This window comes from Salminus brasiliensis, chromosome 25, assembly GCF_030463535.1.
Source record: "Salminus brasiliensis chromosome 25, fSalBra1.hap2, whole genome shotgun sequence".
Lineage (NCBI taxonomy): Eukaryota > Metazoa > Chordata > Actinopteri > Characiformes > Bryconidae > Salminus > Salminus brasiliensis.
In genome coordinates, this window is record NC_132902.1 from 21620964 (window position 1) to 21765142 (window position 144179).

At 41.0% G+C, this 144179-nt stretch overlaps 5 protein-coding genes across 6 annotated transcripts; 3 read left to right on the forward strand and 2 right to left on the reverse strand.

Moving 5' to 3' along the window:
* The first annotated feature begins 15393 nt into the window (after window positions 1-15393).
* kcnq1.1 (potassium voltage-gated channel, KQT-like subfamily, member 1.1) lies at window positions 15394-72768 on the forward strand. The gene is made up of 18 exons (XM_072671260.1): window positions 15394-15734; window positions 30393-30483; window positions 37006-37132; window positions 37374-37452; window positions 37574-37670; window positions 38765-38905; window positions 39705-39815; window positions 39910-40005; window positions 40107-40223; window positions 41426-41561; window positions 41745-41768; window positions 41997-42050; window positions 42892-43021; window positions 61011-61086; window positions 63552-63646; window positions 65112-65158; window positions 65288-65349; window positions 70655-72768. The coding sequence occupies exons 1-18, from the start codon at window positions 15394-15396 to the stop codon at window positions 70835-70837; spliced, it is 2007 nt and encodes a 668-aa protein (XP_072527361.1). The 3' UTR covers window positions 70838-72768.
* Window positions 72769-77804: 5036 nt separating this feature from the next.
* Window positions 77805-79518, reverse strand: cdkn1ca (cyclin dependent kinase inhibitor 1Ca). The gene is made up of 3 exons (XM_072671506.1): window positions 78995-79518; window positions 78459-78537; window positions 77805-78340 (listed from the first exon to the last, which is right to left on the reverse strand). Coding segments are annotated over exons 1-3 (573 nt in total). The 5' UTR covers window positions 79488-79518; the 3' UTR covers window positions 77805-78339.
* A 4567-nt stretch (window positions 79519-84085) lies between these two features.
* trpm5 (transient receptor potential cation channel, subfamily M, member 5) lies at window positions 84086-103926 on the forward strand. The gene is made up of 26 exons (XM_072671376.1): window positions 84086-84154; window positions 88400-88467; window positions 89008-89164; window positions 89306-89486; window positions 89563-89729; window positions 90282-90459; window positions 91294-91358; window positions 91971-92153; window positions 92275-92374; window positions 93518-93636; window positions 93788-94126; window positions 94854-94997; window positions 95210-95333; window positions 96318-96463; window positions 96564-96676; window positions 96791-96889; window positions 97575-97836; window positions 99183-99301; window positions 99386-99518; window positions 99738-99912; window positions 100898-101066; window positions 101179-101357; window positions 102203-102335; window positions 102435-102507; window positions 103617-103707; window positions 103811-103926. Exons 1-26 carry the CDS (start codon window positions 84086-84088, stop codon window positions 103924-103926), a joined length of 3702 nt encoding a protein of 1233 aa, XP_072527477.1.
* A 1237-nt stretch (window positions 103927-105163) lies between these two features.
* Window positions 105164-115072, forward strand: LOC140547950 (proline-rich protein 5-like). Of its 2 annotated transcripts, XM_072671252.1 has the most exons (10): window positions 105164-105409; window positions 107048-107123; window positions 108128-108293; window positions 110432-110512; window positions 111343-111391; window positions 111616-111673; window positions 111764-111855; window positions 113724-113864; window positions 113952-114051; window positions 114369-115072. In XM_072671252.1, exons 3-10 carry the CDS (start codon window positions 108175-108177, stop codon window positions 114677-114679), a joined length of 951 nt encoding a protein of 316 aa, XP_072527353.1. In that variant the 5' UTR covers window positions 105164-105409; window positions 107048-107123; window positions 108128-108174; the 3' UTR covers window positions 114680-115072. The 2 variants fall into 2 exon arrangements, with proteins under 2 accessions (XP_072527353.1, XP_072527352.1); XM_072671251.1 differs by lacking the exon at window positions 107048-107123.
* On the reverse strand, window positions 114854-122454 carry traf6 (TNF receptor-associated factor 6). The gene is made up of 7 exons (XM_072671250.1): window positions 122411-122454; window positions 120365-120666; window positions 119893-120043; window positions 118609-118767; window positions 118416-118487; window positions 118242-118319; window positions 114854-117778 (listed from the first exon to the last, which is right to left on the reverse strand). Exons 2-7 carry the CDS (start codon window positions 120664-120666, stop codon window positions 116906-116908), a joined length of 1635 nt encoding a protein of 544 aa, XP_072527351.1. The 5' UTR covers window positions 122411-122454; the 3' UTR covers window positions 114854-116905.
* Between the last annotated feature and the right edge of the window lie 21725 nt (window positions 122455-144179).

The following is a 144179-nucleotide window of genomic DNA, read 5'->3' on the forward strand; positions in this document are numbered from 1 at the left end:
CCCATGCCTCGGCTAGCTTCCTCCAAGTGCCGAAGACAAGTTCATCTGCTCCTCTTCCTCCCTTTTCACAATGGGTCATTCACGGGGGCCTTAACAGCTGGATGTATCCTTTTCTCTGAACAGTGCTCTCTTTGTCGCGCTTGTTCAGAGACTTCCTGCACTGATGGATCAGTGTTTTGCTCCTCATAGAGGGTTTTTAGTGGAATAAGTGGCATCCACTTCCATGAGTAGCACAATAAGAAAACCCCACTCCTTCAACACAACCTGTTCGCTGACGGGATTCCTCCGTGCTGACAGATACTGTTTATCAAAGGAATTTGAAGGTGCCAAAGCTCATTCTGCATTCAGGAGGAGGCGCTCACTCCGGCTTTCTGGTTTAAAATGTACAAGGGCTCTGCTGAACAAGCTTTGTCTGTTCACTCATTAGCATGAGTTGGCCTCTCCGCTTTTCATTAGGAGCTAAAAATGGCTCCACATTGTTTGAAACGATAATGAAATACTATCAGATCGGAGTTGGGAAAACTGCATTATATAAATATTAGCACTTGTGCAATGTGGTATGTATTCTAATGTATTATCCTCCATCCTAACAAGACTCTGAACACCTCTTTGCTGCGTACTCTAATTCAGTTATGTATGCAGCCAGGGGCTAATTGCTAAACTCAAGAGGATGTTTTGTTTTAACGATTCCTTCCTTCCCCTGATGCTGCAAACAAGGTTACATTAAAAGCTGAGGTTAGGCGAGACGAGGCGATATCAATGATCTGTGCTGGGCTTCCCAAGAGCATCGCAGGACAAAGATCATCCCAAAATGATAGAGGGGCAATGACATTGAACCATAGCTAAGTTTACCCCCTTCGTAGCCAAATGACTGCTCATTGCATGCTGTCCACTGATTCAATTACCCGTATGATGCTTTATGGTAGTGTTTAGGCCGATGTTGATGTAGTGCTAAGCTGGCAGTGTGGAGTACAGGGGAAGGTCAATGTGATAGGATCTGACAGTGCAAACAATGCAGTACATTTGTTAAATCTGCATGATAATGTATGAAAGAGCTTATGAAGGAGTTTCAAATGTGACGACATGACTTTTTTTTATCTTATAGTAATATTAATAACAAACATAATCATGCAGATAAGGGCCGGCAGCTTCAGGTATCACATTAACAGTCATCAGATTGGGGAATTACTGTGATCTCAGTGATTTGGAGTGTGGCATGAATGTTGGTGCCAAATGGGCTGGTTCAAGCATTTCTAGAACTGCTGATCTCCTGGGATTTTCAGCTCTACAGTCTCTAGAGTTTACTCAGCATGGCGTACTGAAGAAAGCACATCCAGTGAGCGACAGTTCTGCAGATAGAAATGTCTTTTTGAGGTCTGTTGAGGTCAACAAACAATGTCCAGACTAGTTGGAGCTGACAGTAACTTGAACAGATAATGACCCTGTAAAATTACGGTGAGCGGAAAAGCATCTCAGGATGCACAACAACAACATTTCCAACCTTGAGGCAGATCTGCTACAACAGCAGAAGATCATGTCAGGTTCTACTTCTGTCTTCCAAGAACAGAAAGCTGAGGCTGCAATGGACACAGGCTCACCAACACTGGACAGCTAAAGACTGGAAAAATAGCCAGGTCCATTTTGGGTAGCAACACACAGCTATGAGAGTCACGAGTTGGTGCCAACAGCTTGAATCCATGGACCCGACTTGCCTTGAGTCAACCGTCCAGGCTGGTGGGGGTGATGTAATGGTGTGGGGAATGTCTTGGCACACTTTGTGGCTGTTGTTGTTGACCATGTGTACCCTTCTGCTTCAGTGGCCTTCCCAATCTCTGGATATGATTCTAATGAGAACAGGAGATTCTACATATTCCCATGACTTGGCTAGCTTCCTCCAAGTGCCAAGGACAAGTTCATCTGCTCCTCTTCCTCCCTTTTCACAATGGGTCATTCATGAGGGCCTCAACAGCTGGATCTTTCCTTTACTCTGACCAGTGCTCTGTTTGTCGTGCTTGTCCAGAGCATCAGCATCTTGGGACTATGTCACAACGAATTGAGGCTGTTTTTCAAATTTGCCTCTACCTAATATTAGTGTGGTCTTCCTAATAAATTGCTCAGTGAGTGTACATAATGATGGCTGATAGATCATTCTCACAGGCGTATTGTGCATTCTCAATTTTAAACAACTCAACAATAAGTACAATTAAAAATCTTGTATAACAGACCTCTGAATATAGGCATCATTAGTTTGTTATTATCCAAATGCTTTCACCTGTGAGTCATCTTCTGTGTATCACTACACCCACTCCACTCAACTACACTCCACTTCATAATAAATAGCATAATCAGTCCTGTGGGCTAAGGACTGACAATGACCTGGCTGAGGCTGCATACATTTTCTGCAAATTGTCTTTGTTGTCTAATTTATTTATTTACTTCTTTTCTTAGTTCACGCCACAACACAGCAATTTCTTGGCAAGTAAAGGCATCATATATCTAGTCAATGTATCTAATATTTCTTATAATAACACTGTTGTACGAATATTTTATGACTATCCAAACCATTTCTAGACATTTTTGAAAGATAATTGTAAAGTTATCCATTCTTACATGATATCAGAGGTGGCAAACATACGCCATCTTACTGTGGTACTAATCCGCTCTATAAAATGTAGAGTTTATGTTCTCAACAATCACTGTTAACCAACAGACAGTCAAATGCATAACCAATCAGAATCTCTATTTAACTGGAGTGGGACAACAGAGAGTCAAACCAAGAGACAGAACCAATCAGAATCTATATTTCAGATGGGGGCGGGACAACAGACAGTCAAACTAAGAGGTAGGACAAATCGGAATCTACATTTCTGCTAGGGTGGGACAACAGGCAGTCAAATTAAGAGGCAGAACCAATCAGAATCTATATTTCAGATGGGCATGGGACAACAGACAGTCAAATTAAGAGGCAGAACCAATCAGAATCTATATTTCAGATGGGGGCGGGACAACAGACAATCAAACTAAGAAGCAGGACCAATCAGAATCTATATATCAGATGGGGGCGGGACAACAGACAGTCAAACTAAGAGGCAGAACCAATTAGAATCTATATTTCTGCTAGGACGGGACAACAGACAGTCAAACTAAGAGACAGAACCAATCAAAATCACAAATTCACAAACTCGGGGCAGGACAATAGAGAGTAAAAACCTATTGGCAGAACCAATCAGAATCTATATTTCTGCTAGGGCAGGACAACAGACAGTCAAACTAACAGGCAGCACCAATCAGAATCTCAATTCTGGGAAGGGGTGGGTATTTTTCCAAACAGTAAAACCAGGGCGTGGGGGAGAGAATGGCCTCGACTCACTAATCCAGCAATGTATCTACTAATTTAGATATTTAGTCATTTAGATACATAGTAACTAATATTTCTCCACTTTACTGAATGTCAGCCAGTGAATCAGTGGTTTTACTGCCACCTCCCTAAGATAGGACCTGGTGCTCTTGAGGTGTCGTTGTTTTGAGGTGTCGTTTTGACAGTCTGCAGTGTTGCTCAAACTACCAGAGTGGTTTGTTTTGGGTTTTGAGGTGTAAATTAGGTTATGCTGCTTCAGCGGCCACGGCCATGCATTAACCTCTCCTGCCAGAACGCAGGTCCCCTGAGACCGCTGCCTTCCGTGACAGAGGCCTAACTTGTGAGCAGCTCCTTGATCTGCCTGAGACTGGCATATTCAGCGGAGTCGCTGTGGAGTCAGTGCAGTTCATGTGCTGATCCCATTAGTTTAGCAGCGTGGAATAAAAGCGTCTCGGAGGGAGAGTGACTCACCAGCGCTTCCCTCCCGCTCTCCAGCCCGTGCTGAGTGATGTCACGGCATGACGGAAGTGTCTTCCACTTCATAGCACATGCGAAAGAAACTTGGCTTACTCTGTCTCTGTGTGTGCCGTGTGCTTGTGTGTGTGTGTGTGGAGCAAGCATTTGAAACCACTGTACAACAAGTGCAGCATCAGTTATAGATACACTGTCACAGATGTTTACAAGGCAGGGAGTAAATTTAGATTCCACAGAGAGAGTTTTACTAAAATCCAATTTACAGTGGGTTTATAGAACCGTCTACGGCCGTCTTTATCTGAGGTCAAGAATGGAAAAGTGAGTATATTACTCAAATAATAATTCATATTTATATCCTGATTTAGTATGACTGCTTAGAAAGCTCCCTAGTCTTCATAGCAGATTTATTAAAGAGACAAAAGTATTGGGACACCTGCTCAATCATTGCTTTTTCTACATATGATTAATAAATGAAGAATAAGCCTTGGGTTCAAGGGCCACAGTGGTTTACCACTACACTTGCACAAGCTTTATGTGTCTCTTCTTTTGAATTCAGTCTCATATATGATGAATAAGCATGCATGTGGATGTCTCTGAAGTACACGTTTAATTCAGCAGTTCTCTATTCAGCAGTGATCGGATCAGGCTTGATTAGATTTCACAAATGAATGGATGTCTGTATAATTTACGTAATGTACACAGAAGTGCTACCTGCTGAAACAGGATTTGTTTGGGAGCAGTTGATTAGAGAGGCAGAATGCTGGCACTGTTTAGTCTTTATTATATTTAAATAGGCATTAATAGGAATACTGTCACTATCATGTGACAGATTTTGGAGAGCATTGCTGTGAGGATTTGTTTGCAGTTCAGCTACAAGAGTGTTAGTGAGGTCATGATGTTGGATGATCACCACCCCATCTAATCCCCAATTCCACTACTCATAACAGAAGTATTGGATGGAGCACCATTGCTCCATCATTACAGAGAACACAGTTCCAATGCTCCACAGCTCAATGCTGGGGGGCTTTATACCCCCTCAAGCCCAACACCTGGCATTAGGTTTATGTCTATCTGCTCCAGAAAGTCTTTTACTTTTGGCAATGCTTCATTTCAGAGGCTAGACAAGCTGAAAGTAGCTTAAAGTAGCTTAATGCATTTATTATTACAAGGTGTGACACAAATATTTGGACACATGTAGTGTATGAAGTGATTAATTATCCAAATATATATATGGATTTTCTATAGTTTTGCCAAAAAAACGATGGTGTCATGTGCCACTGGGATCGGTGGGGTTTTTCTCCAGATCTCTGCACCAGCTGGAGCAATGATGTGTGAGATATTCACCCAATGCCTTCCTGCACTGTTCCCCAACCTTGTGTCCAGCGACTGGTACACGGTTCTGCAAGCCATTAGCCTGAGTGTATTTGGGCAATCTGAACAGATTGTAAGCCATTAGTCTGGATCTACACGGCTTCCACTATACGAGAGAGGTGAGGCGAGGTGAAAACACTTGCACTCCTCGAGAAGGCGGCAAATCAAGGGCTTAGTGAAGAGCTGTTCTCTTCCGAGTCATTGCAGGTGTGAAAAGGGTGAACCGCATTAGTATTCCAGATGTTAGCACTGAATTCTCTGCTTTCAATCTGAGCCTGTTCAAGGTTTTGTACAGCCTCGCGGACTGCCTCGAGGCCAGGCTTCATCCCAGAACCACCACTGACATAGCTCAACATGAAATATGCTGAACATCAATGGTTCCTGGCATGTAAAACCCATTGAATTCCCTTGGAAGTAAACCCGCTCCTCTTAGGACAAAGCAATCTCTCAGGTCGATCAAAGATGCTCCTATGGCTACTCAGCAAAGATGCTCTCTCTCTCTCTTTCTCTCTTTCGAAAGGAGCCTCAGCAGCGGGGATAAAAATATCCACTGGCTTGTTTTTCCTCAGAGCAGCACCTCTGCAGTACACGTTATCTCACACTCACTGAGCAGTTAATATGAACACACACACACAGGCATAGACAGAGGCATAGTCAGAGGCATACACTCGGGGATTAACACGCTTCAGGGTGTCAGAGAAAGCAGTGGGGTAACTCGGTGCTCCAGGGCTGGCTGTAGTTTCCACCTGTGTGACTGCACAGCTCTAAATCACAGTCACAGTCAAACTGAGAGCTTTCAGAGCAGAACTATGATGTATAAACGTCTAGGCGAAAAACCCACACACAGCCCAGCACTGAGCTTGCAGACAACCAGCGCAAGGTCTCTGCATCTTTTGGTTGTGACTCACGACGCTGTTTGAAATGAAACCATGATTACAATAACCAGTAATGATGTGCAGTACTGTGCAGTAGTCTTCTGAGGCATCTGAGGCATGATGATATGTGGGGCTATGAAAGAGCTCTCCTCAAGGAAGCCCAGTACACGTATACAATTCCAACACTTACACTATATGGACAAAAGTATTGAGACACCTGCTCATCCTCATTCACATAGGGTTTACCCTGCCTTTGATGGAGTAACTGTCTCTACCGACCAGGAAAGAAAGCTTTCTATTAGATTTTGGAGGTGCGTTGCTGTAAGGATTTGATTGCAATCAGTGACTAGAGTATAGGATGTTGGATGATCACCACCACACCTCACCCCCTCCCCCTCCCCAACTCATCCCAAAAGTACTGGATGGCTCCACCAACCATCATTCCAGAGAACACAGTTCTCCCACTGCTCCACAGCTCAATACTGGGGTGACTTTATGGCCCCTCTAGCCCACGACTGGCATGGTGTCAATAGGTCCATGCTTATCTGCTCCAACGAGTCCTATTCTATTGGCAGTACTTCTCTTCATGGACTAGACAAGGAGTCTAAGACCCCTTTTAGTACTATATAGAACCCTTGTGCTTGTGTATTCTTCAAACAGCATATCAGTATCAATAACGCTGCATTCTGACTGTATTTATACTGTAATTATTTTTATTTGCATTTCCATCGTGTTATACAGGCTAAATCCCACATACAGCTGAGATAAATGGTCCTAATCAACGTCCATGGCCCCCTAAGACTGTGCTACAGTCTCTGTATATTTATTATTGCTGATTAATTAATAATTAATATTCCGTAAATTGATGAAATCCAATGCACACACTGAATTAAATAGTGGTTCAGGTATTACTTTAAGTTGAATAAACGTACATGAATTACTATATGAAGTATTTTAGGTTCTTGAAAGGATGAATAGTATCTGAACAGTAATGGTAATAATAATATTAATATCAGGAGCTTTAATTCCGACGCTCATAATGTTCATTGTATGCACAGTCAATGGTGGACAGGGGTCAACGTGAGACTTCTGACCGGTCTGTGGCTTTGCAGCCCCAAACACAGCAGGGTGTGATGCACCGTGTGTTGTGACACATTCCTCCTGTAACCATCATTAAACATTTTTTTGACTTGTTCCACAGCAGCCCTACTGTCAGTGCTGACCAGATAGGACGGCCTTTGTCGCCCTCGCACTTCGATGAGCCTAGGGCGTCCCAACACCCTGTCACCGGTTCGTGGTTTGTCCCTCCGCAAACCACATTCGGTGGCCAGCTGCACTGCAGCCACACTGTGTTTCACGGATGAAGTGGTTTACTGCTATTCTTTTCTTTTTTTCTTCTCTCCACACTTTCACATTTTTGTCTCATATGTCCATAAGCCTTTCTTCCAGAACTCTGCAGCTATTTTTATCTACTTTATGTAGCAAACTGGGCTTTCTGGTATTGAGGATTACCAGTGGCATCTTGCAGTAAACCCTCTGAGGTCGGGCTCTTGTGTTCTGCTCTTCATGGGTCATCTTCAATACGTCTATGTCTTCATCCTGGATCATGTTTTTGATTTGTTCAGCAAATTAAAAGAATTCCTCATTCATTCACTTCTGTGTGTCTGTCTGGATGCTTGCTATTGCTAAGCTCACCAGCATGCTATGTCCCAACTCATTTTGACCCGCTAATGTTTTGCTTCTGACTTTTCTTAGCTTGTTTTTGCAGAGATATGATGTGTCTAAAGTACCTTTATTGCCATTACACTTACACATGTTTACAGAGCAGTTCTTCTCTTTGCATATCCCAGCTTAGAAGGTCAGGGTCATGGTGCAGAGGCAGCCATGCTACAGCATCCCTGGAGCAGAGAGGGTTGCTCCAAGGGGCACACAATGGAAACGCTAAGCATACATGGGTATCATAATCTGACTAGGAAAGTATTTCAAGATGTTCTTTGATGTATACACAGATGAGCCATAACATTAACACCACATACCTAACATTGAGTAGGTCCCCCTTGCTCCACCACAACAGATGTGGGCATTCGAGGCAAAGACTCCACATGACTTATGAAAGATTCCTGTGGAATCTGGCATCAAGACATTAGCAGCAGATCCTTTGTAGTTGCAAGACATATCTGTCACGGTACTGTGTACAGTGAAATGTGTCCTCTGCATTTGACCCATCTGTGGTAGTGAACACACACACACATTAGTGACCATGGGGCAGTGAGCACACACACACACACAGAGCGGTGGGCAGCCAACTTCAGCGCCCAGAGAGCAGAGAGGGTGAAGGGCCTTCCATAAAGGTCCAACAGTGGCGGCTTGCCAAGCCCGGGTATCAAACCCCGGGGCTCTAACCGCTGAGCCACTACTGCCCCACCACTATGAGGTTGTGAGATAGATCTCATCAGTGAGGCTTAGGTGTCCATGATTTCTTTCTTGAACCAGGTGTGGTTGGTACTGACCACTGCATACCAAAAACACTCCACAAGACCAGCCTGGTGTTTTTGAGATGTTCTGACCCAGTCGTCTAGCCATCACAGTTTTCCTGCTTTTAACACATCACCTTCAAGAGCTGGCTGTTGACTTGCTCCCTAATATTTAAATCTCACCCCTTGGTGACTGATGCCACTGTGGATGAAGATAATCAATGTGTTTCGCTTCACCTGTCAGTGGTGTTAATGTTATGGCTGATCAGTGTAAATAGTAAGCGTGTAACTAGGGTGGTTGAGGTGAGAATTGCTCAGATGCTCAGGCGCTCAGTTTGACAAGCCTATTTACCACCCTGTTATTTTGGCTCAGAATGAAACTGAGCCTGATTTTCATGATTTACCTTGTGATCAGTAACCCAGCACTTTAACAATAGGCTGAAAACGTCCCCCATTATTATTGTCATGGTAACAAAATATAGTATAATTTTATATATATTAGATTTCTTTTATATCAAATCGTCTGCCAAAGGAAAAAGATATTTTACTACACTAAAATGACTTATAATAAATATAAATATCAATAGGTTATTTATTTTTCCTAATTACATAATTATACACAACTGTCCAAGAACTTTACTCATAATTGATGCAAATGAAGGTCTACAGTCATTATTTTATTTCAGATCCAATATAATGTACTATCACATAAACCAACAATAAAGAAGGTGTCACTGTCCAGTTATTTATGGGCTGCATTGTATACATCAAGTGCTTCAGTAGGATCCATGAATCTAGCATTCTTCCCGTTCCTGTTCGTCCTTCCTGCCATCTCAACTTACATTCATACTGACAGCCACCTTTAGTGATATTGGTGTTGTCCCTTGTTGCATGGTGTGCGGTTGCATGTGTGATACATCCTTCTTACATGTGCAAAAGCCTCCTTCAATGCATGTCTTGTTATCTTGAGTGTACTGCTGTAGTATAAGCACTTTATGAGTAGCCTGCATTCTCAATAGGCCTACATATGACAAGAACCCTACATTGACTCTAACTTGCTTCTAGTGGGAGCATTGTCATTATTTATAACCACCTTTTTTTCCTTTCAGACATCTCGTTGGCCTTCAAACTGAGAATGAATGTGGCTAGTAGCTGTGGTCAAACCACTGAACGCAACTCAATTCACATGCTCTTAGACACTTTTACAAAGTATTGAGAAAAGTAGCTGAACTAGCAGTTCTGCTACGTGGATGTCAGCTCAATATTACACTCCCTCCAGAGAAATCATTTCAAATAGCAGAAGATTTACTAGCACCCCTCTGCCTCTTCAGGTTCATTGCAGATCTCAAGGTTACTCAAAGCGGTACCTTGTCTAAGAGCACACCGTGTATAAGGAGAGTAGAGTTCAACTTCTACTTTCCTCACCAAGTGGGTGTTAGGTCCAGCACGAAGTCAACTCTATTAGGCGAGGGCTTGGATGATTTCTCTGAGAACATGCAAGGTGATGCGGCCTTTTCTTCCCCTCTACAAAACATCCTCTATCCTAAACACCATGGCATAACCAAACAAGCCATAGACGTGAGCTTGCACGGTCCTTCACTGAGATTTCACTGAGATCACAGAGGTACTCATTGCATATAAGCATTCTTTCATTTGCTCCCATATCTCATTCTGCCTCAATTACAGGCCTAGTTGAGAAGTAACTCGTTTCCTCTCCTTTAAGGGAGTAGTGGCAGATGGGTCTAATTAAGAACTACAGGCTGTGTTGGAATTCCATTTGATGGCCATTGGGATCTGCATCCCTCTTTCACAGCTAGGGCTATTCCTCTTTTGGACTACAGGATCAGAGAAAGAGGAGGAAACCGCAGTGTTGCCAACTGCTCAGTAAGGAAAGTAGCTATTGGCTGTCCTAAACGTCTCTAGAAGACGCTAAATTCGCATAATTGTCCAAATTTGCATAATTATCTAAATATATTAGAACTACCAATAAACTCTGAATGAATGAACTTGTTGATTCCTTATTTTGCCTTTGAAACAGGCCATCACTTCTCAACATAACTTCATGACTTTAATGCTTTGTCTGGACATTACATAAATCGCTTTTATGTTTTTTTTTTTAATTTACATAAATCAATTTTGTCCTGTGTTGTTAAATGTTAGCATATCAAATTTAATCAAAAGACCTGCATTGGCCTAGCCTTTGCTAATAGCCTTTTAGCCGTTGCCCTGGTTTTCGTAGCCCCACAGCTTCTTCTTGTCATTTTCTGGTTGGCTTAGTGTTAGCTATTAGCCATATTAGCCTTGTGTCTATAAATTTGTCTCCTAAAGTAGCCATTTTGTTTAGACATGAAAGGTTTTGCTAGTGGGCTGGGTATACATCTTTTGGATCATTAACAAAAAAAAGGCAAGACTGTTATGTAACAGTTTGAAAGATTTTGGAATTGGCCTGTTTTACAGCTCTTTTTTCACGTTTCCCTTTTTCTCTCAATTGGGTACTGCCAATTATCCCACCTGGGATCTCTAGCGCTAGCAATGCTCCCGCATGTTTCATCACGCTTAGAGGAAGGCGCCAGGTCCCAGCTCCACCACACCAGCTAACAGACACCAACATCACTTGAGACTGATGAGCAGTGAGAGCGCCATCTACCTACCTGGAGAGAGCACGGCCAATTGTGCTCTCTTCGACTCCGGCCGCTGATGGCAAAGCGGCATGGCTCGGGATTCGATTCGGGCCATAGTTGTAGTGCATTAGACGGCTGAGCCACTGGATTTCTTTTCAGCGAAGAGACGATTCACGGTTTGTCACTTCCATGTATCATACTCTCATTACTCGGCTATGCCGGGGTAAATACACTTCTCCATTCTAGGGCACCTTTAAAGCAACGAAAGTTTAAAGAACACTGATGAGTCAAGGCATCTTGTGCGGGGGGATATTTGGGAAGTGCACTGGGGTCATTAAAACAATTTGCTTCAATGTAATGATCCTCCTTTGAGAGAGTTGCCAGCAGAGGGCTATGATGTTGAAACGAATTGGTTACAGTCAGTGATGTGTCACATTTCTGCTTTTAAATAACATTTTTAATAACACTCTAAAATATTTTTGCCTACCTGACGCCTTTCCAAGCGGTTATAAAACATCAGGTATGAAATTGTGAACTGATGTAAATATTCCATCAATTTTACACACCATACAGGCCAGACTTGTAGCTTCTGGCGCTATTTTTATGATTACAGGACTAAGGATTCTCTTTAAGACGATAAATATTTAACTCGACAATGCATTTTTTACTGCTTATGAAATATGAATAAATCATATGTCAGGAAGGCAATGCAGAGCTGTAACATAATAGTTATAAGATATCTTCTGAAAGATAAGATATGTGTGTGCTCGGGTGTCAAAATCCTACTCAGAATGCTCTCTGGCTGATTCTCAGGAGCTGACGCGAAATAACTCATTCAGCTGTGATAGCTGATAATCCAATGAAGCGACAGGCGATGTGGACTGACTGATCTCTGTGGCGCTTAGGTTTAGACGAGGTGAAGTGTCCCCTTTTTCCTTTTTCATCCTGAGAGAGAAGAGAGGTCAAGGCTAATTTGCTGTAATGCTGCACTCTGCTGTACACTGGAAGACACAGCAACAGCAATCTAGGCCACAAACGAGCGTTAAAACTAACAGGATTTAACCAGGAGACACTTTACATAAGCACTGAAATGACTCATCTAGCTTTCTCACCTGTCTCACCTATGCTATTTTCAGTTTATTCAGTCTCCGGAAATCAGTTCTGGTGCTGCCGAGCCACACGGCAGTTTAATACGTGTAATAAGGCGGCATGTAATGGAAGAGAGTCAAATGAAACATTCATGCATGTTTTGAGGAGGCCAGAGATTTGTGTCTGCTGGCTGTGTTCCCTCTTTTCATGCATATTGCATCCGATCGCAGCTGAGTGAAACACAAAGGAATCCTAACACCTCAGCCCATTTTCTCTAAAGGCAAGATACACGTGCCTTTTACCTCACAGCTCTTATACATATATGTGTGTGTGTGTGTGTGTGTGTGTGCGCCAGTGTTTAAACCTGTGTGTGTGTAACAGGACTTTACAAAAAGCAGTAGGCCTCATACCTGTGCAATGCATGCTCCACTTTTTGCTCTAAAAGCAACACTGTAGCTTTTAATAATGTATTCATGTAATCTCAGTGACGTAATCTGCTAGTAGACACACTGCATGTCCAAAAGTTTGCAGACACCTGCTCATCCACGGTTTCTTCTGGAATCAAGGGGTATTGATAGGATGTTCACTGCAGCAGGTCTGTAGGTTTTGGAATATTTCTGTGAGGATTTGATGAGGTTTGGATCACAATTGACAGAAAACTAAACAGTGACTGATCAGCCATAACATTAATACCACTGACAGGTAAAAAACCTTGATGTCAGTGGCATTTGCAGTGGCACTGTTAAGGGGTGGATATATTAGACAGTAAATGAACAGTCAGTTTTTGAAGGTGATGTGTTGAAAGCAGGAGAAATAGGCAAGCATAAGGATCTGAGCCACTTTGACAAGAACCAAACTGACGACTGGGTCAGAACACCTCTAAAACATCAGGCAGGTCTTGTGGGGTTTTTTCTGGGATGCAGTGGCCATGGAGGACCCAGCTACCTCACAATGTACAGGATCTGCTGCTAATGTCTTGGTGCCAGATATTACAGGATACCCTCAGAGGTCTTGTGAAGTCTTATGCCTTAAAGGGATAGATCCGTTGTAGCAGCATAGGGGGACCTATTCAATATTAGGCAGGTGGTATTAAGTAAGTATGTGTAAGTATGTTGCTTTGGCCTGAGTGAAAATGCCCTGATATTTACCACCCTGTTATTTCGTCTAAAAATTATATGCGCTGATCTTCTGCATGCAAAAAAGAGCTCTGCTTCTATTGGCTGTTTTTGGCACTGCATTGGCTCACAGGAACTATGTAGCATAGCCTAGCATAGTTTCTAGCACTGCTACACGAACATTGCATTTTTCCAGAGTCTTACTGGACAGTATTGCTGTCCTTTAGGTGCAATTATTTAGCTGCAGAGCCTATAGCCAGTCAGCTGGGTTAGCTTTTAGCCCTGCACCTGCCCACTTCCCAAGTACACCAATTTATTATTATATTCTTTATTAATTATTAGATTTTTTAAGAAGCTCATTTTAAAACACAGTAGAGACAATAAATATTTGTAACCAGTGAGAGATGATGATGATTATAATTATTATTACTGCTTTGTTGTTTTTTAGATTGTATGCAGTGTCTATGAGGACTTAAATAAAATGCCTCGTTATTATTATTGCTATTATTGCTGATACTGCTGCTGTTCTATTTGTGGGTAAAGAAAAAGTGCTATACCAGGTGTACTTTCCTCCATTAAAAACTCAGAATCTCAGAATGAACTCATGAGGCAAACGCACAACATTGGTTGACCTTCATGAACCTAATCAAGACGGCGGGACTAAGCATTACTGGGCAGCCTTAGTTCAGATGATCTCTGTCTGCATCTCTCTCTCTCTCTCTCTCTCTCTCTCTCTCTCTCTCCGGCCTATTGCAATTTCTGCCCGACAACAGGATCTGTCACCACTTGGGAGCCTTATGACTTCAGTGAAAAACTCATTGCTCAGCGAATCAATGCTTCTCCTAATGCCCAAGGATGAGCCAGAGATCTCAAGGTCATCTAGAAGGAGTCTAAACTTTCACACACTGGTGCAAGACGGCACAGTTGGAGAGTGGAAAATTAAACCACGTTTTACATTTTGATTTATAGCTTTTGCAGTTTTTATGTGTTAAAATTGTATGTGACAGCAGAAGACAAACGTCCAGGAAGACGAGCGTCCAGGCTTTTTTCTGTCCTGGCACCAAAGTGGTGGAACAAGCTTCCCCTGGGTGTCCGAACGACAGAGTCGCTCACTGTCTTTAAACCCAGACTGAAGACCCTCCTCTTCGGAGAGTACTTGGGCGAATAGTAGAGTACTATGGTCACCCAATTGACTTGTGCTTAGTAATGTCTAAAGCTTAGAGGTATCTTTGAATTATTAGTCTATTCTAACTAGCTGAGGTTTTTCTTGAGTAAATATTGAAGCACTTTTGTAAGTCGCTCTGGATAAGAGCGTCTGCTAAATGCCATAAATGTAAATGTAAAAAAAATGTTTTTTGGGCCTGAATACCTGCATTATTCTGTATAACATGTCAATTTACTCATTTTATACTATATAATTATATATATATTATGCAATTTAATACTATTTCATATTATTATTAACCATATTAGCTTATTATTATTAATGGAAATGTGATGATTGATTTTGCAGGACTGCACGTGTATGATAGATGACCTACTTGGGTGCACCTGACGGCGTTTCCTGTCACGTCACTCGTCAAAAACAGTTAGGATCACAGAGCGTTGTTTTATTTACCACCTGTATTCCGACAGGGCCAGCCTCCTGTGCTAGGATTGGCTAGTAGCGTCCGGACTCCTGCAAGAGCATTGGCTGGAGGACCAAATCAAAGGCAGCCCACCTTTTCGAACGCGTGAGGCGGGGTTGTATCAGCCAATCGTATGGCAGGGGGCGGGGCTACGGAATACAGGTGCGGAAAAAAACAACGGTGTCACAGGCAGGGAGTTTTGGACCGGGACTCTGTCCAGGGTGAGCTGGACTTGACTGACGTGCAGTCTACAGTATGTCACTAAGGTCCAGTCAAGGCTGGAGATGATAAATAGAGCATTACAAGCAACTTTTTAGACTAATCAGGCCTGGAGGTGCCGCTCTGAAGGTGACTGGTCAAGCCGTTGAGTGTTTTTCGGGTGAGAGGTATGACAGCTCCAGCTCCAAATGCGACCAACTCCTGGACTGTTAAAGTATCCACGCAGACAGGGCTGGAAATGGCAGATATCACGCCGAAGAAAAGCGCGTCGCCTTTGCCCCGCAGCCCCGCACCTGTGGACGGTAACCGCCTGTCTCCTGAGGGGTTCCCCGCGGTAGCGCTTAGCACCCAGCGCCGAGCATCTCACCTGTACGGCGGGGGCTATGGTCACCGCATGTCCGTTTACAGCACTACCCGGCCCGTCCTCACTCGAGCTTACTTCCAGGGACGTGTGTATAACTTTTTGGAAAGACCTTCGGGCTGGAAGTGCTTCGTCTATCACTTCACAGTGTGAGTATGGACAGGGGCATTAGAGGTGGGTGATGTGGAAGTGATATCGCGATACTAGGAGAGATACACGGTATTTTTATTAATATTATTAATATTGTACAATTATTTTTATTTATTTGAAGTTTTTTTTTCTTTTTTATAAAAATGATATTTATCGGATTTTTGATATCGGATATCGGAACAACAAAAAAAAAAAACTAGATATAAGCAACAGATGCAATCCGGGAAAAAAAAAATACATAAATAATTATATTTTATAATTAAATAAATAAAAAATGTAAAAATAAATGCGTAAATAATAAGAGTTATTAATTAAAATAATTAATTAATAATTGCAAATCATAATAATAAAACAACCAGGTCTACAAGAGGTCTACAAATCAATTATATGAGACAGTGTAGTCGACTAAGGGAGGATGCAGGGTCCCAAACTCTTCTATTTCTGCATGAAGCCGACCATAATGCATCCAGTTTACTCCGGTTTCTCTAACGCTACAGATTTGGATGCATGCTGTATGGAGATTTCCATTAAAGTGGTTTTAATCTTCTGGGTAGAAGAGTCAGCCTCCACAGCTGAGAGGGAAATTGATGAAGGAATCACACCAAACAAGGCAATAATAACATAGGGTTGAGTGAGTTTGCCGGTAATATGTGTGAGTGGTTTAAGTCGCCTACAACTATTATCTTAATTTAATGATTTTCTTCATTAAACAGTGAATTTAATGAAATACTGACCAGGTACTGACTATATCTATGACGTATGCACAGAAAAGCATATTATAACTTAATATATCATCAAAATGATCATTGAACAATGAACATTGTTGGGAAAATGGGCAAACGTAAGATCCAAAGGGTCAAATTGCGATGGCTAGACAACTGGGTCTAGACGAGGGTGTTTCTGGTATGCAGTGGTCAGTATCTACCAATAGGGCTCCATGGAAGTGCAACAGATGAACCGACGACAGGGCCATGGGCACCTACGTCTCTTTGATGCTGTCCATGGAGGCCTCACCTTACGACCTTTTCCCTTTTTGCCTGAAGTGAGGCTGCTAAACACCTGCCATCAGCTAGTGTCTTTCTGACTATCAGTTGTTGGTTCAATATTAGAAATGCAATTTGCAAGAGATGATTACTTCACAGTGTGTGAAATGTGTGGATAATGATAAAACGCAGTCCTAAAATTAACCCAGCCAGTGTCGGTTCAAGCACAGAGACAAGCGAGGCCCTCCAAGAACCTATCTGTCAGATTAGTGTCGACTCGCAGGTGGCAGTCTGGAACGTGTGGAGCGCACTGTCTCAGAGTGTCTCATAGAGTGTGAAGAGCCTTGTTTTCAGTTTTCAGGAGCGAGCTGGGGTTGAGGACGGGATGTGTAGAGGAATGCTCAGAATGAAGGCACCGGCTGCCTGTCATGTTTTCTATCTCCAGCAGGAGAGTAGGTGATAATGACCAGCTAAACTTGGCTGCAGGGGGCTGCCCTCTGGAGCCCAGCAGCCCAGAGGGGCCTGCTAACCCTGTGACTCACGGGTGTTTGGAGAAGACGGTAAAAGGTTGGTGCGTGTCAGTTGTACCTGTCCTCTGTGTGTGTGTGTGTGTGTAGGTGTGTGTAAGCTCTATAGATAACACAGCCAATGGGTGGCTGTGGCTGTTACAAGATTGCTGTTGTAGTGCAGTTTTCAAGCCTCCTGGGAATGGAGGCCTGGTCCGTAAAGATCGACGAATTACGAGCCCCCTCTACGACCGCTCCAATGCTTTGCACTTCAAACATTAAAAAAATTCAAGTCATGTCTCAAGAGTTACATTGTGTCGTAATCCTTTAAGGAGGTGGGAAAGGGAAGAGAGGAGAGAAGTGACAGTAAAAGAGAGAGAGAGGCATGCTCATGCCATTGGCCGTCAAATTAGAAGTTAAAAGGTTTAAAGGAAAGGCTCAACAAAAAGTCACATTAGCACAATTTGCCATGTACCCCAAGCCAACTCAATAAGCCAAGATACCCATTAATACTGCCATATTGCAATAGAATTAAAGGTGCTGTATGTGATTTTAGTCCAGTAATTTTTTTTTTTTTAATTTAGGTTTGAAGGAATGGCTCAACAAAAAGTCAGATTAGCACAATTTGCCATGTTGCCCAAGCCAACTCGATAAACCAAGATGCCCATTTATACTGTCAGGGCAATATTTTACCACAGTAATTAAAGGTGCTGTATGCGATTTTTATCCAGTACATTTTATTTTTTTGTAAAAGTCAGATTTGAAAGAATGGCTCGGAAATTGGCACAATGGCACAATTTGCCATGTACCCCAAGCCAACTCGATAAGCCATTTATACTGTCAGGGCAATATTTTACAAATGTAATTAAAGCTGCTGTATATGATTTTAATCCAGTACATTTTATTTTTTGTAAAATTTAGGTTTGAAGGAATGGCTCAACAAAAAGTCAGATTAGCACAATTTGCCATGTTGCCCAAGCCAACTCGATAAGCCAAGATGCCCATTAATACTGCCATATTGCAATATTATACCAAAATAATTAAAGGTGCTGTATATGATTTTAATCCAGTAAAAATGTTTTTAAAATTTAGTGAATGTTTCCTTGCGGTTCGCTAGCTCTCTGCTGGAAGTCTGGAGTTCATACTCAGCCCTGGCTCGGACTGAGAAACACAACACTATTCTAGCCAATCAGCAACAGAAGCAATTTATACTTGTAAACTTGACAGGGAAGGTGTGGGACAGAGGGCGAAGACACGTGCAAACATTGCTGAGACATTTGGAGGGCGGAGAGACCATCGAAGGTTGAAAGACATGGAAAGGGATGAGGATGTCGCTCTATTCCTGCTGGATAGGCGGTTAACATTGACTTATTTCAGCTGTTTGACAGAAATAGCTCAGTACTGTTCGTATAGCTCAGTAATGTTTGTCATAGATAATCAGAACTGGTTTACTTAGCAGTTCTTGTCAGTGTATGCTTAATACTTGGTAATACATCATTACCAACAACAAAAAAAATGGTCATGATGGTAAAGACACCTGGTGAGGCTAAAACAATAGAATTTCACCACACTGGCCTCGCAGCTCTGAGAACAAACCTAAGACACCAAACATGCCTTGGCCGATCAACCATGTTTGGGTACGGGGAGGGTCGTGTCAGTTAGCTGTTTCAGTGAGCCTTTCCTGTAGCTCTTTCCCTTGTGTGCGGGTGTATGAGTGGGAGGCTAGCATGGCAAGGCTAGCCAAGAATGTGCACTTGCTTATCACTGCTGCTGCAAAGGCAGCAAAGCCAGGGCTGTAGGGGGATGAAAGGCACTTATCATTAAAGCATGACCACTCTCTGTTTGTGTGTTTGTGTATTTGGTGTGTGTGCGTCCTAGTGTATGCGTACGTGCACGCCCCTGACCTCTAGGTGTGGATAAATCTAATTATTGTTCCTAGTACATTCTTTATTGTCATCCGTGTAACAGTGTGTGATACAAGACAGAGTGGAGTGTCTCCAGCTGTCATGTGAGGCTTGTACTGGGCACCCAGAGTGACCCAAGGCAAGAGAGAGAGAGCAGGAGATGGACGAGCGGGCCTGTGATAAGACAGGAGACTGGACAAGTGGACGAAGACAGTGCCGTCTGTATTGTAAACAGTGTTGTCAGTGAAGTAATGAGCATTTTGACAATGATTTCAGCCACTTATAGACTTCATGCTGGTGAGGCATTGACCCGTACCATTTCATGACAAAACAATGACATTTTTTATCAATAATTTGAACTTTTAGCAATAATTAAAGTTATTTTTTTACTTTTGTCAATAATTTATTATAATAATCAATTTATAAATAGCTCTGACCAGAGGAGGATAGATGGGTCCCCCTTGTGAGTCTTGGTTCCTTCCAAGGTTTCTTCCTCCAGCTCTGTGGGAGTTTTTCCTTGCCACTGTCGCCATTGGCTTGCTCACTAGGGGTCTTAGAATTTTCTTAGATAGTCTTTTTATGTTATTTATTTTTCTTTTTTTCCTGTCTTTTACTAATGACTAATTATGTAAAGCTGCTTTGTGACGACAACAGTTGTAAAAAGTGCCATACAAATAAATTCGACTCGACTTGACATAACATTTCAGTGACAAAAGCACAGTACTAATGTAAAACGATGGGGTCTATAGGCAGAACAGTAACTTGTCAGCCAATTCAGAACATAATAAAACATCATTACACTCAAATATCATGCAGAGGTTTATAATTCGCACGTCTGACAAATTGCTCTGTTTTTTTTCATGAGGTATATGTGAGAAATAATTAGCATCAAATAACACTGTGCTTCTGTTTTCACCAGCAATAACTGTGATGTAGACTTTAGACGTATAGAATTTAGCACACCATTAACAACATAAAAGAGGTGTCACTAGTTTGAGAACAGTAGCTTTGCTGTATGCTCCAGAGTTTATCCCCCGTCCTACAGATCCAACACCATTGGAAAAAACATCATTTAAAATGTCATTATTTTCCAAACCATTAACTGCAAAAAAAAAAAAAAAAAAAAAAAAACTAGTCTAGTTCACGGCCAAATAAGCTCATTCCCTCATGTACATTTAAGAGAGCCACAGGGTGGGGGCGCTTTGGGAGCTCACTGATCGATGAGGTCATGCATTACACCCTAAGGATTACTAATCTACTACATGCAAAGCTACGCACACTGGCTTTGTTGGTCCTGGAGTCGCTTCTAAGTTACAGTTGGAAAATAAGCCAGGAACCACTGGCGGCTTCTGAGGAGTCTGAGAGGAGTTTGTAACTAATTGTAATATCATCTCATTTGAAATAACAGATTATCAACCTAACTCTGTTCTCCTCACCATAGCAAATATATGTGTGTGTGTATATGTGTGTGTGTGTGTATGTTTTTTTGTGTAAAACCTTGTACATTGTTACTAAAGTTTCTGTTGAGCCGATCGGTAGTCATCAGTACTCTTGTTGCAGCAAGGCCCCACTGAAGGACACGCAGTTCTAGGTCCACGGCCACTGAACTCACTGATTGTTCTAAAGACTCACATGAACATGGAGGTTTTGACAGCCTGCCATATCCCTACAGGCAATGTTTCTTTACATCTCTGGCCCCTCCCTGTGTGCCTGCGCTGAAAGGTGACAGCTGGCCTTTCTTTGTCATATCAGCAGCTGTGCTGCATGCTGTCTGGTGTTTTGTTTGTTTGTTTTTTGTTGCCATTTCAATGTAAATACGCGAATACGTTTGTATGCAAGCCAAATGCTGTGTGGGATACATTTAGGATCTTTGCCGAATGGCCGCGCTGCTTCTGCTTAGAGCTGGGCGATATGGGGAAAATGTTATATCACAATATTTAAAGATGTTTTTTATGATATACAATATTTTAAAATGCACCAACAGTGTAGAATTTTAAAAAATATGCTATCCAGATACTCTCCCATACTGAATACTGTGATTTTTACTCAAAATATGTTGCACTCCATTTAGTTAAATAGCACTGATAACACCTTTTGTAATGAAATGTAAGGTTAATCAGTTTTCTTTAAGCAATGATGATATCCATGATATACTCAGAAAAGCATATTGTGTACCATGATAACAAGACTTATCACGAAACAATAACATATTGTCATATTGCTCAGTCCTACTTCTATTTCACTGTGCGTTTAACTGTCGAGACCAAACAAGAACCTTACAGTGATCTAATAGTTAATAACACTTGATTCTTAACAGCTGGTTAATCGTTTACACCCTAGGCTTATTATTCAGGTGTTAATCCTACCACATAAACTGCTGTGAATTATTTGTTTGCCATTTCATTTTAGCGTATTATGTGGAGTCCCACAGGGTTCTATTGCGGGGCCTATGAAACTGATGTTAATTATGGCATTAATGCCGTTATGAGAGTGACAACGTGTGGGGTCTATAGCGGGTTAATACAATTTATAATGTGTTTTATAAAATGTTGCTTGTACATTCTGTACACTAGGAATATTTTTTGCATGCACTGCTCATCTGATACATTATTAAATATCTGTCTGGCCTGTCTGTTAAAGCCACAGAGATTTTTTTTAGAGGACTAACACAAAGAACATTTCAGGGTTTGCACAGTTCGTGTCCCTGTCAGATGAATTGCGTAGTAGCTCAAGGAAAAACACCCTTATCGCACAAAAGAAATCAGCTTTATCTCAAGTATTAAGAATTTGCAGCAGAGGTTTTGTTGGTCCAGCCATACAGCAGTGCCGGTGACCTTGTAGGAGAGTAAGTAGCGCAGTGATGTGTTTAACCTTAAACCCTGTGTTTTGTTTTAAATATGGCCGGACTTTGTTCTTAGCCCAGTAGATAAGCTCTAAAATCGTTCACTTTGTATAGAACTGTGATAGTTTACACACACATACGTCATTCTTCCCAAAACCAAAACTAAACAGTATAGGTATCACCATTTCAGAAGAGCTTTTGCTGTCCAGCACATAGTTCTTTCATATAAATACACTGCATTTACTTTGTTCATTGTGGTATAGATTATAGACTGTAGACAAGTATACTAGTGGTAGTTCACATTCTTCACCTGCTGAAGTCAACATGCGGAAAACACGGTCAAATGACCAAACTAACAAAAGCTTTATCTCTCTCTACTGAACATGTAATAGGCTTGTAGTGCTTACATTTGGTAACAGACTGACCACACTTTAGTCTGAGGGTATCAGGCTTAACTCAGACCAAAAATACTTACAGAGTTCAGCATCCTGCTTCATTAACTACACCTCATTAACTAAGTAGCAAGGCGCCATGAGCTGAATTCAGGGTGTTAGAGGAGAGAAAACACTACATTCCCTGGCCTGAACCGTCTGTTTGAAAAAAGCAATGTCATCTCAGATGACCTTTAACTACACTTGGTAAACCTCTTAAATGCATTAATGTGAATTGCATATTACTGAGGATCCCTAAGAATTTCATGAGGATCAGTCATGCCTCTTAGACTGGAAATACTTCAGAACTACAAGTCCTAGTGAAAGGTCCAATTGGCTGAACTGCCAAAGAGACTGTAGAACAGATAAGTATTGTTTGCAGTCTCTTTCTCAGAAAGTGGTAGTGAGACTCTACACTCTGCACCATTGCTAACTGTGTTGGCTGAACTCCTAAAACCTTCATATGGAAGAGGATAATGACCCACTTTCTCTGTGAGCATAGGAATCAGTGTCAGAATGAAAGGATTACAATATGCAGTTGATACAGTCACCACTTCTCAATAGCATGAATAGTGATCTCAGGGAAGAAGCTTAGAGGACTCCATCTGGCGGTGCATTGAAGCCAAGACTCTGTCAGATCATTCTTTCTCAAACTTTCCCCTATGGATGGGCAATAGGGAGTATTGATTATAGCAGCACAGGGATGTACGGTGGCTGAGAAGTGCAAAAAAAGTGTTACAGGCTAGTAAAAGTGTTTTGACCATTTGTGAAAGTGTTTCTGGCTGGTAAAAGTGTTTTGGGCTAGTAAAAGTGTTTTAGGCTGGTAAAAGTGTTTTGGGCTGGTAAAGGTGTTTTGGGCTAGTAAAAGTGTCTTGGGCTGGTAAAAGTGTTTTGGGCTGGTGAAAGTGTTTGAGGCTGGTAAAAGTGTCTTGGGCTGGTAAAAGTGTTTCGAGCTGGTAAAAGTGTTTTGGGCTGGTGAAAGTGTTTGAGGCTGGTAAAAGTGTCTTGGGCTGGTAAAAGTGTTTCGAGCTGGTAAAAGTGTTTTGGGCTGGTAAAAGTGTTTTAGGCTGGTAAAAGTGTTTTGACCATTTGTAAAAGTGTTTCTGGCTGGTAAAAGTGTTTTGGGCTAGTAAAAGTGTTTTGGGCTGGTAAAAGTGTTTGGGGCTAGTAAAAGTGTTTTAGGCTGGTAAAGGTGTTTCGGGCTGGTAAAAGTCTTTTGGGCTGGTGAAAGTGTTTTGGGCTGGTGAAAGTGTTTGAGGCTGGTAAAAGTGTCTCGGGCTGGTAAAAGTGTTTCGAGCTGGTAAAAGTGTTTTGGGCTGGTAAAAGTGTTTTAGGCTGGTAAAAGTGTTTTGGGTTGGTAAAAGTGTTTTAGGCTGGTAAAAGTGTTTCGGGCTGGTAAAAGTGTCTTGGGCTGGTAAAAGTGCTTCGGACTGGTAAAGGTGTTTCGGGCTGGTAAAAGTGTTTTGGGCTGGTGAAAGTGTTTGAGGCTGGTGAAAGTGTTTTGGGCTGGTAAAAGTGTTTTGGGCTGGTGAAAGTGTTTGAGGCTGGTAAAAGTGTTTGAGGCTGGTAAAAGTGCTTTGGGCTGGTAAAAGTGTCTTGGGCTGGTAAAAGTGCTTTGGGCTGGTAAAAGTGTCTTGGGCTGGTAAAAGTGTCTTGGGCTGGTAAAAGTGTTTTGGGCTGGTAAAAGTGTTTCGAGCTGGTAAAAGTGCTTTGGGCTGGTAAAAGTGTTTTGGGCTGGTAAAAGTGTCTTGGGCTGGTAAAAGTGTTTTGGGCTGGTAAAAGTGTTTCGAGCTGGTAAAAGTGTTTCGAGCTGGTAAAAGTGCTTTGGGCTGGTAAAAGTGTTTTGGGCTGGTAAAAGTGTCTTGGGCTGGTAAAAGTGTTTTGGGCTGGTAAAAGTGTTTTGGGCTGGTAAAAGTGTTTGAGGCTGGTAAAAGTGTTTTGGGCTGGTAAAAGTGTTTCGAGCTGGTAAAAGTGTTTCGAGCTGGTAAAAGTGCTTCGGGCTGGTAAAAGTGTTTTGGGCTGGTAAAAGTGTTTGAGGCTGGTAAAAGTGCTTCGGGCTGGTAAAAGTGTTTTGGGCTGGTAAAAGTGTTTGAGGCTGGTAAAAGTGTTTTGGGCTGGTAAAAGTGTTTCGAGCTGGTAAAAGTGCTTTGGGCTGGTAATAGTGTTTTGGGCTGGTAAAAGTGTTTCGAGCTGGTAAAAGTGTTTCGTGCTGGTAAAAGTGCTTCGGGCTGGTAAAAGTGTTTTGGGCTGGTAAAAGTGTTTTGGGCTGGTAATAGTGTTTTGGGCTGGTAAAAGTGTTTGAGGCTGGTAAAAGTGTTTTGGGCTGGTAAAAGTGTTTCGAGCTGGTAAAAGTGTTTCGTGCTGGTAAAAGTGCTTCGGGCTGGTAAAAGTGTTTTGGGCTGGTAAAAGTGTTTTGGGCTGGTAATAGTGTTTTGGGCTGGTAAAAGTGTTTGAGGCTGGTAAAAGTGTTTTGGGCTGGTAAAAGTGTTTCGAGCTGGTAAAAGTGTTTCGAGCTGGTAAAAGTGTTTCGAGCTGGTAAAAGTGCTTCGGGCTGGTAAAAGTGTTTTGGGCTGGTAAAAGTGTTTGAGGCTGGTAAAAGTGCTTCGGGCTGGTAAAAGTGTTTTGGGCTGGTAAAAGTGTTTTAGGCTGGTAAAAGTGTTTTGGGCTGGTAAAAGTGCTTTAGGCTGGTAAAAGTGTTTTAGGCTGGTAAAAGTGTTTCGGGCTGGTAAAAGTGTTTTGGGCTGGTAAAAGTGTTTTAGGCTGGTAAAAGTGTTTTGGGCTGGTAAAAGTGTTTTAGGCTGGTAAAAGTGTTTTGGGCTAGTAAAAGTGTTTTAGGCTGGTAAAAGTGTTTTGGGCTGGTAAAAGTGTTTTAGGCTGGTAAAAGTGTTTTGGGCTGGTAAAAGTGTTTTAGGCTGGTAAAAGTGTTTTGGGCTAGTAAAAGTGTTTTAGGCTGGTAAAGGTGTTTCGGGCTGGTAAAAGTGTCTTGGGCTGGTAAAAGTGCTTTGGGCTGGTAAAAGTGTTTTAGGCTGGTAAAAGTGTTTCGGGCTGGTAAAAGTGTTTTGGGCTGGTAAAAGTGTTTCGAGCTGGTAAAAGTGTTTTGGGCTGGTAAAAGTGTTTTGGGCTGGTAAAAGTGTTTCGAGCTGGTAAAAGTGTTTCGAGCTGGTAAAAGTGCTTTGGGCTGGTAAAAGTGTTTTGGGCTGGTAAAAGTGTTTCGGGCTGGTAAAAGTGTTTTAGGCTGGTAAAAGTGTTTCGGGCTGGTAAAAGTGTTTTGGGCTGGTAAAAGTGTTTCGGGCTGGTAAAAGTGTTTTAGGCTGGTAAAAGTGTTTTAGGCTGGTAAAAGTGTTTTGGGCTGGTAAAAGTGTTTTAGGCTGGTAAAAGTGTTTCGGGCTGGTAAAAGTGTTTCGGGCTGGTAAAAGTGTTTCGAGCTGGTAAAAGTGCTTTGGCTATTTGTAAACTGGGCTGGTAAACGTTCTCACAGCTTGTAAATATGTTTTTATTTTTGTACATTTGTTTTGCACTTCTCAGCCACCGTAGGGATGTCCCTACTTATCTTATTTGCAAAGGGCCAGTGTGGTTGCAGGTTTTCTCTCTAAGCAAGGAGCTAGCAAAACAGACTTAGTTAAGTGGTGTTCCCGATGGTCCTGATAATAGAGGAGGCTCTACGTAATGGGTAACCTTTTCTAGGCCTTTTCTCATCACGAATGCAGATAAAGGGCATAAACTCACATCCAACTCCCAGCAAGCTGTTCTAGTTGATGAGAGGATCAGGGGCCATATTACAGAAGCATCGTTATCTTGTCTGTTTAATCACCATGGCAACTTCAGTTAGGACTAAATTTAGGGCAGATGCTATTATTATTACAGAGTCACATTTACAATATCCTAACTTCAGATAAGAAAAGAGTATTAAAAAATGACTGCCCTGGGTCTAATTACTAATTCTTCATTTTTAGGAAATTGTGGAAGGCATGATAGTATCATCTACCAAAACATGCCACCAGACGCTGAATAGCTCTAACATTATGTGTAGGTCCCCCTCGTGCTGCAAAAATAGCTCTGATCCATTGAGGCATAGACTCCGCATAACCTGGGAAGGTGTCCTGTTAGCAGGAGATCCTTTAAGCCCTGTAAATTGTGAGGTGGGACCACCTCAGGGGATCACATCAGTGAGTCTTGTGCATTTGTGACCCCATTGCCGGTTCAGCGGTTGTCCTTTCTTGATGACTGCATATCTAGAACACCCTGCAACACCTGCCGTTTTTGAAGATGCACTGACCCAGTCGTCCAAACATCACAATTTGACCCTTCTCAAAACGGCTTCTTTTCCGGCTTCCAAAACACAAACCACCTTCACTTACTGCCGTATATATCCAGCCTTTAACAGAAGCCACTGTAATGAGACCCTGGCTGATCTGAGCATTCACAGAAACTGCAATAGCAGGGTGTCATTTGTGAAAGTGATATGTTTTTTGGGTGTTTGAATATTAACACTACAAACACGTTCTTCCCATTTCCTCTCACCTGGAAGTGTTAATGTTGATGAAAACTTGACAGATAAAACACTGCTGAAATTGCAGCTAATAATACAGAGACAGTCTGGAACATGTGGCTGGGATGCAAGCTGATACTGGGGAGTCGCAACTTCCAGTTCACTTCCCTTTAGTTTATTTTCTTACATTTTCAGAATGGAAATTCTCCTGCAAATAATATTTTAGACATTTTTGATCAGGTCATGTACGGTTATGTATGTGTGTTGCTCAGTGTGTATTGTTGGTTGACCTCTATCAAGCAGTAGGATTTCCTAATTTGAGATAAGATATGGTCAAAAGTATTGGGACACCTGCCCATTCATTGTTTTTTTTAAACAAATAAAAAATATATATCCAGCTGTTGTTGGAGTAAATGTCTCTACTGTGCAGGGAAGAAGGCTTTCTACTAGATTTTGGAGGAGCCTTGCTGTAAGGATTTGATTGCATTCAGCGTTAGTGAGGTCAGGATGCTGGATCATCACCTGGCCGATTTGCCCTCAAATCAATATCCCAGTTAGGTGAAGTTATGACAGAGCTAAATTTTGCAAGATGGACCATTAGAGTGCCGACCCAACTTCCCCTCCTTAGCCCTATATGAACCCTCCATTTTTACCCCATCTTCATGATGAACAACTTCGCACCCACCTCCACACACTCTCCTCCCTTTTTCTCGGTTGTTCACATTGATTAGAGGTTCTGAACGTTGGTTTCAAGTCATTTTCTCACAGTCCCACTGCTTCACATCTCAATGCAATCAAGTTCACACCTGGCATTAGGCACGGTGCCAGCAGGTTCATGTGTATCTGCTCCAGAGAGTCCTATTTTATTGGCTTATCTACAGGGACTACACAAACTGTGTGTGCATTTGCACATGTTTAATGAACAGGTGCAGCTGAAAGTAGCTGAATGCATTCATTATAAGGGGTGTCCACAAACATTTTTTATACATATAGTGTATTATTATATATAATGCTGGACTGATTTGTTTTGGGAAATTCAACCTTTCTGACCGAAGGATGCCCCAAAAGAAAAACTAAGCCAAGGCCTTTGATGGCCTTCAGGTGCTTCAGGTGCTTCAGGAGTTCTGCAAGGGAGGACAATCTCCCACAGTCACCAATTTGAAAAAGTTGTCCGGCATGACACCCCAACCTTGCTCACCCATTTTTTTTTTTAGACTGATTCAACCTTTCTGACCATAGGATGCCCTTAGAGACGATCTAGGTCTGCGCCTGAGTTAGTCTATGGGTTTTTGATAGCACTGTCAGGCAGGACAAGGTCACAGGGTTAGAAATAGGGCCACGGCCAACATATGTGGGTACGGTGACCCTCAGGCCAAAGGATAAGGACTTATGGCCAGTTAAATGGCCAGTTAAATGGCCAGCAGATGCTTTGATAATGTTGGCCATCTTGGGTATGTTTTACCTTGGATAGCGTGAGCACATCCCAGGGATGTAACCACGGATCGTTTACAGTGCAGATCCCTTTTGGTGGCCTCTGGAAAACAGCAGATGATATGGATCAGAGAAGCAGCTTTAGAATTTGAGATCCCATATGCTGGGGACAGTGATGTTGGGCCAGAACTCTTGAGTCTAGTGCTGGATCCACAAAAGGGCCATCTTCTGGCCAAATGGGGACCACCAAGCCAGTAAACACACAACCTTTGCATACATATGCATGTGTTACGTACAGGGATATATTTAGAGCTTCTGTTTTTTAGTGTAAATACATCCAAGCTTCACCTTACTTGCAGCACAGGAAGTGACTGCACTGTATTTAATGTCACACGAAAAAGATTTGAGTCATGTTTACTGCCATCACTGCAACACAAAGCTCCGCAGGGGGCATGGGATGCTCAGAATGTGCAACTAACTTTGCTTTGCTGGAGACGAACGCACTGAGGCAGTTTCATCGCCATCTACAATTATAAGGCAAACAATACTCGCTACCGCCTTTTCAGAGCCGTCAGAAGACACAGTTCTTTGAACTTACCTGCTGCTGCCAATGAAAGTGAATTTGGGCTTGAGATCTGTAGGTGCTGAAATTCCTATTGAGTGGATGGCTTTCCTTCATCTGGAACTTGAAAGGTGGAGTAGTTTGAATCCCAACGGAGAGACTTCATGCTGAAGACTCAAGACTGAGGTTTCAAAAGCAGGATCCAGGATTTCCAGCATGGTCTTCAGATGGAAAAGCCTGCATGACCCCTTTGCTGTTCAAGTCTGAACTACGTATCACCCTCCTGACCTTTCTGAGCTGCCTGTTTAATGCAGTAATATCCATCACTGGGTGTGGGCTGTTCCACTTTCCCCTTCGATTGGTATATCTCTGACTGTATAGACTTTATGGAAGCATGATAGGGTCTTGTGGTCCAGGACCCAGTGTCCCATTCTCTAGTACTCATTTCTCATTACTCTGGTTCACATGAGGCTGTGCTCATTTACACATTGGCAGCATTCATTATATTTATGGCCCCTTTTATTGTATAAAATAAAGTAGAAAGATTGTCTAGTATGAAGCTTATTGTTTATTAAATCAATGAATATTCAATAATAAGTCATATTGCTTGAAATACTGCTTGAGTCTGGTCTGGTAGCTGCCTGGAAATAAGGACTGTCCCTAGCAACACTCAACAGGCTGTCAGCAGCCTTTAGTATGTATGCGTCTGTTACGGATACAGGTGACCAATGCAAAATGCATTTCTTTAGTCCACAAATGAAGTTATTCTGCATAAACTGGAGCTTTTACATGAGACTGCTTTTGCCTTTGCTGTTGGCTGTGGGCAAGGAGCTTTCGTGGGATATTTAGTCCAGCAGATGGCGGCAGTGAGTAACTGTAGTTCACCATTCATCCATCTATCCATTTCATTATCTCCTCTTTCCTGGTGAGGGTCATGGTGGGTCCGAAGCCTACCCAGAATTGGTGGGTGCGGGGCATACCCAGAATCATTGGACACTCACACCTAGGGGCTGTTGTAGCATTGCAGATTTGGGAGCTGGGAGCAAAACCGGAGGCCCCTGCAGCTGCGCGACACATGCACTACCTGTATAGTGGGTATAGACCCACTGTGTCGTTCCAGTTCACAGCTCTTACATTTGTGGTTTTTTTTTTATTTTACATATGGATATCATCAGTTTTAATAGCTCCTGGTGCTGTATTTAGTTTAGTAGTTTATTAGTTGAGATGTTTTTTTTTTTAAATTTATTTAATGTTTTTAATTCCTTTCATAATTCCTTTTTTTATTATTTGAATGCAGTTCTTTTATTTAATTGCATTAAGTTATTGTTGAAAGTGTGTTGAAAGTATGAAATATATATATTACCTACATTTTAAATGGTATCACTTGCCAAAAGCCTTTCTGCAGTGCCTTGACATAGTGCATGTATTCTGATTCTGATTTCTGTTTGCTCTGCAGAGCTTCAGACAATTTAGGAGGAAAGTAAAAGTCCTTTATGTTTTTTTTTGCAGGTTTTTAATTGTCCTGTCTTGCCTGATTCTCAGCGTTCTGTCTACTATTGATCAATATCAGGCCCTAGCCCAAGAAACACTTTTCTGGGTGGTGAGTTTCATTATTATTATTGTTATCATTATCATTTATGTTGTTGTTGTTGTTGTTGTTATTGTCTATGAGTGCTTTCTGAACCTAAAACATCAGCTGTGGTGAAGCGTTTCTAACCAGCAGGGGGCGCCAGTGCTTCACATTTCATTAACTTGGACCTGCCTTACAGCCTGAAAAATGACCCACTAGTTGAACAGTAGCTGGAGGAGAATGCTGCCTTGTAACTATATTATTATTATATATATTATTGTATATTATATTATTAATAATAATTAAATAATTGAGACTGGACTGAGGTTTCTGTACAGTTTTCTAATGTTTTTTCCATCCAGTGAAAAATAGGAATAAATATGAAAAAATATGAATCACACTTTAAAGATAATTGACAGGTTCAATTGCAGTTTATTGACTGTATCCAGATGTTTATGTGTTGTAGGGTGCTACTGCATCCTCTCTCAGCAGACCAGTCATTCATCAGAAAATTGATTGATCCGCTTAGTCAGCTTAATTAATTTAACCAGAGATTCAGATCTGCTCAATATTCCAATCCTAACCTGTTTAGTAATTAAAGCGTACGCATTCAAAGGCATTGACCCTGGCAAGTGACCGTTATCAGATATGTTGATAATCAATACCGTAGTTAAGGCTAGGGCTTGCTCGCTTGCATGGTCCAGTTCTTCAGCGCCATATGCGAACATTAGCCGCTGCCATCCCCGCAATCACATGCCTGTTGTTGTTCTATTAAGCTGCCCTTTTACAGATCGTGGGGCAGAGACAAAAGGAGGAAGGAGAGAATCAATCAGGCCAGGCTGGCAGGGAAAAGGGAAAAGCAAGGGCCAGAGATTATATGTGTGATGGCTGGGCGCTGTAGGTCAGGGGTCAGTCCGGCCACTGGCTAATGGGATTAAAGCTATGCGCTGCGTTCATCAGGAGACGCCTCGCATCACAAGTTAATGCTGTGGCCTCCAGAGCTTGATGCAGGAGAAGAGCCTCGTGGATTAGCTTGGGCAGTGCTTGTTGTTTAAGAGGCCTGGAGCTTAGGCAAGCCTGTAACAGGTGTTCTCGTCTCCGTGTGTGGGGCAAGTCCGCCGTCAAATGTCAAGTAGGACGTCTACCAGCGAGCATTACGAAAACAAATGGGGATACATCATAGACAAGGACATTTCTCACAGGAAGTAGATTTGTAAACCTGAAGCCCTCCACCCCCTCCACCCCCTCCCCCCCTGTCTCTGAGCACTCCCTGCTTTAATGAGGCCCTCTGTATTCGCCTCACAGCTGTTGGGGTGAACAAAGGCAGAAACCATGCACTTTGCTGCCATACTGGAATGGGTCGAGTCATTCAGACCACTCTCTGGACTGTACCATGAGCTGAATTGCTTTGCAAATCGCAGGTATTTTCTTTATACTATGTTGATCAGATGATCGTGGAATTTCATAATTAGGCTTTTACAGGTTATGCAATATGCAATGGATATTATGAATAAACAGCATATTCACATTCACCTTATGTATCAAGACTCTTGATGCCAGGCATTGTAAAAGACATGGCCAATAGCAGGCCATAGCAATCAATCATTTTAGCAAATTCAAAATAAATAATAATAATCATAATCATAAAATAATAATTAAGGATTAGGATTGAGACTCCAAGCATTAGTGTTAGTCACCCCAAGATCTCAGCAGATCAGGAGCTTCTAAACACTTCTTAAGGATCTTAGTACAAATGCAAATAGGCAGAACTGTTGTTCAGACCTGTGAATCCATGTTAGCAGGGCACAATAGGAGTGCTACCGCACATTAGTAATGCATAACCTGCCGCGTGTGTCACTGACACATCCACCGACACCATTTCTATTCCACACGGTGACAGAGAAGGTGCATGTGTGACTCCATCATGGGCTGGTCACAGTGAGGGAGCGATAGCTCATCTGTGAGAAAGGCATGAGGTGCAGGAACACACAGGAACACACTCACACAGGACGTCCCACCACACTGAAATCCAACACCTAGAGACTCACACACACCCTACGAGCCGAGCCGCAATCCCACACGTGTAAACACCCTCTATCCCAGAGAGAAGTGAGATAGGCGTCTTCAAGCCACCTCCTTATGCTAACGAGGTGTGACAAGGCATGGTCACACTCTTCTGGAGTTCTGGCGCTTGAACTGCAGCAGTTCTCTTATGAGGTGCTAACCTCCATACAGAGCACCACAGCTACTGCAGAGGTATCTCCTGCATACAACACCCTTACATTAGTCAGCAGGCAGATGGCCTTGTCTTTGTGTTCAAAGAACCCTATGTGGCTATGTGCTATGTGTTCAAAGACCCCCCCCCCTTTCTCAGGACAGTTACAAAACTGTAACCCTTCAAAGGCCTCAATAATGATGGAACACGTTGAGCGTAGAGCATCCATGAATATGTAATAAGCCTTGGCCAAGGGTTCAGTCATGTATGGTAATGTTTAACTCCAAGCCAAAGAGGGCGTCTAGCTTCAGAATTGACCTTGTTTGTGATTCAACTGGAGACAAAGTAAACATTATTCATCAGCCCTTACTTTTCCAAATGATGTTCTTCCATGAACAAAACACCAATTAGCTGTAAGGAGTGGAGTGTTTACATGACTAAGAGACATTAGCTATTAGGAGGTAAAAGGACTTCCTAACCCCTAGAGGTTTTAAACATTTCTAACCCTGGCTTACAGAGGGTGTTACCAATCACCTTAAACAGCCATATTTCACCTCACTGTTAAGACCCTCTAGCCAATACGTACCCCTCCCCCCCTTTACTGACAAATGCCTTTCCTTTGTTTTTCATGGTGAAATCTACTGTGAGCATTACACAAGTTAGCCCTTAGCATTTTGTCACCACAGCTCCTGTTTGTGTGAAGCTCAGTCCATTTATTTTTGCTTTTTTATTTTTTTAATATTTTAAAGCCATAAAATATCCACAGGGCTAACCATCAACACTCACTTCTCACTTGTGTTTTTTTTTGGAAGCATTTCCAAAATTCCCAACAGGACAACTTGTTAAAAATTGATGTGTGGTTGGTGTGTGGTTGGTGATCAATGCCATGGAAGAACCATTTTTGGTTCCATAAAAAAACAAAAACTCGCTAAGAGTGCATCAGACTTCTGCTCTTCTAATGATGGATGCTATTAAACTCATAAACTGAACAAATCCCAAAACTGGTGGATGCCAGAATATTTGTGAAAACTGATGATTGATGATTAAAGACCCATGATTGTAAAAGAGATGTGTGTGAGTGTGAAGAACCTTTAAATTGGTAAAGAAGCTTTACCTCCAACAGAAGGTTCTTCACACTCACACACATCTCAGTTACAAACACGATTCATTATGGATCCAGAAGTGGTTCTTCTATGACAAAATAATCTTATATAGCATCTTTATTTGTAAGGATGTAATAAAAACAATAAAAAATTATAGAATTATAAAAATTATAAAATATATTTCACCAATATCAGTCAAAGTTAGCAAAAATCTTGCTTAGTGCTTATAGGATTGCAGCGGTGTGCAAGTTTTAGGGAAACCATGGAGTGAAACTTGATAGTTATCATACCTCGTACATTTGCTTAATATCGGTATTGGAAAGAAGTACAAGTGAATTCACTATGCTAAAAGAATCCTGCCAGTTTCTTACTATTATCAATATTTATTTAAAAAAAGTTGATTAATGGAGAAAATAATCACCAGTTTAATCCATAATGACAATTATCATTAATTTCAAATAAAATTATTAGAAGCATCATTTCACATGCAACTTTATTATTTACTTATTTGCTTTTAAAATGGAGACATTTTACATCTACTTTCATTAATAAATAGTTCCTAGATTTAGATATAGTAAGGCATTTGTTCAAATAAATCTTTAAAGGTCAATGTCTATAATAATATATAATAAGTAGAAGAAGAAGAAGAAGAAAAAGAAGGACAGCAACAACAACAGGAAGAATTGTGAAATTCCATATTTTGATACAGGAAAAATGTGATTTTCTCTGACAGTTATAGTGTCATGAAAATCTCAGGCCTGGGCTTATTTAAACCTTACGTATGGAGAGGTATTACATTTATGTTGCTACTATTCAAATATAATCTCAAATGCATGATTCATTACTGACTTTATTCACTTTGTGTTCATTTCACGAAAACTCAGTTTGTAATTCTGTAGTTCTGCATTTACAACACAAAATGTGGGATCATTGGAAAGTTTACAAGTGTAGTCAGAACTAGGGTTGCAAGTCTACCACATTTTCACAGTTCAATGACCATCTCTGAAAATGACACGGTATACAGAATACAGTATTTCACAATTCTTCCTTTTGCTGTTGTTGGTCTTGTTGTTATTATTATAATACATTTGCCTTTAAAGGAATTAAAACAGTTTGAAAAAAAAGCTTGAAACTATTTATTAATGGAAGTAGATGTAAAATGTGTCCCTAAAAATTAAATAATAAAGCTGCACATGAGTTGAAGCTCTTTATCTTTAACTAATGATTCTTTTCATCTGCTTATGCTGATTATTATAAGTTTTATACTCTGAAAATAGTAAGAAATTGGTGGGATTTTCTGTTCAGTTGCATTTTTGCAATGTACATTGGATTACAACCATCGATTCTCATACCATGGTATACCTAACAACAGTATACTGCTGCAGACCTAACTAAGAACTAATGATCATAAAATCACACTGTGCTTCTTTAGGGCTTTAATAACCTCAACTTCTAAAGATCAAATTACATTATATTACAGAAATTAGTTTCCAACGTTTTCCTTTTTTTGACCATTTGAAATGTAGTCTAATACTTTTTAGCTGAATCATCACAGATTCGTTGGTGTTGTCATGTCAGTGTTGTCAAGCGAATCCAACCATTTTGCTAGGCTCCCAGTGGACGCAATTTTTTTCATGAATGCGTAATGTAACCTTACGAGATGATGCCGATAGGTCAGCTGGCCCACGGCAGCTTCCCGATGTTGCTAGGGTGACCCGTTCCTCTGCTCGTCTTGATGATCACATTCCAGCTGCATTTTGAATGGGAAATCCTATTGCCACGGTAACGGGGAGAGGCCTTGCATCTGGGGTCTCATTTCCTCTGTCTCCCCATGAGCTACTCTCATGGCCCCTGGCGCCCACTGGTCGTCCACCCAGACCTTTTACATGACAGCTGGTCAGTGTGGTCACTAGCCTAGATTTAATTAGATACTGAGCGCTATGGGATGGGCTATGATGTCCCAGCAGTGAATAGGTACACTTTAATAATTAGTTCTTTGACGGTTGCCTGGACAGGGATGCAAAATTGAAGGCAGAGTAGACTTTTTATTTTATTTTATGGATTGGGAGTGTTGACATTAATATTATTTCTTTGGTATTTGCCTGGAAAGCAGCAACTGAATTAAACTACTACCATAATTCATCCTATAAATATAAATATCACAGTTTTTATTATAAAGTCCTAAAATATCAAATTTATTTAGGCCATATTCAGCCATATTATTCAGGCCTAAAGGGAAGCTTAAACAGTTAGAGATGTTGCTGTCCTGGTATGAGGCATCTTCCCTCACTCCTATCTGGTTTGACTCTGTTGTTGTCTTCTTAACACCCCCTGCCAACCACCCCCCCTCCCACCCACAAACACACATACACACACACACACACACAGTCCTCTTTTAACCCCCTGCCTACGTGCAGCAGGCCTGTCCTAAGCCTGTTGTTTCACTCCATTCTAAAGGGAGATTTGGACAAGTTGCCCGTCTGCCCAGTGCCAGGAACTGCCTCTTTCCCAGGCTGCCCAGCCCTCCAGACTGCTCATAGGACAGTGGGCTCCACAGCCAGCCTCATAACTCATACTTGTCTGGTTCCTCACGGCTCTCAATGGGGCCGAATCAAGTAGACTCTGAGCCTCCCTTTGTGTACCCCTGTTAAAGAGCGAGACAAGGGCAACTGCTGTTGTTGGCCGTGACCATGAACCAGCTTCCCTGTGTTGCCACATGACGCCTGTCAACCCTGCCTGCGTGGCAGAATGACTCTATTAAACTCAGCCTGCTTTGGAAACATTTGGAAAAATACATTTGAGATTTTTTCCACAACTCCAGTACCCTCCTGCGTATTAACTGTGTGGTCAATTCTATGTAATCTTGTTGAGATTACCATCTTTACGGCTCTTGGTTGCAGAGTTAGGTGGTCCAGAACAAAGAACAATATAGGCCATTGCCTCGAAATACCGTTGTAATGGTTTCAAATGGGCTAATCCTCTGGAGAATTTGAGAGATAGCCCCAAACTAAGGTTTGCTGTGAAAAACACTCTATTTTGTCATACAATAAAACTTCATTGTTTACCTTTATTTGCAGCAGGCGGCCATGGTTACGGAAATGAGTGACCACACTTTACTATAATTCGATGCATTTTAAACGAATACCATAGATAATACCCGTTGTCAAAGGACTTGAAAACCGCCTTTGTTTTAATGGTGGTAGAGATAGAAACCTGTGTGTCTCTCCTTGCCAGGAAATTGTGCTGGTGGTGTTCTTTGGAGTGGAATATGTGGTGAGGCTGTGGTCAGCAGGATGCCGCAGCAAATACGTGGGTATACTGGGAAGACTTCGCTTTGCTCGAAAGCCCATCTCTATTATTGGTAAGAGCACGGTCAATGAGTTTAACCTGTCTTGTGAACCCCTGTTGCCCTCTTAACCTGCAGGATTATTGGTCATGTTTTACTCCTGTTATTTAAAAATGGCTAATAATTTAAACCTGATTAGCTTTGGGAGTGAGGGACTGAAGTGTGAATGCTCTGAGCACAAGCTCCTGCAATTTAAGGTGTAAAAACTGCAATCGTCCACTTTCCAGCAATCCACTTTCCAGTTTTCTGCCCACAGATTTAATTGTGGTGGTGGCTTCGGTCATTGTCCTGTCAGTAGGCTCTAACGGGCAGGTCTTTGCTACCTCTGCTGTCAGGTAACGAGGCTCCAGTTCTGTTTTACATAATTATGGAACAGCTTCTGCTCATATTTGTGGTTCTTGGTGTGTTCTCACAGCTGGTAGTGATGTAGTGCATTTGTTGTTTTTTGTTGCCCAGAGGAATCCGCTTCCTGCAGATTCTGCGAATGTTACATGTGGATCGTCAGGGAGGAACTTGGCGGCTGCTGGGCTCTGTGGTCTTCATCCATCGACAGGCAAGATACTTCTTTGCCATGAGAGTATCACAGTAGTGTCCTCTAAGTTACTCTAAGTTATTTGTAAGCTCCCTGGGCAAAAAATTACTCACCTCGTGCGATTAAGGTGGTAGTAACTTCAGGCTCCTGCAGATGGTGTTGCATGAGGATGATCGGGCTATAAATGGAAGGTGGGTGCGACAAGATTAATAGATTGAGAAGAGGTGGTTCAGTGCAGTGAGCATCTCATTGAATCTCTGGAAAGCAGATGTTAATGACTTGCAAAGAGGTGTGACTGCATTTGGGCGTGCCCAAAGTCCATAGAGTGAAGGGAAAGGAATGGAAGCATACGGTCATACAGGTCTACCAGCAGTGGCAGAAATCCCAGTCTACAAGAAGTTCTTGAGCAGAAGCGAGCAAAAGCCTCTTGCATGCCACTCTGATCCATATGCAGAGGCGGTCCCTGTCCATCGGTTTTGTTTTTCGGCCACAATTCTGATGAGAACTTCCTGTAGACTGAGATTTTTGCCACTGCAGGTAGACCTGTATGACCGTATGCTTCAATACAGCTGCAGATTCAGCTACTTCCTTCACACTATGGACTTCGGCACACCCAAATGCAATCACTCCTTTAGGCCAGTCATTAACATCTGCTTTATTTTCCTTTCATCCAATGAGACGCTCACTGCACTGTACCTAAACTCTTCTCAATCTATGAATCCCGTCGCATCTGCAGGAGCCAGAAGTGACTGCCACCTTAAACACTAACTTTTTGTCTGGGAACTGAGTTATAATACTGAGTTAGGTATTTTAAGCACATTGATCTTTGACTCATATAGCACTTATAGAAGGTATTTACTTTATGCCATTTTGCCCAACATTGTAGATGCATGTATCAGATATACAGTAAATTACTGTAGCCCATTTGTTACTACACATTTTGTCAGCCACCTTCTACCTTGTCTGACAGTAGAAAGGTACCACAATAGAGCCACCTCTGGAAAATATTATTTAGGTGGCAGACTATTCTCGGCACATGGTGGGTTTATAGTGGGTGCTGGGTGCCTAATAACCTAGAAAATGAGTGTATGTTTATAATGAATGTGTCCTTCCAGGAGCTGATCACCACTCTTTACATTGGATTCTTGGGCCTGATCTTCTTCTCCTACTTTGTGTACCTGGCAGAAAAAGATGCCGTCGACAGCAATGGAGTCACAGAGTTTGCCAGCTATGCTGATGCTCTGTGGTGGGGAGTGGTAAACACATTTCAAAGTTTAAAAAGTTTACTGAACCACTAAAAGGAAAATCACAGTCCTTGAAGCCTTCACCTTTTGCATATAGCTTCACTTGTAAACAAGATACACTATGTTTCCAAATGTTTGTGGACACCCCTTTCTAATGAATGCATTCTACTTTAAGCTGCACCCATTGCTGACACAGATGCACAGCACATACACGCATACACAGCTTGTCTAGTCCTGTAGAGAAGTATTGCCAATAGAATAGGACTCCCTGAAGCAGGTTAACATGAACCTATTGGCACCATGCTGCCTATTGCCAAGCGTGGGCTAGTAGGGGGCTATAAATCCCCCCAGCATTGAGCTTTGGAGCATAGAGCTGTGTTCTCTGGAATTATGGTGAATCATCTCATACGTTTGGGATAATTTAAGGAGTTTGGGATGAGGCAGGGTGATGATCATCCAACATCCTGACCTCTCTGACACTTTTGTCATTGATTGCAACAAAATCCTCACAGCAATGCCCCTTTACACTCTAGTAGAAAGCCGTCTTCCTTGGACAGCAGAAACAGTTACTCCAACAAAACAGCAGCGTAAAGTAATTTTTACCACCCTGGATGTCAGAAGAAACAATGAATAAGCCGGTGTCCCAATACTTTTGTCCATACAGTGTATATCCATGTTCATGCTCATATGGAAGTGTCAAAATGTTTAGGTGCTCTGATCGAACTCACTGCTTCTAGATCTAACATTTTTTGCTAGGATCTAGAGGCCTTGTCAAAACTACGCACATGCTGTGTTCCTTCTCATGTTTAAGGTGACGGTCACCACTATTGGGTATGGAGATAAAGTACCACAAACCTGGATAGGGAAGACCCTTGGCTCCTGTTTCTCTGTCTTTGCCATCTCCTTTTTCGCTCTACCTGCTGTAAGTGATAGACCGTAACCTGGGGGACCCATGACCAATTTCATATGTCCAATGTAAAATCCTTCGCAGTAATAAAGATGAGCATTTCCTTCAGGGCATCCTTGGTTCGGGCTTTGCCCTGAAAGTGCAGCAGAAGCAGCGACAGAAACACTTCAACAGACAAATCCCTGCTGCCGCTTGTCTTATACAGGTCAGACTGAACTCAAGCTCAATGGATTGTCAACAGATTTGATTTCCCTTCATTTGCAAGTGCTTTTCACTTTGAACTCCTTTCATATTGCCCTGTTTTAGACATCCTGGAGGTGCTTTGCCATTGAGAACCAAGACTCCTCCACCTATAAGATGTTTGTACGCAAAAAACCTATGGCAGCTAACCCCTCAGCATCCAGTCCTAAAGCAAAGAAAACTGTAAGTATAAGATTACACTATCACAGTCTATCACATTGTGTTATTGTGTCATGATTAGCATGTTAGCATATGGATATTGTGTTAGCCTGAGGCTAACATATTTGCTTGTGGCTGGATTTGGAGATCTTAGAGGTTGATTTACTTTTATAATGTTAAATTCTCCAATAATTTATTGGTGACTTTAATTGAAAACTTAAAGGTTGACACATTTTCAGCCACTACATTTGACTGTATCAGAACTTAGGTAAGACTTTGAATCCATTGTACTGAATGGAGTTATTCGTTTTAGGGATTTGTATAACTATATAACAGCCATATAACTTAATTTTATTTTACACTGCATTTCTTTCAGTCTCTACCCACTGACGTAGTGCAAACATAGCCTTAGTTATGGCAGAACACAGATGCCCTGTATAGCAAATCAATTCACAACAATTTTGGTTATCATTAATTATCATACATAAGTTGTAATAAATAAATAAAAGATAAGAGGGGGAAAATGATCATATAGCACTGAAATATTAGGGAAAAAAATGTAAACATATGATAAAAGATTTTTAATTTCACTAAAAAAATATTTTAATGTTTAGTATAGAATATAAAAATAGAGTACAAAAGAAAACAAGTAAGAAAACACAGAATGTTAATTAATAGAATTATATGTATTTTACTTATCTTTAAAAGACCTAATTTAACAAACACTATATGGGCAAATGTTTGTGGACGCCCATTTTAACAAATTCATTCAGCTACTATAAGTTGCACCCATTGCTGACACAGATGTACAAATGCACACACACACACACAGCTTGTCTAGTCCTTGTAGAGAAGTACTGCCAATAGAATAGGACTCTCTGGACTCATTAACTGTTGGCACCATGAACTGACTGTGTTCCCTGGAATGATGGTTGGGGCTCCATTCAATCCTTTTAAGATGAGTTAGGGGGTTGGGGATGAGGTGGGGTGGTGATCGTCCAGCATCCTGACCTCGTTAACACTGAATGCCTTCAAATCCTCACAGCAGTGCTCCAAAATCTAGCAGAAGACCTTCCCTGGACACTTGAGACAATTACTTCACCACAAGTTAATACTTTAGATTTTGTAGGAAACAATGAATGAATAAACAGGTGTCCCAATATTTTTGTCCATGCAGTGTATGATAATATGTATGTGTATTACTGGTGAACATATGCTTTTTTTAGGTGAAGATGAGGAGAAAGATGAAGACCAGTGAGAAAGATAATGGCCCAAGTTCTCCCACAATCCCTACCATAACATACGACTTTGACGACGGTAGAGACCCCAGTCAGGACACAGTGTACAGTACTGAAACGTCAGGTACTATCAGTACCTTACTGAACTGGCAGGTTCTTCGCTGATCATGACGTTGTCCTTCTAGTAGCTCAGAATTCTGCTCAATCATGTTTTTCTGCTTTCACTGTACTTGTCCTCTGAATCAGTGTAAGGGTGGTACTGATGATTTGCTCACTTCTCTCTCTCTCTGGTCTCTACTCATTACAGAAGCAAATGCTCTGAGAAGATTTGGTGAGCTGCTGTTAGTGTCTGTTGCTGCATGCCTCTGTATAGTCAACCTCTCCAGGTTTTGGTGTGGGCTTTTTTTCTGTGTATATGCTGAACATGCCTGTTTCTTTAGTTGAATACTTTTCTGTCCTGATTCATTCGGCAGCATGGTCTGCTGAAATGCTTGAAAACTCTTGCGAATAGCTTAGATACAGCAGAAGAGATAACCCGTATTACTCCCTCCCCTTGCAGAACGGCAACAGTCCTGGACCTCTATAACCTCCTTCCAGTTCTCCCCTCCTCCAGGTAACCTGATCTTAGCTATTAGGTCTGCTTAGCCCCAACCTAAAGAGCGCCAAAGAAACAGTTCAGGCAGGGAGAGGGAGGAAATACTTAATTGTGGCACCTTCCTGTTGGTATGAGGTTCTGTTTGGACCGGAAATGGTGAGGGAATGCCAGTTGTGTCCCTTCTCTCTTTTTTCTTGTGTTAACTGTGGAGTAGCTTGTTATTTACATAGTTATAACAGTTTTAAATTATGTCTATTTATGGAGAGTCTTTAATTTGTTATCACTATACAATAGTTGCTATTCATGGTAGGGATGTCCCGATCCAGACATATTTTAATTTGGCAGGGTATTGGCTATTTTATTCCCAGTCTAATGCCCAGCGGACGTTCTCAGAAGGTAAATAGAGGAGTTGAGAGTCTGCAGTGTGGAGATATTTTACAGTGGAACATAAAAAAAAACAGACCATAATATCTGAACCTTTATAAAACTCACTGAAACGCTTTGTTTTACCAGCGGGAGAACCGGCACTCGCCTTTCTCTGTTTCTAAACCAGCACAGAAGAGCCTATTCAGAACCGAGTGGAGGCTAATGCTAATGCTAACACACACACACATACGCTATAGAAACCCCAATCACACACAGCACATTCACCCACTATATTGCAATCAAATCCCCACAGCAATGCTCCTTCAAAATCTAGTAGGACGCTTTCTTCCCTGGACAGTACAGGCAGTTACTCCAACAACAGCAGAATAAACTTACTGTCACAAGAAATAATGAATGAGCCAGGTGTCCCAATACTTTTGTCCAAAGTTGCATATGTTTTACTGTAAGTATTCGTGTGTGTGTGTGTTTGTAGTGAAGAAAAGTCCAGGACTTTTGGATGTCCAGTCCCGTCCCCCACTGCAGAGGAACAGCAGTTTTGCAGATGATCTGGAGCTGGAGGCCGAGAAGGACAGCCTTCTCCTGCCTGTCACTCACGTGTCACAGTGAGTAGGAGCACAGAAAACACACTGATACACACATCCAGTGTGCTTCACAGCGCTTGTCATTTCTGCCTTCTCACAAATATGACAGACATCACTGCTGCACAAGGTGTTGTACTTGTTAGCATGGTTTTATCATCTGCAGTAGCACTGAATGAAATCTAAGGTAAAGGGGATGATCTCAGTAGTCTTTACTAGCTTTAGTCTGTCTTAGGATGGGTCCCTTTTGTGAAGACAAAAAAGTGTCAATCATTCAAGCCTATCACATTCCACAGTGTTACGGGGTTGAACATGATAGTGCTGAAGAATAGCATGGCTAAAATACTGGTGAGGTTTTGATTATGTAAACACGCTAGTAAACAGAGTGGGCAATATCGAGGTCAGCAGCAGTGGTTGAGGTCATGTCCATAAATCGTACGATAAGTCGGAAATGTACGAGTCGTGACAGACCTTGGATCAGGATATGGGTTTCAACGTTGAGCTTGTCGAGTTTGAGTTTGTCGAGTTTGAAAGGAAAGGTAATTGTACTTCTGTTTGCACCATGTGGTCAAAGAGACTTTTGAGAGATGATGTCACTTCCTCAAAATGATCCAACCGTTATTTTTATGGGGTTGAATGGGACTGACTGACAGCAGATAATGCTGTAATATAAAAAAATCGAATTGTGAAAGAACTCTATTATAATAATTATAAAAATATATAAAAAAAAATAAAAATATAACCTTTTTTCGATTGCAGTACTTAGTACAGTACCTTTACAGTATAGTGTTAATTGCAGCAGTACCATAGAACGGACTGTTTTTGTTCCCTAAAGATTCATAAAGGTTCTGTTATGGACCTTTTTTCTTAACCATGGACCGTGGCTGTCCCTTTTATACTGTTAAAAGTATAAGATCCTTAAGGAACCTTTGGAGGTTCTTCTCCTTGAAGATTTCCCAAAGCACCTCAAGAGGTTCCTCCACAATTTTCTTTCAAATTGAAGAACCCCGAAAAGTGCCTAAAGTACCTTACACTTTTAACAGTGTAGTACCTAAAGGTTGTACAGGTTAGCAGGCTTGCCTGCTTTTATCAGCAGTTAGTACCTGATTATCTGCAGTTCGTACCTAATTAAACCTGAGACCTTCTGAATGGTCTCAGTGACCTGCTAATCTCCTCACCTAATGTGTAAAGCAATTACAGCACATTTCTCCCCACTCAAAACAAACCCAACCAGCCCACCTCGCTTCTGGTTTTTGGTGGCAAAACTGGTGGAAATGGGGCAGATTTCCGGAGTCTAATGCCCTGCGGTTCCCAAGAAGAGAGAGCTCATAGGGCGTGGATTGCCTGCAAGCAGCCTATTAGCTGTATCTCTGTGCCCCATTAGCCATGTAGCATGCTGAACAGGCCACTGAAGAGTCCACGCTCTGCTTGCTGTTTGTTTTCCACAAGCAGAAGCTGTGTACTGTAAACCTCCCACAGCGACGAGGGCAGTGCAGAAAGGCGGAGTGGCCTGGTCAGTTAGTGTGAATTGGTCAGTTTGTGTGACTCTCGTGGGCTGTAAGGATGTGGCCTGTTTGCATGTGACCGATCATGATGTTGTCTCTGGCGTGGCACAGTTAAACCACTAGAGGGCTGTAGAGGTGTTTCCTTCGACTTCAAGTGGTGCTTTGCTGCCAGCGATGGTGTGAATCTAGGCACTTTCAGCTGCCAGCGCATTGTTCCCCCTGCTTTAGGTTAAATGGCAAAGCAATGCTTCTATGACTTCCTTGGAAAGAATTTGCAGTGTAATGCAAACTCATCCACCATGACCTTCAGAAGCCACATATACCATCAAATCAAATCACAGCTTGTCACATATGTAGTCATACATGGTGCAGCTATGAATACGTGCTTTAATAACTGTCAGGTTACATGAAACAATAAGATATGATAATAAAATATATAAGATATAAGGATCAAAGGCAAAAATAAAATAGAAATAACATTTCACTGCTTCACTTTTTGACATAATGTAAATCTCTCTGTTGATCTTTACATTGTGTCAGAATGTCATGATGAATAGACCAACAGAAATGCTCCAAAATTGCTTGCAATAAAACCTGACCGTGACGATATATACAGAGGGAATATGATAATATATATATATATATATATATATATATATATATATATGTGTGTGTAATTGTAATATATATAATATACAATTACATATTTATATATAGCCTCAGTGTCAGAACATCAGAAAGAACACAAAAACAATATATTATTATATTATATATTGTTTTTGTTTTCTTTCCGATGTTCTGACACTGAGGCTATATATAAATATGTAATTGTGTGTGTGTATGTATATATAGTTTAAAGTTCGTACATAGCTATACACACTACAAATGCTTTGCAAACTGCCCGCTTATTATGATATTAGATATATAAAATAAGAATATCTAAAATATAAGATACAGCAAAGAATATACAGCTTGTGTCAAATAATCTAAATAAACCTGTATATGTATGTATATATATATATATATATATATATATATATATGTAATCTGCCATACTTTCAATAGTAAAGGCCCAGTGTCTGCTGATATTCAGGATATTCTATTTTCTAGGGAACTATATTTTCTAATATAAACAACCATTAGTCTTGTTTTAGGTCAGACAGTGTAAAAACTGCAGTGCATCCTTCATATTATAAACAGAACTGTAAAGTTAGGCTGAAATGGCAGGTTATGCTGTTAGTATGTTTGTAGAAATGGATGACATGCCTTTTTTCTCCCAGCTGGAGCTTTGATTTGGTTCCACCTCTCTCTCTCTCTTCTTCTTCAGCACACATATTACATCTCGTCCACAAAGGCTCTCTTGTCACTGCCTGCCTCTGTTTGATCTTTGAAGTTTAATGAGCTTTCACTCATCTCACACTGAGATGCAATGGTAACAGCTGGCTCTCTCTCCTTTTCTTTCTGCCCCTGCTCTCTCTCTCTCTCTCTCTCTCTCTCTCTCTCTCTCTACCTCTCTCTATGTCTGCCTCTCTTTCTCTCTTCTGTCTCCCTCTCGCTCTCATTTTGGCTGTGATGCTTGTTGACTTATTTATCTGCTACAGAGAGGAGAGGGAGCTCCTCACAAAAGGAGGTCAGATAAGATGCCAAAACTAAAACTCTTCTTCTTATCTGTCTTTCTTTCCTGCACAATATTCCCCTGCTATCATCCTCTCTGCTCCTCTACTCTTAGGGCATGTTGCTCACAACCTTTCTCCTGCACTGACCTCTGACCTTGGCCTGTTAACTTAAGAGGAGGGAGAGGCCCAGAGCCCTCCCCGTGTCTGCAGCTGAAGCAGCTCGGCTGCGCTGGGGGTGGGGAGAGAACAATGCCGTGACTACGCCTCTCTGACTGTGTGCACACTCTCTTACGCCAAACTCACCCACACATACACACACACTTACAGGCCACAATAGGACACACTTTCATCAAATTCGTCAAAAATATCAGTGGACTCAGAAGGTTTGAGGCATGAAAAAGCTTATTTTAGATTTTATTTGGTTTACAACATAAAATAAGTTGAAATACTGAGGATAGTGCAGCATTTTCACTGTCAGTATTTTTATTCACTAAATGCAAAACAAACTCCTAGAGTTTCCTGCAAAGACTAGAAAAAACGAAATGTCAGAAATAGTTAATTTGAGATGCTGTGGTTTCTTCAGAAAAGAGTTCCAAATATTTTTATTCACTAAATACAAAACGATGTAACATAAACTATGTTATTATTAACATATAAATAAAATATCACTTTTATTTGCTAAATAAGTAAAGAATTTCAAATTTGAACAATTGCAGATGTGAACATGAAGTCTGCTAATGCTGTGAAAGCAACAGCAAAAGTTAACCCCAAAAGACTTAAAATGTCTGATAAACTTAAAGACTTAAAGTCTGATAATAAAGTGAATTTTCTCACAATAGGACTAATTTTATTTAGCAAAAACCTAAAGTCCGATATAAATACTGAACAAATATTATAGCATTTTATTCCCTACATAAAAAGATGACGTCCTCTTGGTGCAGATGGAAACATAGTCTAGAAAAGTTGAGAAAAACATCTAGAAGAAAAAAAAAATAATAATGTTGTGAAAGCTTTAACCAAAAAAAATATTATAAATATATATAATATAATATAATAAAGCCCAACATTTTTACAATAGGAATATTTTTGTTCACTAAACACAAAATGATGTAAACAAAGTTCACTAAAAAATATGTTTTTTATTCACTTATTACAAGATGTATTTTTCTTGGTGGTGATGTGAACATAGGAATCGAGGAAAATATTATTTAAATATGTTCATATTCTAAAAGTCGCAGCAAAAGCTAATTTTAGATGTTGTTTGGTTTGACCAAAGAAAAAAACATTTTTAAAAAAACGATAAAGCAAAATAAGTAGACAAAATATAATACGTTCTTTATTCACTTAAAACAAGACATGTTTCTCTTGGTGCCAACGTGTACATAGTCAAGAAAAAGTCCAGAAAACAATACTGTTAATATTCTGAAAGCAGCAGCAAAAACTCATTTGTAATGTTGTTTTTAACTTTCAACTTTTAAAAGAACTTAAAATTGTAAAACTTATTTTCAATTTAAAATAATAAAACTTTTTCTTTAACAAACAAAGAATATTTTCATTCACTTAATACACAATTTCCAATACAAATATAGAAAAAATGTATATCCTTTTAATCACTAAATACACAAATTGTCCTTGTTGCAGATGTCAACATCAGGTCCTGGAAAAGAAAATACTGGCAGTGTTGAGAAAGCCAAAAAACTTATTTTAGATTAAAATTAAGTTAAAAATAATAACTTTAAGGTTCTTGGTGACTATGTAGATAGAAAGTTTTAATAAGTTAAAGTTTGATTCATATTTAGTTAAGTTTTTTTTTTTTTACATTTATTTTCTTTATTGTAATTACTGTAATTATTATATTGTATTACTGTGCTATATTGAAAAAAAAGATAATTAATATAACAGAATTTAGGTTTAAACCTATTCAGTACAAAAAGGCTGTAAAATAAAGTAAGTAATTATGGTTACAAGACTTTAAAAACTATGATGCAAAAGTTAACTTCAACTTTAGAAAATATTTGGTTCACTGTGAAGCCACGTCGAATGCTAACCCCCCTGTATTTCCGCTACAGTGTGCAGTGTGCAGGCTGCTGTGCAGGTCAGAAAGAGTGTGCTCCCGGTCGCTGGCAGGGCCAAGGTGAAAAGCGCTGGAATCGGAGCAGAGGCAGGTGCATGAGCGAGTGAGAGAGTGAGCGAACGGGCGAGCGAGCTAGCGAGTGAGTGAGTGTCCGTCTGCTCCTGCTCAGATTTGCTCCTCTTGCCGTGTGACAGTGGGGTGTGTGGTTTACCAAAGGCTCAAAAGATTGATTTATTCTCAGCAAACAGAGAAGGGCTTCTTGTGGCCGAGGCAGGGCCCGGTCGTCCACTCTAGCCCAGAGACAAAGAGCCATTGTCTGCGGCTCTACACACGCCAACAATAGCCTGATTGACAAGCAGCTCCAGTCGTACTGGGCTCCTGGGCTAAGACTGCAATGGCAGCTTTGTTGGAAACACTCTTATCGTAAGAAACAATCACCTCAGGGCCTGGTGAGACTTGTGTTGTTCAAAAACAGGATTTCACCACGTTGTGAAGGAGTGTTAGTTGCAGGTCTTGGAATGATCAGGTCTTGGGCTTCATTCCTGATAAACGTGCTAGAATGGAAAAGATGTGTCCATGTAGTTCCATTAAAAATCTGTACAATTATCAGCTATGGGCCTGAAAAGCCTGGTAATGCTTTTAGTTATTACGGACAGTTTCAGGACATTTCTCAGCTCTCATTGAAAGAAGCAACATTTTAGGGGTTACCTGGTAGAATGACTCAGTACACTGTCTAGGCTGCTGCATGTGTGTGTGTGTGTATGTGTGTGTGTAATAGAGTGAGCAGGAGTGTGCGAGGCATGCTGAATAGGACAGGATCGTTGGCTCACTAATGCCTCTTCAGCGCGGCTTGCCAGCACAAGTCTCTTTATCTGGGCCGTCACGGCCGCCCTTTCTTCCCTCTTTAACAGTAATTGCGTTTCGTTACAGTGTGTCAGAGCTAACAAGGGACATGGAGCGAGAGTCAGCTGAGAAGACAGAGAGAGAGAGAGGAGGAAGGGCAGAGAGCAGAGAGAGAGAGAAAATAGTAAACGGGGAGGATGCACTGAAAATAACAACAAATTGTCGCTGTCATGCGAAAACCTAGTATCTCCAAAATGCCAAGGGGAAAAAACACATGCTTTCAATGGAAGATTTTTATTCCAGGTCATTTTGGAGCGTTTCTATTGGTCCGTTAATCATGAGATCTTGGCACAATAATGTATCCTGTCTGAGAAAGAAAGTATCCCAGACGAGCATCTCAAAAAGTAGAGCTACACTCTTAAAAATGAAGGTTCTTTGAGCTACACTATATGGACAAAAGTATTGGGACACCTGTTCATTCATTGTTTCGTCTGAAATCAAGGGTATTATAAGGGAAGTGTCTCAAATGTCCAGGGAAGCCCTTCTACTTGATTTCGGAGGAGCACTGATGTGAGGATTTGATTGCATTCAGTGACAATACGTTATGTGAGGTCAAGGTGTTAGATGATCACCACCCCACCTCATCCCCAACTCCATCACTCCAGAGAACACAGTAGTTCCACTGCTCCACAGCTCAGTGCTGGGGGTCTTTATACCCCTCTAGCCCACACCTGACACTAGGCAGCTTGGTGCCATTAGGTTTATGTTTATCTGCTCCAGAGAGTCCTATTTTATTGGCTGTAGTTCTCTAAAGGGCCTGGACAAGCCATGTTTGCACATCTGTGTCAGCAGTGGGTGCAGCTAAAGTAGCTGAGTGCATTCATTAGAAGGGGTGTCCACAAACATTTGGACATATAGTGTATTCAATAAAACAACCACTTATACATGTTTGTAATGGAAATGTTTGAAGAACAGTTCTAAGGTCCTTTAGCAATTTAAAGGTTCTTCACACTCACACATCTCTGTTACAAGCCTGGCTCTTTATAAAACCTCAAGTGGTTCTTCTATGGCATTTTGTAAATAACCATTTGTAGCACTTTTATTTTTAAGGATGCAGAACTTTATATATGATCATTACACACAGTGTACACTCAGCCTGACAGGTTCCTGGTAAGTTCTCTGCTGTTTCTTAACATTCAAGGCCACCATGCTGCTTTCTAGGAATTGCATCACTTCGTTCTTTCCGTTCTTAGAAAGCTGGCCTATTTACTATCGCTATTTTTGTCTCATACATGCTGTGCTCACATTACTTCCAATTTACTGACATTCTCATGAAATTTCAACATGATGTAAATGATAATGACTAGCCTAAAATGCTGTTTCTCTGTATTTACCAGGTTGGCCACTGGTAACATCAGTGAGAAACCACAGTTGTAATATGAATCAGCAGCACTTTCATTTAGCAGAAACTGCTCTTCAGAGAGAACCACACTGACCGAGACTCAAAGTACATTGACAGATGACATTACTGACAGAGCTACACTGGATAAATACACAGAGCACAGGAGGTGAACACAGTAACACCAGTCACTGTGTGTATGTGTGTTAGGGGTGAATATACAAGGCACCAGAGCCAGAACAGGAAGTAAGATCATGAGCAGAGACGCATTAACCGCGGCTGCCCTGCTCGGCGCCGTGCATAAAGATGTGCATGAACCAGCTGATTGGCAGTTGTTTGTCTCCTGGCCTGCCTGGGAGCATGTGAGGCAGCAGGTTTGAGACGTAAGCTGTTTAGTCATGGTGTAAACCACAGAGACCTGCATGTGGACGGCAGCGCAGTGGTGCTTTGAGTCAACCTTAATAAGGATATTTAATACTCTGTGTGCTAGCCTAGCCCTTTGATGATGAGGATGAAAGAGAGTTCGGCTGGCTGAAGCCACGGGGACTCCCGTTTCGATGTCTGTGTGTATTTGTTTTTGGACATTTTCGAGACAGAAATGTCCTAACCTTTGAAGAAAGCAGCGACAATTAGTAAACTGTATTGTCAGGAGCAACAAAATGACCTTGTCTTTGTGAAATATTGTGTTTTGGTTACTAAGTTGAAGGCTAGGATTTGAAAAGGGTCAGATGAAGAAAAATCGTATACTACTAACATCATCGCCATCACGCCAAAACCTTGCGTCTCTATTTTTGCGTTTTTTAGTTTTTGACATAATATGACTCAGGCAGTTGTTCTTTACATTGTGTCCAAATTGTATGATAAATTGACCAATAGAATTCATAGAATAGACAAAGTTAAGAAGGATTTTTTCCTCTTGTAAAGTGACATTTTGGAGATACAAGGTTTTTGTCTGACAGTGACGATATATACATTACATATGGGACATATTATTATTGCATATAGGTTTTTTTGTCTAAACAGCATTTTTGGATCATTTGTTGACCCTATTCGTTACCAAATGTAAGGACAGCTTATATTTTTACATCATATAAAATATGTACATATATATAGCAATTGTGCATATGTACTTAAGTATATTATACATATCAGACTTATATTTTTGATTATTATAGATACATCATAACATACTCTAAATGGACAAAAGTATTGGGACACAACTCTAAATCATTGAGTTAAGGTGTTCCATTCAGTCCTATTTCCACAGGTGTATACAATCAAGCCCACGGCCAAGCTGTCTGCCTTTCCACACATGAATGAAAGAATGGGTGGTTTTAAAGAGGAACCACAAAGAGCCACCAAGTGTCAGACCACGTAAAGTTACAGAGCGGGGTCAGAGCCGAGGGCTGAGCTCAGAGCATAGTGCAGAAAAGTCTCCAATGCCCTGCTGACTCAATAACTGCAGAGCTCCAGACCTGCTGCTGTTAAAGCTGCAAAGGGGGACCAGATCCATATGAATGCCTAAGTGTTTACAATGGTATGTCATAAAATGTCCTGTGTGTGTAATGTGTAGGTGTCCCAATGCTTATATCTTTTGATCTAGCGTGGCTGTGTTCAATTCCACCAGCAGCAGCTCACCTTATTTACCAAACCAGGTGTTGGAGGAGAACTCTAAATATTACTAGATAGTAATTTACAGTGCACAGATTAATAGTACTGTACAATAACCCATTGGCCTACCCATTGTACGTCAACAAACCCGAGACCTGTGTGTGTGTGCGCATATGTGACGTCCCCTTCCCTGTGCCACTGACCCAGCTTGAGGGTCTGACTGGCAGTCCTCTAGCTTCCAGCTTCTGGTCAATGATTATCAGTTACTGGAGCCTCGCATGCGCTTATCACTGCTCACCACTTATAAAAACGTCATTGAGGCATTTGAGCTGAAAGCGGAGGAGAGGGCCGGTGTTTGGATTAGCGAGCTTTTATTGCACAGAAGTCTCCATGCAGACTGCAGCTAATCAGTGTGTTGTTCCCCTCCTCCTGCAGGGGGCTATTCTTAGACCTGCAGCCGGGGCCCCTTCAGTCTTTTAGTGCCCCGGCGCTGTACTCCCGGAGCCTATGGCACAACACCGCCACACAAAAGGACTTCAACTTTTGACTCTGGAGAGACGAGGACAAGAGTGCACTCTGACTCGGCTGGGGGTGGGGGGAAGGGGAGGGACTGGCTGAGTGTGTGTGTGTGTGTGTGTGTGTGTGTAGGAGGGGGTTGCTGTAGTAACAGACCCGTGGCTGTTCTGCGTCACGTGATGTCTATTCTAAGGGATAAATTAGGACAAGTTGTGTTACTCATTTCTCACTGGCTTAGTCATGGGGATTTTTGTCTGAGTGCAGTCTGCATTTTGAGTTTCAGAAAGGGCGGAGAAAGGGTGTGTGTCCGTGTTAACGCTGCACAGTCACGACTGTGTGTTTGTGTGTGTTTGGCAGGGAGTGAACAGACGAGAGAGCATCCTTGTTTTCCATGTAGTTTCAGGTGCACAGCCATTCACACCCCTGTGTTGTGCTACGTCAGTTTATAGGCACCCAGCTGTGTGCTTGTAACGTTCTGTGTGTTTTTCAGTCGTTTCGTGTGTTTGCATGTGTGTGTGTGTGTGTCAATATGTGAGTGTGTGTTTGTGTGTGTATGCTGACTGCCTTGCACTTGCGCAGGCTCAGTGTTTCTCTATCTTGATGATAAGATTAGAGAGAAACTCCAGAAACTGATTGTTTTCCTTCCTGTTTGTCTAGTCCTGATTGTGCTCCGATTAGCTGTGCCCTGCTGGGGAGAGGTCGGAGTAACGGTGCTTCAAGAAACACTAGTCTTTCATTAAATAAACATCTGTGTTCTCTAAAGATCCAGCAGTTCTAGCAGTTGCAGTTTAAGTATAAGTTGAGTAGTAAACAAAGCCTGTGTAGCGCATCATACATTTAAATACATGCATTTCTAAATAAAAATTTAAATAATCAATATTTACTATATTTTACTATTAGTATAGTAACTAATATTGCACCTTAATTACCCAGCCTTCATACACACATTTGCACATTTGCACAGATTTGTATTTGTATATTTTTGTATTTATTGTATTTGTTGTCTTTGTACTTATTGTCTGTGCACCCTCTCTCGTGTTTTGTCTATGGACCTGGCACTCTTGCATATCCTACCTATTCTGCACCGGAGACTCCGGAGCCTAACAGCGAAGTACAAGCCTGTACAAGCCTGTGTTAGTATAATGACAATAATAAAGTGGAATTGAATTTTTGCCTGAGTAAAGGTTTGGTCACCTTACAGGACCCTCAGGACTTACAGTAACACCCCCTTTGTCTTTCAGTTGTTGTAGCTGTTTTTTTTCCCAGCTCATCTTTGCAGAAGGCCTCCAGTTCTGGGAGATTCTTGGCTGCAAGTCCTTATAGGCAAGTCTGTGCGCTCAGCAGCCATCTTTGCAACACCAGCAGGCCGTTATTTCCAGTCATACACAACCGGGCTTCTATCTCTATGAATAGGGGGAAACCAATATACTGGAAACTGAAGGTCAGATTACCTTTTATTGTTATTTCAAAAATATATATGAAATATATATATTCTAAAATATATGTCAGATCACTGGTAAAATCTGACCGAAATCCCATTAATATTTTGTAGCGTTCGGCTCAATAATACACAAAAAACACGATTTTCAGCATGTTCTGGCTGCTCTGGTGCATACTTTAAAAAAAGAGTTGTGTGATGAGCTCACAAGTTTAGGTTTTTCTTATGACTCTTCCTGACATTTATGTTAACCCTGCACAGTGACTCTAAAAGCTGCTAATGGAAATGCACCAGTGCATCACCCTTAACCCATATATGAGGGTTTTGATTTGCCTTTCTTAAGAGGGTGTGCACAGTCCTCTCCAAGAGTATTCTCGGTCGTCCAGATTTCATCTTTCCCTGAACTGCTGTTTCTTACTAATATTCTGCACTGTAGAAACTGCAAGCTAAAAACACTTAGCTATCTGCTTATAGGCTTCCTCTGACTTGTGAGCATAGATTACTTTCACTTTCAGATCTTTAGAGAGTTGTTTATGGAAGTAACTGTGCTTTCAGAATTGCTGAAAATCACATGATTTATGTTGGATTAGCTACAGAAGCTTTGTTTACTACTTCTCAAATTAAATAACCCAAACTTTCACATACAACAATTATTATACACCCATTTTTTCTGTAGTTCTCAATAATTTAATGCAATGTCAGCAAATTCAAGCCAATTCAGCTTGAATTCTCACCAAAAAAAGACATGGAAAAAATGATATCCCAGCGATATACTGATCCTCAAAAGGCTTGCTAATGCCCATGTCTGCCTCTTGTTATCATTCGGCCTGTGCAAGCCAGGCAGAAAATCCTCCCCTGTCCTCTCACCTTGTTTACTTCTCTCATTTCCTTGCTAATGACTCCACTCTGAAGTGCTCTGACTGTTTACCCCACCACTTAACTCCTCAGCATCACTATCAGTTCTGCTCCAATCAAGGCCGGGGACGCAGAGCCTTTGTGCTCCGGCGCTCCGCAGCTTGTGCTCCGGGATCAGCTGTCCTTTATTTTACGTCAGTTGCCCGGCCACTCAGCGCAGCGAGCCCAGCTTGAGCTGAGGTCAGTGATTGAAGGGCAGGGCGTTGTTTTGTTGCACACGCCCTGTTAGGCAAAGCTGAGTTCGTTTGATGCGAGTGGGCGGGACCTTCGGAGCCGGGTGTTGATGGCAGTAATGGCGTGGCTGTTTCCTCTCCCACGCTGCCCCGCTTTGATCTTTACTTAGTGTACTTGTCACTGTCATTGTCACAAGCACAACATCCGGCAGTATCCAAACAGACCAGCACGCACATTTTGACCTTTTAAACAGTCCTGGTCAGTGGTGGAATACAGAGGGATCGCTTGGGTTTGATGAATTGCATTTTCATTAACCACAAATCTTGATCTTGCACAAGCATTAGATCATGTGTTCGCCTGGGTTCCCCTTTTGAGTCTAGGCTTCGGTGTTTTCTTCCTCATGGGTTTTTTTCCTTGGCACGGTTTCCCCTGGATTTCGGTAAAGCTGCTTTGTGTGGACTGTAACATAGATTTTTCCCCCTGCCAGTTCAGAGTAAATTCATCACAACACAACAGATAGTAGTTAGGCGAGAATCATGAAAATGAGTAGACAGGGGCTTTGACATGCTTTAAATTGTACCAGCGAATGTTGTTTCCCCTGAACTGCTGTTTCTTACTAATATTCTGCACTGTAGAAACCGCAAGCTAAAAACACACGCTATCTGCGTATAGGCTTCCTCTGACTTGTGAGCATAGATTACTTTCACTTTCAGATCTTTAGAGAGTTGTTTATGGAAGTAACTGTGCTTTCAGAATTGCTGAAAATCACATGATTTATGTTGGATTAGCTACAGAAGCTTTGTTTACTACTTCTCAAATTAAATAACCCAAACTGTCACATACAACAATTATTATACACCCATTTTTTCTGTAGTTCTTAATAATTTAAAGGCAATGTCAGCAAATTCAAGCCAATTTAGCTTTCCCCCTGCCAGTTCAAAGTAAATTCATCACAACACAACAGATAGTAGTTAGGCAAGAATCATGAAAATGAGTAGACAGGGGCTTTGACATGCTTTACATTGTACCAGCAAATGTCGTTTACCTGTTTACCTTTAAATAAACAGTTTGGTAAAAAAGAAATATTAAATGAACGTGATTTATCGTTCACCTTAAATGCAGTCGATCAGCCAAGATCAGCCAAATGTGTTTGACATCTGATATGTGCTTCTTTACAGTTTACAGAAGTTACTATGCTAGTGTAACAAACACTAAACACGGTAAATGCCTGCAATACCCTTTTTTAATAAAATTAAAAACGTAATAAATTGATTGAAAAAGCTAGAATGAAGAAACCTTATTTAAACACTTGCGCTAAAATTAGAACGACATTATCACCTGCATAACGTCCTGCTTTGTAGAGGGTTTTTTTTGTTATACAGTGATAAGATTGGCGATACAGTGTTTATTAGCGACATTAGCTTAGCAACTCCCGTTCTAATCAAAAGACGCATTCAGTTATTAAGGATTTCTAAACTTAACAATCTTTGATTATTACATTAACTGCACCTGGGGTCATCTGGGGTCAGTGATAAATCATGTTCATTTGATTTGTTACCAAGCTACTCATATAAAACCCATTTAAGTTGCACAGTCAGACCTTTGCTGTAAGTCTGGATGTTGTTTGTCATTGGGAAACAAAAATCTACCTGTGATATAACTCTTTTGATCTTCTGTGATTTGCCAGTGTTTACATCTGTACACTCAAGCCCTTTATCTCAGCGTCTGCTTCCAATTCTTTTGTTCTTACAGACGAGCTCCACAACTCCTTTATATAATGGATGCGCTACTGTTTTCATATCTGGCCGCTATCAGCCAGTGTGAAATTGGATTGAGAAGGGAGGAGAGATTCGGCTTTCTCTGTTGGTGTCTCTCTCTTTCTCTTGTTCTCTCTGGCTCTCACTCCCTCGTCTCTCTCTATCTCTGTCTCTCACTCGCCCTGCCGGTCCCAGGGGAACCCTTGCCTCCCCTTTGCCTAAGTTCTTGCCAGTGTTTGCCATTAGCCAGGCTTTGTGCCAGCACCAGAGGCAGATGGTGACCCTGATGAGGTCATGAGACCAGCGTTGCTATGCTGGTAACCAGGGCTGGGGAGAGGAAGTGGCGCTGCCTCGTAGACAGATGGGTTGATTCCCATGTTCCATCTCCCCCCACTTTCTCTCTCTCTCTCTCTCTCTCTCTTGCTCACTCAGCCTATCTCTCTCTCTCTCTCTCTCTCTCACTCACATACGCACTCTCTCCACAATCTAGAGGTCTTCTGGAATGACCATCATCAGTTCAGGTCTGATTCCAGAACATGATGTTCTTAGTTATCACTCTCCGGCTCAGTGCCTGGGTCTCAGAGGCAGTCCTAAAAGTCTTAATAGGGCACTGATTCCCAGTCCAGGTCTGGAAGTACTCCTACATTGCAGATTATGGGCTTTTCCAGCTAGCGCACCTTATCCAACTCATCAGCTCATTAACAAGCCCTTCTCAAGTAGGTCTGTTAGAGCAGGGAGAACAGCTAACTGAGCTGCCATTGCCTTCATAGCAACTGTTGCTAGGTTGGACAAACTTTAAAAAGCCAACAATCCTACTCAGCGTAATGAGACATTGTTGAGTTTCTGGTTTGAATGCTGCACAGCTGACCCCCTAAATAATGATGGGAACAACCACCTTAGGCTCAGATGACACTAGCAAGAGGTTAAGTGCTTCACGGTGGGGCAACAATTGCTCTGTACCACTTGCCATAGTCGTCGTTATCCTCTGGCATCAGTGGAACATGGGGCACCACTGTTGTCCCAATGGGAGGCACTCAAAGTGTGAGAAGTCCATTCTTGGCTCTAGAACACCCCATGAAGTTAGCAGCTTCCAAAATGCTACCATCTTTCTCCTGGTACCCTGTTATCATGCCCTTTTGGACATCAGTCACATCACGTCCACGTGTCCTTTGCCCATGGTGATCGTTTTGCACTCTTCTACAGCTGACTGGTGTGCCTGTTTATTTATATGTGCAGCAACCTGGCAAACATGCTTACATTGTGACAACATGGTGACAACCTGTTGTTTTGGAAAGCTGTCAAAAGGTAGTCTTATGACCCAGAGGCACTGTCACCTAATGATACCTCATGTAAACAGTGTAACCGTTGGACAACGTTGTAACAGTGTTGTGTGTTTGCTGTGAAAGGCTATTGTGAGTTCATTCCAAATCAGGGCTGGTCATAATTTTCTGATATGACTGTGTATTAGCATTACATATAAGACCCCAGAAGTCACAAATCGGCCCCCAAAGCTTCTGTTCTAGACACTATTTTACCATTATTTTACCATTACATATAAAACCTCAGAAGGTATAAGTAGGTTCACGGTGGTTTGGGTAGATTGTGACCCATGACTCCTATCACAACCACTGTAAAGACATTTGGAAAGTAAAAGTCAGTAAGTCTCTGTATAATGAATTAAATCTGCATTGCACCGTTGACGTATAGAGAAAATTAGCATAATTGTTTTTTTTGAGTTTCCCTTTAAGTTGAAACACCAGTGCATTTTTACAGTACTTTCTTTCTTTAGGTCCAGTAGGGTCTTGACAGTGTTTTGTAATGTCTGGCAAAGGTTTCTATGAATTTGGGTCAAATATCTGGCCACAAATGGTCAGGGTGACTCCAGGACAACTGTTGGAAACCACAGTCATAAGACTTCCATTGTTGGAACTGGATTCCACAGGGTTGACAGGATTTGTATCGTCCTCATGTTAGATATCCAGAATCCTCCAGATATCCAGAATTTTTTGCTGATGCTGAAGACTAAATAGCCAAGTGATAGTGGTTGAAGTTATGTAATGCATGTCCGGTGGAATGTAAGACATGGGCCAAGGCTGATGTTTTGAATAATAGGGATCCTCCCTTGAGAATGGTACTCAGACTTAGCCATTGTTATCAGTCAGAGCTTCATTTATCTGGAAAGCCACATTCTTGCATCATACTGAAAAGGAAAACTGTTTATTTGCTTTCTTTATTGGATCACTTCTACATGTTTTACACCCGGGTTAGCCATGTGTTTATTCACTTTGATTTGCTTATTGGAATTAATAGGGCCATTTTCGTTAATAAGAGAAATCATGAGAGCTCTAAAGTGAGGAATATTACCCTTTACTGCTGGTAACTTGCCCAGAGGGATGCTGGTTCAAGTCCTGAATGGCTCACCAGGGAGCCATATATTGGCAGTTGCCTGGAGCCATGCATATATGTATTATCCTCCATTTCCCCATGCTTGCCCGGCCAGGGAAGATCCAGACTCCCTCAGGCAGCCGTGTCCATGAAGTCATCCAGGCCTCATAGCCTGCAGCCTGTCTAATGCTAATGCCTTTCTTTGAAGGGCTCTTGTGACTGAGTTGGTGTGACACACACCAGATGGAAGCATTAGTATGGCAATACAGCACAGATACACTACATGAAGACCAAGACACATGGATTGACACATACACACTTGCCTATTCCTCTCGATTAAAAAAAATGCTAATTTACAATTAAACTAAAGGGTTCCTTTGTATAACGTAACATACGGTTATCTACTGGGAGGAAATGCACCCCCTTGGGCACACACACATATAGAGCAGGGATGTAACAATGCAATGTACGCTATTGTATCATATTGTATTGTTGTGATTTGACTAGATTTAAGCTCGTGGGCAGTGTGTTAGCTTGCGGTTAACACAGTAGCTTGTGGTTTGAGCATCGAATCACAGCATAGTTTTTCTTTATATATATATATATGAATATATGTATGTATATATATATACATATATTTGTACTATCTCAAAATTTTAGGATGAATGGACCAATAGAAATGCCCCACTTTCATTAGTTATGTAACCACCTACACTATATTTGTGGACACCCCTTCTAAGGAACTACTTTTCAACTACTTTTTAAATTACACCCATTACTGACACCAATGTGCAAATGCACACACACACATAGCATGTCTTGGCCCATGCTGCTAATAGAATAGAAATTTCTGGAGCAGATAAACATGAACCTACTGGCACCGTGCCTAATGCCAGGTGTGGACTAGAGGTGTATAAGGCCTCCAGCATCGAGCCGTGGAGCAGTGGAAGAACTGTGTTGTCTGGTATGATGGTTTCGTGCTCCATCCAATGCTTTTGGGACGAGTTAGGGAGTCGAGGATGAAGTGGGGTGGTGATCATCAGCCAATATTCTGACCTCACTTATGCTTTTGTCACTGAATGCAATCAAATCCTCACAGATATGTTTTGAAAACTGGTAACCTGGACAGTAGATACAGTTACTCCAACCAAAGCAGGATAAACTTTTTTAATACTCTTGGTTTCAGTAGAAACAAGGAATGAGCAGATGTCCCAATACTTTTGTCCATATAATATATGTAATAAGATGTTCTTCAGCCTAATCCTAATATTAACCTGTTGACCTTTAGAGTGATTACGGTGGGACTGATATTACAGCTCACCCTTTTTTCAAGGGTCCCAAAGCTTCCTCTCTAGACTCAATGTCTTGGTTGTGTCCCCTGTTTGTGCCTCTCTGAAGGCATTGCCATCTGCTGGGACTGCTTCAAGCCTCACCTGAAGGCTTTTCCCAAGCTAGATAGGATTGATTTGCAAATCCTCGTGTCAGAAGTGCACTCAGTGTTTGGAAACTATTGACTCGATGATGCTTCTGGCACTTTACAGCCTCATTGTCCTTACCTTTAATGGAAGCCATAAAGGATTCAGTCATACATTAGCCTGGCAGGAATTCGAACACACCCTGCAACCGGTGAGAAAAGCTAGATGAGGGGCTCTTTTCCCATTCTATCCATTTTATGCCTTGCTTTTAGACATGCTTTTCCTAGCTGTAAGAAGCCACTCTGGAAGTGCTTTATTGTGCCTCACTGTAATTTATCTTCTATGGTATGTTCTTCTGCTCCCAGACTGCGGGAATCCCATCGGGCGGCCATTCGGGTGATCCAGCGGATGCGGTACTTTGTGGCCAAAAAGAAGTTCCAGGTAAGATTTTCGCCTTTTCTGAGACCTGAATGAAATCTGGACTGATAACTTCATCTGATTTCATGCTCAGGTCTTCATGGTCCAAGATCTTTTTGGCTCTGAGGTTTTAGAAAACCAGTGTTAGGGCCAGAAGTCTGAAGACATTACATACTGTCATAAGGTCTGCGTGAGGAGTTCCAGTCTAACTGCTACTTTAATGTCTCTCTCGGTGCCTGTTGGAGGGCTGACCTCGAGCTGGAGAGAGGGCAAGTTGGGGTCCAGCTCAATTGTTTTGGTTTGGCCAGCACATTCAGGACGCTGCAGGGCATGTCATACCTGGCTGCACACATCTGTTGAAGTCAGGACTTTATCTTTTAGGGCTGGGTGATGTTTGAAAGTACTTATCACACCATTTCCACACCATTACACTGGGATTTACCATTACGTCCCCACATCACAGCGTCTTAGCTGCTCCTGGGTGTGACTCTGATTGGTGCAGTGGCTGTAGTCCTCTCTGAAAATGATCTAAGCGGTTAAAACCTTCTTAGTGCAGCTGACCCCAGGTGACCGATAAGACACTTAAAGGAGTGGTTCTTACTTCTCAAACTTAGAATGTGTGATGCTAGGCTAACATAGGCTAATAAAACACTGGAATAAAAAGACTGACACCAATCGCCTCTCTGTAAATATATGTCCCTAAAAATGTCTCAAGCAGCTCAAAATATGTCCAGCTATTTTTTGTTTTGTGCAGACAAATGTGTTTTTTAAAAGCAAAACTAATGACTCTGCTTGGCTGAAGGATGGGAAAGCCATTTAGAGTAACCTTTCCAGTGTTAGCTTTTGTTTGCAGTTGTTTACATAGCTTTTAGATAGATATTTAAAGCAAAGTAATCAATCAAAGTATTAAATTAATATTTAAAAAATGTATGTCAAAAATGCTTTAGGCATTAGACATTATGTCACTATGTGAGAAACAGACTAATGGTGTATTAGTAAGAATATGCTGTTTTAACATGCCTTGGTGAAAAAGGATAAAACATTGATCATACACTATTTGGACAAAAGTATTGGGACACCTGCTCATTCATTGTTACTTCAAGGCTATTCAAAAAGAGTTTGTCCTGCCTTTGTTGGAGTAACTGTCTCTACTGTCCAGGGAAGAAGGCTTTCTACTAGATTTTAGAGAACAAGAGCTTTAGTGTGGGCAGGACGTTGGATGATCACCACTCCACCTTATCCCGAACTCCCCAACTTATCCCAAAAGTCAGCGAGATCACCAATCACCATTATTCTAGAGAACACCATTCCACTGCTCCACAGCTCAATACTGAGAGGCTTTATACCCACGCCTGGTATTAGACACGGTGCCAATAGACTTATGTTCCAGATTCATGATCTGCTCCAGAGAGTCCTATTCTATTGGCAGTACTTCTCAACAGGGACTAGACAAGGCTGTGTTTTTGTTTCAGCAATAGGTGCAGCTTAAAGTAGCTGAATGCATTCATTAAAGGAGTGTCCACAAACATTTGGACATATAGTGTAGCTGTATGGTTGTTTTGTGTTTAGCCCATCACCGCCTTTCAAGCTTCAGTATCGAGTTCTTGTCAGACACTTCCGATATCCGATACGGAGATCTGTCGCCCAGCCCTAGCATTGTGCACAGTGTCTGTCCCCTCTCGCATTAGACACCTGATACTGGTCACAGTTTTCCGTCGTGCTTTCCCTCTTTGTCCTCCTTCCGTCTCATTGTCCTTTCATTTTGCCTTTGCTTACCACACTTACGTACCTTTGAAATCCCCTCCCCCCCTCCCCCTCTCCTCCTCTCACACACTCTTGTGAAGCCGAACACACAATCATGACTGTGTGTGGGACACTGCCGGCCAGTTTCGCTGTGTCCAAACTCATGGCTGTGTTTGTTCTTCCTTAAACAGCTTTACTCTCGTCTGAATCGGGTACTTCCCACCGTAGACGTGTGAATGTTTGCCTTTTTTTTGTCAGGCTTTTCTTGCTTAAGCAACTCATAACAAACACGCGACCTCCCACACTCTCGCCGCATTACTCAGCGACTTCAAATAAAGGCAAACAGCTAAGGGTGTCAGAGCCCAGGCCTAATCAGGTTCAAAAGCGAGGAACCTGCGCTTGATCAATACGAAGGTTTGGCGTCGGTAGATCTGGCGTCTTTCCTTCAAAAGGAACCCCAGAGATCTCTTAGCTTTCAGGCAGCCATTGATGTGGGGCGGGATTAGCGTGCGGTGATGATGAAAGTTCGCAAGTGTTTCACCTAATATTCCTGCTTTAATTGCTTCTATTTAAAGTGACGGTTAATCAGCAGTTCACACAAGGGCTTTGTCAGTTGTGTTCATCTCTACATGCAGAGCAGACTTTTTTCCGTCACCTTGTAAAGTTCAAACACAAGATGAAAAGAGACATGTACAAACACTGCACTGTGTGTGTGTGTGTGTGTGTGTGTGTGTGTGTATTTGCAGCAAGCGCGAAAACCGTATGACGTGAGGGATGTGATTGAGCAGTACTCTCAAGGCCATCTCAACCTCATGGTGCGCATCAAGGAGCTTCAGAGGAGGTACATTTTTTAGGAAGTCTCACTGTCTATGAATCAAATCCTCTTAATCAGAAGGGTCTGATGGCCTTATGATTATGGAAAAAAAGGTGCAGATAGGGGAAGAGGGGTGTACCTTTATACAGTACTGGTAGTGTTGTAGTGTAGTTGCAGTTTTGGACAATATGGCAGAAATGTCATATTATGATACAACACTTGAACACATTTATGGGCTCACTGAGCTCCGTCCGGTCCTCCCGCCTCCCAAAAATACATATGGTAGCTCAATTGGTTAAGCTAAATTGCCCCTAGCTGTAAGTGTGTATGTGAGAATGGTTGTTTGTGGTACCCTGAAATGGAGCAATGGACTGGCGCCCTGTCCAGGGGGGTTTCCTGCTTTACGTCTGCTGATTCATGATAGGTTCTGGACCCACCGTGACTCTGATCCAGAAGAAGATGGATGCATGATGCTAGTCCATCTCAGAGACTTAGAATATTATGACAAAAGTTGGTACTGTTTGAATAGTAATTGACTTAAACTCCATGTGTATTTTAATATTTAATGAGATTTTAAACATACTGGTCTAAAGTAAACCCCAAAAAATGCTTGAAATTATACTTTATATGTAATGAATATGAAATATGTCTCAGCTAGATGCAGAGACAACACAAATGCAGAGTTCAAGTGACCTTAAGCGACCTTTATTTACATCAACCCTCCACCAGCACCCGAAGAAACTTTAAGAACAATAAGAAAGGCTCTACCAGTTTCAACACCCAGTCTTTTAGTAGCTCAGCCCTCATGGTCACCACCATGTATGTCTCTCCTTGTGGAAGGAGCCGACCCTTTAATGCACCACCTGGGGCTGATTATACTGAACGGCCCCAGGTGTGCAGCATCAGGGCAGTGTGCGTGATACCTTGGGTCGTTCAAGTCTGTGGCAAACCTCAGGTGTTGTACAGCGTGACATTTTCAAATCCAGACAACAAGCCGAGAGGACTTCTCAGAGACGTGAGGCTTCTGTAGAATGTAGCCTATAATCTCTTCTAATTCTCAAACAAAAATGTCATTATTACTGTAAGTGGGTTATAAGATTAGTTATCATCACGTTGGGTATAAATCGAGTAGCCACTCCCATCACACACTCTTCATCTTTCCTCAATAGACTGGATCAGTCCTGGGAAAAATGACTCATGGTGGGTAACAGCATTGCCTTCCCAATGTTAAACTAGGGTTTGATTCTCCGGTCAGGCAAAAACACCTCACTACACCAATGAAAGTCCTTGGACAAGACTCCTAACTCTACGTTCTTCGACCTGTTGTGGCAGTGGTTTAGGCCGTAATTTCATCCTGTGTGAATCAGTCATACATTTTACAGACGTCCCTGAGTACAATTACATTACTCCACCTCCCCATGTAAAACTAATCCCAGAAGAAACATCTATAAAGGTCTATAAATAAATCACACACTCTTCTCTTCTTCAATAGACTGGATCAGTCCTTGGGAAAAATGACTCTGTTCCAGACAAGTTCAGGTACAGTTTTACAGAATTTACTAATGCAGCATTATTTGATGCAAATTCTTGACTGGCATTCATCAGTGTTCTGGTTTACTTTTTTTGTTGTTGTGCTCCTTATTTGGTGTCGTTCTTGTATTTCCACAGATCGTGCTAAAGACAAAGGTCTAAACACGATTGGCTCCAGACTCAACAGGATGGAGGAGAAGGTAATGTTTTGCATATCTGTGTTCAGCTAAACTTAGCAAGAATGAGATTGATGACATTGTTGTGCCTCTGAGCATCATTTAAGTGGAGTCTGAGTTCCAGATGCTTAAAATACCTCAGCTGCCTCTCCCTAAATGCCTTCAGACAGCATCTGAGAATCCTGAAATACCGTCTACAGCACAAAGTGAATTCACTGACCTGTAATAATAAAAAGCTTGCAAATGTGCAGACGTTTTAGGCTTATTTAAAAGCGTGTCTCTCAGCAGTAAGAGGTTTTTTTTTTTACTGTAGAAGCTCTAGATTCCTTAAGAACAGATGCAGGTGAACATAAATCCAGTAAAAAGGAGCAAGAGCTTCTCATTCTGAAGAAAGTAGTGAGATCTTGTCGGTGAGCTAGTCTAAAGAACAGAGCTCGGTTCCTCCAGGGTTCTCCAGGACGCCCCCCAGTCCAGCCAGCACAGCGTGGAGGATGTGTTCAACTCCATCAGCAGCAGCAGCAGCAGCTCACCTGATTTACCATCATTAAGCCCTGATTTACCACCAAACCAGGTGTTGATCTGAGGAGAACTCTAAATAATACTAGACTCCATGAGGAGAACTTTGGAGATGTTCTAATGATGAACACAGTGATGGAGAACCACCACCACTTTCTGTATGAATGTCAATTACTTATATATTCTAATATTAGTGTTTTACTGAGGAAATAAACACTATCCGCCCAGATTCTGATTCTCACAGGTTTCTAAAAACTTTTGCTTAGTACTGTATGTATAACCCAGGTTCCAAAATTCCCAGGTATGTTATGTTGATCTTTATCATTTCGGTAAAAAGAGCTGATGTAGATTTCATGATTCACTCACCAGGTTCAGACCTGAGGCCAAGCGAGAGGCCTTGTGACCATTTGTTTAAATGTCACTTTTTAACTTTTCCTTAAGTATTTCTTTGAGTGATGTGTGCTGATAAGGGCATTTAGTGTCTGAAACTGATTGCTTTCTTCACATACGCCTGTGTGTGTGTGTGTGTGTGTGTGTGTGTGTGTGTGTGTGTGTGTGTGTGTGTGTGGAATGAGAAGGCTCTTAGCCTGACTGACAGACAGCGACTCAGGAGCTTTACAAACACTCACTCTGCTCCTGTTCATTTGCCACTCTGGCTCTAAATCCCTTTACAAACACTTTTCGTCCCAGACATGAACTCAGGGGAACACACACACACACTTACACACTCCCTCCCTCCCTCTCTTCCTCCGCCCTTTCTCCCTCCCCTGTCTCTAAGCCTCTCTCTCTCTATGTCTCTCAATCTCTCTTTCCCTCTATCTCTCACTCTCCATTTAACACTGCCTAGAATCGAGACACTTCCATAGAATAATTTCTGCTAGAGTCCATGTTTGTGTTACTGTAGATGCTGTGCAAATGCACACACACGGCTTGTCTAGTCCTTGTAGAGAGGTACTGCCAATAGAATAGGAGCAGATAAACATGAACCTATTGGCAGCATGACTAATGTCAGGTGTGGCCTAGAGGGGTACAAAGACTGGAATGATGGATGACGCTTCATCCAATACTTGAGTTGAGTTGGGGAGTTGGGCATGAGGTGATGCCAATGATGGCGATCATTCAACATCCTGTCTTCACTAAAGCTCTAGTCCCTGAATGCAATCAAATCCTCACAGCAATGCTCCAAAATATTTTAGAAAGTCTTCTCAGGACAGTAGAGGCAGATACTCCAATAGAAGCAGGAGCAACTCCTTTTTAAATACCCCTGATTTTGGAAGAAACAATGAATGAACAGGTGTCCCAATACTTTTGTCATATTGTGTTGCCAATGTTCCATCCGAGAACTGTGAGTTTGGCCTCTATCTGACTGGGTCTGTTGGTGGTGCTTTTCTGTCTCTGCTGTAGCTAATGGAACCTTTTTTAGTTTGCCAGGGAGAAAGTGATGACAGCATCCAGAGATGACAGGATGCCCTGCCCCGCGAACTGGTGCTCGTCTTCCCATAATTGGACAGTAAACAGGAAGCAGACAGTGTCTGAGATAAACAGGAACAAATAACTGGAGCTTTTCAGGGAAACAGCCGCCTGAGGCATTTCGCTCTCTGTATTCTTCTCTGCCACCCACCGTGACACCAGACCACGCTGTTACGAGGGAAAGATATACTGTGTTACGCTCCAATACTTAGTTGTCTATACCTGGCCGAACATATTTGTGTATAGTTGTTTAAAGCTGTATTTATTTTAGCAGTATGTGTGTTTTATCAGTAATAGCCTTGGATTCGATGCAAATAAACATAAAGGCTACGTTCACAGAGCAGGTTTAAAGGCCCAAAACCGATTTCCTCACCAAATCTGTTTTTTAGGCTGTTCACACTGTCCTTTTAATGTGGCCTATATCCGACATTCATCTAAACTCTAAACAGTTCTCAGTCCACGCATCCAAAACTGATGAGCATGTGCAAAAGAGAAATGCTTCACATGACCCACTTTCCCTTCTCCTCAGCACGCATTTATGCCAGATGTTGAGTTGGATGGACGTAAAAGCCACTTCAATTCTGATCTGGCTGTTCAGACGAAGTCGCAGTGCTGCGTATCAGATCTATTGGATTCCAATACCACATAATAAAAATAGTGGCCCAAATCAGATTTGAAAATATGAGCGTTACTAAGATTTACTTTATTGGGGTGTATAAAGCCCCCCCAGTATTCAGCTGTGAAGCAGTGGAAGAACTGTGTTCTCTGGAATGATGGTTGATGGTGCTCCATCCAACACTTTTGGGATGAGCTGTGGAGTTGAGGATGAGGGTGGGGTGGTGGTGATCATCTACCATCCTGACCTCACTAACACTTTTGCCACTGAATACAATCAAATCCACACTGCAGTGCTCTACAAAATCTAATAGAAAGCCTTCTTCTCTTCTGGACAGTAGAGACTTCAGTAGTTATTCCAACATATGCAAAATCATCTCTTTCAGGAGATACTATGAATGACCAATTAGTCCCAATACTTTTGTCCAAATATTGTATAAAGAAATAGTCAGTTTCCTACAGGTTCATCTGTTTAGTGATCATCAACCAAGTGCTTTTGATAGGTGAAATACTTTCTTGTGGAATGAAAGCTTTGGAAAATAATTTTCTCACGACTTAAAGTGTGAATGTTTTGAGTTTTCTGATGTACGTAGTATTTCCAGGTTGAGGTTGAAGCAAATAACCTTAAATATTTACCCAAATGAGATGTGGTGACAGTCTAAGTACATAGTGTTTTAGCAACATTAGCATAGCATCTCTCATTGTGAGCTAAATTATATGGGAATGATGAACACACAGTATATTACACTGTATATTATATACATCACGTTTTCCATTATGTAATGGAAAAGGTTCTTAACATTCTGCCCTATAGGATTAGCGGCTTTACACGAAGCACAAGTGACCACATGACCCTTTACAGTATTAGCACGCAATGTCATAACATGAGGAATAGCAGATTTGAAGCATGTCAGTTATCCTCGCTAAGTGCTTTCAGCTGTTCCCAGTCATAGCAGATAGCTCTGAGTCTCATTCCACTCCATTTGAGCTGGTTCTTGTCTCTCTGCGGTCAGCAGGGTGTATATTTGTATATGTGCGTCTACGTGGGAGAGCTCTGTGCATGTTTACATGCTGAGCCTCATGCCATGCGCTGTATGGCCATGTGTGTTCGCGGGTGTGTTTGTGAGTGCGTGTCTTAACGCTATCGTCTTATAAACAATGTTGCTGGTCAGAGACAACTTGTCTGTTGACTTGTAATGGAGTGTAGACAGGCTTGGCTCCAAACATCACTTGTCACGGCCGGGACCTTTAACCTCAGCGCAGTATATCTCCATATTCATCCCAACATTTATTAGATTGTCTCGACATTTAATGTATACAGCAAATAGGACACTTCAGTCTTGGCCTTAAACAGTATGCAGCCTTCAGGACTTCAGCTGGGATTCAGAGGTAGATGAATGTAGTGTGGTGTCCTTGTCTGGGTGTAGGATTGAAGCCCAGTCTGCTGCATGGAGGCATTAAAGCTATAGTTTGGTGATAAAAACAAATTAGCATGATCTAGCATTTACCCAAGATGCTGGCAATTAGCCAAGACATTTTTGATATCTGAAATGTATTTCTTTATCTTAGAATGGGAGATGCTACGCTAATGTTGCTAACAAACACTGGACTGAGACTGTTACCAAGCTCATTTATGTAAATGCTTGCCCAGAAACATCACTAAACCCAATCAACCCAATCAAAATCAATCACCCAGATGTTCCTTTTTTGTCAAATACGTGATGCACAATGAAGTTTTTTCAAATCTAATATATAGGCTATATATATATGTGGCTATACATTATAGACATGTTTATGTAGTTTTTGATAAAAAAAAAAATGCTACATAGATTCAACTTGATTGTCAGTAGTACAAGGCAAATAAATTAATATTTTAATATGTATTTAACAAGATTTATGTTTTTTAATGTTTTTGGTAATTTACCCCATATTCTACCCAATTTGTAGGGCCAGTTACCCAATCCCAATTCATGTGAACTTATCACTAGCAATGCCCCCAACACTAGATGAAGGGTAAAGAGTAGCACATGTGAAGCCAGGCTTGGAGGAAACCGTGACTCCCCAACTCTGATACAACAGCTACCAGACGCCTGTGCTGACCAGCATCACACTAGGAGGGATGTGGGAAGGGAGTTCCATCAACCCAGCCCTGGCAAAGCAAGGCCAGTTGTGCTCTCTTGGACTCCGGCTGCTGATGGCAAGCAAATCATCAATTCTCGGATCTTAGTGGCAGTCCACTGGACCACTTAGAGCAGTGTTTGTTAGCAACATTAGAATAGCATCTCTTGTTGTAAACTAAAGAAGCACACAAACATGTATTAGCTAGAATATTGTGGTAAATTATTAGTTAAAGTCATTTAACTAAAAGTCCCCAAAAAAACAGCTTACCCGTCTGGTTTTGCTCAACTCTGATCTGATAACGGCTTGGAATGTCAACAAAATAGCCAAAATAGCTAACAGAATTAGTCAGCTGAAGCACAAAAAGCTTATTCATTCAGACGTTCATCAGTTTTAATGCGTTTTATTAATTCCCCAGAAAGTTGCGGTCATTCCTAAAGCACTGATGTCTCCAGTGTGGCTGGTTTTAATGGTACATGGTTTCTTCAAAGCACGCATTTGTTTGTATGTAAGGTCCACATTCCACGATAAGGTGTTTTCTGCATGAGTGCCGCATAACTTTGCCATGAACTGTCCCAACAGAATGCACTGTGCTTCGTCTCTCACTCAGATCACACACATGGACAAGACTTTGAACTGCATTGCAGAGTCTCTGAACACGCTGATGATGATGGAGAGTGGAAGGAGTGGGCCGGCAGGAGCTGGACAGAGCCTATGTGCATCCAACAGCCTACCCAGCTATGACCAGCTATCCACCTCCACCTTCCCGTCTGCCCTTGAGGACAGCTCTTGACCTGAAGCGGCCTTGCATCTTCTGGATCACGACGTGCCTCGTCCTTTCGTTAGGTTTGCCTTGTGTTGGGTCGGGATAGTCTGAATCTTGTTGGAAATCAGTTCTTAAGTGTGTTTAGGAAGTAGATTGATTTAGATAAATAAACAACCCCATTTCATGGGACCAATCATAATGCTGTAGGAAGTCACAGGAAGTCACAGGAAGTCAGTTATTTGGTTAAGAGCACTCCCCCATAAGCACATAGTGTGGTAGATTGTGGTAGTGTTGATTAATGGAGCTCCATTTGCTATATGAGATAAATCTTAATGTGAATGTCATGTGAAAAAGTTAGGACACCCTATGAAAGCCTTTGTCTTTTTGACGATATTTAAATATATGAACATTTTATCTGTATTTGAACATTACTGAGAAATGGAGGAAATAGAACTAAACTAAATAGGCTAATGTTGCTAACTAAACAGTGGACTTAGACTGTCACCAGTCCCATTTATGTAAATACACACCCAGAAACATCACTAAACCCACTGTAAACACATCCAGATATTTTTATTCTTTTTCAAAGACAAATCAATGTGACGCAGTTTGACTTTTTTGAATATCTTAAAACATTTCAGACATTTACCCAATTTTCAGCCCAATTTGAAAGGCCAATCCCCATTAATATGAACCGTATCACTAGCAATGCCCCTAACACTAGGTGCAGAGTGAAGACTAGCACATGTCTCCTCTGACACATGTGAAGCCAGCCAATGCAGGCTGGGAGGCAAGTGTGGCTCCCCAGCTCTGATACAATAGCTAACAGATGCCTGTGCTGATCAGCATCACACTAGGAGTGATGTGGGGAGGAAGTGCAGCCAACCCAGCCCTGGAAAAGCAAGGCCAGACTCCAGCAGCTGATGGCAAGCAGCACGAACCGGGATTCGGATCAGCGATCTTCGGGTCATAGTGGCAGCGCCACTGGAGTCCACTGGACCACTCGGAGCAGTGCTTGTTAGCAACATTAGCATAGCATAGCATCTCTTGTTGTAAACTAAAGCAACATGTCGTGTTGTAAATAAAAAAAAAGTAAAAAAGTTTTTTTTTTAACTAAAAGTCCCTGAAAACATTACCGGTCTGATTTTGCTCAGCAGTTAACACCCCCCACCCCCCACCCCACCCCCACACACACACATTTATTACTACTTAAAAAGTCTAAAGAATTAGAATGAGGCACAGCACATCAGCTGCAGATCATTAGAACATCCTTTTAATAGGGCGTCCTAACTTTTTCACATGACTTTGAGGTGAATTTTAATATCCCTTTCACTCACTGTAGTACTACTGCCTAATACGATGTGTCAATCTGTTAAAAACAAAGGTGCCAAAAGGTTCTGTAGAGCAATGGCATAGAGGAACCGCTTTTGGTAGCCTGAAGAACCTTCCAGTGGGTGTTTCTTAAAGACTGTTTTAATTATTGAGGTTCTATTAATGGGGTTTGCAGAAGTGTGAAGAACCTTTTTTTTATGGTTTAAGAAATCTCTCTATAGTGTAAAGACTCCATAAAAGTTAGATCTTCTGTTGTCCAAGCCAGGAACCTTTACTTTGTAAGGTGGGAGTGTCCTTTTTTTATTTCCTGGTCACTTAGATGTATGTAGATCTGTATGTACTCATTGGTAATGCAGGGGCGGTTTTGCAGAATGTACATTTTAAATCAAGTTTATTTATTAAGCCGTGTGTACATTAATTCTGCATCATATGCACTGATTTTCAAATTCTACGGCAGAAAGAAGATGCTTGTTTAGTTCAGAAACAGCATTTCTGAATCAGTGCTTCCTTTCTTAGACCTACTGAGGCCTTCGATTTTTATACGGTAATTTCTTTTTTTCTTCCTCATCATGTATTCATGGCACTGAGACCTTTGTTTTGGTCTCATCAATAAATATTAACCGCTCTCCCTGTTTGTATTCGTTTTCAATGGGCTTCCATTATTAGGTCAAACCACATTCCCATTCAGATCCTGCACAGATGTCCACGCTTTCCCGCTCTTTTTGCCTGACCACTGAGCTTTAGTGGTTTGTGGCAGAGGTGGTGGTGTGGAGGCATTTATGGCATTCGGCAGCAGTTGTAGTTCTTTTTCTAAAAGTCTGTCAGTGATGCTTGAATTCCTTTAGTGCGTCCTGACAGATCAATGACTTATGCAGCACACGACCATATGGGCAGCACCCTGACCTATGACCTTAATACAATACCTTTGGTCTTTTGGGTTAGGGGGCTTGTTGCCATGGGGATGACTCGATGTGCATTCCCTGACCCTCTCTTGTGAAGGAACATGCCTGTTCTTCTGCTTCTTTCATCTATCGTTTGCTATATAGGGATACTGTTGCTTGTGAGATGTGCAACAAATTGGCAAAAATGTCGTTGCCAGTAAGCAGCATTCTCAGGAACTGACCGTATTGAGCAAATGTGCATATATTAGTTGTTTAGATTTTGTCCATTTATAAAAAGAGTATAATTAGAATCTTACTGGTAATGAAATTAATATGAGTGATTTCTTTTTTTTATGGGTTTGTCGGTTAAACTCATAAAAAGTCAACAAATATTACTGCTTTTGATTAACACTTTGACTCGAGGCAAAGCTGTATTTTAGCTTAAATGAACAAAAGTGATGAGTTACGTCCATTCAGACCATTCAGCTTCTGCCCTGTTCCACTTTTTGTACATTTTCTACACCTCTGAAATTTTTAAATCTTAAAACATGGGGTAGGAAGGATGGCCTAAAACATTTATCTGAGAAAACACAATAACAGTTACATTCACACAGGGTTTCTAAGATGTTAACCATAAACACGAGGCATCTCTTCAGACTACATTTGGATCCAAATGTGGATCTTTTTGCTTTCCTGAAGAGTTAGGGAGTTAGGATGAGGGAATTTAACAGTTGTCTTTGCGCTTCCATGCCACATCATGGCATGAACAATTAACTGCCGTTTCAATCAATATGTCAAAGTGAAAGTAACAGTTGCAGTGTCATTAAAACGTCTGCACATGAGTTCCTAAATGTGGCTAAAATCAGCTGTCTTTGGAGGATTAGTGAAAATTGCCTTGCTTGTACATTGACTGCACTGTTGAGCAAATCAAAGCTCTTTTGTTTGATGGTACATATATATATATATATATATATATATATATATATATATATATATATATATATATATTGTATTATATATATGTGTGTGTGTGTATATATATATATATATATATATATATATATATATATACATGGAATGAGACAGGCATAAATGTATAAGACAAGCCCACTATAGATTTTTTAAGCTATAGATTTTCAGCATGCCTCAAAGGGGTTAAACATCATATAGTGTTGGTTTCCAACAGAAGAATTTAGAAGAGATGAGTGACAAGAGAGAAGCCTCGTCACGATGTTAGCTGTCCTTTGGAGTTTGCCACCCCATGTCAAGACAACTATGTCAACAGTGGAGGCTGCGGGACAACAGTCTTGGCAGGCACCATAGAGAGCAGGCTTGCTACAGTGGGGGTCTGGGCCATATGCCGCCACATAAATGATGGGCCTTTGTTATGCGTTTAAAAGGACGCACTGCTGCCACTTTCTCTGAGACTGCTGAGCAAACTTTGAGACCAAATGCCATTAATCCAAGCTAGTGAACCCATAGAGGTGTATCCAGCCTTGAAGACACAGCTTGCCAGTGCCTCTGCTAGTTTTATGGGCCAAATGATTCGGAGAGAAAAAGAAATGGAAGGAGGCTGAAAAAATCTTGGGAAGATGGATGGTTTGATGGCCTGGCTGCAACTTGGCGGAATGGTGGAGTCGTAATAGGGTTAACAGTGCTGATAAAGTAATTTGCTGGAATAAAAAAAGTGGCAGAGGGGTTAAATCCTTGGGATAAATCCTTTATATGGTTGTTTAATTCTGTCATTTGAAATCAAACCCGCTGTGTGTTGTGTTGGTGTGAAATGCTAAACTGAAGAATTTAAGAATTTCACAATGAGGTTGTAAATGAAAGATGTAGCTCATTGAAGAACATTATATATATATATATTTATATATATATGCACACACAAATGCACACACACATTTGGTTTTGCTAACCAAAAGAAAGCAATTTGAAGTGAGGGCTGACTTCATTGAGGTACATATGGATCGCTAGGGGTTGAACAATTATGGCACTTTGGGATTTCTGCTAGTCAAACTGGGGGTCCCAAGAGCCTGAGGAAATGATCCATCTGCTCTCACAGATAATAGCAAAGCATACTGACAACCCTAACAATCTGGACATAATGATTTTAGTGTAAAAGTTCAAATAATGAGGTCCGACCTAAACCCTTGGGGCCAGCAACCCGAAGACTGTTTGGGTGTTGTTTTGGATTTGCTGAGAAACATAAATATTTAAACTACACAGTAACATTAAACTCAACATATGCTGTATTCTGTTTGTTTGTTTGCTTGTTTGCTTGTTTGCTTATTGATTTATTTGCAGAGTTAAGCAGTAAGTTGTTAAATGTACTCAGGTAAAAAAAGAAATATTTGTTTGAATATGGATATAATGTGCATTTTTTACTCAATTTAGTTTAATTTCACTTAAAATAGAAATTAAGCAGTGCTTTATTTAGTAGTTTAGTTATTTAGTACTACACTTCTAGTTGGGTCTTTAATGACTTCACCTTATTTAGGTTTGAATATGAGCTAGAAAATCAACCCCCCCCACCAGTCCGGTTAATAAAATTGAAATTTCACTTTGGAAACTAAAATGAGATCTTTTCACATTTAACAGCTCTGATAATGGAGGGTTTGGTGGAGTGCTCCTCGTCTGTTTGGGATGCTAATATCCCTGCAGTCTCTTCTTATTCAATCACAAAGGCAGAGACTGATCCCTCAACTGGATTTGGAAATTTAATGCCATCAGCTGAGGGAGAGAAGTGCCTCTGATCAATAGTTCGCTAGATTAGAGTTTCCCTCAGATCAGAAGATCCCTCCGAGCTCCAGGCTGGCTTTGGGGGGCCTGTGGGGGCAGATCTTTCCTTTCTCCAGCACGCGACTGAGATGTAAATGGACGACGTGGAAACAAATGGAAGATTTTGTGCCAGCAGGAACAGCAGTATCAGCAGAAGCGTCAACAGGAGCCCTAGGAGAAGCAGTAGGAGCATTAATAGGCGTAATAGGGACACTGGGAGCAGGAGGAGCACTAGGAGCAGTAGGAGTGTGCATTAAGGGCCACGGGCTCATTTGCAGGTGAATGATGGCACTCGCTTCGCCTTTGCCTCCCTTTGTTCCGCTTCGCCTTGTTTTTGGTGCCAGATGGTCAAAGAAATGCTAAAAAAGCCTTTAGTGAACTAGTCCCCACCCCCGGACTTTAATATTAAAGATTAAGGGTTAAAGATAAAAAACTGAAACACCGAGGCGATGGGTTTGAGGTGAAATTACGTTTATATGTGATGTTCGTTTTTAGTCCATTTTATTTTCTGGAAGAAATCAAATATATAAGTCTGTGTTCAGACTAGCCTATAGAGAAGACAAAGGAGAACAACAAAAAGACAGAAAGAACCAAAGAGAAAGAGGCAGATAATGTGTCGCAGTTGAAGATTAGAAATCTTCAAATAAAAAAATATTTATAAATCTACATTTAGTTGAAAATTGGGTTTACAAAGAAATCTAAAATAAATGTTAACAAGTACAATTGATTTCGTTTCTTAACAAACACTTTAGAAATGTATCCTAAACTTCATTTGAAACACAAAAACGCCTCCACTTCCCGAAACGTCAGTGTATTTCGCTTTATTTATTTATTTTTCCTTATTAATCCTGTTTTAGGAAGTATTTTCAGTTTCCAGCTTTTTCCGTTTTTATTTCTTTATTTCTTATTTTCTTTTATTGGGTTTTAAAAAAATGAATAATGGAAACTATTGTGATCAATCAGCGAAGAGAAATAAAACACAGCATAGTTTTGTTTCCTTTTTGTAGTATTTTGTGGTGTTTTTGTTTTGAGTTCGTTTCGGGGGTTTCCGTTTTGTTTTGTTTTTTGCTTACAATTCGTTTTTTGCAGTTTACAGATTTTATCCTTCCAGTGAAATAAAATTCCACACGCCTTTTCAAGCTGTGAATATATTTCATACATGTTATATTTCATTTTATGTTTTTAATACCAGAGTTTTTATGTTTCGTTTTTGCGTTTTATTTTCATTATATTTTCCGTCATTTACACTGTTGTGCATTTTTATACAGTATTTTTTCTGTGTGTGTGTGTGTGTGTGTATTAAATAAGTGTGTGAAGTTGGATGAGGATAGGGATGTTTATGTGTATGAAAGTGTGTAAGGGTTGGGGTATTTATATATATGTGTCTGTGTGTGTGTGTGTGGATTGGTATAGGGGTAATTACGTGAGTGTGTGTAGGATGTGTGCATGGTGTGTGTGATTGGGTGGGGATAGGGGTATTTATGTGTGTGTGAGTTGTGTGCGGTGGGGGTGGGGAGGCAGGTGGCTGCCGTGTAGCAGGAGCCTGTGTGTTTTTTTGTCCCCCTGCCTTTGGTAAGTGTTTCATTAGCGGGCTCTCTGAGAGGGGGATGAGAATGAAGGTCTTATGGGGACAAAGCGGGGCTCCGAGGGCACCTGCCTCCTTCATTATGGAGAGAAAAGGCCCTTTAAATCCTGACCACAGCGCAGCTGCCCTCCTCCCTATCACAGCTGAGCGCGCCGCGCCCACCAGCAACAACTCGACCCGTCTGCGTGAAACACACACCCGGCAAAAAGTGCCGAGCCAACATTTCCAACACCAACCCCCACCGCGCAGAGATACTGTACCCCCACCCCTTTCCCTCCTCCTTCCCCTCTCCTCATCCCTCCTCCATAACAGGCACGAGACCACGATGTAAACAAAAATATAATTTATTTTTTTTCGTGATTCAGTACAAAGCTCGAATATATATATATGTAAATATATATTAAACATCGGCTCAGAGACATTCTTTGCATGATAATCCCTCAGAAACTTAAATAAAAAATAATTAAAATTAAAATTAAAAGATAACATTAAAATATTGCAGTAAATTAACAGCAATTACTGTAAATTAAAAAGTGACCGAACTATGGTGGATCATAAATTAAAACAACATAAGTTAAATTTTTCTTTAAGAAGGAGAACATAAACATAAACAACAGTCCTACAGCTAGACTCTATCTGCAGCCTACAAAAACAAACACTTCAAATAACACAAAAAAAGACCTTTAAACAAATGAAAATTGCACCGTTTAGGAGTTTTAACACTGCAACAGAGTCCGTTTGGCAGAGCCAGTATTGCTACATGCATCAGATCAAAAGAGAGAGAAAGAGAGAGAGAGAGAGAGAGAGAGAGAGAGAGAGAGAGAGAGAGAGTATAAAAATAATAGCCCAAATCAAACAAAGGCAGGCTGTCTGTCTTTCTGTCTGTGCTCCTTGCGTTCTTCATCCGCTCAGCAGATAAACTCAGGAGCTTCTGGTCCCACAAACAAACATCTGCAGAAGAAACAACAAAGACCTGGTTAGTATTTATCAACCAGAACCACGGGCTGGTGTCTGCTAACCACATTAGAACAGTTCTGGATGTTCTTGAAGATCAGAAAAGGTTCCTTACCATCTGATTCTCTTGCGGGGGGTGATTTCAACCGGCGTGGAGGAGCTTTCTGCAGACCTCTTTCTTTTGGGGAAAAAGTCTGGAGATAGGAGAGAGAGTCGAGTTAAGCACTGGAAAAGGATCAAACGACCACAACAGCACTAGAGCTGCTTCATCTAGTAATGCTAAGAACCCAAATAACAGCCTAATAATAATAAGAGTAGCAGAAATTGTAGACGCAACCACTGGAAGACGGCAACACCAGCGGGAACCAAACCAGGCTCTCGTGATATGGTTTAAGTTATATGTAAACATATATATTTTTTATATTATTATTATTATTATTATTATTGTTATTAAAATATATATAAGAATGCAAAGAAGAATAAGATCACTGGGGTGACATTTGCGTTGTTAGGTCGTGCGCAATGATACTACCACCACCACATGTTGCAGTTTTAGTATTTAATATACTGTATTATTATTATTATTATTGTTATTTTAATACTGCTAATAATAATGCTAATGACAATAATGGCATGAATGCTCGTGCTTACCTGTGATGTGAGTGCTGCCACTTCTTGCAGACTCCGGGACAGACCGAGTCCGTCTCTTTTTACGCGCACATGCCGGTGTCCCGTTCAGCGCTCCGGACCGGTTCTCCTGGTTTAGCTCCGCGGCGGGACGCTCCTCCTGCTCCGCGTTTTTCCCTACGCACTCCGTGCTGTCCGCTTTAACGCAAATCGGCAAAGCAGTCCGCGCTCTGGCGCCGCACCGCACAGAGTCCCGGTAGAAGGCCGGCACGCACCGCGCGCCCACTTCCTCCCACTCGTAATTCCCAGGCAGCGGCGAGTTCTGCTCGAAGTTGAAGTTCCAGCGGCTGCGCTCCCCCTCCGAGATCTCCTGCAGCTTCTGCTTCATCTCCCGGTTCAGTTCCTCGTGATCGACCGGTCCGAAGAGGCTCCGGCAGACCTTAGTGCGGGCCAGCAGAGGGAACGTCCTCCGCGCTGCGTGTCTCTCCAGTACGCTCTGCACCTCTACGTTGGCCATGGTGCGTGAAGATCAGTGCAGTTCAGCTGGAGCTGTGTATGAACTGCTGAGGACCTGCGGACCTTTTATAGCTAGGCGTGTGGCGCTGCTTTCAGGCAGCTGTTGGCTCACGTTTGTACAGCGGTGCTCTCTGATTGGCCCGCTAGAGGCTCCGACTTAAAGAAGACCATCCCCCCACCTTCCCCCAAGAAGCGGGATTGGCTAGAAGATGATAATGGCCTGGTGAATGGGAGTGAGGAGCGTTTCAGGCAGCGCTCCAATAAGCGTGCTTGTGTTGTAGAACCCTGACTTTTAGTGCTTTAGAGGGCTTAATCATTATAGAGGCGCATCGGTGCTCTGGAGGTCTTAGCTGGGGGATATCTGTGTTCTAGAAAGCCTAAAATATTGGGAGTATTGGTGTAAAAGAGATGCATGAGTGAAGAACCTTTTAAAGATCTGAAGAAGTGGAGGTGGAGGTTCTTCACCAGGTCTTCACCCTCACATCTGCCTTGCAAAAAATGGTTCTTCACCAAAACTGTTTTTCCATTGCTCAAAGAGTCTTACTTTGCTCAAATAGTCTACTTGCAGAATCTCTACTTTCTAAGAGTGTAGTGCACAAAACCTCGTATCTTAAAACGGCAACTTTACAGGAGAAAGAGAAAAAAGACCTTCCTAACTTTTAATGGAAGTCAGTGTAAAAGATTTTATTCAGAAGTCATTTTGAAGCATTTCTATTTCATCATTAGCATCAGCCATTCATCAGGAAATTGACCCAGCGTAAAAGGCAAATGCCAGATTCACATTATGTAAAAATAGGAAAACATCAAACATGTGGAAACAAGGTTTTTTAATGACATTAACAATTTGAGATTTTGGAATTTGGAGTAAAAATGTTTGTTTATGTTTATTGTCACATCACATTAAAGGTGAGTTAAAAGCTTCCCTCAAGGTGTCCCTCACTGTAGAGAAAACACAAATATATACAAAATAAGAAATATATAACTATATATATATATAACTATAACTATATAACTATATAACTTTCAATATATATATATATATAAGTTATGAAATATGAAAGTTAATGTATATATAAACATATATATGTGTATAACTTTCATATTTCAATATATGCACACTATACTCATACTATACACACATTATAGACACACTATATATATATAATGTGTGTATAGTATGAGTATAGTGTATATATATATGTATAACTTTCATATTTCAATATATACACACTATACTCATACTATACACACATTATATATATATATATATATATATATATATATAGTGTGTCTATAATGTGTGTATAGTATGAGTATAGTGTGCATATATATATATATATATATGCATAATTTATATACTAAAATGTGCGGGTTTAATGTATCTGAATTTGTTACATTTACATTTAGACACTGGGATGGATGTTAATTCAGGGTAGTGTGAGTGGGAGAGGTCTTTGGTGGGTGCAGTGTGACAGAGCTGTTGGTCACAGTTAGTAAGTAGGTGTAAACCATGTCAATCAAGGTTTACCATTGTAACCATTGTAAACCAGCCACTGTCACACAAAAGCCTCGAATCTCCAAAACGCCAACTTCACAGGAGAAAGAAAAATCTTCTTAAACTTAAATGGAAGACAATGGAAAAAGATTTCATTCGGACTCATTCTGGAGCATTTCTATTGGTCGATTAAAGGTTTAAGACAAAGTAAAGAACTTCTACATTAAATTACTGCCACGTTTGGTGCGTTTTGTCTATGTGCAAAAATATTGTATCATTAAACTGTCTCTGATTATTTTTTATTGTATCAGTCAAGAGCACTGTAGTAAAGCACTGGGTGGTGTACTGGACTGAACCTTCTCCAGCAGCCCTGGTAGAACACAGCCTTTGGGACACGGCCTCAGTGAAGAGCGGTGCTCACAGCAGGCGCTTGGCAGGCGACCAACACAAGACACCCGTAGAGTATTATCACTTGTATTGTAGTCAACGGGACACACACACGCACGCGAGCGCGCACACACACACACACACACACACACACACACACACACACACATACACACATACACATACACATACACACACAACCACGACTACTATCAGGCAGCAGTTGCCAGTGATTGTCTAAAAGTCGCTTCACACTTGGTTGGAGTTTGGGGGCGGTGGTGGTGGTGGTGTGTGTGTGTATGTGTGTGTGTGTGTGTGTGTGTGTGTGTGTGTGTGTGTGTGTGTGTGTGATTTGCCTTCCTTGACACACTCGTGTTGGTTCTGATGTATCTGTACTGAAGTGCAGAGTGGTGTGTGTGAAATAACGACTGCAGTAACATCATCATTGCATATATATATATATTTTTTTTTAAAAAGTAAAACGTAAAAGCTATTAAGAAACGTTTACAGAACGTTGTGAGAACTTTAATTTGTAATAAGGAAATACAGCCTTAATATAACATTCAGAAAAAGTTGTGTGCTGGTTCTGGAACCAGGAGAGAACCGTATAAATTATAATTCATATATAATTTATAGATATATAATATAGTTCACCACAAATTGCAGGAACCCAACCCCTTCCCAGACCGTTACAGAGTACAGGGTAAAACGTTAGGCGAACGTTTTGGGCTTGCTGTGGTGGACCTTCTGAGACCATCCAAGACCTTCAGCACTGGAAGTGAAACTTGTGAAGTTCTACACTCTCTGATCCTTCTGGCATAAAAACAAAACGATGATCCTCAAAAGTCAGCAGAGTGTCCAATTCCAGAGCAGGACAGATACTGTCTCCAAGAACAGAACGGAACAGAAACGAAAATAATGAAACGAAGCGAAACCAATTAGTAACTAAACGCAAATTTCTTAAAACGAACCATTACCCTACAGTACTGAGTTACTGTCGACATCTGACTACTGGTCCACAACACAAGACAGCTTTATACGTTTGGTATTCAGTGCAGCCCAATTTCTGTCCCAACAACAGCAACGTTTTATTTACGTTTTATTTTTTGCGTTTTTAAAGCGAAAACGCAATTTAAAACATTGATTTAAAACATTGATCTGAGTGTTTTTAATAAACGCTGCCCTCAAAAACTATACATCAGTTATTCTCAGCTGCCTATAAACGTCCTGTTAAATGCAAACATGCGTTGTAACACCTTTTAAGAACACTGATAAACTTAACCTTATTACAAAGAGTTATTGTTATGGAGTGTAATACAAGTGTAATAGAGTGTAATACGAGTGTAATAGAGTGTAATAGAGTGTAATAGAGTGTAAATAGTCCTGTTTAACTTTATGTAGTTCAGCAGATTCAGAATAAAACATGTAGGCAACTTTAGGAAGGGATTTAATTAGCAGTTAAAAATCTGAGAATTTAATATCTTAGAAAAACATGGTCTATTTGTTTATAATGAAGACTACAAAAACTCAAAAACTTTAGTACAAATATTAAATAAATGTTTTATCCCTAATGTTTTTGTCCCCTCTTTTTTCTAACAGTAAATAATTGTTTGTGTTTGTAAAATTGTAAAAAATGTGAAATTTAGAAACTCAGGCGATGCTCAACACTAAACAAAGAAATATGCCAACAAACAAATCCTAACCCAAGATCCACAAGATCCAGGCTGGTTTGGGAGTCGAGTGTAATGAATCACTGAACTACAGAAGTGAAGAGGGCCATCGAGAGAAAAGGAGACACTGATCAAAAAGCAATCCACAGCTGAAGCAATCAGACTGATTTATGTGTGCGCGTTCACGTTACAGAAGCCATCATCTATAAACATCTACAGACATCTACAAACGTTTTCAGTTAAAGTGTAAATCCCATTTCCAGATTGACGTCAGGCCTTTATTTTTAATAGCTTCTCCAGGCTGCTGGACTAATTTTAGGATCACGTACCTCCTTTTGAATATGAGAATAAAATAATTACATTAAATAATTTCATTTATTTGTTGCATTTAAATAAAATGAAATAAAATAAATAAATAAATATGTTTTTACCTAAATAACCTTTTATCTAAACTACAGCCAGAACTGAAGCAGCCTCACTGTCAGAAGGTGGTCATTTATTACTTTATACCGCACCGCCCTCCTGTGGCAGCTTTGTGGAACTGTGTCGTTTTCAAATTCGGACCTCGTTTATTTGTTTATTTCTTATTTTTTTTATTGATAGTATGTTAATTTGTTTACTCATGTATTCTTGTCCAAGTTATTAATTTAATTTAATTTAATTTTTGTTTGTTTGTTTGTTTGTTTTCTTTTAACACTGTTCTGCTCTTCTGTTATTAACTGATTGATTTACTCATCACCAATTCACACCTGAAAGCTTAACACTTTTCTTAGAGGAAACGGCTCCAGCTGCCAGTTCTGGTCAGCTAACATAGAGCTACACGACTGGTTAACCAACTAGAGCATAGAACGACCTCAACAACCTGATGATAAGTTTTAATATTTTTAAGTTTTGAGAAAACGAAATCCGAGGACAGGCCAATAACAGAGCAGAAGACAGGCTAGAGGTCAGGCAGGGGGCAACAATCAGGAAAGATTCTCAGAGAATAAAGAACTGACAACAAAAAAAATCTGTACAATGGAGACTCTTTCAAAAACATGTCCAAACATGGTACACAAAAAGCCCATGCAGGTGGCCTTTGGCTGCTTAAATAGGGGGGATGTTGACCTAGAACAGGTGAGCTACAGTAGATCAGTCCATTAAGCTGAACAGAAAGGAAAAAGAAATCCATACGCTACCGGAGCACCTGAAGGGGTTTATTTACGCAGCAGTATTAGTATTAGTATTAGTATTAGTATCAGTATTAGTTAGGTGATCTTCACTTTTCACTTTCACAGCTGTAGCTTAGTTGTAAGTCCCTGTTTAATAACAACTATATTAATAAAAAATAAAGAACATCATTTCAATGAATAGCAGGTAATGTGAGGTTTAACTGATCTTTAACTGATTGGATTGTATCTAATTCACCTTTCAATTAAAATGTATTGGGAAGCATTTAATGTTTATTTGCACAAAATGTTCTGCACCTTTTAAATAATAATAATAATAATAATAATAATAATAATAATAATAATAATAATAATAAACAAAAGACTAAAAAGGGGGAAGAGACAGTTACTGAAACACTGAACTACTGTTGAACACTGAGAAATACCAACAGTAAGAAATACCAAGTAAAAAATCAGGTCTTGCTTAGTTGGCATGAGGACCTGCAGCCACTTTGGTCCATTATAAATTAGATTAAAGACTTTTCTTATACAGATAAACTGTTCTTATACAGTAAATGTTTGGCAAAGCTGCCTGAATTTAATGCACAGAAATTTTTGGTTATACTGTAAAAATAAAAAACAGCAAGTTTAAAAACAGGAAAGAGGAAACACTGTATATTTCACAGCAATACCTCATTTTACTGTACTTTACTGTAAATAGAAACAATAAACATTAACTGTATTTTTTATTTGTAATTTTTTTTGTACTGTATTACCTGACCATATATTTACAGTAAATTACTGGCAACCACCAGTTTTTAAACAGTTCTTTATTTCACATTAAACCGGCCCTATAGAAGCACTCTACAGGCAGGCAAGTGGTATTGGTCCTACAGCAGCTTGTCTAGGGTTGGCAAGTGGCTGCTTTGGTAGGAGCACACCTGAGCTTCATTTCCTGGTTTGACTGAATACCTGTCCAGCGGAGAGTTCAGGTCAGTGCTGGAACACGGCAGGAGCAGGAGCAGGACCAACGACATGCTGGGGCTTCAGGACACTCCTCTGGTAGGATTACTGCTTCTTATACACCTTCTCATTTCCACTGAGCTCCTTCATCCAGAGCATCATGGCAGAATGCTTAAACCTGCATACCTGTGCTGTAAGCTGTGAACAGCGTACAGTAAAGAGCTCAGCCCTTGTAGTTCTGTCGTTTAAAAAAAAGTCAGGTATTGGTTTGGTTGACTCAGATGATGCAGTTATGGAGGTGTCATGGACTATCACATAGTTGCATAGTTTTCTTCATATACGCTTTTGGAGTGGTTAGAATAGTGACACTATAGTGTTGAGGTGTGAGGATGAGCTAGTAGTAGCCTTTAAGTGGAAGCAATTGTCCTCGAAAGCACAAAGCCAGACAGTTTGTAGTCTATCTCTGTGTTGTTGAACGTAATAATCCGTCATCCTTCATGCAAATAGTTATCTTTGCATGCTATATGGTGTATGAAGTCTCACTTACACACACATCCTGCCACATTCCCTAGTCAAATCTTGACCTCCACCTATACCTATACCTAGACACACAGTCCAGCACCTGCATCCATTTTTTTACCTCATTTTTTAACAGCCATTTTTTTACAGCATACACTTTGTTTGGGCACCTCTGATCAAAATTAGCCTTAAGCACATAAACGATGACCTGATTTTCAAAAGGCCTAATGAAAAAGCATTATCGTGCCTTTTATGCCTCGTTATGGCAGCATTATGCCTCGCTTAATATTTTAAGCAAAAATACATTTCAATACATTTTTCTCTTTCAGTTTCAAAATGATAAAAAAGACAGAGGCAAATATCACGACTTTCGGTGCTTGTTAGGAGGATAATCACCCCCATTCTTCTTTGAAAAACTTGGCTCGTCTTGCTTGCGCTGCTGTTGTGAGGTCTAGCCACAGATCTTCGCTGATGTTCAGATTGAGGGCCACAATATATACAACAAACAACCTTCAGCTTGCTACGTTGTGGATATTCAGGTGTCTTTGTCATTATCCTTAGTAAAAATGATCCTGCATTATCTTTGTCAAAATCTTGCATCCTCTTCCGCAGCTTTTTTATGGATGGTGTGATGTTTTCATGAAGAATTTGCTGGATTTGAATTTAATCCAGTTTTCCCTCTACCAGTAAAATGTACCCTGTGCCACTGGCTGCAACACAAGGCCAAACCATGAATGATCCGCCTTAACATGCTTAACAGTTGGAGAGGTGTTCTTTTCATGAAATGCTGCACCATGTTTTCTACAACATAGCGTTGCTCCCTGCAGCCAAAAAGTTTCAAGTTTTATGTTTTATCTTTGTCAGTCCATAGTACTTATATAATATATATATATATATGAATGGTAATATATTTGTGCATATATGCAGGTGTCGCTGCACAGTAGAACAGTGCTCCACCACTCCAGAGTCACAGTCCAAAAGAAATTTTGATTGATTTGACCTTTCTAGCAATCCTACAGACTGTTAGACTGTAGACTGTGAAATGATCTTCATTAATAACACTACGAGCTGAGAAAATGGACAGATGAAAACACTGCACTTCCTTCTTATAGTCTTCTCCTGCTTTGCGACAATGAATGATTTGAATGTACAGAGTATTTATAAAGCTTTGAAATTTGCATCACCTGGTCTTTCATAATGCCTTTCATCATCCCCAACACGCTACTTAAGATCTGAAGATCTGAGATCTTGACAGTAGTCTCTTGTCACTTGTCCAGAACTTTGCATTTGATATAAGAATACTCCAATTTTGATAAAATAGTTGAAAATAGTGTTTCATCTTTATGATTATGGCTTTTGGAGATCAGTTCATCAGTTTGGGGGGGGGGGGGGGGGGGTGTAACAGGGGGTATTCATTGAGCATTTTGGCAGAATTGTTAGAGTTGTAGAATTGTAGTGTATTATCTTTTCATGGGGCCTATAATCCATGCCAGCAATTGTAGTAGTGGGCTATTGATGACAGTGCTGTGGGTTCGATACCCGGGCTCGGCAAGCTGCCACTGTAGGACCCTTGAGCAAATCCCTTCACCCTCTCTGCTCTAGGGGGCGCTACAGCAATGACTGCCCACCAAACCGGGCATGTGTGCTCATTGTCACTATGTGTGTTTGATCACTAGTGTGTATGTGTGTGTTTGTGTGTTCACTGCACGGATGGGTTAAAGGCAGAGGCTAAATTCCACCACTAGTGTCCAACACTAATAGTGAATATGGTTGTTTCAGTCTTGTCTTCTACTGTTTATTTGATTACTTTAAAGTCCTGCATGTGTTAAAATAAATGTTTACCTCAGCATATGGTTGGTGTGACGCAACAGATAACACCACTACCTGCCAGTGAGCTACCACACCTGAGAGACTGGGGTTCAATTCCCGGTCTGGGTGACTGTGTTGCACTACACCAACAAGAGTCCTTGGGCAAGACTCTTAACACTGGGTTGGCCCTCCTCTGTAATACGATTAACCTTGGATAAGAGCGTCAGCTAAATGCCATAAATGTAAATGCAAGTATATTAAAATCAGCAAATAAACCGTGTTCTTCAATGTAAGGCTTGCTATAGGGTTAAGTTTGTTTCATGTGGAGGATTTGTTTACTTACTTTGACTTAGGAAATCAAAGAAAATGTGGCATTTGACCTGAGATACCCAAACTATTGCTGTAATGATGGGTCCCTTAACATCTCCTCCGCCAGTTTAAGTGCTTCTCCTTTATTTTACTGTACAATAATTCACAATCTGAAAACGATATTGTGCCATTTGTGTTTGTGTTTGCATATTCAAACAATGATTTGAACAGACTGCCCATCTGTCACTGATCATTCAGACTAATCCACTGCTTGTATGTGTGTGAAAGGTACAGAGACTCCAGTATCGTCTGTTCCACCTCCGTCTTCTCCTTTTCGTCTTCCTAAAGCTCCTCTGCTTGCTGGTTTTCCTTCAGCAGAGGAAAACAAATAAGCTGTGAGGAGTCATCTGTGGCTTCAGCAGTGAAAAGGGAGAGTGTTTGCATGTGCAAAGGAAGAAAATGGAAATTTAACCTGCTTTGCATGAAGAGCCCAGAGTGTTCCTTTCGGCGCTGACAGGGACTACTTGCTGTATGACTAACATGAATTGTAATTGCATGTATGTATGTGTGTTTGTGTGTGTCTGTGTGTGTGTGTGTGTGTGTGTGTACACAGGTAGCAATACACCAGGGTAAGAGGTGTGCAAAATGTGGGGAGGTCGTGCTGGAGTCACAAGAAGAAGGGTGAGAATGGGATTACTAACTATACAGTGTTTTGACCTTAGAGCACTCTGAACTGGACAAAAGTATTGGGACATCTGCTCATTCATTGTTTCTTCCAAATCGAGGCTATTAAAAAAGAGTTGATCCTGCTTTTGTTGGAGTAAGGATGTGATTGAGTGTTAATGAGGTCAGAATGTTGGATGATTACCATCCATAGCCCACACCTGATATTAGCCATGGTGCCAAAAGGTTCATGTGTATCTGTTCCAGAGAGTCCTATTCTATTAGCAATACTTCTCTACAGGGACTAGACAAGCTGTGTGTGTGTGTGTTTGTGTGTGTGTGTGTGTGTATGCATTTGCACATCTGTGTCAGCAATGGGTGCAACTTAAAGTAGCCATATGCATTCCTTAGAAGGGGTGTCCACAAACATTTGGACATATTGTGTATTAAATCTATGATTTAATATATTTTTTTATCCCAGATGTTTGTACTTGTATATTCTTGGCCGCAGTGTTGTACTTTACACAGTGTGAGTGTGTATGTGTGTCCTCTATACAGAACTCTATTGGGGTGCCAGTGTTATTCAGTGGAGGATGAATCAGTAGCTCATGAAGCTGTGCATCAGAAAGTTAAGGAAGGCCATGATAAGGCCCACTGGACTGCAGGTCGTCTGGGGGATATTGATTTCATTGGGTCCAGCAGAACCAGGGGAAAGGTATACTACAGTAGATGTGTCCATGGTTCAATGTTTTATTATTATTTTAATGATTTAATTATTAGTAAAAAACAACAAACTCACAGAAGCTTTAGGGATGCTTGTGTCCATCACACACTCACACACTAATTGTCAGTCCAGTTTGCCAGGGTTTCCAGTTCGACAGACCCAGTCTTGATCTACCAGCTGCTGATAGAGCAGTGGGGGCTGTCTCCTCCTCACCTGGTGGTGGCGCTAGTGGGTGGCGATGAACTGGACCAGATGAAGCCCTGGCTCAGGGACACAGTGAGGAAAGGCTTAGTGAAAGCTGCCCAGAGCACAGGTGAGAGAACTTACTCTTACTCGACTCCATGAATGACCTATTGCACTGCACTGTTCTTGATTCTTGACCTCCACAGGTGCATGGATCCTGACCAATGGCCTACAGTTTGGCATCACTAAGCATCTGGGCCAGGCTGTTAGAGACCACTCTTTGGCCAGCACCTCCTCGAAAGTCCGTGTGGTGGCCATCGGCATCGCTCCCTGGACCATGATCCACAACAGGGAGCTGCTGGTCTCCGCAAAGGTTGTGACCCCTTGCAGCAGATGAAAATGCTTTATTAGAGTATCTTACTGGGACATACACTACATGTCCAAATGTTTGTGGACACCCTTTATAATGAATGGTGACACAGATGTGCAAATGCACACTCACAGCTTGTCTAGTCCATAAAAGGAAGTACAGCCTTTATTATAGAACTCTCCGGAGCAGATAAACATGAGAATATTGGCACCATGCGTAATGCCAGGCATGGGCTAGAGGGGTATAAAGCCCCCCAGAATTGAGCTGTGGAGCAGTGAAAGAACTGTGTTCTCTGGAATGATGGATGGTGCTCCATCCAATACTTTTGGGGATGAGGTGGGGTGGTGATCATACAACATCCTGACCTCACTAACGTTCCTTGTGATTGTATAATTTACATATTACTGAAGAAATCATAATATCCATTTATTATGAAAATATGAATGATATCAGTCATGAGCCTAGGATTTAAAAGGTTCTGAGAAGTTGCATCATTAATATATATGGTATTTCATTAATTTGATTTATTTTTATTTTTTCTCTTTGAACCTACAGCCTGACCAACCAGCATCATACCCCACAGAGGACCTCCCCCATGGCTCTGTGTACTCTCTGGACTGCCACCACTCACACTTCATCCTTGTAGAGGAGGACCCACAGAGGCCTGGTGCCACTAGTGACATGCGCGTCAAACTGCTTAAGCACATCTCCCTCCAGCGCACTGGCTATGGAGGTGCTGCATGATTTCCATCTCAAATGACTTTGAGATTTTCTAATCCTCAACAGAGGTTTATTTACAGTAGCATGTAGCTGCTGTCATGCAAAAATCTTGTATCTCCAAGTGGTGAAAACCCTTTTTAACTTGTAAAAAAATATTTTAAGTAATTCTGGAGCATTTCTATTGGCCCACTCATCATATAATTTGGTCTAGATACTGTTATACTTAAAGCACTAGTTAAAGGTAGGTGTAACCCTCTAGCTAGTTATTACAACCTGTATACTGTCTCTGTCCAATGAATAACATGCATCTCCAAAATGGTGACTTTACAGGAGAAGGCAAAAGTGGTCTTAACTTTGAATGGAAGTCAATGTAAGAGCTCATTCTAAGTAATTTAGAGCATTTCTATTGGTCTGTTCATCCAGAATGAGAAAAGTAAAAACAGACAAAAATGGAGATACATGTTTTTCATTGGACAGCAGAGATATTTAATGTTACATTTATGGCATTTAGCAGACACTCTTACAAAATCCAGAGCGACTTACAAAAGTGCTTCATTTACTCAGAAAATATCCATAGCTAGTTTGTATCGGCTAGGATCCAAAAGATACCTCTAAGCTAGATGCTACTAAATGTAGCTTTCTATAGGGGAGATTAGGCCTTTCCATATTTCCACACCTAAAAAGTATGGCCCACTCATCATAAAATTTTGTCACAATGTAAAGAACTGCCAGATTCATGTTGGGTCAAAAAATTATATGCAAAAATATGGCAAACATGAAGACACAATTTTTTTGTGTGACAGCAACAGTAAGTTACAACTTCAATCTTTATTTCTTTATTTTGCAGGACCTGGCAGCTTCGAAATCCCTGTCCTGTGTCTGCTTGTTCATGGGGAACCAAAGATATTGCAGGTTTCAACTGATACTTATAAATATTTCATGAGTCAGAATGCCATTAACCCTGAAATTGCAATTACACTCCTGAAAAAAGTGCCCAAAGTGGCATAAAAGGCCCAACACTGGCCCTCTAAACAATCCTTCCTGGCCTTGTTGAAGACCCTCCTCCCAATCTAACGACCTATAAATACCACCTCTACTTGCTCCCGTGCCCATGACGAGTCTTTGTAACCCCCACCACCTCATCTCCTCCCTTTTAACTCTACTATCTCTTTCCCTGGCTTCACTTATCAGAGAGGGGGGACCGGCTTCCTACCAAAAGCAGAAGCTGCCTAAACTTCAGCCCAAAGTTCTCTCTCTGAGTTCTCTCCCCTCCCCTTTCAGATCCCCCTTCTAGATAATCACATGCTGATGGCATGGTCTGAACTGGCAAAGTGAGATGTGAGCATGAAGAACTTGCACATGATGTGCAAAAAGGTTCTATACTCATTAAAACTGTACATCCAGACCAAGAAGCCTTTAGGAACCTCTTAAAGAGTCTTAAAGAGCACATGTAAGTGGATAGATGGTCAGTTGGTCCATTCCGTCTTTGTAAGAAAGGCATTTTATCATACCTTCATCCTGTAGAGAATGTACAAGACCATCCAGAACGCGACGCCCTGGCTGATTCTGGCCGGCTCGGGGGGAGTGGCAGACATTTTAGTCACGCTGATATACAGAGGATGTTGGGATGCGGAGATGGTCCAAGAGCTACTGCTGGACACATTCAGCGGTCACCACAGCACTGACATCACTACCTGGGTCAAAATGGTGAGCTGACAAGCCTTTTTATATTCAGTATTTGATTCACATGACTAGCATTACATCTGCAGGTCATACCTGCAGGAAATGTCTGTAATTATGTGCATTTGTGTATTTTTTTTTTGACTAGATTCAGAAGATTCTGGATAATGATCACCTGCTGACAGTACATGATCCAGAGCAGGAGACCTCTGAGCTAGATACTGTTATACTTAAAGCACTAGTTAAAGGTAGGCGTGGCCCTCCAGCTAGTTATTAAAACCTGTATACCGTCGCTGTCCAATGAATAACATGCATCTCCAAAATGGTGACTTTACAGGAGAAGGCAAAAGTGGTCTTAACTTTGAATGGAAGTCAATGTAAGAGCTTATTCTAAGTCATTTAGAGCATTTCTATTGGTCTGTTCATCCAGAATGAGAAAACTAAAAACAGACAAAAATGGAGATACATGTTTTTCATTAGACAGCAGAGATATTTAATGTTACATTTATGGCATTTAGCAGACACTCTTACTAAATCCAGAGCGACTTACAAAAGTGCTTCATTTACTCAGAAAATATCAATAGCTAGACTTTACAGGAGAAGGCAAAAGTGGTCTTAACTTTGAATGGAAGTCAATGTAAAATAAGAGCTTATTCTAAGTCATTTGGAGCATTTCTTTTGGTCTGGTTATCCAGTATTATTAATACAGTGTACAGAAGCAGCTACGGGATTCAAACCATGGAGAAAACTAAAAACGAACAAAAATAGAGATACGTGTTTTTTTTTGTTATTGGACAGCAGCGATATTTACAGATACATTTACATTTAAGGCATTTAGCTGACACTCCTACAAAAAAAAACAAGTGCTTCACTGTTTAATATCCTTAGCTAGTTTGTATTGGCTAGGATCCAAAAGATACTTCTAAGCTAGACGCTACTAAATGTAGCTTTCCATAGTGGAGATTAGGCCTTTCCGTATTTCCACACCTAAAAAGTACTTATTTATTTATGTAAATTAAGCTATTAAAACTCTATGTTGAATAATTAATTGTACAATATTTTCCAGGTTATTTTAATAGCTAACGAACACACCTATTCTCCACTCTGTTGATGCATGAACAAATGAGATTTCCATCATGCAGTACACATTAACCCCTTAACAACCCAAGGCATGTTACACACTAAGCTGTGTTACTCAGGGACTAACTACAGGGACTTCTGTACGAACTGGTAGGGCTATTCTATTGGTCATAGATAGTTTGTATAACGCATTTGGCCCACCGATGGTCTATAGGCTTTTTAAGGGGTTAAACATCAGTCTAATGGCCTTGCATTACACTGTTATTTATAAACAATGGTTTATTATTTTCCTTGTTCTTTGTTTCCGTCAGCCTGTAAAAGTCAGAGTCAAGAGGCTCAGGACTTCTTGGATGAGCTGAAACTGGCTGTGGCCTGGAACAGGGTGGACATCGCAAAGAGCGAGATTTTCAATGGCGATGTTGAGTGGAGTGTAAGATACTCATGATTTTAATAAATTAGTCTGGTTATGGATTTTCAGATATTTTATAACAACTGAAAGTCAATTCTGAATGAATAATTGATCTTTAGCCTGTATTTATGTTGTTCATATTGTTTCTATTATTTATATTGTTGTCCTTCAGGCAGAAGACCTTGAGGAGGTCATGATGGATGCTTTGGTCAATGACAAGCCAGATTTTGTGCGTCTGTTTGTGGACAACGGGGTGAACCTGGGTGAATTTCTGACGTATGGCCGTCTTCAGGAGCTGTACTGCTCTGTGTCCGAGAAGAGCCTCCTCTTTGACCTCCTTCTGAAGAAACATCGGGAGAAACAGCTCCTGCTGGCCTCAGCACGGACTCCTGGCCTGCCCTACATGGAGCCTGGAGACAGGCGGCCTCGCTTCACCCTGCACGAAGTCTCCAAGGTCCTGAAGGACTTTCTGCATGACTCCTGCAAGGGCTTCTATCAGAAACTTCCAGCTGTAAGTTGCAGCCCTGTTTTCCAGAGGTCAATGCTGACCGTGACAGAAGTTTAAGTCTTTTTTGATTGGAGGCAGATTTTGACAGCATCTTTCGCTATTTGTCTTAATGCAGTATTCCACAGTATTTCCACTATACAGGTACATCTGAAAAATACATCAGAAAATTGTAATTTTTGTTCATAATTTAATTTAAAAAGGTAAACTGTCATAGACTTTATATTCATTACATGTAAAGTCACATATTTTAAGCCTTTTTTTTTTTGTTTTACTTTGGATGTACAATAAAAATGATTTGTGATTATATGAAGTTTGTACAGAAAAATGTCATGAACTCATGGCCTTTCTGGACTTCATATTGGTCTTAATGTTTAACTGTACAGAGTTGCCCAATAATTTTGTTTCTCTCAGTGGTTGCCTTTGAAGTAATTGTAAGTCCGTGGCATAGTAACAAGAAACCTGCAATGCCCTCTGGTCCCCATACAGCTGGATTAGTGGCCTATGATATTCACTCGAAATCACCAGTGGATTATGGGCGACTGTAGTGCTCTTTACAGTTCAGGCAGTAAGAAAAATGGCTGACACACTCTATAGTGCTCTAAAGCACAAAGAAAGACCCATTTCAATCACAGATCTCATATTTTGGTCTAATTGCTGAATCTTCAGGTTAAGCCCCTCGGTGATCTAGATCTAGATGATCTACTCCTTTAAATGTTAAATTCTTTTGCAGGAAAGGGTCAGCAAGGGTCGGCTCTTCCACAGCCAGAAAGACTTGCCGGACCTGGATCAGCTGTGTGAGAACCCGTGGAGAGATCTTTTCCTGTGGGCCATCCTGCAGAACAGACAGAAAATGGCAAACTACTTCTGGGCCATGGTGAGCTGGGCCATACAGCACCTCAGAGAGACAGACTGATCCTCAGAAAGCATCTCTGTTTACATCTTTATGATTTCATTGCAAGAACAGCCACTCATGTTGAATTGGATACTCTTCAGAGAGCAGTGCTGAACTAAAGGTCAAAAGGTTCATGTCTGTATTAGGCATGAAACATCAGGTATCTACTGTAACTGTATGCATATGTATTCAAGGGCCCAGAAGCGGTGGCTGCAGCTCTTGCTGGCTGTAAGATCCTGAAGGAGATGGCTCACCTGGAGTCTGAGGCTGAGTCTGCCCGTAGCATGAAGGAAGCCAAGTATGAGCAGTTTGCTTTGGGTGAGAATCTCCCTGCCATTGTCAGTTTGTAAAGACGTGAACAGCAGCAGCTAACTGCACTACAGGGATCTCATATAAAACACTGAGAAAATGTGCAGATAGATGTTAGATGTGCATTGTGATTATTAATTAGTGATCTTTAAAAGTGGGCTGGCACTAGAATCTTAAGGGCTGATCTTTACAAGGTCTTATCTGAGGAGCTAATTAGGTAAGTTTAGTTTAGATTAGTTTAGGAACGTTCCAATTCATTTATTGCCCTCAGAAGCTGTTGCATATCCACTGATACTGATGCAATCTGGTCTTTTCCGTTTGCACTAGAGTTTATTTTCTAGACAGACATATTTCAAGAGTAAAGACGTGACAGGAGTGCATTTCCCCACATGGTTTCTGAGGCACAGGCAATTACAGCAAAAAAATAGACAAATGTCTGGAGACAAAATGACTCTGATATTATGTTATGTTTTCATGTTTTACTGTAGAATAGTTCCACACTAGAGGCTCTAAACTGTTCTGGTACCTTCTGAGAGCAACCCTTGCTGCTGTGGGCTGGAAATAATATCCATCAAGAGCTCCTAGAGGAAGCTAAAGGGTGCTCTGCTAGAACACAGTGGCAAAAACAAAGGATTGTGACTAAGTCAGGCTTTATATAGCCGAAAAACAGATCTTCTGTAGTTTGGACATTTTGTGAAGAACAGAACTGCAGCGAGGTCTTGGCTTATTGTCAATGGATGAATTGTGTTTGCAGAGTCTGAGGGGACGGGACACCATTTCTCTCATGAATCCTAATCTCAGTCAGTGTAGCATTCTCTAATGAATCTTGTGAATGAATGAATCAAATGCCAGTATAGCATGTTTTTTTTTCAGTAATTGAACATATTAAATGTACAACTGAGTCATTTTCATTACAAAAACTACAAACCAAGAGCAGCAGCTGAAAATACAACCTCGAGACGTACGTTCAATATCTGTATGTTTTCCCTTTAGACCTGTTCAGTGAGTGCTACTCCAACAGTGAAGATCGGGCCTATGCCCTGCTAGTGAGGAAAACTCACTGCTGGAGCAAGTCCACCGTGCTGAACCTGGCCACAGAAGCAGATGCCAAGAGTTTCTTTGCCCACGATGGAGTCCAGGTAACAGCTCATAAGCAATGCACTTGTATTCAATGTGTGAACTCTGTGGTTTCCTCATGGTATGCACTGATGCTGCCTCATTCTGATCTGCTGTGGCCAGGCTTTGCTGACTAAAATCTGGTGGGGAGCCATGACGACAGACACGGCAATCTCTAAACTAGTCCTGTCTTTCTTCTGTCCACCTCTAATATGGACCAATCTGATTAAATTTAGGTATGAGCTCATATAAAACCATCATATTATGTACCACATAGCTTCTGTAAGGATGTAGAGATCACTGTAACTGTGGTAATCAGTGGTAATCACTGTGTGTGGTGTGTTTTGCAGTGATGAAATATTGCAGAGCCGTGGTGGAGGGGAGCAGTTTGCAGAGCTGGACAGTTTGGACACAGAGAAAGCCCTGCTTCTTAGCGACGAGGACCCAGCGTCAGTCTTTTGAACTCGGCAACATAACTACGTTTTCCACTTTTCTCTCCAGTAACCCTTAAGCCAGGAGTGGGCGGTTGCGGTTTCGGAGGGCCGGATTCCTGCACAGTTTTTTTGCTCTTCCTGCTCAAGCACACCTGCCAAGTTTAGTAGGTCTGCTCGAGCAGGGTAATCAGCAGACTGTGCTGGACTCCGGCCTCCGTTGCCCACTCCTGCATTAACCCACTAACCCTATAATGCAGAAGCATGATCATCTACAGCCAAAAATGAATGGATTTTGATTCTATATGTCTGAAATTGGCATTTTGAGACAGAAAACAATATACTATATATTATATATAGATAATACACTCCACATGTCTGTCACCTTGTTATTGTACCTCCAATGTTGCCAATCAATACTAAGTCCTTTATGATCTGATTTATTTTGTGAATGTGTCACAGTCACATTTCACAGGGCATCCAACAATAAAGACAGACAAACAGTGGCCTAATAACATTACAACACAATAACAATACAGGTGCTTCTTTTAAGCTGTGACAGAAATCAAAAAGCCTGATCAGCAGATCAGCAGGTCCAGTTTTGGCCGGTGTGGATAATAGCAAGCATTCTATCTTATATTTAGGGAGCCTAATCTTTACTGACTGTTTTCTTTACCTTTATGCACTCCTGGGGTTGTGCTAGTGACTCAGAGGGGGCTGGCAACCCAGCAGACCAGAGCTGCAGTCAGGCATGGAGCCAGTTTCTCCTGCGCCGCTGGAAACGCTTCTGGAGCGCCCCGGTCACCGTGTTCCTGGGAAACGTCATCATGTACTTCGCCTTCCTGGTCCTCTTTACCTATGTACTCCTAATGGACTTCCAGCCTCCGCCTCCCAATGGCCCCTCTGTAGCTGAGATCATTCTCTACTTCTGGGTCTTCACACTGGTGCTAGAGGAGATCAGACAGGTAGTTCAGGGGGGAACCTAAGGACCCATCATTCACGTTTTGGAACCATGTTTAGAAGGATCGTCATATTAGCTTGAGTGACTGTTCGTTTTCCTGTAGATCAGGGATCTTCAAGCCCAGTATGGGAGGGCCAGAGTCCCAGTTTGGAGAGTTCCCATAGTAAACATACCCATGAAACCTGGCAATTAACAGATTAGGTGTGCTTTAGAAGGAAGCTCTGGCTCAACAGGACTAGAACTGAAGAACCCTGCTGCTTTAGACTGTAGGGGTAAGGAGTTCAAATGGAGATTAGAATGAAGGGTACTAGATAGGGCCATCTTGGACCATGGTGGGATAGCAGTAGAATTATTCTTCTAAATTTCAGAATCTGAATATCTACTAGTTTGACAACTGTAACATGGCTTGGTAACCCTTTGAACCACAAGGGCTTGTATATTGGTCTTTCAATTACTTGGGCGTAACTACTTATCCTACATGTTAGTTCCATAGCAGTTACCAGATCATTTCTAATAGTTACCTATTATTAAACCTTTAATAGCTTAATTAAATGGCACAAGATTAAAGGTGCACGTATTTGTCACTGCACACTGCACAGCGAAATGTGTCCTCCGCATTTAACCCATCTGTGGTAGTGAGCACACACATACACTAGTGAACTGGGTGCAGTGAGTACACACACACCCAGAGCGGTGGGCAGTCAACTCCAGCACCCGGGGAGCAGAGAGGATAAAGGGTCTTGCTCAAGGGCCCAACAGTGGCAGCTTACCGAGCCCGGGAATCAAACCCATAACCCTGCTCTAACCGCCGAGCCACCACTGCCCCAGATTATTAAGGGGTTACCCTTTCAATGGACAACAATCGCCAAAGGGTCCAAAGTTTTACTACACACTTTTATTATTTATGTCAATGAATGGGTTTGCACCGTAGTCTAATTAGTTACTGAATGATTACGAAGGCTGGAATTTGAAGAGGTTAATACAGGTGCACCCACTACCCATCACCGTTTAACAAGGTGTTAAATCAGTAATTAGTTCAAGACAAAAAAAGAAAAAAGAAATAGCATAAGAAGACATGAAAAATCTAAGACCCCCAGTGAGGGGCTGCTGGTCGGACTGGTAGGTGGCAGCTGGTCTGACGCGGGTAGAGGGGACCTCAGCAGGCAGTCTTCCAGCAGGTCGGGCTGGGTGACCTTTACTCTGAGAAAGTAAAGAGACAGAGTTAGTTCTGAGAATATGATCAAATTAAGGACTGAAAGGGGTCGTAATGCCATACTTCCTGTGGACACACCCTACAGTTCAGTCACTTATTCCTTACTGCCATTGTGTCTTATGTCTTGTGTGTCTCAGAGTTTCTTCACAGATGAAGACATGAACATTCTGAAGAAGTGTAAGCTCTACGTCGAGGATAACTGGAACAAGTGTGACATGGTGGCGATCTCTCTCTTCGTGGTCGGGGTGTCGTGCAGGTGTGGTGCTTTGCTGACGCTGAGGGTCTGAGTGCTTTTACTAAACTGAACTCTCACCTCGACCTCGGTCTTTTGTCTTTGCAGGATGATGGAAAACACGTATGAAGCTGGACGCACAGTCTTGGCTCTGGACTTCATGGTTTTCACCTTAAGGCTCATCCACATCTTTGCCATTCACAAACAACTTGGGCCAAAGATCATCATAGTGGAGAGGATGGTGAATGATTGATGTTTAATTATTGAAAAAAATATATTAATTTAAGCTAAACAGCAATTTAAAGCCCATTAAACTGAGAGAGCCAACAATCCCGCTCCTCAATCTAATTTAATAAGAGAATAATAAGCCTTGAAGTAAAAAAAAAAGCATTAATATAAATGAACATTTATCGCCTGTCATGTTCATTGGTGCCTGATTTCTTTTTCATGTCTTTCCCAGATGAAGGACGTTTTCTTCTTCCTGTTCTTTCTGAGTGTGTGGCTGATTGCATATGGAGTGGCAACTCAGGCTCTGCTGCATCCCAACGACCCACGCCTGGACTGGGTCTTTCGCAGAGTTCTCTACCGGCCATACCTGCACATATTTGGACAGATTCCCTTGGAGGAAATAGACGGTAAAAATCCTGCGGATGAAATTTGCATTTAACTACAACAGAAAACATCATAGTTAAAATGGGTCAAAATCAATCAATTATCCGAATATTATGACCACCCCTGATTTAAAATGAACTCGGCCCATTACATCAGCTCCACTTCCCATATAGGAGCACTGTGAAGTTCTATAATTCCAGTCCATCCCTCTTCAATGGCCAGGACTCCACAGGACTGACCACCACAGAGCAGGTAGTATTTATACTCTAGCCGCACAGCTGTGTCTGATCCACTCGTACCAGCAGCGCAACACACACTAACTAACACACCACCACCATGTCAGTCAGTGTCACTGCAGTGCTGAGAATGACCCACCACCCAAATAATACCTGCTCTGTAGTGGTCAGTCCTGTGGAGTCCTGACCATTGAGGAGAGAACAGGAGGTCAAAGGAGGCTAAGAATGTATGCAGAGACACAGATGGATACAGGCTGGAATTATAGAACTACAGAGTGATCCTATATGGGAAGTGGGGCTGAGATATGATGGGCCGAGCTTCCATGGTCATAATGTGCTGATATGACTATATACATAATATATGTAAAAAAAAAATACAATTAAAAGTGTCTGCAATGTCTTTATTATCATAAAACAGATAACTGTAAGAGGCCTACATTCATATTTAAACAAAGTTTCCTTTGAAATCCAGCCAGTTTTGCTTACAGACAGCTTTCACCAAGCATCAGCACTCCATGCACAGATTAAGCCTAATATTAACACGTTAAATTACATTTTATAGAACATATAAACTATATTAAATTATATTTGACCTATATTTATTACTATGCCTAGCTGTCTTTAAGACTGACTGAAGTATGATGTTTTGTATTTGTGTTAATTAAGCTTAACTTTCATTTTCATTTTCCTAAAAAGCTGTTATTTCACAGTCTGCCACTAGATGGAGACAGTGCAGCACAATCTGCTCCCATTGCTGTTCTTTCCCCCACAGCTGCCAAAATGCAGGCCGATAACTGTACCATGGAACTGCAGGAAATCATTTCAGGCACCCTGCCACCCTGCCCAAACATCTATGCCAACTGGCTGGTCATCCTGCTGCTAGTCATCTACTTACTGGTCACTAATGTCCTGCTGCTCAACCTGCTCATCGCCATGTTCAGGTCAGGGGGGGGTTCTTCATTGTTAGACTGAAAGAGCAGGCCGATACCTTCAGATCCAACAAGTTCTTTACATTATCTTTTAATATTATTTTGGTCTCTGTTCCTCCCACAGCTACACATTCCAGGTGGTGCAGGGGAACACAGATATCTTCTGGAAGTTTCAGCGGTACAACCTAATAGTGGAGTACCACAGCCGGCCCGCTCTGGCCCCTCCCTTCATTATCATCAGCCATCTCTCCCAGCTTGTCCTCAGCCTCTTTAAAAAGTCTGAATCCAAAATAGAGCACCTGGGTCAGTCACTGTTTGAAGTCTTACAAGAAATAACTCTGGCCTTGAGTATGATGATCAGTATTATACAGCCATCATACATGACCCTAGATTGACCCCTAAAGACATTCCTTGGGTCAGATAATTTTTTTTATTATTATTTTGAGTATAATGGATGCATTTATAAACATTATAATATAAATATTGATAAACATCAATGAAATATCTGCTGATACCAGTATGAATCTGATATCATCATACATCCTTAGATACAGGTGTTGTGTCAGTAACAACCTGAGATATTCACCAATCAGCCCTAACATTAAAACCATCTGCCTAATATTGTATCAGTCCACCTTTGTGCAACCAAAGCAGCTCTGAACCATCGTGGCATGGACAAGAGCTCTGAAGGCCTCCTGTGGCACCAAGACGTTAGCAGCAGATCCTTTAAGTCCTGTAAGTGGTGCACACCGTGGGCCTCCATGAGCGTCACTAGAGCCTTGGGTGCCCGTGTCCCTGTCGCCAGTTCACTGGTTGTCCTTCCTTGGAGCACTTTCGGTAGATACTGAAAACAGAAGCACACCAGAAACCCAGAAAAGAGCTGCCTGATGTTTTGGAGATGTTCTGATCCAGTCGTCTAGCCATCACAATTTGGACCTTGTCAAAGTGGCTTTCTACAAATCAGATTTCTTCAAATCGCCTATTATGTAGATCTCACCCCTTGACAGGTGGCACTGTTACCAGATAATCAATGTTGTTCACTTTACCATGGTACTAATGTTATGGCTGATGGTATGGTCTATATGAACGAAATGAACTGGAGGGAATTTGACAATTTAATGAAACTTAACATTGTGTTCGATGGCCAGAGAGGGAGCTGCCAGCAGGGCTGGACCAGAAGCTGATGACCTGGGAGACCGTCCAGAAGGAAAACTATCTGGCCAGGCTGGAGAGGCGTCACTTGGACAGCAGTGAGGAGAGACTCAAAAGCACATCTTCCAAGTGAGCTATCCTCTATCCTCTGGTATTTGGAGTATTTATTATAATAGTGCTCCTTTTTTACAGTGATATTTAACTGACAGGACTGCTGTCGTATTTCAGAGTGCAGAGCTTGCTGAAAATTGTGGGAGGTTTTAAAGAGCAAGACAAACGCCTGGCATCTATGGAGGCTGAGGTAAAGTCCAGATAATATGGTTGTATGCAGTGAGTAGACACACTAAGACTGCTGGTAGGTTCATCTTTGTCCCCATGTATGATTTGTTAGCTGTCCTGTAGGCCTTCCTCAGCTGTCAGTGTCTGGAAACACTGTCTCAACTCAGCACTGACAGGGGTGCCTAGAATCCTAGCAGTGCTACTGCGCTAGTGTAAACCACAGTCTCTGCTGTCTCTGCTATGTTGAGAATGGTCCACCAAACAAGTACTATCTGCTCAGTAGTGACCCTGTGGTGGTCCATCTCAACTAATGAGCAGTGCAACAACAGACAGATTACATTCAGTAATTATAAACTTAAAAAAATTACAAATTAAATGGCCAGTAAATGTACACTTAATGGACAAAAGTATTGGGACACTTGCACATTGGAGTCCCAAATCAAGGGTATTAAAAAAGGTTTTACCTTGCTTTTCTACTAGATCTACAGATCCCTCCTGTCTTTGTATATTCTGTATTTTGTGTATATTTTGTGTATATTTTGTATTTATTCAATATAATTTGTATATAATTTTATGTTAATATGTTTAGTATGTATATAGTTTTGTCCTCCTGTAGAGCATCAACCTGAGCCTCACCACAAGGATTTCAATGCATAAATGTCCTGACATGTTGTGCAAATGACAAATAAATCTGACACTTGAAACTAGATTATGGAACATTGCTGTGAGGATGTGATTGCATTCAGCAACAGGAGCATTAGAGAGGATTGGATGGAGCACCAACCATCATTACCAGAGAGCACAGTTCTTTCACTGCACCACAGCTCAATGGTGGGGGGCTTTATACCCCTCTAGCCCTCACCTGGCATTAGGAGGCATGGTGCCAACAGCTTCATGCTTATCTGCTCCAGAGAGTCCTAATCTATTAGCATTACTCTTCTACAGGGACTAGACAAGCTGTGGGTGTGGGTGCACTGTCCCATCTGTGTCAGCAATGGGTGCAGCTTAAAGTAGCGTAGAGTGCATTCATTAGAAGGGGTGTCCACAAACATTTGGACATATAGTGTATCAACAGTTTAAGTCCACTTGAGTGTCCTCTAAATGAACAGCAGTCATGTCCTTGTGCTTCAGGTGAAGTACTGTGGAGAGGTGTTGTCCTGGATTGCTGAATGCTTTGACAAGAGCACTCTGAAGTGTGACAGAGACGTTCCCAGAGCACCACGTAAGTCTCCTAATGTGTTCAACAACAATCCCCACTACATGTTCCCTCTGGTACTTCCTCGTCACACTCAGGGTTAACATCACAACATCTGTGTGCATCACAGGCACCAAAGACGACAGCAGCGCGAGTGTTTCTCAGCCAAGCACACCAAAGAAAGAGGAGTCAGAAGGACATCCAGGATATGGAGCCAACAAGAAACTGCCTTACATTGATGAGTGAAGGGGCATTATCTGCCATTATCTGCCATTATCTGAAAGTGGCAGAAAATACTCTGTACTAGTCCAAGGTTTGGTGCTAAAGAGAGTCTACTAATAATTCCATCATTTCCTTTCTCTGACCCAAGGATGCTTCACAATAAGACAGACAATATCAATTATACACAATAAGTAGTGCAAAGTAATTTCTTGCCAAGTGAAAACATGATTGTGAATATTATTTAACGTTATATCATATATAATGATAATATAATATATAGCATATAATTGAAAGGTAAGTGCAAATCTATAATTATAGACAATCAGGAAAGAATATGTTGGTTGTTTAAAAAAAAAAAACATGCTAAAAATGATGCTAAAAACGATGCTACAGTCTAGAAATAAATTGAATAATTTGCTGAAATCTCATAATCTAAAAAATTATTAGAGAAAATATGTGATATTGTGGTTTTATTATGCTTTCATGCAATGATACCATGCATTGTAATCTAAGTACAAAAATCAGGTTTACAGAACCACAAATATCAGAATTTAAAACCAAGTATAATAATAATAATAATAATATAAAAATCAAACTTATTATAAAACACATTTATTACTATAAATAATACAAATAATATTTAATAATATTTTTAGTTTTTTTTGATGCACTGCATTTAATGTCTATTCAGCTATACAATTTATACTAATTTATACTTTAAATTCATTTCTAAATTATTGTTGGTAGTATGAACAGTAGGGGCTATTTATAATATTAGGTCCATCCATTTAAGATTGTTCATATTATCTTATATTTATAGATTTTAAATTGATGCACTGTATTTATGTCTATTTAGCTATTTATTCTTTTTTTCTATGTTCTATATTTAACGTCTTGTGATGTTCACAGCATTTTACACCATATCTCCACAATCGTATTGATTTTGATTGTCATGCTTTATTATCTGGATTAAAGATGATGAATAATAACAACTTCTAATCTTTTTTGTTTCATTTCTTTTTTTACAAAGCCATGTCCTCGGCCGGGTGTCACTGAGTGCGACTCCTCTCTGCCTAAAACAGCTCGTCACGTCCGAGCCTCTAACTCACAGTTCCTCTTCCAAACTTCCCGTTTCGAGCGGTGGTGCAATAGGCTATAAATGACTCTGAAGAAATGATTCTGAAAATCTATCTTTTCTGACTTATCCTCACCTCCAAACAGGCTCAGAAGGCTGAGAGTTCCCTTGCTGTTTTCAGTTGTGTGTCCACCCAGATCCAGACTTTAAAGCACTGATTACTCATTATCAAGCAATGACCAATACAGTGTCCCCTAAGTTAATTATTCAGTAACCTAGGGAGGTGAGAAAAAAACACCATTAGAGAAAGGGAGAGGGTCACAGCGCTGCCCGAGAAAGACAGAGACTGCAGAATTCTAAAGTTAAGCTCATTCGGAAGCAAAGCTTTCAAATAAGGTAGTAAGATGAGAGCGTGAGGCTGTGACTACTGTGGTAAGTGTCCCTTTATTTATGATTCAGCCATTGCCAAAACCTTATTGTATCCATTTATACATAATATTTACATGCATATCAATTGTTAATTGTCAATATGTTCATGATCAGTGTTAAGCTTTGTTAAATTTGACCTGATTAAAAATGTATTTACTCTAATTACTATTATTATTGCATTTACATTTTAACCCCTTATACAGCCTATGCACCGCAGGCAGGCCAAAAGTGTTATTGCACCATTCTGTCTGCAAAGAAAAGCCCCACCAGTTTGCACAAGAGTCACTGTAGTTAGTGCCTGAGTAACACAGCTTAGTGCGTAATAAGACTTCAGTTGTTAAGGGGTTAATGTGTACTACATGATGGAAATCTCATTTGTTTATTTTTTGGTTAAAGGTTTTACATTGGGAATATAATATATCTACAGAGAGGAGAATAGGTGTGTTTCATGTGACATTTTAGCTATTCTTTAGCTATTAAAATAACCTGAAAAATATTAAACAATTAATTATTCAACATAGAGTTTTAATAGCTTAATTTACATAAATAAATAAGTACTTTTTAGGTGTGGAAATACGGAAAGGCCTAATCTCCACTATGGAAAGCTACATTTAGTAGCATCTAGCTTAGAGGTATCTTTTGGATCCTAGCTGATCCTAGACAAACTAGGATCTATGGATAATTTCTGAGTAAACTGTGAAGCACTTGTTGTTTTGTAGGAGTGTCAGCTAAATGCCTTAACTGTAAATATCGCTGCTGTCCAATAACAAAAAAAAACATGTATCTTCATTTTTGTCCACTTTTAGTTTTCTTAGTGTGTAATAAGCCTTTCTGCGTTAATGCACTGTCTTAATGCAAAACTCAATAACTACAGGGACTGTGTGTGTGTGTGTGTGTGTGTGTGTGTGTGGAGGGGGGGGGGGCACTGGTGGGGCTATTTTATGCTAATAGAAGTTTGTAATAACACTTTCAGCCTGTCTGCGGGACATAGGCTGTTTAAGAGGTTAATGTCCTCATAATTTCCAAAAGAATTAACTATAAGATATCAGCACAATGTTGTCCATTTTTTAATGATATATATTTTATACATGTGGAAATTACATATACATTCCAATTCCAACAGTAACTTCAATGCATTACGTTGGTATAATTACTGCGTACTTCATACTGCTATTATTATTGGATGCAGCAGGTGCACTGTTTGTCCTCTTATTAGTGTATCACCTTGAGGTGCCCCTGCCCCTCTCCTGAAACTCACTCATAGTGCTGAGGGCTGCTTTTTATTTAGTTAATCAGTAAACACTCAAACACACACACAACACACACACTACTATACACTGTGGGTAACAGGAAGCTGGTGGTTGACAGAAGGTCGCTAAAGTGCAACTGGCTCACCTGTCCACTTTCTCAAGCTCTTGAACCCTCCCACCAAATCTCGAATATCACAAAACTCTCCACATCCCCAAACGCTCCAGCCATGATATCCAGGGTTCCTGGAAACACTGACAGGGGTACAAAGCTCTGTTACTGAATACATTAATAAAATATGATTATAATAATGTTAATAAATATTATTTTTAACATATAAACCATTAAAAAAGTCACATACTGCAGCCTCAGTTTTCTGGTCTTGGTGGACAGAAGTGAAACTCGACGTGGTCGTCTGCTGTCGTAGCTCATCCATTTCAGAGCGTGACGTGCATTCTGCGATCCTGAAGTGAGTATAGAACCAGGACAACATTCAGGATGATGACACATCTGTATATGGGTCCAAAAAAAGAAACATCTTAGTAAAAAGTAGAACCTGAAAAGGGTTCCACCACTGTTAGTAAGTTAGAGAACCCTTTTTTGCCTCAAGCTTTCTGTGTTCAAATACCTCCTCCAGTCACATTAGTGTAATTGATTATTTAATAATAATAAGTGGTTCCTTATTGGTATGTACATTTGAGAACAGCCAAAGAACCATCAGAATGCAGTAGTGGTTCTCTGTATGATGGAAATCTTATATTTAAATGCTGTGTGGATCTTTAAGCACCAGTCAAAAGTTTGGGCACAACCTGTTAAATGTGTGCTGATCATTATTTTATATATATTCTTTTATATATATATATATATATATATATATATATATATATATATATATATATATATATATATATATATATATATATATATGGTCACTTTAGCACTTGGATCAACTGTTTTTAATATAATGATCAGCACACATTTAACCGAGTGTGCCCAAACTTTTGACTGGTGCTTAAAGATCCACACATCATCCACATCCATCATACAGAGAATATATATATATATATATATATATATATATATATATATATATATATATATATATATATTTATTTTATTTTCCCAAAAAGAGGACACTGGGGACTCCTCACAGATATCCACCGTTGTTAGGACGTCATTGCTGGGGCAGGTTTCAAGCAGGCCTAAGTTGTAGGACCATGGCAGTGTGTATGTAGAGGGTGGAAATGCCTCTCAAACCATCAAACCATGCAGCTAAGGTTAATGTTAATGTACATTAATACAAACACGTTTATTCATTTAGCACCATACCAATAAATAGCCTTAATAGCCTATATGAACAAATCATCTCCTTTCAGTTTGGACAACACACCACATATTCAGTCAGGAGTGTCCAAACTTTTGACTGTATACACTCCTGGTAGCAAATGTTTCTATTATTGTACTTGTTTGCAGGCTCCCTGTCCCTGACTATGCATTAGCTCTCATCTGGAGCGGGGAGGATGAGCTCGGGTCATCAGCGAGTGCACAGCCTGGGCTCCGTTCCTCTGTCTGTCCTCCCTCAGCTGCAGGCCGGCTCCAGCAGCGTCCTGCGGGACTCTACTGCCAGCGACATGAACAGGTGGAAACCACATTTGCCCCCAGACTGCACGTAAACCAACTGGAATCAGAAAGAGTGCCTAATGTCTTAAAGAAATCATACAGCAAGCCTACACTAGCTAAATGTCCAAATGTTTGTGGACACCCGTTTTAATTAATGCTAATGCTAATTTAACTACTTCAGGTGGCACCCACGCTGACACAGATGTGCAAATGCACACACACACAGATTGTCAAGTCAAGTCAAGTCAAGTCAAGTGGGTTTATTGTCATTTCAACTACATACAGAGTACACAGTGAAACGAAACAACGTTCCTCCAGGACCATGGTGCAACATAGACAGTGCATACAAGACACTAGACACTAGTCTAGTTATAGGTAGAGTACAGAAGTAGTGCCAATACAATAAGACTCTGGAGCAGGTAAGCATGAACCTGTTGGCACCAGGCCAAAAGCCAGGCATGGGCTAGAAGGGCATAAAGCCCCCCAGCATTGAGCTGTAGAGCAGTGGAACTGTGGTTTCTACTCTTTTCAGGGCTTTTTCAGAACATTTTCTGTGAGTAAATTAAAAGCCTAAAATAGTTTTTCACACATGGCTACTTTTACTATATGCAAATATTTTCCATAAGATGCACAGCCCATTCTTTAGTGTTTCTCAAAAGTCTGTACATATACACAATCTCATTTTTATTTCATTTTACTGGAGTTTCCATGGCTGAAAAAGTAAGTTTCTAGGGTTTATAGATTTTCCAGGACATGTGGGATCTCTGGCTCTTGTCGCTGAAAGCAATCAAAGCCTCACAGCAATGCTTCAAAATCTAGCAGAAAGCCTTCTTCTTTGGACAGTAGAGACAGTTACTCCAACAAATGCAGGATAAACTCTTTTTAATATCCTTGATTTCATAAGAAACAACAAATGAGCAGGTGTCCAAATACTTTTATTCGTATATTGTATTACTTAAACAAATATATGAGTTATTTTAAGAAGTTTTAAATATGTTTTAGTGATAAAATATATAAATATAATGTATTGACCTGTTTATCATTCAATTTCTTAGTTAATTATTGATGTTATACAGCTTCTTAAATCATTTTGGAATCACATTCAATCACATTTTCTTCATTTCCAAAAAAAAAGAAAGAAATTGAAATCTGTAAAGGATGCAGAGAACAAGCATTTTAGGCATTTAAATGCAATCAGCTCGCTACTCCTGGGCCATAGTGGCAGCGCATTAGACAATAAGACTCTGGAGCAGGTAAGCATGAACCTATTGGCATGGGCTAGAAGGGCATAAAGCCCCCCAGCATTGAGCTGTAGAGCAGTGGAAGAACTGTGCTTTCCTGAATGATGGTGCTCCATGCAGTAAGCTCTTCAGGGTTTCTACTCTTTTCAGGGCTTTTTCAGGACATTTTCTGTGAGTAAATTAAAAACCACTGAGTAAAAACTGTATATTGTAATATTTTCAATAAGATGCACAGCCCATTCTTTAGTGTTTCTCAAAGGTCTGTACATATACACACATACATTTCCAAACGGTGATGGTAAAGTGGCATGGCTCAGGATTCAAACTCGCTACTCCTGGGCCGTAGTGGCAGCGCATTAGACTAGACCGCTGAACCACTCGGAGGCCCTAAATAAACATTTCTACTATGTGAAAATGTGTTTCCAAATGTTTAAACAGTAGTACGTCTGTAGTGTGTGGTCAGTTTCTGCACGCCTCCGAAAAAAAACACTGACACAGAACTCTCCTATGATCAAATTCATATAATTCAGTAAACTACACCCATATTTATGTGAATGCAATTCTACTGTACTGAAGTACTGAGGTCTCTACAGAACTGCAGGGGAATGTGCATCTATCAGCACAGTGACTGAAGTGTGTTAGGCTCTGGTCTTCTCTATCTTGGATCCTTTTGGTCACCTTAAAAGTCAGGCCAACCTAATGCCCTTACTAGAGGTAAAAGTTCTTTAAGAAATACTAAATAAAGCAGAAATTCATCAAAAACTGATGACATTAACATTACATATTACCGATATTTATAATGGAAGGCAGTGAGCAAGTGCTGAAAAGCCTTCTGTCTGTATGTGTCTTTCATAACAACTGTCAATAATAATAATAATAATAATAATAATATTCATAGACTCACATATTGTTTTAGGATCTACTCTGCGGTCATCAAGGTGTTTCGAGGAGAGGGGCTGCAGACGAATGAACTCTACACCCTGAACGAAAGTATCAGGTAGACACACTAAACCAGCTGCAGACGAATGGCATGTATTCATAGGTCATGTATTAACCCTTTAACCTGCATATTGTTCATATCACTACTGGCCAATAAAAAATATGCATCCTTTTTGCTGGTTTCTAGTTTTCTCCATGGTTTGAACCCTGTAGCTGCTCTATACACTGTGTAAATCATTCTGGTTGAACGGACCAATAGAAATGCTCTGAATTACTGGGAATAAACTTTTTTTTTTTTTTTACATTTTTACATTGACTTCCGTTTAGAGTTATAGACATGTATGCCTTCTCATGTAAAGTCACCATTTTGGAGATAAATGTTTTTCACTGGAAAGAGACGATGTGTTTTGGCATTTGTTTTGTTACTGTGCCTTTAAGACTAATATATGTAAAGAGTTGTGTTGTGATTGGCTGTCCTGTATTAAGCCATCCAGGCTGAAACACTCTACACTGGTAACTTCAGTGTAAATGGGTGGAGTTAACCTGCTGTAGGCTGAATAAGTGGATATACGGTGATATACAGATTTCTGATCACTAAATCAGTGAATTTAAAACAGGCTGTTTTTGCTCATATAGAGGAATGGACTGGGCTGGGAATTTAATGGTAAATGGTAAAAACTGAATGGTACAAAGTAAGGACATCTGAGTGATATGAGCCCTCTAAACCTTTTTATTGGGCTTTAATTACCTAATGATATCATATATACTAACAGATATGTAGCTATTAAAGCATGGAAACTGTCAGCCCACACAGGCTATTCCAGTTTAAGGGGTTAAATAGTGTTTTCTATGAGATGCTCATGCTCATTTTCTTCTCATCCTTCACAGATGGCTTCTGAAAACAGAAATGGGCTCATTCATCAAAGAGTATTTTCAGGTACTCTCCATCTATAGCTCCTGGCGCCAGCACTTGGGTCCTAAAAGAGACTGAAAACAGACCGGATTTGTATATTTCCATACCACAACACATATTTTCCCAACAGTGTATCACTTCTACCTGGTGCAAAATGGCATCAGTGACCAGTTAAAGTAGTCTTTAACAGGATTAGGAAACCCATTCCCAGTTGAGTTGATCTTTTGGATGTCTTTTCTTGTTTTTAGAATCAGCTTCTGAATAAAGGCCTTAGGTTTATATTGGAGGAGGTGCAGCTGCACGAAAGTAAGAAAGCTCTGACAGATTCACTGCACTGTGCATGACTGCTGGGGACGACTATATTAGGATGATTATAGATATTTTCTTTCTCCCAAGGGGAAAGTCAACTCTTTTTCTTGGCTGAGGTATGGCTGCGGTTTTTCTCGGAGATTCTGCCCACGTTACAGGCTATTTTCTATCCACTGCAGGTAAGCCAACACACAGTACAATATCAAAAATTTGAATGACAGTGTGCGAATGTGTCCACATTTTAGTCTGAGTTCAGATGGAAATCAAAAGCACATGTTTTTTTGGCTTTCCCTTGGTGGATTGTCGTTGTCTTAAGGCTTTTTTGGCCTATAAGAAACCTGCATATTGTGCATTTCGCTGCTGTCCAACAAAAACACGTATATCCATTTTTGCTCATACATTGTACACTGTGCAAATCCTTCTGGATGAACGGACCAATAGAAATGCTCTAGAAATGCACCATTTTGGAGATACATGTTTTTCACTGGACAGAGACGTGAGATGTGTTTTGGCATTTGTTTTGTTACTGTGCCTTTAAGACTAATATATGAAAGAAGTTGTGTTGTGATTGGCTGTCCTGTATTAAGCCATCCAGGCTGAAACACTCTACACTGGTAACGTCAGTGTGAATAGGTGGAGTTAACCTACTGTAGGCTGGATAGGTGGATATACAGTGGGTTGGTATACTTACAGTGGTTGATTTCTGTGACATCACTATATCCCTACGTTCACACACAGTAAGTTATGTAGAGTAGTTGTTAACAAAGAGACAAATTCCTTCATGAATAACTTGATGAGCTGTGATCTGATATGCTCACACAGCTAGTACAGCTGGTCGAATAGGGTTAGCTTTTAGCCTAGCACAGATACACGCTCACTTTCTTGTGCGACTCTACTGAGCTCCCCATCGGCATACACAGGCACAGGCAAAGTCATGGTCATGAGGCCTTGTTTGTGAAGCAGCCCACATGGTCCGATATCTAGCAGGGTCTGGCAGTGTTGTGCTGATCTCCAGTGTTACTGACGCCATTTGAACTGGGATGTCTAGTAGTAGGAAATTTCAACTGGAACGCCCCCACAAATTGAATTTCTACATAACCCCCAAGTTTAAAATCCTAGATCGACACATCATAGTTTAACAGTAATTAAAGCAGTAGTGTTATACAGTTTATTAGCACTTCTATCTAATTGTATCTCAATAAACCAGTCCAGTATTTATCTGTAGACGTGTTTCCATGATGTTTGGATGTGCAACATACTGTATAATGCTTTGTGAGTTGGTATAGCTAACATCACTAACCTGGGACATAAACGTGGGACATATTTTGGCTAGATTCGACCTAAAACAAGGGTAAGGGTAAGGTTGGCAAACCAGTTGTGGTAAACTCTGAAGTCTTTAGCAAACTATTTTGACATTCCCAGACGCAACATCAGATTTCCGAGGTAAATGGAACGCAGCAGTAGTCTTGGAAAATGTATTTATAAACATACACAAAAACATATTTGCTTCCCCATATTCTCCTAAAGTGACCATTGTGTTTTATCGCGTTCACCTTGGCCAGATTTGGTCACTTAAGTTGAAAAAAGTTACAAAAATAAATCAAATTGAATCAAATTATCCAGGTTTACTTTTAATTCTCCAAATTGTCCATTATTCTGTTAATATTTTGCCTGTATTTTTAGTTTGTTTGAGCATTCAGCAATATAAAAGTACAATACATGAAACAAAGCTGTGCTTTACGGCAAACTACGTTCCCAATGTTCTTCACACAAGCTAATATATTAGCCCCAAGCTAGCATGCTTGCATACATCACAGTAAATCTTCATACACATGCCCCAAATCAAATTGTTAGGAATAGCTAAATTCAAATAGATGTGTGTATAAGTGTTCTGCATTAAAAAAAATTACAAAAGTACATTATAGGCACGCATAGGCAAAAACAGTAGTTAGCATGTCCATGTAAGCACAATGCTAACTGATGGATATAAGCATATGTCTTCCACAGTGAGCGTAATAGGCCTATTCTATTTCTTGGGTCCTCTCAGGGTCAGGAGTTGACAGTGAGGCAGATGGCCCTATTAGGCTTCAGGGACTTGGTTCTAATGAGGCTTTCTCTGGAGGAACTGCTGCCCACCAACTTATCTCTACTTCCCACATCGATCACACAGATGCTGCTAGTCCTTCAGGTGAGAATAGCTCCTGCACAAACACAGGCTTTTGTTTGACATAAGCGATGTGCTGCATCTACTTTCTGTGCGTTTCTGTGTGTTCAGGGAATCCACGATCCCAAGGGTCCCTCAACTGAATATTGTCGGCTTGAGAAGATGCTGGAAATTGTGGTTTCTCCCTATTTGTGGAACTGTAAACACCAAAGTAATATGCCGTACCTGTTCACTCATTTACAGAGTTATCAGTTTATTAGATACACCCACAGTGTGTCAACATCCACTAGCCATTGCATCTGGTCAGCAGTGGCCCTGTGGTGGCCATCTTCCCATTGGTGAGCCTGATAGCTGTTGGCTGACAATTCTGTTCACCTATATGGTGGGTGTTTCTGATAAAATGGCCAATACATGTGAGCGCAAGGTGGGTGTAACTAATAAAATGGTCCAGCAGAAGATTTTCACTGATTTTCAACCATTCTACCATCACTAGGCTTGGTACAAAGACCTTGCTTCTAACTCCTCCAGGTTCTGCAGAAGAGACCAGAGAAACCAGACGCTTTATCCAGCCCGAGATCAGGATTACACAGCACATTTCAGAGGGCTCTCTTTTGTCACCTTTAATGGAGCAGGAAGGAGAGGTGTATCTGGATAGAGGTGCCAGCCTATGGCGCCACACTGTGGCAAAAGGCTTATCCAATATCAAGCTTCTTTCCATTACTGATAGGATGCATTCTGGCTTGGCAGAAAGCTGTCAGACCATTGATGAAATGAAGGAACACCACACCAGGGACATCCCTCTTAAGGCAGTCCCACATTTTGAGAGTCAAAGCTGTTGAGATTGAGAAATGTACACTTTGCGAATCTTCAACATGGGGAGGGGGGGAAGACATACACGTTACACATCAAAAAATCAGAATATTTTTTTATATATTAAAAAAGTTCATTGGTTTTACACACACACACCTTAAAGTTACAGAATCTGTCAAATGAATCACTACCACATCTGAATATTAGTTTAACATGAATTTAATGTCCAAATGTCAGCAATTCAATGATCATATATATATATCTATCTTGTAAGTCTTTTGTAAGTCACTTTGGATAAGACCTTAAATGTAAATATATCAACAGGAACATCTGTTGATATTCATGAAGCTCAAAAGACCTTTAAAATATAAATTACCCTCAGCATGAAATGCAATAAACTTGCTTGTTGTGTTCAGCTAGTGAGTAACTGTTTGAGTTGTGTCAGTCTGTGTGTTTTACTCTATTTTGTTCTTATCCTGGATACCGCTTCTTGGTTCTCAATCCTTGTCCTGGAAGACAATTGGCCTGCATGTTGTAGTGTTTTCCCTGCTCCAGTACATCCAGTTCACCTCAGGTAGAACTTGTTGATTCATGATTGCATTGGGTGTGTTGGGAGGAGGAGAAACTCAAACAGAAGGCCAGTGTTTTCTTCCCAGGTTTTCATTCTAACCAAGCAGACGCTCACCTGCTTAATTATTTAAAACCGTCATGGTTAAAGTAAGTGGAATCCGGTGTTCTCAGGTCTTCTGTGGGTAAGATTTGACTAAGACCCCACATGCATTTACACAGGGGGGATCAAATGCGTCTACGGTTAGTCAGACTGAAATCCAGTATCTGTGTGGGATGAAATATGCAAATATTGCTCATTGCGCTGCAATTATTACTGGTGTTTAGGTTGTACTGGGAGGAGCTTTGGTTGTGGAACATGTCTTAAAGAGACAGATACATTTGCACTGCTATTACACTGCCTTAAATGTGTCTCAGAAAAACCTCCTGAAGTGGTCTGAGCGATCAGATTTGCACCTTGGGGAGTTGAATGGACAGCAACATGCAAGTGTAAATGGTAGAGATAGCCAATTCAGGTCCAAAAAGTAAAAAGGCACTTTCACAAAATCCTGGGGTTTATTTTTACTTTCTGGACCTGCATTTTGCATCTCTAGCGTTCACATTTGCATTTTAATGTGGCCCTTATGCAGACATGATTTTGATTCTCAAGATAAATGAAGTGACCAAGTATATATTTGGTCTACAATGCCCAAAGCAGAGTTACTCCATGAACAGTGGTGTGAGAACCACCATCTTAGATGGTGTATGTTTAATGCACAAAAAAGTAGTTTTTAAAGACAATGGCTTGAAGTCAAAGTGATTGCCTTGACCCATATTAGGCATTAGACACAATGTCAAGCAGCAAAATCTATATAATCCATTTGTTTGCCATTGTTCCAACTGGTGTTAGGAACAATGGTGCACTGATGCTAGCACACTCACCTGGAAAACAGTTTTACAATCTTTGATTCATACAACTGCATTAAAAGGCATTGAAGTAAACAGTCTCTGCACGCATCACCACTTAAGAAATATCTAGGCATGAACTTTATGAAAAAGAAAAGTGGCAGTGGGTTCTGGGATTCCTGAAATGTACTTAATTCCCGGCGATCAAAACCATGTGAATCAAGTGAAGTGAAAAAAAGTTTCCCCCACCTGGAGCTGCTTTGGGTGATGCTAGTCAACTGCTCAGGTCCTTAAAGCAGCCAAGCCTACACTCCTTTTGAAGTATCAATAAGCAATGCATTGTGGTATTTGTGGTGTTTTAAGCCTTGATCTTAAGACTGAAGACTGAGCCCACTAAAAACTGGAAATGTGGATCTGTAGCTCGGTTTTGTTCACTTCCAGACAAAATGCTACAAGCTAACACAATTGTGGTCAACAGACCAAGCTGAGTGTTGCTCCGCTTTATGCTCCGGTTGTCACAAAGGCAGCTGCAGTACACTGGCACGCAACATCCCAACCACTTAACATTAGAGCTTCCATCAACTGATTTTCACTATAGAACAGCTAAATTACTGTTACGCTGCACTGAATCACACACAGAAATGTAAAAGCTACTGTTACCTTGTGTACATTCCCAAAGTCTTCTTGAGATCTGTGCATTAATCTTTAACAGGATCTCCTGAACCCACTGAAATATGTTATGTTACCAGGCTGAGTCTATGAGAACTTGTAGATGAAGTAAAAGTGAAGAGATTTTGGTATGCTCAGAGCGACGGCTCAGGGCCTCTCGGCTGCACTCCCTCTCGCCTCAGGCTTAAGTCGAAACGTGGTGTGACCTCACAGCGCACCAGCAACACATCGTCTCTCACAAAGCCCCTTTGGCGCAAGGCCTGCAGCTGCATAAAAGTGACGTAGCCGAAGCCTTTGGGGTTTCGCTGGACTGTAGGCCTCTGGAAGGCCTGCAGGTCAGGTTTGGTCTCCATCACCTCCACATGGTGCTGCCCCTCCGTCTGGTCCAGCACAGCCAGTCGGATGGTGCCCTGGAGTGGCCAGGACAGCTGGCTGTCAAACTCTCCCTGCATGGTGTGCACAAATAGAGAGATGTAGTTGGAACAGCGGGGCGCACTCGGGGTTTGGAGGTGCAGCCGAAGGCACAGTTTATAGCCTGGCCGGCCAGTGTAGAAAGGCGGGCTGTGAAGGACCACGGGATGGCCCGCTTCCTGGTTACGGATGTGGGCCGAGAACCCCTCCAGCCGCCAGACATAGACACCTTGGTACTGCTGGGCCTCCAGTTCGCGCGTGGATTCCTCCAGAGTAGCCAGCTTCTTGCGCAGCTCCGTCAGCTGGGTGGACTGCGTCTCGTTGCGGATGCTCAGCTCACGTAGCTTGTGGTCCTGACGAACCAGCCGACCCTCCAGCTCCAGAACAGTCTCGCGCATATGCTGCAGCTCCTGGTTACACTGGCACGGCTCCTCTGGCCTAGCGGACGAACCACGAGTGTCTGTTGGAGAGGTTGTCGAGGCTGAAGGCGAAGGCATGAATCCGTTGATGGTCTGGTTGCGCAGGAACTCGGCCATGTAGCGCATGTGCATCTGTGTGAACTCCTGCATGTGAAGGGCTAGGTCGTTCCTCATCATCTGGGACGTGACAAAATAGATTAGATAAAATATACTCGATGAAATTCCACTAATAACTTCATAAATCCTTACAATAGTCCACATACCACACACACACCACTACCAAACACTACTTATTTTGTTTACCTACAGGGCGCACCTACATGCTAAGTGTACCTGGGCAAAGGACAATCAGTGTAAGGTTGTACCTAATACACTGGCACCCTTGAACTACTAGGCTCATAGTTCAGTTGTTAATCCAAGGATAGAAATTTGTATGAATTATTAATATCATTATTAGCATATCAATATTAGCATTTTTGTGGAGTCCCACAGGGTTCCATTTTAAGGTCTATAGAATTTTTTAATTATTATTTTAAATATGAAAGTATGATGCATTTATGTGAGTAAAGAACTAAAGTGTGGGATTACATCTAGAGGTTAAAGGGTTAGGCAAAGTTTAATATCTGCAACACGGCTTTACCTTTTCTCGACAACCAAAAATGCTGAAAGTACAGGCAACGGGAGCTTTCAGACAGTCTGTGTCACAGTGGGATGCCAACTGAAACCAGCAAACACAGTATTATGATGATCCGGGCAAGTGGATTACATACATTACATTTGTTTTGCATTTGTCACACATACGTATATTGCTCACCTGATCCCGAATGAGCTCCATGTTACAGTATTCACACACTGTATTTGCAAAGGGACACATCTGCTCATGAAACTGCAGAAAGATTCAAAGAAATCTTGATCTATTCACAACAGTTTTACATTTGTTCACCTGGTGTGAGCTTATAAATAAACAAATAAATAAATAAATAAATACAGACACCCAAGATCTTTACCTGCTTCTTAGCATAGACAATATTCTCTGCACAGTCAGGGCATGTGACCAGTCGTTGTGAACACTCCTGGTTAATGTGTTCTTCCAGCTCGCTCTTCCACACTGATTCCTGGCACTGATGGCAAGGCACTGTGGCAAACTTACATTGGGGTATGTGATTCTGCAGAAGTGAAATACATACACATCACTTAGTCAGTACACTGAAAGCGCATAAACTATGCAGTGTAAACTGTAGTGTGGTTTTTCCACTAAACTACCTGGTTTCGCTTCTTAGTAAGAATCTTTTTTTAATGACCCATAAACTGACATTCCCTCACTTTCAGAAAAGAGTTTCAGTGAACTCCCCACCTATACCAAAAAAGTACACTTTGATTTTTTTTGTTTTGTACGGTCATAAAAAAACAAAATAAAAAAAAAAACAAAATTAAAAAAGAACCCCCACACACACCTGTGTAGTCTACAGCAGTTTATCCCTGCCCATTCACACTGAAGTTATAAGGCGTGTTTCAGCTTGGACTGAAAGTACCAAATGCCAGTACTGTAACATTAGCTTTCACAGACAGACAGACAGACAGCTTTCACAGACAGACAGACAGACAGCTTTCACAGACAGACAGACAGACAGACAGCTTTCACAGACAGACAGACACACAGACAGCTTTCACAGACACACAGACACACACACAGAGAGAGAAAAGCATCACACTGTGGTGAACATGTAATATGGGGGGGGGGTGTTCTCCTAAATATATATATGGCAGACAGACAGCTTTCACAGACAGACAGACAGACAGCTTTCACAGACAGACACACACACACACAGACACACACACAGACACACACACAGAGAGAGAAAAGCATCACACTGTGGTGAACATGTAATATGGGGGGGGGGGGGGGGGGGGGGGGGGGGGGTTATGTTGAACACAACATAAACAACAACTGCCAGATTTAAATGAGGTCAAAAAGTAAAAAACTGCAAAAGATACAAGGTTTTTGAGTGACAGTGACAATATGTAGAACGGTGAGTAATAGAAGTTTGTGAAATTGACACAGCCTTCCATAATTATATTACACGATCCAAAGAGCTCTCTAAGGCCTTCAGAAAGAAGGCTGTAGATGCAGATAAGTGGAATATCTGGAATATGTAGGATATGGGCCTTTTAAACTGTGCTACATCTTGTTTTTGTCCCCACTGGAATCACATTTAAGCATTAATAGGGAACTAATTATATCAGCAGTTCTGGGAAGAGACAGGATGTTCACCAGAACAACTGGAATTTACCTCCAAGTGCCTAAGTTCCATTTTCTCATTACAGCCAACATTGCGGCAGCGCACAGTGAGAGACAGGATTTCTCGCTTGGCGAAGTTATCTGGGAAGAGCTGGTCCTCTGTCAGCACTTCATTGTCAACTGGACATTTCTGCCCTGTGTCCCTACCGGAGAGATGAGAAGGAATGTTAAATCTTTGCCTGGTACAGCGGAAAGGTCATTAAAAATATATAATGAATATAAAAATAAAATGAAGATTAACCAACAAACTAAACAAAATCATGTAATTATTACAACTATTTAGATTTAGGCTATAAAACTAATTGAAAGTGTTAAAAATAAAAATACTATGCTACACAGTTAAATAACCCACCTAATACAGTTACTGCACTGAAACACGTGTGTGAATTGTACTATTAAGCAGAGTAGAGTAACTATAGTGTTTTTATTATCGTAAAAAGACAACGATAGTAGTGTAAGCTCACCTGATAGATTTCCTGATACAGCAATTGCAGAATCGATGGCCACATGGTGTCTGCACAGCTGATCTCAGGCCCATCAGACAGATGGGACACTCATATTTGCTTTCCAGTGGGGGGTCAAAGTCAACATCATAGCCCTGCTGGTCTGGCTGGAGGCTGGGTGACACACTGATGGTGGAGGGATTCTCCGTGGGGCTCAGGTAGGATTCCCTCTCCTTCTCCATAGCTGCTGCACAGCTGGACTGCCACATGAACTCATTGCTCGAGTCATCGAGACTGGACTTGTGTGTGTCACTGCACGCCATCTACACTTGCGGAAGAGGCGAATGAAAAGCATGGAAAGAACGAGAGAGAGAGAGATTGATTTAGCAGATGCTATGATTATTTTTTTATCACAATCCCTTATAAACGTATTCTTTAGTACTTTGACCTCTGTTCATACGCAAGGTTCTCTAATCCTATAGAATTTAATATAAGCATGTTATAAGCTGTAATTATCTTGGAGATAAGTAATTATCTTCTTTAGCTCTGTATAAGGTTAATATAAGAGAAACGCATCATTGCTGGCATGCAAAAACCTTCAAATAATTGGAATAAAGGGGAAAAAAACCTTCTTAACTTTCAATAGAAGTCAATGTAAAAGATTTTTGTAAAAGATCCGAGTCATTTTTGGGGATCTGAACACAACGTAAACAACTGGCAGATTTAAATGAGGTCAAAAATGAAAAAAAAAAACGGATTAAATGAAATGAATGATACAAGGTCTTTGTGTTACAGTGACGATACGAGATCCAAAGAGGTCTCAAAGGCCTTCAGAAAGAAGGTTGTAGATGCAGATGAGTGTGAGATGGGACTCCAAAAAGACCTCTGAACAATTAGAAATCAGACACCCCACTGTCTGGAAGTGGAAAACAACTGCCAAAACGGTCAGGTCAAGACGTCCAAGCAGGTTCAGCTCATAAAGAAGTCTCCAACAATCATAAAAATATTATTAGGCAATCTAAAGATAACAAAGCACAGCATCTACCATCAAAAATAGTCCTCCTTGCACACCTGCAAACTCTTTCTGATGGTAGACGCTGTACTTTGACACCAACTGTGGCGAGACCTACCTGCGGTCTACTCTGCTCTGGGGCTGAACTTCCTAGGATGGCCTGGCCTAACCATGCTGCCAGTTGTTTCACTAGTAAATGGTTTAGCAGACAGTGCAACGGCTGACTTTTCAGATCTGCCTCTACAACCTTCTTTCTGAAGGCCTCAGACAGCTCTCTGGATCTGACCATGGTGGTCTTCACCCCTCAGTTCAACCATCAAGAGCAGACCAGACTAAACGTCTGAGGTTCAAATAAGACAGACTCCTCCAGACTCCTCTCTAACCACGTTCTGATCATCTGCAGCTGATGTTCTGCACCTGATTTTAATTTTAGACAGTTTTAGTAGTAATAAATGTGGAGGGGTCCCAACTTTAACTAACTCAACAAGCATTTAGCTGCATTTTCAAAATAAAAAAAAAAAAAAATTTTTTTAAAAGACAATTCTTCAAATTTATTTTTTAGCTATAAAATGATAATATGTTATAAAATAAAATATATTTTAAATTAAGAAAAAAAAATACATACAGAGCTTCACACACATACAGCTCACTTCTGGGCGGGGCCGAGTCGGACAGAGAAGAGTTAACTTATCAAACCTTTTAGAAACAAACCTCTATTTTAGCTAGACCACACCAGCTTGCAGGCAATCAAAATAATATATAGACCCCAAAATAACCGCTTAATACTTTAATTATACGTTTGATGGCAATTTCTGGTTAAAATCTGCAGAAACCACCAGAGACGGTGAGTTAAGATTAGCCGAGTTAGCGCTAGCTAGCTCTGAGTGACCAAGGCGGTGCAGGGACAAACGTCACTTTTCTAAGTTTCCAGTCTAATTATTTAGGTCTATTCCTGCCCACTTTTAATGGTAACTAGCCCTCCATATGAAATGGCCTCGTACTGCCTCTGTAAAGTGTCTTTATTTCGTTATTTTATCAATAGTTTTGGTACATACCTCGCCAGCGGCGCTGGAACTGGTGAACGCACTCTTCCGCTCTGCTGTCGTCACTCTGTGTGACGCTGGCGCTGACGCTGGTTGCCAGATTGGTGGGATTCCCCCGTGGGCAGATTTGGGGACCAAGGCCTGAGGCGACGTGACGGGGATTTCAGTGCTGATTTACTGTTAATATTCTTTCAGCTTATTATAAACGAGTTTTCATACACAGATCAGTTAAAGGCATAAATGGACAGATTACAACAAATTACACAAATAATATATTTGTGTAAATATAACATTATATTTATAATAATAAATAAAATGTTAAATAAAAATAGAAATAGAGTAAGAGTAGAAGTAGCCCTTTTTGTTCCTTGTTTATTACATGTTTATTGGGAAGTTTCTAAATAAATTTTTTTAATAATAATCCACTAAAAGGTTCTTTAAGACACCAAAAGTGCTTCCTTAAAGTGGTCTGAAGCAAAAACCAAAGAGACTCATACACTTTTTAAGGTATTTGGAGAAGGCCATTATCTGCAGGTCTAAGATCACACACTAGAGTATAAAACACACCTAAATCACACAGTCCTTTTTTATTTGCAGCGTTCAATGGTAAACTCATACCATTTCTCATATCCCGGTCATTAATTTTGTGCAGCCTCAGTATTTAACCTAAAAAGAGAAAAAAGCAATGTCTGACATAATAAGGATTTTACTGAGAAATCTCAGTATTATATTTAAGTAATTTCTACAATTCAAATATGTTTCCAATTACAAGCAACATTATAGAAAATAATTATGAATATTAAGGTTATGCACATTGAGGCCTTGTCTGTTGGTTTCCCAATTAAGGAGCACATTATTCTTGCATTTTATTTGTTCCCTTGTGAAGAGGGATTTACGTATGACCGTGTGTCAGGAATGGAATCGGGGTTCACCACCTGAAGACAGCCGAACTTACCTGGAAGTGTTCAGCTGTCTTCTGGTGGTGAACCCCGTTTCCATTCCTGACACAGAACCATACGTAAACCTATCTTCACAAACATGTTTGGTGATGGGTCAGGCATTCTAACATCATGTCTTCACATCCATGAAGTCCACTTTTCTTCTTATCCCTTATAGCAGGGGAATTTAATTCAAATTCAAGGTCCAGTTAGACATCATAATCATAATCATATATCATAATCTAACTTGCATTATAATTCAGTGCTTTCTCTTATATTAGCATTTCAAACAAATTTGATTCCTTAAATGAAAGCAATACTTTACTTAAATAAATAAAAAAATAAAATGAACATAAAAAGAGCTTAGTAACTCATCTCGTAGTCTCGTATCTCGACCTGCTGGAAGATTGCCCGCTGAGGTCCCCTCTACCTGCGTCAGACCAGCTGCCACCTACCAGTACAACCAGCAGGCCCCGCCCCCACCACCACCCATGCCAGACCAGCGGCACACCCTCCTACCACTGCTACCTGTCTAATGACCATGTTAAAACCTAATTGGACTCTTAACTATCTGCCACTATTAATATCACCACTATTGACTATCTACACCATGATTAGTATATTATGATTATGATCAGAGCAGTTAAACAGTATAGATGGTTTGGTGAATTTTATCAATCATTTATAAATAGTTCTGATCAGAGGAGGATGGGTCGGGTCCCCCTTGAGAGTCTTGGTTCCTCCCAAGGTTTCTTCCTCCAGCTCTGAGGGAGTTTTCCTTGCCACTGTCGCCGTTGGGGCTCACTGGGGGTCTTGGATTCTTCATGTCTTCTTACGTTATTTCTTTTTTGTCTCTGTATTTTACTAATTACTAATTATGTAAAACTGCTTTGTGACGACAACAGTTGTAAAAAGCTATACTAATAAATTTGACTTGACTTGACTCTGACTAGAAAAGGCTAGAAAGGTTATGCCGGTGAAAATAAACACTCCATTAAATTGTATATTTTTCAATAGTCCAGACTGGACAGAATCTGGGTATGTACCCGGACTGCGGCCCGCCTGTTAGTGACCTCTGCCTTATAGGTACTGATGTATGGATTGAGCATGGTCGAAAACTAGTCTGGGCTAAAACACTCCTTATAATGTCAGCATAAAGGGGTGGTGCTAAACTGCTGTAAGCTTTTTTTATGACCTCACAAAAGCAATATATGACTTTTCCACCCCTCTACAGGCACCCAATGGGCCTCTTGCATGCTGGGCCCCTAGGGCTTCAGTCCCACCAAGCCCATAAATTATTCTGGCCTAGCTTAAAATAAATGAACCCCTTAAAAAAAATAAATGTACTTGGAATAAACTGTACCTCAGATTAAAGGAGCGGTTTGTAGAAACATCAAATGAGCATTACTATCATACTATCATAGCTTTTCAACAGATTGCAAAGGTTGCAATTAAATATGGTTTGTATTTGATGTTTTTGGCTTGTATTTACTAAGATGAGATTGGTGATGGTCCAAGCCCAGTGTTTGTTAGCAACATTAGCCTAGCACAAATTAGATACCATACATGTCTCAGCTGACTGACTGCACCTGGGTTAAGAGATCACTGATGATAATTGTATTTTTCATGAACTGTCCCTTTAATTTATTAAGTGTCAGTTAATCTGCTGTTGTTTAGTGTTTCAGCGCTCAGTGTTTCTACTTCCCCTGATCAAAAGAAAAGGAAAACAGTATGACAGTGTTGTGTACAGTAGGGACTAGTACACAATCATGACTGCTACAGTAATGATTGTCTGTCACTCGTGATACCCATGTAATGACTCAAGCTCATGCTGTATATTTTAGCCTTGATAAATTAGGGGATTGCCTAATTCGTGAACGGTTGTGATTGGATGCATATGGCAACCCTGTCACATGAGGAGGACAAAACTGGGTGAGTAACTGCACATGGCCTGAGGCCAAAGGGAGGAAAGCACAAAATCGGTGAAGATAGCCAGTACATTAACAGTACACCCTCATATGTTACAGAAATCACGCTCTGGCACTAAAACGTTGGATTTACTCAGTCACTTCATCTGTACATCCATTTATCTGTCCATTCATCCATCTACTAATCCGCTTCTTCCTGGTCTGGGTTCCAGTAGGTCCTAAGCTGGACCACTGGATGCAAGACAGAAATACCACAGGGCCCCACTTCCCAAAATGGAATACAGTAATAATAAAAGTGAAAGCTGTGAGTTGCAGTGGTGTGGGGAGCCCCCCAGGGACAGGAGTGTCATGTATGTTTTTATTTAATTGCTGGGACATTAGGAGGAATCTTCAGGAGGACAAAGAAGAGTAGATCTCCAGGATCTCCATCCTCTCCATCAAAAAGACGGAAGGAAAGTAGATCTTCCGTTTTTTAGAGGAAGGTAAATGTTCAAGAGGAGGGAGTTTATTAAGTTTTGGAGTTGTGGATCTTAATGAAAAGGGAGTAGGGCAGATTTTCAGGAGAAGAAATGAAGGTTGATCTTCAGGTAGATGTTCCTCCTGAACATCTACCTTCCTTCCTTCACCTGAAGATCCACCCTCCTCTTAAAGATCTACTCTCTTCCTTCTTCCTAAATATCTACACTCTTCCGGAACATCTACCTTCCTCTGTCTCTTAAAGATCTACCCTCCAACTGTAGATCTACCTTACTTCATCCTCTTGACAAGCTACTCTCCTCTCTCCAACTGGTGATCTACCCCTGTTCCTCCTTCTAAACATCTACCTTCGTCCACCTCCTGGAGATCTATCCTCCTCCCTCCTCCTGAAGATCCCTCCACCCAGAGATCTACCCTCCCTCCTCCTCCTAAACATCTACCTTCTTCCTCCTCCTGGAGATCTATTCTCCTCCCTCCTCCTGAAGATCCCTCCACCTGGAGATCTACCCTCCCTCCTCCTCCTAAACATCTACCTTCTTCCTCTTCCAGGAGATATCTACCCTCCCTCCTCCTCCTAAACATCTACCTTCTTCCTCTTTCAGGAGATCTATCCTCCTCCCTTGTCCTGAAGATCCCTCCACCCGGATATCTACCCTCCCTCCTCCTCCTAAACATCTACCTTCTTCCTCTTCCAGGAGATTTCTCCTCCTCCCTCCTCTCGAAGATCCCGCCACCCAGAGATCTACCGTCCCTCCTCCTCTTAAACATCTACCTTCTTCCTCTTTCAGGAGATTTCTCCTCCTTCTTCCTCCTGAAGATCCCTCCACCCAGAGATCTACCCTCCCTCCTCCTCCTAAACATCTACCTTCTTCCTCTTTCAGGAGATTTCTCCTCCTCCCTCCTCTCGAAGATCCCGCCACCCAGAGATCTACCGTCCCTCCTCCTCTTAAACATCTACCTTCTTCCTCTTTCAGGAGATTTCTCCTCCTTCTTCCTCCTGAAGATCCCTCCACCCAGAGATCTACCCTCCCTCCTCCTCCTAAACATCTACCTTCTTCCTCTTTCAGGAGATCTATCCTCCTCCCTTGTCCTAAAGATCCCTCCACCCGGATATCTACCCTCCCTCCTCCTCCTAAACATCTACCTTCTTCCTCCTCCTCCTGGAGATCTCTCCTCCTCCCTCCTCTTGAAGATCCCTCCACCCAGAGATCTACTGTCCCTCCTCCTCTTAAACATCTACCTTCTTCCTCTTTCAGGAGATCTCTCCTCCTTCCTCCTCCTGAAGATCCCTCCACCCAGAGATCTACCCTCCCTCCTCCTCCTAAACATCTACCTTCTTCCTCCTCCTGGAGATCTCTCCTCCTCCCTCTTCTCGAAGATCCCTCCGCCCAGAGATCTACCGTCCCTCCTCCTCTTAAACATCTACCTTCTTCCTTTTCAGGAGATCTATCCTCCTCCCTTGTCCTGAAGATCCCTCCACCCGGATATCTACCCTCCCTCCTCCTCCTAAACATCTACCTTCTTCCTCCTCCTGGAGATCTCTCCTCCTCCCTCCTCTCGAAGATCCCTCTACCCAGAGATCTACCCTCCCTCCACCCCCTAAACATCTACTTTCTTCCTCCTCCTGAAGATCCCTCCACCCAGAGATCTACCCTCCATCCTCCTCCTAAACATCTACCTTCTTCCTCCTCCTGGAGATCTCTCCTCCTCCCTCCTCTCGAAGATCCCTCTACCCAGAGATCTACCATCCCTCCACCCCCTAAACATCTACTTTCTTCCTCCTCCTGAAGATCCCTCCACCCAGAGATCTACCCTCCATCCTCCTCCTAAACATCTACCTTCCTCCTCCTCCTGGAGATCTCTCCTCCTCCCTCCTCTTGAAGATCCCTCCACCCAGAGATCTACTGTCCCTCCTCCTCTTAAACATCTACCTTCTTCCTCTTTCAGGAGATCTCTCCTCCTTCCTCCTCCTGAAGATCCCTCCACCCAGAGATCTACCCTCCCTCCTCCTCCTAAACATCTACCTTCTTCCTCCTCCTGGAGATCTCTCCTCCTCCCTCTTCTCGAAGATCCCTCCGCCCAGAGATCTACCGTCCCTCCTCCTCTTAAACATCTACCTTCTTCCTCTTTCAGGAGATTTATCCTCCTCCCTTGTCCTGAAGATCCCTCCACCCGGATATCTACCCTCCCTCCTCCTCCTAAACATCTACCTTCTTCCTCCTCCTGGAGATCTCTCCTCCTCCCTCCTCTCGAAGATCCCTCTACCCAGAGATCTACCCTCCCTCCACCCCCTAAACATCTACTTTCTTCCTCCTCCTGAAGATCCCTCCACCCAGAGATCTACCCTCCATCCTCCTCCTAAACATCTACCTTCTTCCTCCTCCTGGAGATCTCTCCTCCTCCCTCCTCTCGAAGATCCCTCTACCCAGAGATCTACCATCCCTCCACCCCCTAAACATCTACTTTCTTCCTCCTCCTGAAGATCCCTCCACCCAGAGATCTACCCTCCATCCTCCTCCTAAACATCTACCTTCTTCCTCCTCCTGGAGATCTCTCCTCCTCCCTCCTCTCGAAGATCCCTCTACCCAGAGATCTACCCTCCCTCCTCCTCCTAAACATCTTCTTCCTACTGGACAGCTATACCTTCTTTCCTTCTCCTGGAGATACACCCTCCTCCCTTCGTCTTTCCTCCTGAAGATCTACCCTCCTCCTTCCACCTGGAGACCTACCCTCCCTATACAGAACTATTTACTAAGGGACCGCTGAAGAACCCCCTTTTTAAGGTTGTACGCTGTGAGGTTTTCTACTGAATGCTGAAGTATTTGTAAGAGATTACAAGAGATTTCCATCACATATGGAGATCCAATGAACCAGGCTTTGAAAACCTAAAGCCTTCAAATGGTTCTTTGAGTTGCTGCTGGATCTGTTTAGAACCATTATATATAGAAAGCTTATTTTGTGACTGATGCAGACCAATGTACCTGTTTTGGAAAAGCATACAGACGATGTGTGTGTGTATGTGTGTAGATTATTGAGACTGTGTTTGAAGTGCCCACCATAGCCAAGGAACTGATGTCAGCTTTTGGATTCTTTTCACTAAGACTTCCCTGTTTTTGCTTGTCTTGTCATAGTCAAGCCAGTTTCTCTCATAGCCCAGTACCTGCTCTCTGCCCACACAGTCATGGTGCGGATAGGTGGGGTCACAGTGGGCCTCTATTCCACTTATGAATAGAGCATTTTTTAAATAGCAAGGTCAACAATCTGCACCAACAAGGCTTCTCATTGAGTGCAACCAAACATGTAGATCGCACCCTCCTGCTCACACAGAAGCGCCTTCAAAAAAACCTGCATGCAGACGTTTTCTTGTAACGAACTTCCAACGTAGCTTTGTGGCTAAAGACCTGAATCCTGATGGTAGAAGAGATGTCTGCAGCTGGATGGATTAAACTACCTACTTCTAATTATGGATAGTGTTATTGGGAGCACACCCTGTTGCTTTGCAGTGACATTTTAATGCTTATAAACTTAAACTTAATACTTAAAACTTAAAAAACTTACTACTGCTTACGAGAAAGAATACTCAGCGATTATGAACATAATCCCAACCTGCCTCAGCTGTAGCATACAGTCGATTATAAGTGAATAACGACTTGAACACATATTAAATACATATTTGAAAGTAATTAGGGAATTATAATTCCCTAAACTGCTTGAACTGTATTGCTGATTTGCCCCTCAGTGTCTTCCGAGGGTCTCTCAATGATCATATTTCATGGAAACTGCTGTCAATTATCATAATCTTGAAAAGTAAAGTGAGTGGGAAAGAAAATTCCTTTTAACGCCCTATTCAGATGGGACCAATTTTACACTGGGAGGTGGAGTAATGTAATTTTGCTGTAAAATGTATGACCGATTCACCGAAAATTTGGCCTAAATAACTGAAATAGTAGTGGCTATTTGACTTACACACTGCCGTCACTTCTAGAAAACTTGAGGATAATCTTATAACCCGCTTGTAGTAATAATGAAATATTAGTGTGAAAATTAGCAGCTACATGACACGGATGTAGGCTACAGGCTATGCTACATCATGACTTGAGTCTCTGGCTCATCTTCTGGATTTGACTGGCGTTTGCCACGGCCTTCATTAAAAGAACACCTCACCAACTGTTAAGCACGGGGATAAATCCGTCATGCTTCGAGCCTGTGCTGCAGCCAGTGGCCGGGTAGAGATAAGAATGGATTCAGTGAATGGATTCAATTAAATACCAGCAAACTCTGGAAGCTTCTCTATAGCAGGATAATGATCCCAAACGCACCTCAAAATCCAAAACAGACTACCTCAAGAGGCGCAAGCTGAAGGTTTTGTCATGGCCTGACCTAAACATCCTTACTGGAAGATCTGTGGACAGGAAGACAGCCCAAAAATCTCATAGAAGTAGACGTGTTTTTGTAAGTAAGAATAAGGGGCAAAAATCCCCCAAACAACAAAGTAATGAATATTTGGCAGGGCAGGCATTACTAAGTACTGGTCATGTAGGGTGTCCAAACTTTTGGTTTCATGCCTTTTTCATTATTTTGAAACTAAAAAGATGGAAATCTTTAAAAACAAAACAGTAATCTTCCCTAAAATGTCGAAACAAAGTGTAACTTTATGTCTTTTGGAAATCAGGGGATTTTTTACTGGCTTAGCTACTACTGACAGTAACAGGTCTTTTGACCTGGGTTCCCCAATCCTCTACATGCGATATCAAATAGCGTCCTACTCACTGTTAATTTGCTGTGATTTGTAGATCAAAACTCAAGCACATGTTCTTAAATTAGCCCATTCATTAACGTGCTACAAATCCCTCTCGTCCTTATCTGTGGCTTACTGTCTGACAGCCATGTTCAGTAGCTGTGAGAGACATACAGTAGCATGAGTGATTTAAGAAAGCCTCTGCCTGCGGAGAGGAAGGGATAAGGTATCACAGCCGCACAGTTCAACATGCATCACCTACCTTAGTTATCTAGCAACCGCTGGCTTTAACTTACAAAAGCACCACTGTTCGCCCACCCTCAGGAGCCCACCTTTCACATGTGTTTTCTATTTAGCAAAGGGTGTTGCACGTACACTGCCCAGTGGGTCAGGCCAGGACAACAGGCCCATTATTACTGCTCTATCTGTCCACTTCATTAATATATGAACACAAGCGGTTGGGTTGCCCCATGGTAGAGCCTGATAGTGGTCTGAAGTTTGCTTATTTAGTGCAGTCTTATCAGTGAGCAAAACTAATATCAGACTGCACTGGATTTGGCATGCCTGCCATGTCTGGTGAGGGGAACTGGAAAGTAGCAAAGGTTAGCACATGCTAATCTTCAATAGTACATCATCTGTACGTCACTGAATAGGCAACGTAGTGGTTGTTGGTCTATTAAAGAAGCCTGCAAAGGAATAGTCAGTCATTTTATACTATAGTTCCTGTGTCAATATGAGATCATGATGAATGAAAGGCCTGCTTCCAATCATTGTTAGCATGTGAAGCTGAGCATGAGAATTTCACTAAAAACAATGAGGTGGTGTAATGTGGTGTATTTATCTGCTTCATCCGAGCTTACTAAATGTATTTGACTGGTTTTCAGTTTTGTCTAAACTCTGGACCTACAAAGCTAATGCAGTGGTTAGCTTTGGCAGCTTGCTAGCTACAGTAGACATTAGAGGCATTCTGAGCCAAACCAAGAAAGCAAACCTAGGACAACAAACATGTGTTGGCTGATTGATTACGTTCTTATTTTGTATTCTTATGAAATAACCACATGCAGTGTTTCTGCCTATGGGTTAGTAGAGTGTTTGAGATGTTTCCATGCTATTAAAAAGAGCTAATTTTAAAGCTCAGCATTATTTAAAGAAAAAAACATATTGGATCAGCATTGATCAAAACTCAAGGATACTGAAAAACAAATGTTGCATTCCTTGGTAAATGTAAACACATCAGCTGGTCTTTAATGTGTGGTGATTTCAGGATGCATAGATCAAAGGGAATTATGAGAAATATTTGACATTCATTTTCATTAAAGTTAAAATTCTGTTTCTCATCTCCAGTAAAGGATTGGGGACTCCAGGACTGGAGCTCAGCCTTGACCCATATCCTGAGTTCCTATATCCTGACTGTGGTTACCTGTAGAGCCTTTCAATAGACAGTTAATTATAGAAGTATTTTTGTAAATGAGTTTGAGGGGCTATTTTCTGAACACTAACTTTTATTCTTTAGACTAAGATTATCATCTTCTATAACCTGACGCGTGACTCAATGGAAAGCTTCTCTGAAGATCCCCAAGGAGAACTCAATTGGGGCTTCGATTGTGGAGACCGCCGAGCCTGTCATACCCCCCCATCCATGCTGAAACTTTACACTAGTTTCGCTCAGTCATCCATCATATTCAATCAGTCTTACTGAGGGACTGTAACGACAGCCGGTACATGGCGTGGTTGAGGTTATTGAACACATTGACCCCCCAGCAGTGGTCAGAATACAAGGAGAAACTGTACTTTAACATCTCCTCAGAGTTGAGGTCACTGAGGCTTTTAGGACCCACCGCCCTCTCAGAACACTGTGACCTGTGAGGGGCGTCCAAATACACACAGGTATGTGAAACACGCTAATAGCAATGACCTCAGACGTGGATGCAGGCTTTAATCAGCTGTTGGGGCAGGATCATAAGAAAGCCAGCTCTGTTACTTAGGATAAGGAAATAGTGTTCTGCTGCTCTCTTCTCCAAACATTCACACACTCCAGAACACACGTACGCTCTCAGAGGAACCACGACTGGTCCGACTCTCCTGCAGGATGTGTGAACTGTGGAGAAATTCATCTTACATGAGCTTAAATTTGCCTGTGACGCGCCACCCTCGTAACTCAGTGGAGTGGACTGGTTAGAGGTGGAGGAGAGGCTTTTTTTTGAGAGAGAAATTTCAGGAATCCATATTTACTTTGGCCGAGACGATTTGGGGGAGAAATATTTGGCCCAAATAGAGGTCATATTGAGAAATGACATAAATAGGTAAATGAATGGGCCTAACATATGGTCCATCAATTACCAACAAATGCACTTTCTCAAACATCTCTTTTCTATACCGATGCTTCTGAAGGCCATCTATTACCTCTGTGTAATAGACTCCGGCTCTTGAGATGAACCATTCAGTGCTGAGGAGATAAATAGCTGTAAATAGCCGTTATTCCCAAGACAGCCAGACTAAACAGAAACTGGATGCACAACCTCCTGTATGAAGCAATGTTCCTTTCCTGAACCATCTGAACTGATCAGCAAAACTTTGGGAATGGTCTAACAGTACAGCTGTGTGTTCAAGCGGTTATGATGCACAAGATAGTCCCAATTAAGGGGCTAAGTGTGGGGCACAGTAGGGTAAGTGCGTGTGTGTGTGGGTATGTGTGTGTAAATGGGTGCTATTGAGACAGGACTGGCGTCTCTCTCCTCTGCTCTGGGACTAACATGGAGCTCCAGTAACCCATGGCTTACAATGCCCTGTTCACTTCCAGCTGGAAGTAAAATAAATATGTCCAGCTCTCTCCAAAAACACCATGTGAAGTTTCAACAGAAGGTCCCTGTAAAAGAAAGCCCATTTCCCGACAGCAGGGAGGCACTGAATGCGAAACAGCTCTGGGGTGCTTACGGTTCTAGTGAAATTCAGAGGAATTGAATCCAAGTGTCACAATTACTTGCTGATTCTACTATGTCAACTTCCTCCATGCAGGGCCTCAACTCTTCCTGGAGGTAAATTGTGTATGAAAAACACAGGTATCAGGTCCCGGTAAAGCACAGGTCAAAAAGGTACTGACACAGTTTAGGACCACTTATGGACAATATGGCATATATTAGGTTTCCTAAATGGTTTCCTGGCTTGAATATATGGTTCTTGGTAGTGAAGGAGGTCTTTCAAATTTTTCGATGGCTCTTTACAATCTCTTTTACACAAATAATTATTTAAAGACCCACCAAAATGGTCTTTAGGGAACAAAAGGTGGCTCTTCTTCTAAAAAAGCTTATTTTTTAGCTATTTTTAGGGTTTAAGAGTGTAATGAAAGCGTATATCTCCAATGTAGTAATTTCACAAAAGGAAGACATTCTAAAAAGGGAATTTCCAGAGGATTCAGCATTATTAGATGAATAAGATGTAAACAATGTTGTGCAGAATGGTGTGATACCATTCCAGAAAAAGTCAGAGTTGTTATTGATAGGAACCAGAGAAGTATTTAAGGCCTCTATAAGCTTTCTATAGAGAGTGCTGTTCCACAGAATGGTGTATATCTGCAAATTGATGACTAAGATATTGTTTTGTGGTGCTTTTGGGATTATCTGGCCTAATATCCTGAATTGGCCTAAATATATGGTTTTACACAAACTCACTCTCAATTATTTTGTTAAATCTTAATCATTTATTTGTGCAGAAATAATTCTGTCTAATACATTCTGTCTCACCATCACTATTGGTCTACATGTACCTGCATCCATTGGTCAAACCGCTTCCCATTGCAGCCTAAAATACCTGAATGCAAATGTACAAAAACACAAATCAGTTTGACTTCATTTATGTATATGTTATATATTTTAACATTGCCATTAAAATAAAAATGTAATGTAACAGGGTGGTAAACATAAACTTTGACTTCTGCTGTTTTGCACAAAAGACACTGAAGCTGAAATGAAAGCTGAGGATTTGATCATATAGGCTGTTAAGGCTATTCATTAGATTTGGTAAGTGAGTAAATGTATTTATGTTGATTAACATAGTTGGAGGATTTTAGATATTTGAGATATTTAACCCCACCTTCCCGTACCTCATACATACACACTGTCATGGTCCAACAGCTTAGGCCTACTTGAAGCCCCCCCGCCACAACATCCACAACAATAAATTTTCATTGTGAAATCATTCCCACAATGAAATTAGCAGTTGTAGAGAGACTCCCACCGCTCCTCAACCTCCCGACAGGTAGCAGAGCAAACATTTGAATGCCAGGATGGGCAGATAGCGGACCTGGAATGACGGCCTGCTGAAGGAACTCTGAGTCCTTGCACAGGTTTGTGAAGAACCTTTCGCATTTCCCCTGAGCCTTGGGTTTTCTCTTCTTCTCTACTAGCAAGACTGCCAGCGAGTAAGTTGACTGATGCCTTTCAAGCGTTTGGCCTTTTTGATGAAAAGAGCCCTTCAGCAGTGTGAAATGTCCACTGGTCCCTCAAGGCTTCATTTGAAACCAATGTGCCATCAATGTCAATCACTGAGAACTGACTTAATGAAGTCCACTGATCAGTTGTCGATTACAAGATGGCTGATAAGTGTCCAGATGCAGATCCAGAACTTCCCTTCCTTTTTTGTCATCGGTTTCCAAAACAGTTCCTGAAACAGAGAATTATTTGATCGATACTATAGAAACCTTTTGAAGGTTTAATGAACCTTCTCATAATGTAAGGTTCTTTCTAAAGCCTTTACATTATGCAGATGATCTTTAAGCTCTTGCAGCAGTGTTCTCAATGCTGGAGATAAAAACACTGATGAGTTTCCACAGATCTTGTTGGAAGCCTTAGATTCAGCTAAGATAATAAACGGTTCTGGATATTGCTTTGGCATTGAAGGCCAGATCTGAGTCTAGTGGCCTGCCAAGACTGGGCTTCTGACCTAAACATCAGATTTTAGAGCTCTGGATTTAAAATGGGCACTTACTGCCAAACACATTGATCTCTACTTTGTCCTTTTTCAATTGAAGAAAACATTCCCTCCATCCAGCTATTAATGTGTTCCATGCACTGACACTGTGCGTCTACTGGGCCGTACTTATCAGGTAAGAGAGTCAGGTATAACTGTGTTTTGCCATGGTACTGCTGTTTTGAAGGATTTGGCCCAAAGGAAGCATATAGATATTAAACTAAAGGGGCCTGAGAACTGATCCTTGTGGGATTCCGCATGGCATAGCCATCCTACCAGATTTATATTGACAAAGTAGGTCCAACCTTTTGAGTAAGACCAGATCTAGTTCCAGAAAGTCCTACCCAACTATTCAGCTTGGTTAAAAGTATTCTGTTATGCTGCACTTATATGTAGTAATACATACTGATGTTTAACCTGAGTCAGTGTTTGCTGTTTATTACAGAAGCAACTTTCTGGAGTTGTCTTACTGGCAGCTGTTTTAGTGCTTTTGGGAATAGAAGTGAGTCATTACCTATTTGCGGCAGATCAGCTTTAAAAAGATGTTTTTTAAACGTCAGACAGCAGTGAATCGAGACAGCACGTTGATGAAATCAGGTGCTAAACTATTTCATTCAGTTTCATCATTGATTATGGTCAATTGTGACATGGTGACCTGGTTATTTCCACGGCCTAGTTGTCTTAGTTGGTAGTTGGTGGTAATATATTTTTTATTTTGTCACTGAATAATTGTGCAGATTCATTAAATTTCTCTGTGGAGTAAGTTCGGTTTAGAGGGTTTGGAGTTCCTGTTAATAATTTTTGAGAAATGAACCTGTCTTGCTCTGTTTAATGCAGAGTTAAATGTAGAAAGGTGTTGTTTGTAGATGCCATAGTGAATTTGCACTCTCTGCACTCTCTTTTCATTGCTTTTACAGTCATGGAGCTTCTTCACAGTGCTTTCTGCTTGCCTTACATATTCTTCACTTCTACTGGAGCAACAACATCCATGACACTTGAGATTTTCAGGAGAACAGCAGCCGAGTCTGCGCTAATGGTTGGTGACATTGCTATTGCCTCCATAAATTGAGCACCACTACTCTCATTTATGTACCTTTTAACAAAGACAGAGCCTGTTTGAATATCTGGAGAAGGCAGTATTTTAAAGAGCACAGAAGTGAGTAGACAGGGCCAGAGCCTTCGCCATAGTATTACAAATGTCATGACCTTTAGTAATAACCAGATCCAGACAATGGCCCTGAGTATAGGGCTCTTTCACTGGCCGCAAAAAAACAAAAATGTTGCGTAAGGTAAAGAGTTTCATATAGGTCCATGTTATTATCACATGGATGTTAAAGGTGCCATAGAAGGCAGACACTACTTTACAAGCCTATTTACCACCCTGTTATTTTACCTCACAATCAAACATTCCCTTTTATGGTGGGCTTGTCAACAAAATAATAAGCTCTACTTTCGTTGGCAGGTTAACATCACCATGACGGCCCATGGGAGCATATAGCCTAGCCTAGCATGGCTGAGAACATTAACAAGAACATTGTAATTACACTATCTATGCTGTTCTTTTGCCGAACAGTTAGCAACATGAAGAGATTGCTGGGTTAGCTTTTAGCCTAGTACTTGCTTCCTCCCTTTGCTTATTCATGTTGGCCCTTTTACTTATCTCCTAACATTAGCTTGTATACGTTTAGCCTTTTTAGCTATGCCTCTGACTTCAGAACTTGGTCCCCCAACCTTCCATTGACACATTATCCAAAACACCCCCTTTTCTGGTTGGCCTAGCATTAGCATTTAGCCTCTCTTCTAATAATTGGATGGATAGATGAGTAAATATAACAAGTCAAGGCTGTTACATAACTTTGGTTTTGGGATTGGCCCTTTTACAGCTCTGTTTTGGTTGAACCAGGTTTCCTTTCCAATAAGAGACAGTATTTGAGGTTCACAGTTTTCACTTCCATATACCGAACTGTAATTACTCAACTATGCCAAGATAAATGCAGTTTATCAGTTCATTCTAGGACACCATTAATGTTACCTGTTTTGATAAACAGCTGTAATCAAATCCAGCTATGGATGCAAATGTGGCACCTCAAACATTTATGTTTGTATTGTCAGCTTCTGTGCAATTAAAGATAAAGTTATTAGACAATATAAGCTGATTCAGATTCTGTCAGATATTCCTTTGGATCTGCATTCCGAAGTACGAGAAAGTTGGAGAGCGGAGGACAAAGCAGCCATACAGGGAGACAGTGGGGACACGTTTGAAGTTTGTTCCAAGCAGTTCAGTTACAGTTTGCAGTTTAGATCTGAGCCAGAACGAGCGACCCTGGCCCTCCCACTTAAACCTTTCCAGGGCTTGGACTCAAACAGCAGCTCTGGAGCTCTGGCGCTGAAGCACTGGTTGCATTGATGAGGTGATGGAAAAAGGTGCAGGAGCCGTTGGGCTGGTCAGGGAGTAGATTTTCCTTGGTCTGTGTGTCATGAACTGTTACGCCCTTGGCAACACTGAAACACCTATTGGCTCATTTAAAGCAGTTTAAATGGAAGTAGTTTCATGTTGTCCTGACGTAGCTGGAAACCGTTGGGGACGAGGGTAACTGAAAATGTTGTGGAAGCAAATTTACAGTTACTCTACAGATCTGAAGATGAATGCAAATCCTAGAAATCCTGGAGCTGATGTTAAAATAGACCTACAAGAATATTTATGTGTCTGACGGATTGTAGACACACCTATTAATTCAGCTACTTTCAGGTGCACTTTCATTGCTGACACAGCCATTTGGTTCTGCACACACATCTTGTATAATCTTCATAGAAAAGCATTGTCAATAGAATAGCACACACTATTCCAGGTCCCTACGCCCAATGCTCAACACTGACTATAGTATTATAGTGGTAGAGTCTCTATCTATCTATCTATCTATCTATCTATCTATCTATCTGTCTGTCTCTATGGGCTGTGAAGCAGTGGAACTGCGTTCTCTGAAGTGCCGGCGCTATATCCAATAGCTTAGGAATGAGTTGGAGTGGCATTTGTGATGCAGAACTAATCACCCGACATCAGTACCTGACCACACTAATGGTCTTGTGATTGAAAGCAATCAAAACTTCTCAGCAATGTTCCGACATCATGTAAAGCCTGCACTGAGGAGTAGAGGCTGTCCTTGCAGCAAAAGTGCTCAATGCCTTATCATATTACAGATCTTGAGAGGAAATTAAGTAAAACAAACATAGTATACATCATTTTACACCGCTCAGAGGGTGTACGTTAAATTGCACATGCTGCTGTTTCCATAGCTGCTGGATGTTTGTGGAGAAGCACAGGGTGGGCCAGGCTGCTGAATGAAGGCCTCTGTGTTAGCATGGCCTCTTCGTGGCTGTTCTGGTCCAATTTGTGTGATTCAGGTCTAAAGATAAATTGTGCTTTTTAAACTGATTTAATTTAAATGTACATTTTGGGCATAGAAAAGTGCATCTGACCTCATATTACAGACATTTTACAAATATCTGTATGTTTGTCTATCTATCTGTTTATCTATCTAGCTACCTATCTATCTATCTATCTATCTATCTATCTATCTATCTATCTATCTATCTATCTATCTGTCTGTCTGTCTGTCTGTCTGTCTACCTGTCTGTCTATCCATCTGTCTATCCATCTATCTATCTATCTATCTATCTATCTATCTATCTATCTATCTAACTCACACCAATGCTCCAAAAAGTAGAAAGCCTTCTTCCCTCGGAAGTAGAAACAGTCACTTCAACAAAAGCAGGATCAACTCTTTTTAAATAGCTTTACATTATGGAAGAACAGTGAATAAGCATCTGTCCATATAGTGTATTTTGGATCAGATCTGGATGAAGAAAATGAGCATTGTAACTAATGCAGTTGTTTAAACTATTACTGAGACTAGAGCTGGAAGGTGGGAGGAGTGTGGCGCTTAACTGGTGTGGGTTACTGGTGATGCTGGATGCTTGCAAACTCAACCTCAGCACATATCTTATTTAATTCATGAGTACAGATCAATGATCTTCACAATGCACATTACTATTACACAATATTACTATTTACATGTATATTTATATTTTATTGATCATTATATTTACAATAATAAGACTAACAATCACATTATTATTATTATTATTATTATTATTATTAGTAGTAGTAGTAGTAGTAGTAGTGTTTTTATTATTGTTGTTTTGTTGTTATTATTATTGTTTATTATATAATTATTTATACTATTGTTATTATTGTGCTAATTACACTACTAATACTACAACTACTACTACTACTACTACTACTAATAATAATAATAATAATAATTATTATTATTATTATTATTATTATTTATTTTTTATTACTAAGCTTTATTATTAGTAGCAGTATTGTTATTGTTATATTTATTCTTATAATTCTTTATATAATTGTTATTATTGTGCTAATAACACTACTACTACTACTACCAATAATAATAATAATTATTGTTGTTGTTGTTATTTTGTTGTTGTTATGTTGATTGTTATTATTATTGTTATTACGATTAGTTTATTACTATGCTTATTATTAGTATTAGTATTGCCATGCTTGTGCTTATTGTTATTATTAATAATAGTGTTATTGTTATTATTATTAATATTGTTATTTTTGTTGTTTTTTATTGCTACACGTATTATTAGTATTAGTATTGTCATTATTGTGCTTATTGTTATTATTGATTATTATTATTATTATTATAATTATTATTATTATTATTATTATTATTATTATTATTATTGCTGCAGTTCTCAGAGAACTGAAGGACTAGAAGGGCATTTAGCAGAGGTAGTTTCACAAATGAACATTAAGGGGTTAAGGCAAATGAGTGAACAGTGCGGGCCTGTGCGACCCTCTCTCCTTACAGACTCGTGTGAAAGCGTCGTGCTGCGTCACTGTGAATAAGAATAGCTCCTAATGATCGCACTGATCGCTATATCGCTTAAATCTGCAGTGCGCATGCGTTGTAGAGTACCATTACATCATATAATTAAACACAGAGAATGCCAAGATAAAGTTATGCGCTCTCTCTCTCTCTCTTTCACCCCCCTCTCCCTCACCCCCCCCTCTCTCTCTCCCTCACCCCCCCTCTCTCTCTTTTACCCCCCTCTCCCTCACCCCCCCTCTCTCTCTCTCTCTCTCTCTCACCCCCTCCCCCCCCCTCTCTTTCTCTCTCTCTATCTCTCTCTCTCTCTCACCTCTCTCTCTCTCTCTCTCTCTCTCTCTCTCTCTCTCTCTCTCTCACCCGCTTCATTACTCCTGACAGCTAAGCGTGTTCCCCGGCTGAAGTGGGCTCTTTCTGCTCCCTGCTCTCCTACCTGAGCCGGTGAGCTGACCACACACTCCGGAGCTCTGCTTCTGAACGGAGAGGTCTACAGTGAGTGGATTATAGTTTCAGGAGAGCCTTTTCAGTCAGACAGGTAAGGCCAATCTGCCTCTTTCTACTCAGCTCATCTGCATGAGGTTGGGCTTGTTTCTTGGATATACTGTGTTGTGTAGCCTCAGGTGGACTTAACTTAATCCATGATGCTGCTGGCTCATGAGAAACTACTCACTCTGACTGGCTAAGCAAGAGAAAAGCAGAAAACTGTGAAGATGAAGAGTTACCCAGCAGAACAATAACAGGTCCAAAAGTACTGAGTTCCCTGCAGGGCTACACTGGGACTTGTGATAGTGCATTGAGCCTCTATCTGTTATATCAGTATGAAAACTGAAGCTACTTCTGTGTTCAGGATCATTTGGGTTTAAACTGAAACGCTGAAGCTCAGAAGTTATCTTCAGGTTGCTGAAAACAATCAGAGCAGTTTTATTTTTGCTTAGTTTCACTATATATAATATAATATAATATAATATAATATAATTTATGAATTAATATTAATATTAATATTCTACTAACATTGAAGGCCAAACCACAGACATCTAGACAGGCTTTATGATACCCATCAGGATTTATTATAGGAAGTCATTGTGTAGGTTTTGTGTAAACTTTTTTTGTGTAGAATATTTTAAGTTTATAGAAAAAAAATATATATAATATAACGCTTATAGAAAATATGAGAGCTGTAGAGGCTTAGTTTTACTGATATTTACCACTAACATGTGCTCTGATTTGTGGCAGTCTGAACAATTTAATACAACAGAAATCTGACATTGCATAATATCTGCCCTACCAACACTGAAAACCTTGTATCTCCAAAATGCCAACTTTACAGGAGAAGGGAAAAATGGCTTGTATTTTAATGTATTTTAATGGTCAGTGTATAAGATTTTGGAGCATTTTTATTGGTCCAGCCATCATGAAGTTTTGCCACAATGTAAATTGTGAAAATGGATATACAAGGTGTTTATATATATATATATATATATATATATATATATATATATATATTTTTTTTTTTTTTTTTTTTCATAGTATTTCAGTTTTACAAGTTTTGAAGATTTTGCTGAAAGTAATTGATAGGGCCTTTTTTACTGGCAGAAACACCCTTTGTCACAGTTATAAATGATTAATAAATCATATAATGTAAAACAAGGTGAATTTACAGCCTTTAAGAGTTTATTTAATTTTTAAAATGTTTTATATACTTCACTGTGGTCTGGGAAGGATCTTCAACCAGTAGGGTTTTAAAACCTGGCTGCTAAAACCACAGCGGACAGATCCAGACTCCCACCCACTCCAGCCACAGCTGTGCACACGCTCACACACACACACCCATTCATGCATGCGCACATACCTACCCAGCCTCATGCCCTCTCAAAGTCACAATCCCTATATGTGGGAGGGATCCGCCCTCAATATCCGAACAGTCCTGTAGTTGTTAATACCTTTTATGGGATTTGTTACACTGGAAGTCTAATAACTCGTGTTCAGATATTCAGAAAAACTATGAAAACTGTGCAGTTCTAGTGTGAAGGAGTTTTTTACATGGTGATGAGAAGTGAAAGGGTCAGGAGCGTCTGGGAAGTGGAAGACACATTTATTATTTATATATTTTCTGCAGGAGAACTTTTTTAATTCAATGCAGTGACAAACTAAGTAGCCAAAGATACGTAAAGAGCAAAGACTGCAAATTCATTCAACCCCATGCTTCTGCTCCTGCAAGTCTTAATCATATTAGCAGTGTTTTATCATACTGTTCTAGGGAAAAACTGGTTCTATGCACTACAGAGAGGTTATTATATCATAAAAAGGTTCTTCACACTCAGTTCTTTAAAGAAAGACCCAAGAAAAGTTGCTTAGAGAGCTACGAGATGTTCTTCTATGGCATATCTCCAGAGAATGCTTTTTGGAACATCATGTTTAGAAAAAATGCTGAAAAAAATTCAATGTAAAAGTATTTTTTTAATCTATAAACATTTTACCCACATATTCCTCGTCGCATTTAGTTAAAACAACTTTTTAAGCCAAAAAATGACACTTTTGCTGTTAAAAACCTAGCTTGTGCGCCCCCTAGTGGTTAGAAATGTAGGCCCGCTTCACCTTTCGTCTCAATCGACGAAACAGAAATGATTTTTTCCCACTATTACGTAGCGGTGGGTGGCACCCTTCTGAATGTTGATGCACCCACTGGTTGCCATGGCAACATGCGAAGCAAAAAGGCCCCTGATTGGCTTGCTTTCTACTCTGTCCGCTCCTCAATAACCCTGCCATTTTCCAAATTTGCTGAAAGGGCGGGAGACCCGCTGATATTGAAGGTAGAGCTACTCTTTAGAGGACCCTTTCTTTATTGGGTGCTTTAAAGAGAAGGTATTACTTTGCGTAGATGGTCCATAGTAGATACCTCGTAAATGCTCACCTGACTTTCAACTAACATTCAACTGAACATGTATTAAACCTAGGGTTGGAGTTAAGGTTGGGGTTACATTTAACAGTCAATAGTTAACTTAGAGGTGCATTCAATAGACATTCAGTTGAATGTTAGTTGAAAGGCAGGTGAGCATCTATGAGGCATGGACCATCCAAGTATTCCAGTATACCATACTGTACCCAGTATGTATAGTCCATATTTGGAAACTAAGCTAAAAAAAAAACACACGTATACATAAAGTATATACAGCTTTACATACAGCTTGTTTAGCTATTAATGTTGATGTTAAAATGAGTGTTTCAGCCTGGACTGCTGTTTAAATGAGGCACAGTGCAGGAAAGCCAATCAGAACAGAGGTCTTTTATATGTGGTTGCTGTCTGCCAAAAATGTATGTCTCCAAAATGGCAACTTTACAGGAGGACAAGGACCTCCTTAATGCCTTTAGACCCTGTATGCCCATGCTTTGTCACTCTCACAACAACATTAGAATTCAGTAAATAACAGTAGCTTCATAGGCCCCATAATAGAACCCTGTGGGACTCCATAAAAATGCTAAATCAAATAGTTACCAAATAGTTACCAAATCATTCATAGTTTCTGCATTAATAGCTGAATTCTAACCTTAGGGGTTACCTGAAGGTAGAGGTTAAAAACCTTCTTAACTTTCAATGGAAGTCAATGTTTAAAAAATGAGCCCAAGTCATTCCATTTAGCATTTTGGAGCATTTCCATTGGTCTATTAATCATGACATTTGGACACAATTTTAAGAACATCTACCAGATTCACATTAAGTCACAAACTGCAAAAATGGAGATACAAGGCTGTGCTGGATAATGTTGGCTAAGGGTCCTTTAAATACAATCAGGACTAGTGCTGGCATAAGTAAAGGAC

Coding starts and splice junctions, on each gene's coding strand:
- kcnq1.1 (XM_072671260.1), top strand. CDS start 15,394: ATGACAGCTCCAGCTCCAAATGCGACCAACTCCTGGACTGTTAAAGTA. Junction 61,087..63,551: donor TGGCCAAAAAGAAGTTCCAG/GTAAGATTTTCG, acceptor GTGTATTTGCAG/CAAGCGCGAAAACCGTATGA. Junction 65,350..70,654: donor TCAACAGGATGGAGGAGAAG/GTAATGTTTTGC, acceptor TCTCTCACTCAG/ATCACACACATGGACAAGAC.
- cdkn1ca (XM_072671506.1), bottom strand. CDS start 79,487: ATGGCCAACGTAGAGGTGCAGAGCGTACTGGAGAGACACGCAGCGCGG. Junction 78,538..78,994: donor TGGCAGCACTCACATCACAG/GTAAGCACGAGC, acceptor TCCTATCTCCAG/ACTTTTTCCCCAAAAGAAAG.
- trpm5 (XM_072671376.1), top strand. CDS start 84,086: ATGGTACACAAAAAGCCCATGCAGGTGGCCTTTGGCTGCTTAAATAGG. Junction 96,464..96,563: donor TTGCCCACGATGGAGTCCAG/GTAACAGCTCAT, acceptor TGCTGTGGCCAG/GCTTTGCTGACTAAAATCTG. Junction 99,519..99,737: donor TCATCATAGTGGAGAGGATG/GTGAATGATTGA, acceptor TGTCTTTCCCAG/ATGAAGGACGTTTTCTTCTT.
- LOC140547950 (XM_072671252.1), top strand. CDS start 108,175: ATGAGCTCGGGTCATCAGCGAGTGCACAGCCTGGGCTCCGTTCCTCTG. Junction 111,392..111,615: donor TCATCAAAGAGTATTTTCAG/GTACTCTCCATC, acceptor TCTTGTTTTTAG/AATCAGCTTCTGAATAAAGG. Junction 111,674..111,763: donor GGAGGTGCAGCTGCACGAAA/GTAAGAAAGCTC, acceptor CTTTCTCCCAAG/GGGAAAGTCAACTCTTTTTC.
- traf6 (XM_072671250.1), bottom strand. CDS start 120,666: ATGGCGTGCAGTGACACACACAAGTCCAGTCTCGATGACTCGAGCAAT. Junction 118,768..119,892: donor TGGAACTTAGGCACTTGGAG/GTAAATTCCAGT, acceptor TCACTTCTGCAG/AATCACATACCCCAATGTAA. Junction 118,320..118,415: donor TGGAGCTCATTCGGGATCAG/GTGAGCAATATA, acceptor TGCTGGTTTCAG/TTGGCATCCCACTGTGACAC.